At 49.5% G+C, this 143,803-nt stretch overlaps 2 protein-coding genes across 5 annotated transcripts; one reads left to right on the top strand and one right to left on the bottom strand.

The window, feature by feature from the left end:
- The first annotated feature begins 27,025 nt into the window (after positions 1-27,025).
- DCAF4 (DDB1 and CUL4 associated factor 4) lies at positions 27,026-63,904 on the top strand. 2 transcript variants are annotated; one of them, XM_038765615.1, is made up of 14 exons: positions 27,026-27,069; positions 32,265-32,382; positions 32,828-32,919; positions 38,114-38,271; positions 40,472-40,554; positions 46,996-47,098; positions 49,088-49,231; positions 50,253-50,302; positions 52,920-52,999; positions 57,062-57,157; positions 57,254-57,351; positions 57,846-58,025; positions 60,346-60,460; positions 63,441-63,904. In XM_038765615.1, the coding sequence occupies exons 2-14, from the start codon at positions 32,273-32,275 to the stop codon at positions 63,641-63,643; spliced, it is 1,512 nt and encodes a 503-aa protein (XP_038621543.1). In that variant the 5' UTR covers positions 27,026-27,069; positions 32,265-32,272; the 3' UTR covers positions 63,644-63,904. The 2 variants fall into 2 exon arrangements, with proteins under 2 accessions (XP_038621543.1, XP_038621544.1); XM_038765616.1 differs by lacking the exons at positions 27,026-27,069; positions 32,265-32,382; positions 32,828-32,919 and adding an exon at positions 37,553-37,738.
- A 7,119-nt stretch (positions 63,905-71,023) lies between these two features.
- On the bottom strand, positions 71,024-139,045 carry ZFYVE1 (zinc finger FYVE-type containing 1). 3 transcript variants are annotated; one of them, XM_038765782.1, is made up of 13 exons: positions 138,994-139,045; positions 130,286-130,357; positions 129,116-129,968; positions 110,853-111,357; positions 101,149-101,363; positions 95,145-95,251; positions 90,961-91,069; positions 89,153-89,250; positions 87,945-88,062; positions 81,272-81,442; positions 78,531-78,711; positions 77,613-77,726; positions 71,024-72,718 (listed from the first exon to the last, which is right to left on the bottom strand). In XM_038765782.1, exons 3-13 carry the CDS (start codon positions 129,590-129,592, stop codon positions 72,486-72,488), a joined length of 2,328 nt encoding a protein of 775 aa, XP_038621710.1. In that variant the 5' UTR covers positions 129,593-129,968; positions 130,286-130,357; positions 138,994-139,045; the 3' UTR covers positions 71,024-72,485. The 3 variants fall into 3 exon arrangements, with proteins under 3 accessions (XP_038621710.1, XP_038621711.1, XP_038621712.1); XM_038765783.1 differs by having other exon boundaries at positions 138,985-139,030; XM_038765784.1 differs by lacking the exons at positions 101,149-101,363; positions 110,853-111,357; positions 129,116-129,968; positions 130,286-130,357; positions 138,994-139,045 and adding an exon at positions 100,174-100,265.
- Positions 139,046-143,803: the final 4,758 nt, after the last annotated feature.

The following is a 143,803-nucleotide window of genomic DNA, read 5'->3' as shown; positions in this document are numbered from 1 at the left end:
GTGCCCTCCTTCAAAATACTGACTGAACAGCTTGAACCAAGATGGGCAGTGCCTGCTGGATTCGCCTTCTCCCTGCTATGAGCAGGGAATGCATCTGTTAAATTATTATATTGTGGTCTCCTGGGCACTTAATACAGTGCTCTGTGCCCAGTAAGCATTCAGTATGTACCACTGGTCTGTGCTTTTCTCCTCAGCATGATGGGTTTCGTACCTTGGCATTATCCTTGACTCCTCTCTCTCAGTCAACCCACATATTCAAGCCATCATTAAAATCCTGTCTGTCCCACCTTCACCACATTGCTAAAATCCGCCCTTTCCTCTCCATCTAAAGTGCTACCATGCTAATACAATCCCTTATCCTATCCTGCCTGGACTACTGCATCAGCCTCCTGTTTGACCTCCAACCTCCTGTCTCTTCCCACTCCAGTTCTTACTTCACTCTGCTGCCTGGATCATTTTTCTACAAAAAGGTTCAGGGCACGTCACTCCACACCTCAAAAAACTCCAGTGGTTGCCCATCCACCTCCGCTTCAAACAAAAACTCCTCAGCACTGGCTTTAAAGCAGTCCATCACCTCGTCCTCTTCTACCTCACCTCCGTCCCCTTCTACCTCACCTCGGCTACTCTCCTTTTACAACCCAGCCCGCACAGTTCTCTCCTGTAGTGCTAAGCTTCTCACTGTGCCTTGATCTTGCCTGTCTTGCCACTGATCCCGGCACACATCCTACCTTTGGTCTGGAATACCCTTCCCTCCTCAAATCTGACAATTACTATCCTCCACTTCAAAGCCTTATGAAGGCGCAACTCCTACTAAAAGCCTTCCCTGACTAAGCTCCCCCTCTTTCCTCTTCTCCCATTCCCTTCTGCTCACCCTGACCTGCCCCCTTTGTTCCTCCCCCCTCCAATTCCCCACAGCATTTATGTATGGATCTGTAATTTATTTATTTATATTAATGTCTATCTCCCCACCTCTAGATTGTGAGCTGTTGTGTGCAGGGAATTTGTGTTTACTGTTGTATTGTACTCTCCCAAGTACTTAGTACAATGCTCTGCACACGATAAGCACTCAATAAATATGACTGACTGAATGAATGAAAGCCCTGTACTAAACCCTGGGGTAGATACAAGGTCATCAGTTTGGACACAGTTCATGTCCCACCTGGGGCTCTCAGTCTTAATCCCCATTTGACAGATGAGGGAACCTAGGCCCAGAAAAGTGAAGTGACTCTTTCAAGGTCACACAATGGACCAGTGGCAGAGTTATGACCTTCTGACTCCTGGGCCCTTGCTGTAGTCACTAGGCTACACTGCTTCTACCAAGCTGTCCTCCTTAGTGGTGGATGGCACCCCTCGTCATTTCAAGGCCAGGGCTTCTCCTTTGGCATTGCACTTCTCTGTTATTGTCTCAGTTGTTCATTAGCATGAAACAGGGAACTTAATTGTGACAGCTTGAAGTCCACCATTACCATAAATTTCCCAGCAACGGTGAACTCCCAGCAATTAGTTCCCGGGAAATGCTAATGAGCACTGCTGCTACACGGTTAGAGAAACCCAATGCCCCAGTGCTTTACCATTTGTTGTTGTTGTTTTTTTCCACAAACTTCCTTGCATTTTTCTGATTTGGCAGAATCAGGTAAGCCCTAGCTCCCTTTATTTGGTAAGGCTGGCAATAGTCATTCATTCATTCAATCATATTTATTGAGTACTTACTGTGTGCAGAACACTGTACTAGGCGCTTGGAAAGCCTTAGTCAAATATAGTCTATCAATCAATCAGTGAATTTGTTGAGCACTTACTGAGTGCAGAGCAACTGTCCTAAGCACATGGGAGAGGACAGTGTAACAATAAGCAGACACATTCCCTGCCCACATGAGTTTACAGTATAAAGGGGGAGACAGACAATATAAATAAATAAATGACAGATCTGGACGTAAGTGGTGTGAGGCAGAGGGGGAATGAATAAAGGGAGCAAGTCAGGGCGACGCAGAAGGGAGTGGGAGAAGAGGAAAGGAGGGCTTAGTTGGGGAAGGCCTCTTTCATTCAATCGTTCATTCGTTCAGTTGTATTTATTGAGAGCTTACTGTGTGCTGAGCACTCTACTAAGCACTGGAAAGTACAATGCAGCAATAGAGACAATCCCTACCCACAACAGGCTCACAGTCTAGAGGGGGGGAGACAGACATCAGTACAAGTAAACAGACATCAATATATATAAATAGAATTATAGATATACACATATATACATAAGTGATGATGATGATGATGATGATGGCATTTATTAAGCGCTTACTATTTGCAGAACACTGTTCTAAATGCTGGGGAGGTTATAAGGTGATCAGGTTGTCCCACGAGAGGCTCACAGTTTTAATCCAGTTTTAAAACACAGTTTTAATCTCTCCCTCTCCCCCACACCCCCCTCCCTCTCCCCATCCCCTCTGCCCTACCTCCTTCCCTTCCCCACAGCACCTGTATATATGTTTGTACAGATTTATTACTCTTTTTATTTTATTTGTACATATTTACGATTCTATTTATTTTATTTTGTTAATATGTTTTGTTTTGTTGTCTGTCTCCCCCTTCTAGACTGTGAGCCCCTTGTTGGTTAGGGACCATCTCTATATGTTGCCAACTTGTACTTCCCAAGCACTTAGTCCAGTGCTCTGCACACAGTAAGCACTCAATAAATATGATTGAATGAATGAATGAATAATCCCCATTTTACAGATGAGGCAACTGAGGCACAGAGAAGTGAAGTGACTTGCCCAAAGTCACACAGCTGATAATTGGTGGAATCGGGATTTGAACCCATGACCTTTGACTCCAAAGCCCGTGCTCTTTCCACTGAGCCACACTGCTTCTCAAGTGCTGTGGGCCGGGGATGGGGGAAGAGCAAAGGGAGTGAATTGTGGTGACACAAAGTGGTGGTGGTGGGGGGAACTGAGGAAAAGGGGGGCTTAGTCTGGGAAGGCCTCCTGGAGGAGGTGAGCCTTCAGTAGGTCTTTGAAGAGGGGGAGAGTCATTGTCTGGTGGATTTGAGGATGGAGGACATTCTGGGCCAGAGGTAGGACGTGGGCCAGGGGTCGATGGCAGGACAGGCGAGATCGAGGCACAGTGAGAAGGTTAGCTGCATAGGAGTGGAGTGTGCTGGCTGGGCTGTAGAAGGAGAGAAGGGAGGTGAGGTAGGAGGGGGCAAGGTGATGGAGAGCTTTAAAGCCAATAGTGATGAGTTTTTGTACTAAGTGCTTGGGAAGTACAAGTTGGCAACATATAGAGACAGTCCCTACCCAACAATGGGCTCACAGTCTAGAAGGGGGAGACAGACAACAAAACAAAACATGTGGATAGGTGTCAAGCCATCAGAACAAATAGAAGTGAAGCTAGATGCACATCATTAACAAAATAAATAGAATAGTAAATATGTACAAGTAAAACAGATAGAGTAATAAATCTGTACAAACACATATACAGGTGTTGTGGGGAGGGGAAGGAAGTAGGGTGGGGGGGATGGAGGGGGCGAGGAAAAAGGGGGGCTCAGTCTGGAAAGGCTTCCTGGAGGAAGTGAGCTCTCAGTAGGGCTTTGAAGGGAGGAAGAGAGCTAGCTTGGCAGATGTGTGGAGGGAGGGCATTCCAGACCAGGGGGAGGACGTGGGCCAGGGGTTGATGGCGGGGCAGGCAAGGACAAGGCACAATGGAGCGTGAAGTATAGACTGAAGTGGGGAGAGACAGGAGGATGGGAGATCAGAGAGGAGGTTGATGCAGTAACCCAGTCGGGATAGGATGAGAGATTGAACCAGCAGGGTAGTGGTTTGGATGGAGAGGAAAGGGCGGATCTTGGCGATGTTGTGGAGGTGAGACCAGCAGGTTTTGGTGACGGATTGGATGTGAGGGGTGAACGAGAGAGCAGAGTCGAGGATGACTCCAAGGTTGCAGGCTTGTGAGACAGGAAGGATGATAGTGCTATCTACAGTGATGGGAAAGTCAGGGAGAGGGCAGGGTTTGGGAGGGAAGATAAAGAGTTCAGTCTTGGACATATTGAGTTTTAGATGGTGGGCAGACATACAGTTGGAGATGTCCTGAAGGCAAGAAGAGATGCGAGCCTGGAGGGAGGGAGAGAGAGCAGGGGCAGAGATGTAGATTTGGGTGTCATCAGCGTAGAGATGATAGTTGAAGCCGTGGGAGCGAATGAGTTCACCAAGGAGTGAGTGTAGATCGAGAACAGAAGGGGACCAAGAACTGACCCTTGAGGAACCCCTACAGTAAGGGGATGGGAGGGGGAGGAGGAGCCCGCAAAGGAGACCGAGAATGAACGGCCAGAGAGATAAGAGGAGAACCAGGAGAGGACGGAGTCTCACCTTCACAACATCACCAAGATCTACCCTTTGCTCTCCATCCAAACTGCTACCACCTTAGTTTGGCTTCACAGACATGATTTGGTGACGGATTGGATATGTGCAGTGAATGAGAGAGCAGAGTCAAGGATAACACCAAAGTTATGGCTTTGTGAGACAGGAAGGATGGTTGCGCCATCTACAGTGATAAGAAAGTTCGGGAAAGGACGGGGTTTGGGAGGAAAGATAACAAGCTCTCTTTTGAGTTTGAGGTGGCAGAAGGGCAACCAAGTAAAGATGTCCAGAAGGCAGAAAGAGATTCGAGCCTGGAGAGAGGGAGAGAGAACAGGGAAGGAGATGTAGATTTGGGTTTCATCCTCATAGGGATTGTGGTGGAAGCCATGGGAGCGAATGAGTTCTACAAGGGAGTGAGTGTAGATGGAGAAGACCAAGAACTGAACCTTGAGGGGCCCCCCTCTTGAAGGAGATGTGCCTTCAATAAAGGGTTTGAAAGAGGTGAGGGTCATTGTTGGATATGAGGAAGGAAGGCATTCCAGGCCGAAGGTAGGATGTAGGCCAGAGGTGAGCAGCAAGAAAGGTGAGATCGAGGTACACTGAGAAGGTTTGCATTAGAGGAGTGAAATGTGCTGGCTGGGTTGTAGTAGAAGAAAAGTGACGTAAGATAGGAGCTCACAGTTTCAGTCTCCATTTTACAGATGAAGTTCTTTATAGAAGCTGTTGTTCCTGGGGCAGAATGTCTTACTTGGCAATGTTTGCATCCTAGTAATAATAATAATAATAATGGTATTTGTTAAGTGCTTACTATGTGCCAAGCACTGTTCTAAGAGCTGAGGTAGATACAAGGTAATCAGGTAGTCCCATGTGGGGCTCACAGTCTTAATCCCCATTTTACAGATGAGGTAACTGAAGCACAGAGAAGTTAAGTGGCGTGCCCAAGGTCACACAGCAGATTAGTGGTGAAGCCGGGATTAGAACCCACATCCTCTGACTCCCAAGCCCAGGCTCTTTCCACTACGCCACACTGCTTCTCACAATCTCTCACTTTTCCTGAATGATTAATCAGTCCATGTGTGCAGAGCACTGTACTAAGCACTTGGGAGAGAGTTGGTAGACACGTTCCCTGCCCACAGGAAGCTCACAGTCAATCAATCAGTGGTAGTTATTGAGTGCTTACTGTGTGCAGAGCACTGTATTAAGCGCTTGGGAGAGAACAATACAACAGAGTTCATAGATGCGTTTCCCGCCCACAAAAAGTGTTCAGTCTAGAGGTGGAAACAAACAGTAATATCAGTAAATAATTTATAATATAATTAGATTTATTGTTCTTTCTAGTTTTGTGGTATCGTGCTCCTTTATTTCAATCAATCAGTCGTATTTATTGAGTGCTTACTGTGTGCAGAGCACTGTACTAAGCGCTTGGGAAGTACAAGTTGGCAACATGTAGAGACAGTTCCTACCCAACAGTGAGCTCACAGTGTAAAAGGGGGAGACAGAGAACAAAACCAAACATACTAACAAAATAAAATAAATAGAATAGATTATGTACAAGTAAATAAATAAATAAATAAATAGAGTAATAAATATGTACAGACATATATACATATATACAGGTGCTGTGGGGAAGGGAAGGAGGTAAGATGGGGGGATGGAGAGGGGGACAAGGGGGAGAGGAAGGAAGGGGCTCAGTCTGGGAAGGCCTCCTTCAATCCATCAATCAATCAATCAATCGTATTTATTGAGCGCTTACTGTGTGCAGAGCACTGATTGCACACTTGTATAGTTTCATTTATAGCTTGCTAAGACTGTTTTTAAATTTTGAGCTTCTGAAAGGCACAAACTGAAACTGAGTTGTTTTGACTCAATCAGTGGTATTTATTGAGCGCTTACTGTGACCAGAACACAGTACTAAACATTTGGGAAAGTACAATACAATAGACCACAGACTTGTGCTTAGACTGTAAACTAGGGAATGTGCCTGCTAATTCTGTGCTTTTGAATTTCCTCAAGCAATTAGGACAGTGCTCTGCACATAGTAAGCATTTAATAAATATCACTGATTGATTGATACTAGTGTAGATCATGACTATGAAAATGTAATGATATTTGATGATTTTAAATCTATTTTCTGTTCACCGCCCAGTGAAGTCCTAGGGAATAACAAAATAACATTTTAAGAAAGTTTGACTTTCTGGAAGAAAAATATCTCAAAATACCAGGTTACAGTAATTCTGATTTTTAAATAGGCTCTCTGAAATTGCAGTTTTTGCAGATTGAGGGATTGTTACAGTTCTGGAATATTTGCTTCATCACGGAAGAGCAGACATTACACATGCCCCAGACATCAATCAATCAGTGGCATTTATTGAGCGCTTTCTAGGAGCAGAGCACTGTACTAAGCACTTGGGAGAGGGTGGTGCAGCAGAGTAGGTAGACACATTCTCAGTCCACAAGTTTACATTCTAGAAGGGAGCGGACATCAATCAATCAGCAGTACTTATTGAGTGCTTTCTGTGTGCAGAGCACTGTACTAGCATGGCTCAGTGGAAAGAGCCCAGGCTTTGGAGTCAGAGGTCATGGGTTCAAATCCTGGCTCCACCAATTGTCAGCTGTGTGACTTTGGGCAAGTCACTTCACTTCTCTGGGCCTCAGTTCCCTCATCTGTAAAATGGGGATGAAGACTGTGAGCCCCCTGTGGGACAACCTGATCACCTTGTAACCTCCCCAGCACTTAGGACAGTGCTTTGCACATAGTAAGCGCTTAATAAATACCAAAATTATTATTATTATTACTAAGCGCCTGGGGGACTTCAGTACAGTTGGAAGACACGATCCTTAACCACAAGGCCCTTATACATCTCCTCCAAGAAGCCTTCCCCAACAAAGACTTCATTTTCCCCTACTCCCTTTCTTTTCTGCTTTGCCCTTGCACTTGAAATAGTACCAGTTGTGATGAATCATGAGGACTCATCACATCCTCAACCCCACAGCACTTATGTACCTATCTGGAATTTATTTATATTAGTTCATTCATTCATTCAGTTGTATTTATTGAGCGCTTACTGTGTGCAGAGCACTGTACTAAGCGCTTGGAAAGTACAATGTCTGCCTCCCTCTCTAGACCGTAAGCTCCTTCATTCATTCAATCATTCAATTCAATCATATTTATTGAGCACTTACTGTGTGCAAAGCCCTGTATCATTATCATTATTATGGCATTTGTTAAAAGCTTACTATGTGCCAAGCACTGTTCTAAGCACTGCGGTAGATACAAGGTAATAACAATAATAATAATAATAATAATGATGGCATTTATTAAGCACTTACTATGTGCAATGCACTGTTCTAAGCACTGGGGAGGTTACAAGGTGATCAGGTTGTCCCACGGGGGGCTCACAGTCTTCATCCCCATTTTGCAGATGAGGTAACTGAGGCACAGAGAAGTGAGTGACTTGCCCAAAGTCACACAGCTGACAATAATAATAATAATAATAATAATAATAATAATGACATTTATTAAGCACTTACTATGTGCAAAGCACTGTTCTAAGCTCTGGGGAGGTTACAAGGTGATTAGGTTGCCCCACAGGGGGCTCACAGTCTTAATCCCCATTTTACAGATGTAGTAACTGAGGCCCAGAGAAGTGAAGTGACTTACCCAAAGTCACACAGCTGACAAGTGGCAGGGCTGGGATTTGAACCCATGACCTCTGACTCCAAAGCTGGGGCTCTTTCCACTGAGCCACGCTGTTTCTCAGGTAATCAGGTAATCTCAGGTGGGGCTCACAGTCTTAATCCCCATTTTACAGATGAGGTAACTGAGGCACAGAGAAGTTAAGTGGCTTGCCTGAGGTCACACAGTAGACAAGTGGCAGAGGCGGGATTAGAACCCACGTCCTCTGACTCCCAAGCTCGGGATCTTGCCACTAAGCCACACGGCTTCTCCCAAGCGCTAAGCGCTTAACACTATACTGAGCGCTGCCTTGTGGGCAGGGAACATGTCTATCGATTCTGTTATTCTGTGGTCTCCTAAGCACTTAGTACAGTGTTCTGCAAACAGTAAGCGCTCAATAACTATGATTGATTGATTGACTACAATAATCATTGCTTCATCAATATCCCCTACAGGCCATTAAATGACAAAGCAGGAATAAGTCTCTTGGCATCAAGCCAATAAGTAGCACTTATTGAGTACTTATTGCATGCAGAGCACTGTATTAGGAGCTTGGGAGACTTGCAGTGGAGGGGGGAAGGAGGTAGAAGACACCACTTCAGAGATCTAAGAGTGTAATGGGGGAGACACATAAAAACATTTCCAAATTCCAAATTCCAAATGGGTTCAAATTTCCAGGTCGAAAGAGAAGAGAACGGATACCTCCAAGAGGCCTTCCCAGACTGAGCCCCCTTTTTCCTCTCCTCCTCCCCATCCCCCCCACCCTACCTCCTTCCCCTCCCCACAGCACCTGTATATATGTTTGCACAGATTTATTACTCCATTTATTTTACTTATACATATTTATTATTCTATTTATTTTGTTAATGATGTGCATTTAGCTTTAATTCTATTTATTCTGATGACTTGACACCTGTCCACATGTTTTGTTTTGTTGTCTGTCTCCCCCTTCTAGACTGTGAGTCCGTTGTTGGGTAGGGACCATCTCTATATGTTGCCAACTTGTACTTCCCAAGCGCTTAGTACAGTGCTCTGCACACAGTAAGCGCTCACTAAATCGATTGAATGAATGAATGAATGAATATGTGGGTAAGTGCTTTCGTAATAAGAATATATAAATCGGTCTGCACAAAAGTGCTGTGGGAGAAAGAGAGCGTTTAAGTCCTGAGGCTGTAGAAATGTGCCAAAGACAAAGGTGGGAGGCTGTGACCTGGGGAGAAGCAAATTTACAAGGGCAAAGTCTCCTGGAAGCGGTGGGATTTCAGGAAGGCTTTGGAGATGGGGAGAGTTGTGGTCTGATGGGTCTGAAAAGAGCGGCGTTTCAGCAAGAAGAAGGACAGGAACAGTGAGTCAGAGGCAGGAGAGCTGATGATGAAGCACAGTGGAAAGCTGAGTTAGGGAGGAATTAAGAATATGAGATGGGTGGAGTGGAAGAAGAAGGGAATTTCACTGGAATATTAAGATGAGACTAATTAAATCCTCACTTCCTCTTTTCCCACTCCCTTCTTCATCAGCCTGATTTGCTCCTTTTATTCACCCCTCCCTCATCACTGCAGCACTTATGTTCATATCTGTCATTTATTTCTTTGCATTAATTTCTGTCTCCCCCTTTACACTGTAAGCTCCTTGTGGGCAGGGAACATGTCTACTATCTCTGTTATAGCGTATTCTCCCAAGCGCTTAGTACAGTGCATTGCACACAGTAAGGGCACAATAAATACCACTGATTGACTGGTTGATAATGGATACTAGAAAGACACCCTGGTGGTAGTGAATTGTGAGGAGAAAAGCACTAACTATATTCAGAGAGGACCAAAGAATGGTTCAAAAGAAACAGTGAAACCCAGCTTATGATCAATCAGCGATATTTGTTAAGCCCTTACTATGTGCCAAGCACTGTTCTAAGCACTGGGGTGGATACAAGGCAATCAGGTTGTCCCACGTGGGGCTTACAGTCTTCATACCCATTTTACAGATGAGGGAACTGAGGCCCAGAGAAGTGAAGTAGCTTGCCCAAGGTCACACAGCAGACAAGTGGTGGAGACGGGATTAGAACGCATGTCCTCTGACTCCCAAGCCTGGGCTCTTGCCACTAAGCCATGCTGCTTCCTACAGATGGGAGACTAAAGGTAAGGATATAAGTGTTTGTGGGGGTGGCGGTGTAAAACTGATTAGAGAATATGGACCCTAAGGCACAGGTGATGAATAAGAAAGGGAGACTAGGGTGAGGAAATGACCAGTGTGACCTTGGGCAAGCACTTCACTTCTCTGTGCCTCAGTTTCCTCAGCTGCAAAATAGAGATTAAGTACCTCTTCTCCCTCCTACTTAGACTGTGAGCCCCATGTGGGACAGGGATGGTGTCCAACCTGATTAACTTTTATCTACCCTGCATTTAAAACAGTATTTCAGTCAATCGATCATATTTACTGATTGCTTACTGTTTGCAGAGCACTGTATTATGCTGTTGGGGAGTACAATATAACAGAGTTGGTAGACATGTTCCCTGCCCACAATGAGTTTACAGTCTGGCAGGGAAGAGAAATATTAATATAAATAAATTACAGACATGTACCTAAGTGCTGTGTTTGACACGTAAAAAGTGCATAACAAATGCCAACTTTTTTAAAAAAAAAGATGAGAGGTTTATCAGGGAAGGCTTCTTGAAGGAGATATGATTTTAGAAGGGCTTTGAAGATGGGGAGAGTTGTGTTCTGCCGGAGAAACAGCATGGCTCAGTGGAAAGGCCTCGGGCTTGGGAGTCAGAGGTCATGGGTTCTAATCCCGGCTCCACCTCTTGTCAGCTGGGTGACTTTGGGAAAGTCACTTCACTTCTCTGGGCCTCAGTTACCTCATCTGTAAAATGGAGATTAAGACTGTGAGCCCAATGTGGGACAACCTGATTATCTTGTGAGCCCAATGTGGGACAACCTGATTATCTTGTATCTCCCCCGGCTGACACATAGTAAGCGCTTAACAAATGCCATCACTATTATTATGAGAAGCAGTGTGGATCAGTGGAAAGAGCCCGTGCTTTGGAGTCAGAGGTCATGGGTTCAAATCCCAGCTCCGCCAACTGTCAGCTGTGTGACTTTGGACAAGTCACTTCACTTCTCTGTGCTTCAGTTCCCTCATCTGTAAAATGGAGATGAAGACTGTGAGCCCCCCGTGAGGCAACCTGATCACCTTGTAACCTCCTCAGCTCTTAGAACAGTGCTTTGCACATAGTAAGTGCTTAATAAATGCCATTATCCCCCTTCTAGACTGTGAGCCCGCTGTTGGGTAGGGACCATCTCTATATGTTGCCAACTTGTACTTCCCAAGCACTTAGTACAGTGCTCTGCACACAGTAAGTGCTCAATAAATACAATTGAATGAATGAATGAATTATTATTATATGAAGCGGGAGGGAGTTCCAGGTGGGAGGGAGGGTGTAAGCAAGGGGTCAATGATGAAATACAAGATCGAGGCATAATGAATAGGTTGGGGTTAAGTGCTGGGTTGTAGTGGAAGATGAGTTGGGGTGGTTAGGAGAGAGAGAGCTGATTGAGTGACTTAAAGCCGACAATAAGGAGTTTGGACAATAGTTGGAAGTTTTTGAGGAGTGGGAAAACATTTGCACGGTGATTTTTTTAGAAAAACTATCCATTTAGAAAAATGGACTGGAGAGGGCAGCGGTTAGAGGCAGGGAGGTCAACAAGGAGGCTGATGTCGCAACTGAGGTGGGATATTATGAATGCTTGGGCCAGCACGGGAGCAGTTTGGATGGAGAGGAAGGGGGCGGTTTCTAATTTGTCGACAGACTAATTACGTGGGTTGACTGAAAGATAAATTGAGGATAATGCCATGGTTATGGGCTTGGGAGACAGAAAGGATGGTAGAGCTGCCTACGGTGATGGGAGTGTTGCAGGGCAGAGAGGGCTTGGGTGGGAAGATGAGGCGTTCTATTTTTGGACATGTTAAGTTTGAGGTATCAGTAGAACATCCAAGTAGAGATGCCCTGAAGGCAGGAGGAAATATGAAACCGCAGAGAAGGAGAAAGATCAGGGCTGGAGATGTAGATTTGGGAATCATCCACATACAGGTGGTAATTGAAGCTGTGGGAGTGAAATGTGTTCTCCAAGGGAGTGGGTGTAGAGGGAGAATAAAAGGGGACCCATAACTGAACTTTGAGAGACCCCCCCCCTCAGTTAGGAAGCAGAGGAGAGTGAAAGCAGAGCAGAGGAAGCCTGTGAAAGAGACTAAGGAGTGCCCAAAGAGATAGGAGGAGAACCAGGAGAGGACAGTGACAGCGAAGCCAAGGTTGGAAAATGTTTCCAGGAGAAGGGGTGGTTGACAGTGTCCAAAGCTGATGAGGGATCAAAAAGGATTAGGATGAAGTGGAGTCCAGGGGATTTGGCAAAAAGGAGGTCATTGGTGACCTCAGAGAGGTCAGTTTTTGTGGACTGGAGCGGGTGGAGGCCAGAATGCAGGGGGCCAAAGAGAGAATCGGAGGAGAGAAAGTAGAGGCAGCGGATGCAAACTTGCTCGAAGAGTTTGCCAAGGAAAAGTAAGAGGGAGATACGACGGAAAGTGAGGGGAATCATGGGGTCAAAGAAGGATTTATTTAGAATAGGGGCAGAGAGAAAGGGGCCATTGGAGAGTGAGCCGTTAATAATAATAATTAATAATTGTGGTGTTTGTTAAGAGCTTACTATATGCCAAGTACTGTTCTAAGCGCTAGGGTAGATACGAGTTAAGTTGTCCCACGTAGGGCTCACCATCTTCATCCACAATTTACAAGTGAGGGAATTGAGGCCTAGAGAAGTGAAGTGACTCGAACAAGATCACACAGCAGACATGTGGCAGAGGCAGCATTAGAACCCAAGTCCCCTGACTCCCGGGCCCGTGCTCTGTCCTCTAGATCATATTGGAAGCCAGGGAGGGTTGAAGGGAGGGGACAAGTGTCTTGATAAGTGTGAAGGATTGGAATCCGATGTGCAAGTGGAGGGGATAGTAGATTTTGAGAGGAGATGGGAGATCTCCCCTTGAGATATCGCTGGGAAGAGTGGGAGAGTTAATGAGGGGGCAGGAGGAGGGTAGGCCTGGAGAGGAGCAGGGGAGATTTGAAGGAGATTACACTTGATGGCTTCAATTCTATCAGTGAAGTAGATGGTAAGATCACTGGGGGCCCACACAGCCCTATACCACCCCAAGCCCATGTCCTGCCTCTGGCCTGGAATGCCCTCCCACCTCAAATTCGACAGACAATGACTCTCCCCCACTTCAAAGCCTTATTGAAGGCCCATCTCCTCCAAGAGAACTTTCCCTGACTAAGCCCTCCTTTCCTCTTCTCCCACGCCCTTCTGCGTCACCCTGACTCGCTCCCTTAATTCATCCCCCCTTCCCAACACCACAGCACTTATGTCCCTATCTATCAATTATTTCTTTCTCCCTCTCTAGGCTATAAGCTTGCTGTGGGCATGGAATGTGTCTGTTATCTAGTTATATTGTTGACTCCCAAGCTCTTAGTACAGTGCTCTGTACACAGCATGTGCTGCATAAGTACACCTGAGTGAATAAATAAGATTTAATAAAAGAATGAATGAATAAATGGGGGCAAGAGCTGGGGTTATATGGGCTTTAAGAAGAGAGTATGGGCATGGAATGCATCTGTTTATTGTTATATTGTACTCTCCCAAGTGCTTAGTACGGTGCTCTGTGCACAATAAGTGCTCAATAAATACAATTGAATGAATGAAGTCAGAAACAGCTGGAGTGAGCAATGGATATGGGAGTCAGACTGGACAAGTATTTTTTCTTTTTTATGGTATTTGTTAAGTGCTTACTTAATGTGCCAGGCACTATACTAAGCGCTGGGGTAGATACAAGCTAATTGGTTTGGCTCCAGTCCATGTCCAGTGTCGGCTCAGAGTCTTAATTCCCGTTTTACAGATGAGGAAACTTAGATGCAGAGAAGTGAAGGGAGTTACCCAAGGTCACCCAGCAGGCAGGTGGCGGAGCCGGGGTTAGAACCCAGGTCCTTCTGACTCCCGGGCCCGGGCTCTATCCACTAAGCCATACGGCTTCCAAGGTGGCTCGCTGAACACGAATAGTAACAAAAACTGAACACGATCCCTGGACCTAGAATCGTGTTTCTTTGGATGATTAAAACACTTACCAATAGGCCTGTACATGATCCTCAAAAATGTGAGGAGGCTAGTGAAGACAGTACGAATTAAATGTTTTCATCATCCCACGGGCATTTCTATCTTTGGGGCAGCTAAAAGCCTCATTTTACATTTCCCTACTCATAGCCATGAGTTCGTTATGGGCACGAAATGTGTTTGTTTACTGTTATATTGTCCTCTCCCAAGAGCTTAGTACAGTGCTTTGCACAGAGTAAGCTTTTTATAAATACCATTGAATGAATGAATGAAAGCTATTAAATCATGCTGCCTCCTCCTACCTCACTTCCCTGATTTCCCATTACAATCCTCTATTTCCAATCTACTCACCGTACTTGGATTCCATCTAACTTGCTGCCAACCACTCACCCACATCCTGCCTCTGGCCTGAAATGCCCTCCCTCTTTGTATCTGACAGACGATTGCTCTCCCCACCTTCAAAGCCTTATTAAAGGCACATCTCCTCCAAGAGGCCTTCCCCGACTAAGTCCTCATTTCATCTTCTCCCACTGCCTTCTGTAGTGGGGAATGGATTTTATACCCTCTTTTCACCCCTCCCGCAATCCCCCCTTAAGTCCATGTCCTCAATTTATTTATTTATATCAATGTCTGTCTCCCCATCTAGACTGTAAGCTCCTTGAGGGCAGGGAACGAGTCTACCAACCATCCTCTCCCAAGCCCTTAGTATGGTGCTCTGCACACAGTAAGTGCTCGATATTGATTATCGACTATCGATTGAATGATTGAAATGCGGCAGCTAAGTTTTCTGCAATGAGAAAAGCATATTCTCCTGATGTGCAAGTTCTCACCTGTTTACTACTCTTCCTGCCTGAGCTCTAGACCTTAGTTAAAGTCTGACTTTGTTTCCCCAAGTAAGTGATCTCTGGGATTTGCAGAAGAATGTGTACTATGCACCCAAAGCTCAGCAGCTTGGATCCATCGAACCACGGTTGGGTCTTACGCATTCTGGTTGTCGCCTCCTTTTAGACTTCATTGATCCCTCATCCACCCATCTGTGATAGCGTCGATTAATATTTATTGAGCCCCCACAGTAGCGGAGTCTCTCATGTGGTAAATGGGCTACTGGGAAATGAAGGCCATCCCCTGAGGGGGATATTTATTACTCAAACTCGGCCCTCTCCTGGGAAGCTCGCTTTGAATAACATCGTCATATTTCCTAAACCTGTCTGTAGAAAAGTGACTCTAAATCACCCCATCAATGTCTTGGTTCTTCAATCTCGCCATGCCTTCCAGAGTAGATAACCTAACTTTACAGGTCTGAAACGGATTACTCTGACTGTCCGCCTTACTCTGCCCAATCCTGGGAAATCCAGCTGTTTGTTCTCTTTGTTCTCTCTCTCTCTCCCTTCTCTCTGCTCTCTATCTCTCCCTTCTTTTTCCTCTCTCTCTTTTTCCCTTCTCTCATCTTTTTCTCTTCTCTGTCCTCTCCCTTCTCTCCTCTCTCTCCTCTTTCTTCTTTCCCTGCTGCCTATCTCCTGTCTTTTTCCCTTCTCTCTCCTTCTCATTCATTCATTCATTCATTCAATCGTATGTACTGAGTGCTTACTGTGTGCAGAGCACTGTTCTAAATGCTTGGGAAGTACAGATCGGCAACATATGGAGACGGTCCCTACCCAACAATGGGCTCACAGTCTAGAAGGGGGGGACAGACAACAAAACAAAACAAAACAAGTGGACAGGTGTCAATACCGTCTCCTTTCTCTTCTCTCATCTCTCTTCTTTCCCCTCTCTCAAGCTTCTTTTCTCTCTTCTTTTTCTCTTCCTCCTCTTTTGTTCTGCCTTTCTCTCTCCTCTCTTTCTCCCTTCTTTCTCTCCTCTCTTTTCCCTTCTCTCTCCTCTCTCTTCCCTTGTTTCTCTACTGTCTCTCCTCTCTTCTCTCTCTCCTCTTTCCTCTCTCTTTTCCCTTCTCTCTCCTCTCCCCTTGTTTCTCTCTACCCTGGTTTCTCTCCTCTCTTTTTTCCCTTCTCTCACTCTCCTTTCTCTTTGTCTCTTCTGTCTCTCCTCTCCTCTCTCTCTTCTTTCTCCTCTCTTTCATCTCTCCTTTTTCCTTTTCTATTCTTTCTCTTCTTTCCCTCCTCTCCAGCTTCTTTCTTTTCTCTTCTTCATTTTCTCTTCCTCTCTGTCTCTCTCTCTCTCCCTCTCTCCAACATCACCGTGAGCAGCGGACAGCACACCATCGAGACTCGGCAAACGACTGCTTCAGTAGCTGGCAAAGCAGACTGGCAACTGGCTCTGTTCATTAATGGTGGTGCGTGGCCTTCTGGGTTAATGGGAGCAAAGGCCTCCATCGGTTCAGGGAAGTGAGCTAGCCTCACTGTTAGACGACAACTGAGGAGGTGTGCTCAGAGGGTGTCATTTACTTCTGTCTCTTTTTCCAACTGAAGCGGCGTGGCCTAGTGGGTAGAGCACGGGCCTAGTGGATAGAGCATGAGCACGGCCCCTCCCCACAGCACCTGTATATATGTTTGTACATATTTATTACTCTATTTTACTTGTACATATTTACTATTCTATTTATTTTATTTTGTTAATATGTTTTCTTTTGTTGTCTGTCTCCCCCTTCTAGACTGTGAGCCTGCTGTTGGGTAGGGACCGTCTCTATATGTTGCCAACTTGTACTTCCCAAGCACTTAGTACAGTGCTCTGCACACAGGAAGTGCTCAATAAATACGACTGAATGAATGAATGAATGAGAGTCAGAAGGACCTGGGTTCTAATGCCACCTGCCTGCTGATGGAACTGAGGCCAGTCATGTCACTTCTTTGGGCCCCAGTTTCCTCATCTGTAAAATGGGGATGGCCTAGTGGATGGAGCCTGGGCCTGGGAGTTAGAGTACCTGGGTTCTCATCCCGGCTCTTTCTCGTGTCTGCTGTGTGACCTTGGGTTCTCATCCTGGCTCCACCACTTGTCTGCTGTGACCTTGGGCAAGTCATGGCACTTCTCTGTGCCTCAGTTACCTCATCTGTAAAATGGGGATTAAGACTGTGAGCCCCACGTGGGACATGGACTGTGTCGAGCCTCATTACCTTGTTTCTACCCCAGCACTTAGAACCATGCCTGGCACAACGTAGGTGCTTAACAAATACCATTTTTTTTTAAAAAAATCTTACTCTTTACGATAAGGAGATCAAGTAGAAGTCAAGTCCCATCAAACCCTAAGAGTTAGCGTCTCAGGGTTTGTCTCCCAAAATGCACTAGCACACTTTTAGACTGTGAGCCCACTGTTGGGTAGGGACTGTCTCTATATGTTGCCAACTTGTACTTCCCAAGCGCTTAGTACAGTGCTCTGCACACAGTAAGCGCTCAATAAATACGATTGATTGATTGATTGATTAGCACACCACTGGCCTGCTGAATGAAACCACCAGAAGCCCCCTTGCTGTCCACCCACCATGCCCATGAGACCCCAGGACCACGAAAGACTCAAACATCAGAAACCCACCCTCTTGGATTCCCATTATCTACAGTATTTGTTAAACACTTAATTATGTGCCAGGCATTGTACTAAGTGCCGGGGTGGATACGAACAAATCAGGTTGGACCCAATCCCTGTCCCAAGTGGGGCTCACACTCTTCCTCCCCATTTCACAGATGAGGGAATGGAGGTCCAGAGAAGTGAAGTGACTTGTCCAAGGTCACACAGCAGACAAGTGGAGGAGTCAGGATTAGAACCTAGGTCTTTCTGACTCCTGGGTGCATGCTTTATGCACTAGGCCACATTGTTTCTAGCTAATCAGGTTGGACATAGTCCATGTCCCACATGGGGCTCACAGCCTGATTCCCCATTTTACAGATGAGGGAACGGAGGCCCAGAGAAGTGAACTGACTTGCCCAAGGTCACACAGCAGATAAGCGGCGGAGCCGGATTAGAACCCAGGCCCTTCTGACTCTCAGGCCAGGCCTGGGCTCTATCCACTAGGCCATGCTGCTTCCCCCCACAGGCCTTCCCTGACTAAACCCTCCTTTCCTCTTCCCCGACTCACTTCTACATCACCCTGACTTTCTCCCTTTATTCATCTCCTCTCCCAGCCCCAAAGCATTTATGTCCAAATCTGTAATTTCTTTATTTCTACTAATGTCTGTCTCCCCCTCTGGACTCTAAGCTTGCTGTGGGCAGGGAATGTGTCGGTTCTATTGTCCTTTCCCAAGCACTCTGCACACAGTAAACACTCAATTAATATGACCAACTGATTGATTAACTGACTTGGGACCACAGCAAGAGCCTGGGGAGCGGTGTTAGCCTCTGCCAACCTAGGCTGGGCAACACTTGGTTAAACCCCACCCTGCCCTAGGCAGTGCAATAATAGTAATTGTGATCCTTGCTAACTGCTTACTATGTTCCAGGCACTGTATTAAGCGCTGGGGGAGATAAAAGTTAATCAGGTTGGTCCCTATCCCACTTAATATAATAATAATAATAATGACATTTATTAAGCACTTACTACATGCAAAGCACTGTTCTAAGCGCTGAGGAGGATACAAGGTGATCAGGTTGTCCCACGTGGAGCTTACAGTCTTAATCCCCGTTTTACAGATGAGGGAACTGAGGCCCAGAGAATAATAATAATGGCATTTATTAAGCGCTTACTATGTGCAAGGCACTGTTCTAAGCGCTGGGGAGGTTACAAGGTGATCAGGTTGTCTCACGGGGGGCTCACAGTCTTAATCCCCATTTTACAGATGAGGTAACTGAGGCCCAGAGAAGTGAAGTGACTTGCCCAAAGTCACACAGCTGACAAGTGGCGGAGCTGAACCCATGACCTCTGATTCCAAAGCCCGGGCTCCTTCCAACTGAGCCATGCTGCTTCCCCTTAGGGCTCACAGTCTGAGTTGGAGGGAGTAGGATTTCACCCCCATTTTACAGATGAGGGAACTGAGGCACAGAGAAGCTAAGCAACTTGTCCAAGGTCACACAGCAGACACGAGAAAGAGCCGGGATGAGAACCCAGGTACTCTAACTCCCAGGCCCAGGCTCTTTCAACTAGGCCAAGCCGCTTTTCTAGTGTGAGCCAAACAAGGTTTCCAATAGCTAAATGCCAACAAGTTGAATTCTCCTCTTCCCCTCAATATATTCCCCCCAATACAGACTCCCAGCAACTGCCAAAGGAAATCTACAAGCAGAAGAAACCAGAAAAAGAATGTCTATACATTGGAATGTCCCCTCTCAGGATGGCAACCTGAGAGTTTCCAGTCCTTTACCAGTCTCAGCTATGGGAGGGACAGTCAATAATAATAATAATGATGATATTTATGAAGAGTTTACTATGTGCAAAACACTGTTCTAAGCGCTGGGGAGGTTACAAGGTGATCAGGTTGTCCCACAGGGGGCTCACAATCTTAATCCTCATTTTGCAGATGAGGTAAGCAGAGGCCTAGCCATTCCATGCCTAGCTTGGCCAGTGGCTAGGAAGTGGCAGGCCACCTGCTACAAGTCAAAATTCTCCCGTGCTGGGCAGCAGCAGCACGGGAGTGAGTCGAGGGTGGAGACTCAAGTTGACTACGTGGGAGGAGACAGAGGTAAACCATTTCTGAATTTTTACCAAGGAAACTCTATGGATACACTACCAGAACGATTGCAGGTGGAGGAGGGGGCATTCTAGGAGATATGCGTCCACGGAGTCGCTATGCGTCAGAGACGACTCTACGACATAAGACATTGGAATGGCAAACTGCGTGTTCTTTATCTTTAAGGCTTTATATTTTGGGTTTTCTCTCCTCTCAATACATGCCTCTTAATGAATAATTATAATAATAATAATAATTGCGGTACTTGTGAAGTGTTTACTATGTGCCAGGCATTATTCTAAGCTCTGGGGTGGTTACAAGCAAATCGGGCTGGACACAGTCCCTATCCCACGTGGGGCTCGCAGTTCTTCATCCCCATTTGACAGATGAGGTCACTGAGGCCCAGAGAATTGAAGTGACTTGCTCGAGGTCACCCAGCAGACGGGTGGCACAGCCAGGATTACTACTGACCCAGTGTCTCTCAGGCTCCGGCTCTGTCCACAGCACCATGAATCCATAGCAGGGTAAGAGAGCATCTATACATCCAGTATCAAGTCCAGGGAAAGTCTCTAAGAGACTTTCCAAGGAAAAGTCCCTAAGAGAAGCAGTGTGCCTAATGGTTAGAGCATGGGATTTAGGAGAACCTGGGGTCTAATCCCAGCTCTGCCACCTGTCTGTTGTGTGTCCTTGGGCACTTCACCTCCCTAGACTTAAGTTTCCTCATCTGTAAAGTGGGGATGAAGACTGTGAATCCCATGTGGGACATGGACTGTGTCCAACTTGATTAACTTGTAATAATAATAATAATAATGATGGTATTTGTTAAGCGCTTACTATGTGCAAAGCACTGTTCTAAGTGCTGGGGAGGTTACAAGGTGATCACGTTGTCCCATGAGGGGCTCACAGTCTTCATCGCCATTTTACAGATGAGGTAACTGAGGCCCAGAGAAGTTAAGTGACTTGCCCAAAGTCACACAGCTGACCATTGGTGGAGCCGGGATTTGAATCCATGACTTCTGACTCCAGAGCCCGGGCCCTTTCCACTGAGCCACGCTGCTTCTAGGCGTATAGCCATCCCAGCGCACACAACAGTGTAAGCACTTAACAAGTATTGTTATTATTATTACAAGTAGTATTAAAAAAAATTCCAGGGTTCAAACCAGACCACTTCATCATCATCAATCATCATCAATCGTATTTATTGAGCACTTACTGTGTGCAGAGCACTGTACTAAGCGCTTGGGAAGTACAAGTTTGCAACATATAGAGACAGTCCCTACCCAACAGTGGGCTCACAGTCTAAAAGGGGGGAGACGGAGAACAAAACCAAACATACTAACAAAATAAAATAAATAGAACAGATATGTACAAGTAAAATAAATAAATAAATAAATAGAGTAATACATATGTACAAACATATATACATATATACAGGTGCTGTGGGGAAGGGAAGGAGGTAAGATGGGGGGATGGAGGGGGGGGAGACTTGATGGCTTGACGGATCTGACTTCATCTGTCAATCAATCAATCAATTGTATTTATTGAGCGCTTACTATGTGCAGAGCACTGTACTAAGCGCTTGGGAAGTACAGATTGGCAACACATAGAGACAGTCCCTACCCAACAGTGGGCTCACAGTCTAAAAGGGGGAGACAGAGAACAGAACCAAACATACCAACAAAATAAAATAAATAGGATAGAAATGTACAAGTAAAATAAATAAATAAATAAATAAATAAATAAATAAATAGAGTAATAAATATGTACAACCATATATACATATATACAGGTGCTGTGGGGAAGGGAAGGAGGTAAAATGGTGGGATGGAGAGGGGGACGAGGGGGAGAGGAAGGAAGGGGCTCAGTCTGGGAAGGCCTCCTGGAGGAGGTGAGCTCTCAGGAGGGCCTTGAAGGGAGGAAGAGAGCTAGCTTGGCAGATGGGCAGAGGGAGGGCATTCCAGGCCCGGGGGAGGACGTGGGCCGGGGGTCGATGGCGGGACAGGCGAGAACGAGGTACAGTGAGGAGATTAGCGGTGGAGGAGCGGAGGGTGCGGACTGGGCTGTAAAGGAGAGAAGGGAGGTGAGGTAGGAGGGGGCGAGGGGATGGAGAGCCTTGAAGCCCAGGGTGAGGAGTTTCTGCCTGATGCGCAGATTGATTGGTAGCCACTGGAGATTTTTGAGGAGGGGAGTAATATGCCCAGAGCGTTTCTGGACAAAGATAATCCGGGCAGCAGCATGAAGTATGGATTGAAGTGGAGAGAGACACGAGGATGGGAGATCAGAGAGAAGGCTGGTGCAGTAGTCCAGACGGGATAGGATGAGAGCTTGAATGAGCAGGGTAGCAGTTTGGATGTCAGATCTGTCAAGCCAATCACCTATAGGCAGCCGGGAAGAACCGAGGCCTGAAACACAGTCATACGGAAATAGACACAATGGGGAGTGGGATTATCTGCATGAGTAGGGGGGATAATCAATTCCAGGTGGCAGAGAGTAATGAGATGCATTAGCAGAATGTAAATTACAGTGAGCCTTCAGACCAGAGCAAAACCATAATAAAAAACCACCTGTTCTAAAGACAGCCCGGATCCTAACAGAAGCATCCAAGAGGGCTTCTCAATTCTATTGCTGTTATGAATCAGTCGTATTTAATGAGTGCTTACTGTGTGCAGATCACTGTGCCAAGTGCTTGGGAGAGTATAATATAACAATAAAACTTATGTACAACTTTGTTATTTATTAATTTATATAAATGCCTATCTCTCCCGGCTAGACTGTAAGCTCATTGTAGGCGAGAATGTCTGTTTACTGTTCTATTATCATCATCAATCAATCGTATTTATTGAGCACTTACTGTGTGCAGAGCACTGTACTAAGCGCTTGGGAAGTACAAGTTGGTCTCTCGAGGGCTTAGTACAGTGGTCTGCACACAGTTAACACTCAATAAATAGGATTGACTGACTGACTGAATGATCAGACAGATTCTCTGCCCACAATGATCCTTGTCTGTAAGCAGACAGCCTTACTCCAGGGATGACAGGCCAGCCTTCCTACCTACCCTGACGAGCAGTGTGGCCTAGTAGGTAGAGCAAGGCCCTGGAAGCTTCACTTCTCTGAACCACAGTTTCCTCATCTCTAAAATGGGGATTCGTTCATTCATTCATTCAATTGTATCTATTGAGCACTTACTGTGTGCAGAGCACTGCACTAAGCGCTTGGGAAGTACAAGTTGGCAACATATAGAGAGTTGGCAACATATAGAGACAGTCCCTACCCAACAGTGGGCTCACAGTCTAGAAGGGGGAGACAGAGAACAAAACAAAACATATTAAGAAAATAAAATAAGTAGAATAAATATGTACAAGTAAAATAAATAAATAAATAGGGTAATAAATACGTACAAACATATATGCATATATACAGGTGCTGTGGGGAGGGGAAGGAGGTAAGGTGGGGGGCATGGAGAGGGGGAAGGGGGAGAGGAAGGAGGGGGCTCAGTCTGGGAAGGCCTCCTGGAGGAGGTGAGCTCTCAGTAGGGCCTTGCAGGGAGGAAGAGAGCCAGCTTGGCAGATGTGGGAAGGGAGGGCATTCTGGGCCAGGGGGATGACGTGGGCCGGGGGTCGACGGCGGGACAGGCGAGAACGAGGCATGGTGAGGAGATTAGCGGCGGAGGAGCGGAGGGTGCAGGCTGGGCTGGAGAAGGAGAGAAGGGAGGTGAGGTAGGAGGGGGCGAGGGGATGGAGAGTCTTGAAGCCGAGGGTGAGGGGTTTTTGCCTGATGCGTAGGTTGATTGGTAGCCACTGGAGATTTTTGAGGAGGGGAGTAACATGCCCAGAGCGTTTCTGGACAAAGACAATCCGGGCAGCGGCGTGAAGTATGGATTGAAGTGGGGAGAGACAGGAGGATGGGAGATAGGAGAGGAGGCTGATACAGTAATCCAGACGGGATAGGATGAGAGCTTGAACAAGCAGGGTAGCAGTTTGGATGGAGAGGAAAGGGTGGATCTTGGCAATGTTGCGGAGGTGAGACTGGCAGGTTTTGGTGACGGATTGGACGTGAGGGGTGAACGAGAGAGCAGAGTCAAGAATGACACCAAGGTGGTGGGTTTGTGAGACGGGGAGGATGGTAGTGCCGTCAACAGTGATGGGAAAGTCAGGGAGAGGGCAGGGTTTGGGAGGGAAGACAAGGAGTTCAGCCTTCCTCACGGGGACTAAGACCGTGAGTTCCGTGTGGGACACTGACTGTGTCCAGCCTGATTAGCTTGCATCTATGCCAGCATTTAGGACAAAAGCAGCATGGTGTAGTGGATAGAGCACGGGCCTGGGTGTCAGATGGTCATGGGTTCTAATTCCGGTTCTGCCACTTGTCTGCTGTGTGACCTCGGGAAACTCACTTCACTTCTCTGGACCTCAGTTCTCTCATCTGTAAAATGGGAATTAAGACTGTGAGCCCCATGTGGGACAGGGAATGCCTCCAACATGACTAACTTGACTCTACCCCAGTGCTTAGAACTGTGCTTGGCACATAATAAGTGCTTAATAAGTGCCATAATATTAATAATAATTTTTATTATTACCTATCCCAGCGTCTAGGGCAGTGTTTGACACAAAGTAAGTGTTTAACAAGTACCATAATTATTATTATTATTATTATTACTTACCCCAGAGCTTAGAGTACATAGTAAGCACTTAACAAGTATCATAATTATTATTATTACCTGCCCCGGAGCTTGGAGCAGTGTTTGACATATAGTAAGCGCTGAGCAAATACCGTAAATAAATTAGTAAATAAATGAATGAATGAATGCCCTTCCAACCTCCTGTCCCTCCCCACTTCAGTCTATACTTCACTCTGCTGCCTGGATCGTCTCTCTACAGAAACGTTCAGGGCATGTCACCCCCCTCCTCAAAAATCTCCAGTGGTTGCCTATCAACCTTCGAATCAATCAAAAACGCCTCACTGTTGGCTTCAAAGCTCTCCATCACCTTGCCCCCTCCTACCTCACCTCCCTTCTCTCCTTCTCCAGCCCAGCCTGCATCCTCGGCTCCTCTGCCGCTCACCACCTCACTGGGCCTCGTTCTCACCTGTCCCGCCACCGACCCCCAGCTCATGTCCTTCCCCTGGCCTGGAATGCCCTCCCTCCGCATACCCGCCAAGCTAGCTCTCTTCCTCCCTTCAAAGCCCTACGGAGAGCTCACCTCCTCCAGGAGGCCTTCCCAGACTGAGCCCCCCCTTTTCCTTTGCCTCCCCTCCCCATCGCCCCCACTCCTTCCCTCTGCTCTACTCCCCTCCCTGACCCACAGCACTTGTGTGTATTTGTACATGTTTATTATTCTACTGATTTTATTAACAATGTGTATATAGCTATTGTTATCGACAAGTAGGGAGCAAAATGAGTTAACCCAAGGTGGTGACGCAGATAGGAACAATGACTCGGAGACCTGAATTCAGATAGAGCAGTAGAGGTAGGAAAGCTGACTGCTCGCCCGTTCACCGCCCGAGAGGTACGAGTGACGAACAGCCCCGATTCCAGCCGCTTCTTCCCTATTATTTGGTTCCCCGTCCGAGCTACACAAAGGATTCCCATGCCTGTGAAACTTTGGCACCCTGTTGGGAGGAGATGTTAGCAGGAGACATACATGATAGGGTCGTTTTAGACAGGGCGATGTAGCCGCCCTCCTCGATTACAGAATCTTCCTCGAGGCCGACGACTATTCCTCACATACCCTGTCGTTGAGCCCTGCACACAATAGAGTCGGTTATGCTAAGCCTTTAGGGAAAACGCAGTCAAGGCCGCTTCTGCATTTGTACTTCCCAAGCGCTTAGTACAGTGCTCTGCACACAGTAAGCGCTCAATAAATACGATTGATTGATTGATTGATTCTGCCGGAGTACTTGGCTAGGGTGGACAACAGCTATAATTCTATTTATTTCTGCTGATGCCTGTCTACTTGTTTTGTTGTCTGTTTCCCCGTTCTAGACTGTGGGCCTGTTGTTGGGTAGGGAGTGTGTCCCTTTGTTGCCGAATTGTACTTTCCAATCGCTTAGTACGGTGCCTCCTCTCCATCCCCCCCATCTTACCTCCTTTCCTTCCCCACAGCACCTGTATATATGTATATATGTTTGTACATATTTATTACTCTATTTACTTTACTTGTACATATCTATTCTATTTATTTTATTTTGTTAGTATGTTTGGTTTTGTTCTCTGTCTCCCCCTTTTAGACTGTGAGCCCACTGTTGGATAGGGACTGTCTCTATATGTCACCAACTTGTACTTCCCAAGTGCTTAGTACAGTGCTCTGTATATATGTTTGTACATATTTATTACTCTATTTATTTATTTACTTTACTTGTACGTATCTATTCTATTTATTTTATTTTGTTAGTATGTTTGGTTTTGTTCTCTGTCTCCCCCTTCTAGACTGTGAGCCCACTGTTGGGTAGGGACTGTCTCTATATGTTGCCAACTTGTGCTTCCCAAGCGCTTAGTACAGTGCTCTGTGCACAGTAAGCGCTCAATAAATACGATTGATGATGATGATGATGTCTCCCCTTTCTAGACTGTGAGCCCACTGTTGGGTAGGGACTGTCTCTACAGGTTGCCAACTTGTACTTCCCAAGCGCTTAGTACAGTGCTCTGTATATATGTTTGAACGTATTTATTACTCTATTTATTTATTTACTTTACTTGTCCATATCCATTCTATTTATTTTATTTTGTTAGTATGTTTGGTTTTGTTCTCTGTCTCCCCCTTCTAGACTGTGAGCCCACTGTTGGGTAGGGACTGTCTCTACACGTTGCCAACTTGTACTTCCCAAGCGCTTAGTACAGTGCTCTGTATATATGTTTGTACGTATTTATTACTCTATTTATTTATTTACTTTACTTGTCCATATCCATTCTATTTATTTTGTTAGTATGCTTGGTTTTGTTCTCTGTCTCCCCCTTCTAGACTGTGAGCCCACTGTTGGGTAGGGACTGTCTCTACACGTTGCCAACTTGTGCTTCCCAAGCGCTTAGTACAGTGCTCTGCGCACAGTAGGCGCTCAATAAATACGATTGATTGTGTAAGCGCTCAATAAATACGATTGATTGATTGATTGATTGAATGAATGAATGAATACTGCAGGCCCTGCCGCTCCTCCCGAAGCCCCGCGCTCGCCCTGAACTGCACCACGTGACCCACCCCCGCCCCCCCACAGGCCGCGAGCAGGGGCGGGGCCGATCGGAGACGGACGGGCGCGCCACCCAATAGGAAGGGAGGGGCGGCTGCCGCCGCCCAATCAGCGTAAAGCCCTACGTAAAGGGGCGGGGCCTTGGAGAGGCCAGCGGCGCGCCCTTTCCGACCCGCCCCTGAGGTACGGGCTGAGAGGTGGGGGTGCCGTGGATCCCGGCCTCTCCCGCTCCCTCCTCCCGAGCCTCCGGCGGGGCCGGGAAAATGGGAGAGGGCCGGGAAGAGAGGGAAAAGGGCCGGCCGGGATCAGGCCCGCGTGGCGGTTGCTGGGGAGTGGGGGGGGGGAGGGGGGCAGCACGTGGGGAGGAGCGAGAGGCTGGTGAGATCTCGCGAGGGGAGGGAGAGAGAGAGAGCGCGAGGCTGATGAGATCTCGCGAGAGGAGGGATCCCTCACGAGAGGGAGAGAGCGCGCGCAGTGGAGGAAAGGAGGCCATTTATGAGGGAGTGGGAGGTCTTGTGAGGGAGGAGAGAGTTCATGAAGGAAGGGGGCAGTTCGTGAAGAGGAGAGGAGAACTTATGAGGGAAGGGGGCAGCCTGTGAGGAGGAGAGAACTCAGGAAGGAAGGGGGCAGCCCGTGAAGGAGAGGAAGCCTTGTGAGGGAAGGGGGCAGCTTGGGAAGGAGAGGAGAATTTATGAGGGAAGGGGGAAGCTTGTGAGGGAGGAGAGAGCTCATGAAGGAAGGGGGCGGCCCATGAAGGAGAGGAAGCCTTGTGAGGGAAGGGGGCAGCTTGTGAAGGAGAGGAGAATTTGTGAGGGAAGGGGGAAGCTTGTGAGGGAGGAGAGGGCTCATGAAGGAAGGGGGCAGCTTATGAAGGAGAGGAGAGCTTGTGTATATATTTATTACTCTATTTTATTTGTACATATCTATTCTATTTATTTTATTTTGTTAGTATGTTTGGTTCTGTTCTCTGTCTCCCCCTTTTAGACTGTGAGCCCACTGTTGGGTAGGGACCGTCTCTATATGTTGCCAATTTGTACTTCCCAAGCGCTTAGTACAGTGCTCTGCACATAGTAAGCGCTCAATTAATACCATTGATGATGATGATGATGCAAAGCAACTGTTCTAAGCGCTGGGGAGGTTACAAGGTGATCAGGTTGCCCCGCGGGGGGCTCACAGTCTTAATCCCCATTTTACAGATGAGGTCACTGAGGCGCAGAGAAGCGAAGTGACTTGCCCAAAGTCACAGCTGACAGTTGGCGGAGCTGGGATTCGAACCCATGACCCCTGACTCCAAAGCCCGGGCTCTTTCCAGTGAGCCACGCTAGAGAGCTCATGAAGGAAGGGGGGAACTTGGGAGAGAAAGGGGAAGCTTGCAAGGGAGGAGAGAGCTCATGAAGGAAGGGGGCAGCTTATGAAGGAGAGGAGAGCTTGGGATGGAAGGGGGCATCTTGTGAGGAGAACTTATGAGGGAAGGGGCAGTTCATGAAGGAAAGGAGTCCTTGTGATGGAAGGGGGCAGCTTTTGAGGGGAATGAGGGAAGCGGACATCTTGTGAGGGAGGGGAGAGCTCATGAAGGAGAGGAGACCTTGTGATGGAGGGGGGCAGCTTTTCAGGGAGTGGGAGAACTCATGAGGGAAGTGGGCATCTTGTGAGGGAGAGGGAGCACTCGTGAAGGAAGGCAGCGGCTCCTGAGGGAGAGGAGTGCACGAGGAAAGGAAGGCTCTATGAGGGAAGGGGGGAGTTTGTGAGGGTGAAGAGATCTTGCGAGGGAGGAGAGAGCTTGTGAAGGAAGGGGGCAATTTGTCAGAGAGTGGGAGGGTCTTTGAGGGAAGATGGCAGCTTGTGAAGGAGGAGAGAGGTCATGAAGGAAGGGGGCAACTCGAGGGGGAGAGCTAGGGAGGGAAGCGGAGCATCTTGTGAGGGAGTGGGAAAGCTCATGGGGGAAGGGGGCAGTGAGGGAGGGAGGACTTGGAAGGGAAGGGACTCGGGAGGGAGAGAACTCCTGTGGGAAGGGGGCAGCCCATGAGGGAGAGGAGAGTATGCCTGGGAGGAAAGGCCTCACATGAGGGAGGGAGGTCACAAGGGAAGGGGGCAGCAAATGAAGGTATAGGAACATCATCATCAATCGTATTTATTGAGCGCTTACTATGTGCAGAGCACTGTACTAAGCGCTTGGAACATGTCCAGGGGGCAACTCATTGTGGCTTTCTGATGCAAGGGGTCCATCCTTTGCTGGTCACCACCACCAGATAGCCCTTGAGGGAATCAGGACTAACACCAGCCTGCAAAGCCGTAGCTTGGTCTGCTCGAGCCAGAACCCAAGACAATGTCCTCCATAAATAATCGAAGGGAAAGTCTGGTTTACCATAATTCATGCCCTCGCCCGACTCTCAAGCAAAGCGTAGGGAGAGTAAAAAGAGTCAGGGGGTAATAGTGTGAGTGGCCTGGGAAGGCTATTGCCAGTTCCTTAGCCAAACCACGTGATGCAGAAAAGACACACCTTTGGAAAATCACCCCTACTCCATCTTTGGCAACTAAGCAGGTGCCAGACCCATTCATCATCAGTCGTACTTATTGAGCGCTTACTGTGTGCAGAGCACTGTACTAAGCGCTTGTACTAAGCGCATTCCTCTGGGGACTCTAGGTGCCATCAGGGCAAAAACTCTATTGTTTCCCCAAAGGCTCAAGAAACACCTAAAATTCATTCAGCCTTTTGGACTAAGTATCTGTGGTTCCTGAGGCTTGCTTGCAACTCTGTACTCGAAATAATGCTCACGCTCTCACTCTTGTGTTCAGTGGCATTGACTTAAGGATGATCCGTGGCCTACACCATCAATCTGTTAAATTTGTCAGAGCAGTGTACTAAGTGCTTGGGAAAATACGGGATAACAGAGTTGGGAGACACTTTCCCTGCCCCAAATGAGCTCACAGTCTAGAGGTGGAGACAGGCATTAATATAAATAAATCAGCGATGTGTATGGACATAAGTGCTGAGGGAGAGGTGAATAAAAGGTGCAAGGATCATACAGTAGGGATTGGAAGAAGAGGAAAATGATCTTGGCGTGCAGACACTGAGCATGATCTAGCTAGTTTTTATTTGCCAAGTCTTTTCTCATTGATGATTTCTTCTAGTCCCCTGTTTCTGACAGCATCTTGAAAGCACAAATTCTATTCCCAGTTTATTCTCTAGACCATAAGGCTGTTGTGGGCAGGGAACATGTCTACCAACTGTGTTTTACTGTGCTCTCCCAAGCGCTTAGTACAGTGCTCTTCCCACAGTAAGAGTTAAGTAGACACCATTGATTGATTGAAAACTAAAACGGGGTAACAACCCTTCCCATAAGACTCTCATCGTTCAGTTTGTGCATTCCAACCTTCTCGTCTCTGAGCTGACCATCTTAAAGCCCCATTGGCCGCTTACTGTCTGTTCCCTATATCCTTTGCCCCAGAACATGGCCTCGTGGCTAGGGCACGGGGCTGGGAGTCTGAAGGACCTGGGTTCTAATTCTGGCTCCACCACTTGTCTGCTGTGTGACCTTGGGCAAGTCCCATAACTTCTCTTTGCTTCAGTTACCTCACTTGTAAAATGGGGGTAAGATCGTGAGCCCCATGTGGGACAGGGACCATGTCCAACCTGACTAGCCTGTGTCTACTCCAGCGCTTAGAACAGTGCTTGACACATAGTAAGCGCTTAACAAATACTATCATCATTATTATTATTTTTAGAAACAGTGTGAAAATTCTGTCCCCTCTCTGCTGCTGGAAAAGAACAGTTCCCATTTGGCTCCTTCTAGCCTGTGGCTTTCATGGTTAATGGCCGGGAGTCTTAATCCTTGGCCGACACAAAAAATAAATTGATGAGAGAGGGAAGCACATAGATTTCACTTGGTGGTTTCCAGGAACCATTAAAGGGGTTGTTTATGAAATTGGATAAAATTTCATTTCATTGCGCTTTACAGACTTTGTGATATCTGATCGGGAAGAGGTGCCAGAGCAATCCACTCCAATCCTCATCGCTGGCTCTCAGCATTGTCTTTAAATAATTATGAGAGAGTCTGCAAATATCCATACAAAGATCTCCGGGGATGAATGTTTAGCCGGGGTCCAGGGCCCGTTTTAGTCGGTGAGATGAGTAGTCACAAAAAGAATAGGGGGCTGCAGAAAGGCTGGGAATCTAGGGGTGCTGATCCCTGAGTTCATGAGTCTTCCAGTCAGACTGAAGTTGATGGATGGATCCATTACCCACAGCCGGTAATGCAGCCTGAACTGTAGAGGCTCGACTTCTGCCCCTGTACTTGGTGTACTGATAGAATCAGGGAAGGAGAAAGTCTTCCCAAAGCAAGGACAGCTTCATTGGATTCAGGAGCCTATCCGTCATTTCCCCAGTCAGTCAATCAGTTGTATTTATTGAGCACTTACTGTGTGCAGAGCATGGCACTAAGCACTTGGGAGAGTACGCCGTGAGAGATTTGGTAGACACATTCCCTGCCCACAACAAACTTGCAGTCTAGAAGGGGCGACAGACATTAATATAAGTGAATTACGGATAATAATAATAATAATGGCATTTGTTAAGCGCTTACTATGTGCAAAGCACTGTGGATGTGAGTGCTGAGAGAGGTGAACGAAGTGTGCAAATCCTAGTACAAGGGTGATGCAGAAGAGATTGGGAGTTAGACACTTTGCTTAACCGGCCAATTCTCAATATATTCAGGACTCGATTACTCAATTTGTGAATTATCCGGGCCCCTTGATTTCCCTCCATTCCCTTCGGCCATGTATCTTGTCCGCTGGGTTCTCGCTGGGGGAAGAGAAGGGAAAGAGGTAGCATTAAAGGCAAGTCAGTTGAACGCTTGATCAATAGCGGTGCGCACTGTGGACTAAAGTGGTAGCTGTGAATTGTCTGTGCTTGTGATTTATTCACAACGTGAATCAAAAGAGAACTTTTTCCCCCTTATTTGGCCATGGGTATAATTCAGGGCTCTTACTCTCCCCCTTTCAAAGCCTTGTTGAAGGCACATCCTCTCCAAGACACCTTCCCTGACTAAACTTTCATTTCTTCTTTTCCCCCTCCTGCATCCCCCTGATCTGCTCCCTTAATTCACCCCTTCCTCTGCTGCACAGCACTTAATGTCCGAATCGGTCATTTATTTATTTCTACTAATATCTGTCGCCATCTCTAGACTGTGAGCTTTTTGTGGGCAGAGAATGTGTCCGTTATAGCATACCTTCCCAAGCACTTAGTTCAGTGCTCTGCCCTCAGTCAGCGCTCAATAAATATGATTTACCCTTCCAGGCAGGAGGTGGGGAGAAGCGTGACACCAGAACGAGTAGCCTGCACCCACCGGCCTCAAGCTTGCCATTTCTTCCACTTTTAGCTGCAGAAATGAAGAAGAATTCCTGGCCGGACAGGGAGAGGCGAGGAAGAAGCGGTCACCGACAGAGTTACCCACCCCCCCGGAATAGAAGGCGCCGCAGCAGTGACTCGAATGAAAGGTGAGGGAAGAATAGATCGGCTACATCCTCAGCTTTGCTCGGTAGTGGCAAGCTCTCCACCATCGTGAGGAGCATGGACCACACCAAGCACGCGCAGGAAACTCTCACCCTAAATGAATATCTTCCCAGGGAATAAGAGCTTTCCTTCAGTAGAATTAGGTGTGTGCAGTAAACTCCCACCCTAAACATATATCTTCCCAGGGAATGAGAGAATCCCAACGGTGGAGTTAGGTGTGTGCAGTAGACTATCACCCTAAAACAAATATCTTTTCAGGGAACGAGAGAATCCCATCAGTGAGATTAGGCCTCCTGTGAGGAAATTTACTAAACAGGTGGGCTTTGGAGAAATGCTTTGAATTTCCAGATGGAAGCATCCTGACCAGGGAAGTTCTGAGCAATCCTGCCGGGAAGCCACAGTCTGATCCTAACTGTTTGGTGTCACCAGGATCGAACAGCATGGCTCCCAGAGTTCCGGTACCAGCTTGACTGAATCTACTTCCCTTTCCATCGGCTCTACTGAGAACGATTCCGCACCAGGTGAGGATCTTCGTCGAGCTGATTACAGATCCCTCTTGCCTTAACCAAGCAGTCGTTAGGTGGTATTCATTGAGCATCTACCGTGGGCAGGGCACTGTACTAAACAACAGTCCGATGCCCTCTGAGGGGTTATGAGCTATTTGGGGAGACCCAAACAAAGATGACATACAAATTAGGGGAGCAGGGGAAAGCGCAAGGACGTAAACAGGAACCCGAACACGTCAGGATGAGATAGCTGTATAGCCATGGGCAGTGCTCAGACTAAAAGCACACTCAGTCCTTGAGAACTGTCCCTTAAGTCGAATGGTGAAGTGGAGCTGATGGAAAGACCAGAAGGACCCGGGTTCTAATCCCGGCTCCGCCACTTGTCTGCTGTGGCACCGTGGGCAGTTCGCTTCACGTCTCTGCACCTCAGTTTCCTCATTTGTGAGCCTTATGTGGGACATCTCTGCCCCTGCTCTCTCTCCCTCCTTTCAGGCTCGTGTCTCCTCCTGCCTTCAGGACATCTCCATCTGGATGTCTGCCCGCCACCTAAAGCTCAACATGTCCAAGACTGAACTCCTTGTCTTCCCTCCCAAACCCTGCCCTCTCCCTGACTTTCCCATCACTGTTGACCGCACTACCATCCTTCCCATCTCACAAACCCGCAACCTTGGTGTCATCCTCGACTCCGCTCTCTCGTTCACTCCTCACATCCAAGCCGTCACCAAAGCCTGCCGGTCTCACCTCCGCAACATCGCCAAGGTCCGCCCTTTCCTCTCCATCCAAACCGCTACCCCGCTCCTTCAAACTCTCATCCTATCCCGTCTGGATTACTGTCAGCCTCCTCTCCGATCTCCCATCCTCCTGTCTCTCCCCACTTCAATCCATACTTCACGCCGCTGCCCGGATTGTCTTTGTCCAGAAACGCTCTGGGCCTGTTACTCCCCTCCTTAAAAATCTCCAGTGGCTACCAGTCAACCTACACATCAGGCAGAAACTCCTCACCCTGGGCTTCAAGGCTGTCCATCCCCTCGCCTCCTCCTACCTCACCTCCCTTCTCTCCTGCTACAGCCCAGCCCGCACCCTCCACTCCTGTGCCGCTAATCTCCTCACCGTGCCTCGTTCTCACGTGTCCCGCCATCGACCCCCAGCCCACGTCATCCCCCTGGCCTGGAATGCCCTCCCTCCCCACATCTGCCAAGCTAGCTCTCTTCCTCCCTTCAAGGACCTACTGAGAGCTCACCTCCTCCAGGAGGCCTTCCCAGGCTAAGCCCCATCCTTCCTCTCCCCCCTCACCCTCTCCATCCCCCCCACCTTACCTCTTTCCCTTCCCCACAGCACCTGTATGTATGTATATATGTTTGTACATATTTATTACTCTATTTATTTTACTGGTACATATTTATTCTACTTATTTTATTTTCTTAATATGTTTTGTTTTGTTCTCTGTCTCCCCCTTCTAGACTGTGAGCCCACTGTTGGGTAGGGACCATCTCTATATGTTGCCAACTTGTACTTCCCAAGCGCTTAGTACAGTGCTCTGCACACAGTAAGCGCTCAATAAATACGATTGAATGAATGAAAGTGGCGGAGCCCGGAAGGAAGTCAGGTCCTTCTGACTCCAGGCCCGGGCTCTGTCGACTAGACCATGCTGCTTTCTCATTTGATTTCATTTCCCGGGAGAGGTAGGGAGTCTGGTCAATCTTCCCGCCCAGCCCCCATTCAGTCTTTGAGCTGCTCCTTATTTTCTGCGGGGGTAGAAGGCAGCTGTGTGGATGAGAGCTTCTAGAACTGGAAATTCTGGTCCCTAGATTCGTTCATTCATTCAGTTGTATTTCTTGAGCGCTTATTGTGTGCAGAGCACTGTACTAAGCGTTTGGGAAGTACAATTCAGCAATAGAGAGCCAATCCCTGCCCACAATGGGCTTACAGTCTAGAAAGGGAACAGTCTACAGTCCAGAGAAGCAGCGTGGCTCAGTGGAAAGATCCCGGGCTTGGGAGTCAGAGGTCATGGGTTCTAAACGCGGCTCCGCCGCTTGTCAGCTGTGTGACCCCGGGCAAGTCCCTTCACTTCTCTGTGCCTCAGTGACCCCATCTGGAAAATGGGGATGAAGACTGTGAGCCCCATGTGGGACAAACTGATCACTTTGTATCTACTCCAGTGCTTAGAACAGTGCTTGGCACATAGTAAGTGCTTAAGAAATACCATTATTATTTCCTTCCCGGGGCAGGGGGGGACTTCTCCAATCCTCATGGGTTCCCTTGGGGAGCGCAAGGGGGTTGGGTAGAGCCGGCCTTTCGGGCCCAGAGCGAGGGAGCCGCCTCCCTCGTCTCCTTCAGGGAGTTTCCATCTCCCAGCTTGGCCCAACCAGTGGCATATTGGGAGGTCTGTCTCGCACCATGGCCGCCCACCTCCGCTCTTGACCCCCACGCGGGATTTTGGGGCGGAATCCTGGACCTCTCGGCCCCTTGGATCTTGGTTCTTTGCTTCCCGAGGGGGTGAGATGGGGAAGTGGTTGTCAAGAGAAGCGGCATGGCGTGGTGGCTAGAGCCGGGCCTGAGAGTCAGAAGGTCATGGGTTCTAATGCCGCCTCTGCCACTTGTCTGCTGCATGACTCTGGGCAAGTCACTTCACTTCTCTGGGCCTCAGCGACCTCATAATAATAATGATGGCATTTGTTAAGCGCTTATTATGTGCGAAGCACCGTTCTAAGCGCTGGGGTGGACACAAGGTGATCAGCTTGTCCCACGTGGGGCACAGTCTTAATTCCCATTTTACATAGGCGGTAACTGTGGCACAGAGAGGTTAAGTGACTTGCCCAAAGTCACCCAGCTGACAAGCGGTGGAGCTGGGATTTGAACCCATGACCTCTGACTCCCAAGCCCGTGTTATTTCCACTGAGCCAAGCAGCTTCTCTAAAATGGGGATGGAGACTGTGAGCCCCGCATGGGACAGGGACTGTGTCCAACCCGATTTGCTTGTATCCACCCCAGCGCTTAGTGTAGTGCCTGACACATAGTGAGCGCTTAACAAATACCATAATAATAATTATTATTATTTTGGGGTCAGGTCCCTGAGGGCAGGGGTGGAGTCAGATTAAATCCAGGGCCCAGCACGATATTGCTGCCCCATAATCTCCTCCATGAGGCCTTCCCCAACTAAGCCCTCATTTCCTCTACTCCCTTTCATTGTCGTATTTATTGAGCACTTACTGTGTGCAGAGCACTGGACTAAGCGCTTGGGAAGTACAAGTTGGCAACATATAGAGATGGTCCCTACCCAACAACGGGCTTACAGTCTAGAAGGGGGAGACAGACAACAAAGCAAAACATGTGGACAGGTGTCAAGTCGTCAGAACAAATAGAATTACCCACACCATTTAGACATATCTGTAATTTATAGGACTGTCTGTCTCTCCCTCTAAACCATAAGCTCCTCGTGGGCAGGAGCGATTCTGTTATACTCTCATTCATTCAGTCAGTCATATTTATTGAGCGCTTACTGTGTGCAGAGCACTGAACTAAGGGCTTGGAAAGTACAATTTGGCTACATATAGAGACAGTCCCTACCCAACAACGGGCTCACAATCTAGAAGGGGGAGACGGACAACAGAACAAAACTCTTCCAGTGCTCAGCACACGGTAAGCGCTCGGTAAATCCTATCGATTGATTTAGAATAATGAGACACACAGGGAGTGGGGAAACATGGCAGGAAGTAGATGGGGGAGGCTTTAGTCTGCACCCCCACTTTTCATTCATTCAATCGTATTTATTGAGCGCTTACAGTGTGCAGAGCACTGGGCAGCTTCTGGCTTGTGCCTACTGCAGTCCTACACACGAGCAGAAGGGGCTGGAGAGAATTAGCATTCATTCATTCAATCGTATTTATTGAGCGTTTACTGTGTGCAGAGCACTGTACTAAGTGCTTGGGAAGTACAGGTCGGCAACAGGTAGACACGGTCCCTACCCAACAATGGGCTCACAGTCTAGAAGAGGGAGATGGACGACAAAACAAAACATGCAGACAGGTGTCAAAATCGTCAGATCAAATAGAATTATAGCTATATGCACAGCATTAACAAAATAAATAGAATAGTAAATATGTACAAGTAAAATAGAGTAATAAATCTGTACAAATATATACAAGTGCTGTGGGGAGGGGAAGGAGGTAGGGCGGGGGGGATGGGGAGGAGGAGAGGAAAAAGGGGGCTCAGTGTGGGAAGGCCTCCTGGAGGAGGTGAGCTCTCAGTGGGGCTTTGAAGGGAGGAAGAGAGCTAGCTTGACGGATGTGTGCAGAAAGCAACCTGAGGGCAAGGAGAGGAGAGGAGGAGGTGAAAGCCAGGAGTGCTTTTAGCCTTCCTGTCTGCCTGGGATCTTTCCTCTGCTTTCAGTTTCAGTTCAGAAAGGACAGGTGGAGGAGGCAGAGATAATAATAATAATGATGATGGCATTTATTAAGCGCTTACTATGTGCAAAGCACTGTTCTAGGCGCGGGGAGGTTACAAGGTGATCAGGTTGTCCGATGCGGGGCTCACAGTCTTAATCCCCATTTTACAGATGAGGTCACTGAGGCCCAGAGAAGTGAAGTGACTTGCCCAAAGTCACCCAGCTGAGAGTTGGTGGAGCCGGGATTTGAACCGATGACCTCTGACTCCAAAGCCCGGGCTCTTTCCACTGAGCCACGCTGCCTCTAGAGATTAGAGACCCAGGGGTCAGGTTTCTGAGCCTAAAGGATGGGTCTCGCCATCTGACCTAATTTAAATAATAATAATGGTAGTATTTATTAAGTGATTACTACGTGCCGAACACTGATCTAAGTGCTGGGGTAGATACAAGGTAAGCAAGTTGTCCTGCATGGGGCTCACAGTGGAAGGAGCCCGGGTTTGGGAGTCAGTTCCCAAGTTTATAAAATGGGGATTAAGACTGTGATCCCCATGTGGGACATGGACTGCTGTCTAATCTGATTAGCTTAGTGCAGCATCCATAGTAGGCGCTTAACAAATATCATGATTACTATCATTGTTGTTATTTCTTAATTTGAATGTAAGGGGCTGCCCCAACCCTGACCTATAAGTCTGTTCCATTCTGGAAAAGATTGACTAATGGGACCGAGGGAGGAAAACCGAAAGTTTAAAGGGCAGGCTCCCGCCGGGGTGAAACGTTCAGGGTGCGGGGGGATGCTAATGCTCGTTTCTCGTCGCACGGCGAAAGAGCTGCCAGGTTTCTACTTCGACCCTGCAAAGAACCGCTACTTCCGCCTCCTCCCCGGCCACAACAACTGCAACCCCCTGACCCGAGAGCGCATTCTGCACCAGGAGATGGAGACCCGGAGACTGAAGCTCCTGGAGGAAGAGAACCAGCCAAGGAAGGTGAGAGAGGAGAGAGGCCAGGCCTCCAGGAGCGCAAACCCATCGGGATGAAATATTCTAATAATAATCATGGCATTTGTTAAGAGCTTACTATGTGCCAAGCCCTGTTCTAAGCAATGGGGTAGTTACAAGGTCATCAGATTGTCCCCACTTGGGGTTCACAGTCTTAATCCCATTCTACAGATGAGGTAACTGAGGCCCAGAGAAGTCAAGTGACTTGCCCAAAGTCACACAGCTGACAAGTAGCAGAGGCAGGACTAGAACCCACGATCTCTGACTCCCAAGCCCGGGCTCTTCCCACTGAGACGTGCTGCTTCTCTAGACTGCGAGCCCGCTGGGGGCAGGGAATGTCACTGTTCATTGCTGTGTCGTACTTTCCCGAGCACTTAGTACAGTGCTCTGCACACGGTAAGTGCGCAGTAAATACGATGGAGTGAAATAGCCGTAGAGACCTGGGCAGGTCCTCGGATTAGACACATTCAGTCCTCAAGAGATGCACCTCGAGGCAAATTGTAAAGCGGACCCATAGAAAGCATGGGCCTGGGAATCAGAAGGAGCTGGGTTCTAATCCCAGCTCTGTCGCTTGTCCGCTGGGTGACCTTGTGCGAGTCACTTCACTTCTCTGCACTTCAGTGACTTCATCTATAAAACAGGGATTAAATCTGAGAGCCTTATGTAGGTTAGGGTCTGGGTCCAACCTGACTAGATTGTATCTACCCCAGCGCTTAGTACAGTGCCTGGCACCTAGTAAGCGCTTAACAAATACCATTAGAAAATAAAGGGGGGGCTGCTTCCTCCCTTCATGGGCACCTCCCTAAATTCTGCCTTGCTATTGGAGTCTTGGGCTCAAGGAACTAGGAGGGAGCGGGACATTTTCCCGTTTTTAGTGAGCAGAATTTAATTTATGAGGAATATTGACATTGATCCTCTTTTCCCTCTCCTCTCCTAGTGGGGGACTTGTTGGGATGAGCTTTAGTAGCAGTAGTGGTATTGATAATAATAATAACATTTGTTAAGAAGTTAGTTATTTGTGTGCCAAGCAGTGGGATAGGTTCAAGTGAGAAGTATCGTGGCCTGGTGGACAGAGCCCAGGCCTGGCAGTCAGAAGAACCTGGGTTCGAATTCCAGCTCTGCCCCCTGTCTTCTGGGTGACCTTGGGCAAGTCACTTCACTTCTCTGGGCCTCAGTCCCCTCATCTAGAAAATGGGGATTAAGACTGGGATCCTCATGCGGGATAGGGATTGCGTCTAACTCGATTACCTTGTTTCTACCCCAGCACTTAGTTCAGTGCCTAGCACATAGTAAGCCCTTAACAAATACCACAGTTATTATTTTTATCAGGTCAAACAGTCTCCTACAGTGTAAAGGGAGATGGAGAATGGGTATCAAATCCCCATTTTATATCGAATTCCCATTCGACAGATGCGGAAACTGAAGCACGGAGAAGTGAAGTGACCTGCCCACAGAGAGCTCATAGTCTAGAGGCAGTGTGGCATAATGGATAGAACATGGGCCTGGTTCTAATCCCGGCTCTGCCACTTGTCTGCTGGGTGATCCTGGGCGAGTCACTTCACTTTTCTGGGCCTCAGTTCCCTCATCTGGAAAATGGGGATTAAGACGGCGAGCCCCCTGTGGGACAGGGACTGTGTCCAATCTGATTAGCTGGTGTCTGTCCCAGCGCTTAGTACTTGTCTGGCACATTGTAAGCGCTTAACAAATACCATTTGGAAAAAAAGTAAGTCAAAAGCCCTTGAACTTGATGTTGCAGGCACTTATCATCACTGTCATCATCGCCTTTAGTATTTAACGAGCACCTAATAATAATAGTAATTGTGGTATTTGCTAAACGCTTACTGTGTGCCAAGCACAGTACTAAGCACTGGAGTGGATGCAAGCAAATCACTACCCTATGCAGAGCCCTGTATTGGGCACCTGGAGATTGTCCAGTCCATCAGTGGTATTGATTGAGTGCTTACTGTGTGCAGAGCACACCCTAACAACAGAACCGAGTCAGTAGACGCAGCCCCTACCCCCCCAACCTAAAAGGAGAAGCCTGGCCTCATGTTCTAAAGGGGTCTTTTGCCCACTCCCCACCAAAATCCCACCCCTTCTGTGCCTCTCCTCACCCTTAAGTGAAGCTGCTGTTTTCCACCTAGCATGAGTTGTAGCCACATCCGATTCTCCCTGGTTTTTCCCATAGAAAGCGTCCAGACCTGGCTTGAACCCGCCTCTCGTCCTGCGTCGGAGGCAAGTGGGTTTGCTCAGCTCCAGCACTTACTGCCGGTAAGACCCTGACTGCCGCACACTTCTCTCCTCTAATGCCAACCTTCCCACCTTCTCAACTCTCTCGCCGCCAACCCCTCGCCCACGTCCTGCCTCTGGTCTGGAACGCCCTCCCTCTTCATATCTGATAGTTACCTTCCTCCTGTTTCAAAACCTTACTGAAGGCCCATCTTCTCCAAGAGGCCTTCCCTGACTAAGCCCCCCTTTCCTCTTCTCACACCACCTTCTGCATCGCCCAGACTTGCTCCCTTTATTCATCCCCTCTCGCTGCCCCACAGCACTTGAATGTCCATATCTGTCATATCTTTATTTCTCTTAATGTCTGTCTCCCCCCTCTAGACTGTAACTCATTGTGGGTAGGGATTATGTCTGTTGATTGTTATATCCATTCATTCATTCAGTCGTATTTGTTGAGTGCTTATTGTGTGCAGAGAGCTGTACTGAAGCACTTGGAAAGTACAATTCAGCCCTAGAGACAATCCCTGCCCACAAAGGGTTTACAGTCTGGAATATTCATTTATTCATTCAATCATATTTATTGAGCGCTTACTGTGTGCAGAGCACTGTACTAAGCAGTTGGAAAGTACAGTTCAGCAATAGAGACAATCCCTGCCCACACCGAGTTTACAGTCTGGTATGTGAAGAAGCAGCATGGAGTAGGGGCTAGAGCATGGGTCTAGGAGTCAGAAGGTTGGACAGGTCACTTCACTTCTCTGTGCCTCGGTTACCTCATCTGTAAAATGGGGATTGAGACTGTGGGCAATGGGGATTGTGACTGTGAGCCCCACGTGGGATAGGGATAGGATGTCTTCCCTCCCAAACGCTGCCCTTTTCCTAACTTTCCCATCACTGTTGACGGCACTACCATCCTTCCCGTCTCACAAGCCCGCAACCTTGGTGTCATCCTCGACTCCGTTCTCTCGTTCACCCCTCACATCCAATCTGTCACCAAATCCTGCCGGTCTCACCTCCGCAGCATTGCCCTTTTCTCTCCATCCAAACCACTACCCTGCTTGTTCAAGCTCTCATCCTGTCCCAACTGGACTACTGCATCAGCCTCCTCTCCGATCTCCCATCCTCCTGTCTCTCCCCACTTCAATCCATACTTCACGCCGCTGCCCGGATCGTCTTTGTGCAGAAACGCTCTGGGCCTGTTACTCCCCTCCTCAAAAATCTCCAGTGGCTACCAATCAACCTACGCATCAGGCAAAAACTCCTCACCCTCGGCTTCAAGGCTGTCCATCACCTCTCCCCCTCCTACCTCACCTCCCTTCTCTGCTTCTCCAGCCCAGCCCGCACCCTCCGCTCCTCTGCCGCTAATCTCCTCACCGTGCCTCGTTCTCTCCTGTCCCACCGTCGACCCCCGGCCCACGTCCTTCCCCTGGCCTCGAATCATCATCATCATCATCATCAATCGTATTTATTGAGCGCTTACTGTGTGCAGAGCACTGTACTAAGCGCTTGGGAAGTACCAGTTGGCAACATATAGAGACAGTCCCTACCCAACAGTGGGCTCACAGTCTAAAAGTCTGGAATGCCCTCCCTCCGCACATCCACCAAGCTAGCTCTCTTCCTCCCTTCAAAGCCCTACTGAGAGCTCACCTCCTCCAGGAGGCCTTCCCAAACTGAGCCCTCTCCTTCCTCTCCCCCTACTCCCCCTCCCCATCCCCCCGGCCTTACCTCCATCCCCTCCCCACAGCACCTGTATATATGTATATATGTTTGTACGTATTTATTACTCCATTTTTTTATTTTACTTGTATATTTATTCTATTAATTTTATTTGGTTTATATGTTTTGTTTTGTTGTCTGTCTCCCCATTCTAGACTGTGAGCCCGCTGTTGGGTAGGGACCGTCTCTATATGTTGCAAACTTGTACTTCCCAAGCACTCAGTACAGTGCTCTTCACACAGTGAGCTCAATAAATACGATTGAATGAATGAATGAATATCGCATTCTCCCAAGCGCTCAGTACAGTGCTCTGCACACAATAAGTGCTCAATAAACACGAATGAATGAATGTATCATTGGGGTGGACTCATTCAAGGTGTTGGTTTACATCGGCTTTTCAGAATGGTCGAAACGTCTCCCGTCCACCTCCAACTTCTCAACCTAGTGAGCTGCGTGAAGTGAAAGACGGTATTTTCTTTTTCTTTCTCCCTTGAGAAAAGGGAAAGGAGAAACTAAACTGGGGGAGAAGGTTTAACCCTGGGCCCCCTTTTGAATTCTAGAGCCCGGGACTGGGAGACAGAAGGACCAGAGTCCTAGTCATGACTCTGCCACCTGCCTGCTGCTGTGTGACCGTGGCCAAGTCACTTCACTTCTTAGTACAGGGCTGTGCACACAGTAAGCACTCAATCAATTCGATTGATTGAATGAATGAACGAATGAATGGGCCTTGGCTTCATCATCTGGAAAATGGGGATGAAGACTGTGAGCCCCATGTGGGACAGGGACTGTGTCTAACCCGATTACCTTGTCTCTACCCCAGCACTTAGTACAGTGCCTAGCACATAGTAAGCCCTTAACAAATACCGCAGTTATTATTATTATTTGCAGTTTGGGGGACCTAGAGTCATATTGCAACTTATGGTCATCTGTCTGCCATTTGAACTCATACTAATAATAATAATTATGGTATTTGTTCAGTGCTTCCTATGTGCCAATCACTGTACTAAGCAATGGAGTGGGTACAAGCAGCGCCCTTAGTTCACAGCACGGGATCAGCCATGATAGGCTTTCCTTTACTTAAAGGTCTGACAACATTCTGATGGGTTTGGGCAATTATTGTTGCCCACATTCCATTCTAGTTCCTCCCCTGGAGCTTTGGCACAAAAAACATCACTGACCAAGTCAAAGAATTACTCGGAAGGTGTTGGACTGTGTCCAACCTGATCACCCTTGTATCTACCCCAGCACTTAGTACAGTGCCTGGCACATAGTAAGTGCTTAACAAATACCATAAAAAACGGATTGGGTGGCAGGAGGGTGGTAATTTTGTCTATTGTCCCCTTGCCCACATCTTCTAGGACTTAGTACAATGCCTGGCAGATAGTAAGGGCTTAACAAATACCATTATTGTTATTATTATTATTATCATTATCCTCCCTCTGGTCTGGAACTCCCCCCTCATTCATTCATTCACTCATTCATTCAGCCAACCAACCATATTTATTGATTGCTTACTGTGTGCAGAGCACTGTACTAAGCAGTTGGCAAGTACAATTCAGCAATAAAGAGAGAATCCTGGCCCACAATGGGCTTACAGTCTAGAATGGGGGAGACACAGTAAGCGCTCAGTAAATACCACTGGCTGATTGTACCTAGTTAATGTAATTTACCATCAAAACACCATCAGGTCTGAGCTTCCCAAAGTCACCCCTCCCCCTTCTCCATTTTCTCCGCCCTCGACCCCCTCCTCTACTTTCCCATCCTTCCCAGCAGTATCTTCAGAGGAGCTCTCCTCCCTCCTCTCAAGTGCCATCCCATCCACTTGTGCTTCGGACCCCATTCCCTCCCACCTTATAAAAACTCTCGCCCCCTTCCCTCCTCCCCTCCTTAACTTCCATCTTCAACCCCTCACTCTCCAACGGCTTCTTCCCCTCTGCCTTCAAACATGCCCAAGTCTCCCCCATCCTAAAAAACCCTCCCTTGAACCCACAGCCCCCTCCAGTTATCGCCTCATCTCCCTCCTACCCTTCCTTTCCAAACTCCTGTAGCAAGTGGTCTATACTCGCTGCCTCAAATTTCTCTCCTCCAACTCTTTCCTGGACCCCCTCCAATCTGGCCTCCATCCCGTCCACTCCACCAAAACTGCCCTCTCAAAGGTCACCGATGACCTCCTTCTTGCCAAATTCAATGGCTCCTACTCCATTCTAATCCTCCTCGACCTCTTAGCTGCCTTTGACACTGTGGACCATCCTCTTCTCCCCAACAGGCTATCTAACCTTGGCTTCATGGACTTCGACCTGTCCTGTTTTCCTCTTATCTCTCTGGCCATTCATTCTCATTCTCCTTTGCAGGCTCCTCCTCCCCCTCCCATCCCCTCACTATAGGGGTTCCTCAAGGGTCAGTTCTTGGTCCCCTTCTGTTCTCTACCTATGCTCACTCCCTCTTTGAACTCATTCGCTCACACAGATGCAACTATCATCTCTACGCTAACGATACCCACATCTACATCTCCTCCCCTGTTCTCTCTCCCTCCCTCCAGGTTCACATCTCCTCCTGCCTTCAGGATCTCTCCACCTGGATGTCCTCCCACCACCTTAAACTCAACATATCCAAGACTGAGCTCCTCATCTTCCCTCCCAAACCCAGTCCTCTCCCTGACTTTTCTGTCACTGTGGACAGCCTTACCATCCTTCCCGTCTCACAAGCCCACAACCTCGGTGAAGCACCGTGGCTCAGTAGAAAGAGGACCGGCTCTGGAGTCAGAGATCATGGGTTCAAATCCCAGCTCCGCCACTTGTCAGCTGTTTGATTTTGGACAAGTCACTTAACTTCTCTGTGCCTCAGTTACCTCATCTGTAAAATGGGGATTAAGACTCTGAGCCCCACGTGGGACAACCTGATCACCTTGTAACCTCCCCAGCACTTAGAACAGTGCTTTGCACATAGTAAGCGCTTAATAAATGAATGTTATTATTATTACTATTATTATCCTCAACTCCACTCTCTCATTCACACCCTATATATCCAATCCGTCACCAAAACCTGCTGGTCTTACCTTCATAACATTGCCAAGATCCACCCTTTCCTCTCCATCCAAACTGCTACCTTGTTAGTACAGTCACTCATCATATCCTGCCTGGATTATTGCATAGCCTCCTTTCTGATCTCCCAACCTCTTGTCTCTCCCCACTTCAGTCTGCTGCCTGGATTATCTTTTTACAGAAATGCTCTGGGCATGTCACCTCCATCCTCAAAAATCTCCAGGGGTTGCCTGTCAACCTTTGTATGAAACAAAAGCTCCTCACTGTTGGCTTCAAAGCTGTCCATCCCCTTTCCCCCTCCAACCACACCTCCCTTCTCCCCTTCTCCAGCCCAGCCCGCACCCTCTGCTCCTCTGCCACCGCTCACCTCCTTACTGTGCCTCGTTCTCGCCTGTCCCGCAGTCGACCCCTGGCCCACGTCCTACCTCTGGCCTGGAATGCCCTCCCTCCTCACATCTGCCAAACTAGCTCTCTTCTTCCCTTCAAAGCCCTACTGAGAGCTCACTTCCTCCAGCAGGCCTTCCCAGACTGAGCTCCCCTTTTCCTCTGTTCCTCCTCCCCTCCCCATCGCCCTTACTCCCTCCCTCTACTCTCTCCCTCCCCACCCCACAGCACTTGTATAACAAAACAAATAGACAGGCATCAATAGCCTCAATATAAATAAATGGAATTCTAGATATATACACATCATTAATAAACTAAATAGATTATTTAGTATATCCTATATTTAGTCATCCAGGTGGAGAGATCCTGAAGGCAGGAAATATATATGTACATATATATTTATTAATCTATTTAGTTTATTAATGATGTGTATATATCTAGAATTCCATTTATTTATATTGAGGCTATTGATGCCTGCCTATTTGTTTTGTTTTGTTGTCTGTCTCCCCCCTTCTGGACTGTGAGCCCGTTGTTGTGTACAGATTGTCTCTATTGCCAAATTTTACTTTCCAAGCACTTAGTACGGTGCTCTGCACACAGTAAGCGCTCAATAAATAAGACTGAATGAATGAATCAATCAATCAATCAAAAGCCGTCAAGTCGTTTCCGATCCATAGAGACTTTCTGGACATATTTTCTCCAGAGCATCCTGTCTTCTGCCAAAATCTGTAGTTCTGGGGCATATATCCATAGAGTGTTCTTGGTAAAAAATGTGTAAGTGGTTTACCATCACCTTCTTCCATGCAGTAAAAACTTAAGTCTCTGCCGTTGTCTTGGATCAACATTTTGATCACTCGATCGTCCGCCTTTGTCTCTTTCCCACACCGCTGCTGCCCAGCCCGGGCGAATCAACTTTGTCCGACGCTTCGGTTTAGACCTTTCCATTCTGGGTAACCCTGGCGAGAGAATAGCTCTCAATGGCGCAGCTCTGAGCTTCATTGGTGTACGCAAACTCTCCTGCCATGGTAAGGTGTTGATTCGTGGGAGAGACTTAATGTAAAAGGGCTGTTTATTGCTAAAAACTCGGCCCTGAAAGTGTCATTTGAGGTCTGTCTTTTCAATCTGTGCCTGGCACGGAGCAAGCACTTAGCAAACACCGTAAAAGAAAACGAGTAATAATAATTGTGGTAAGTGAAGTGCTTACTCTGTGCCAGGCACTGTACTAAGCACTGGGGTAGATCCAAGCTAATCGGTTTGGACAGAGGGACAGACCATTGAGCCGCCAGGCCCCTCCTCACCCCTTCCCGTCTTGTTCATCATCTCTTTCTCTCTTTCCCACCCCCAGGATGGTCCACGAGTTGCAGGTGAGCAGCATGCAGAGGAGGAAGGTGGAAATCCAGAGCCCTGACTCGTCCGTGGCCGGAACCAATCATTTCAAACTCATCGTGGTGAGTCGGAGAAAGCCGGAAGTCTGGGAAACTCGGCCTCCTTAATGAGAACAGTTAATGATTGTGGTATTTGTTAAGCGCTTACTATGTGCCAGGCACTCTACTCAGCGCCGGGGTGGATACAAGAAGACCGGGTTGGACGCAGTCCCCCTCCCATGGGGGGCTCACAGTCTTAATCCCCATTGTATAGATGAGGGAACTGAGGCACAGAGAAGTGAAGTGACTTTCCCAAGGTCGCCCAGCAGACAAGTGGCAGAGCTGGGATTAGAACTCATGACCTTCCGGCTCCCAGGCCTGGGCTCTGCCTACTGCGCCGGGCTGCTTCTCTTTGCCTCCTGTTCCCTGGGTGTGAGGTGGGTAGGCGAAGTTTAGGGGAGATCTTGTCGGTGGGAGCTTACCAGCCCCTCCGCTCTGTACCTGGGTCCTTCTATAGCATTTCCTTAGTCTCACGGTGGCTCTTCTCGCTACTCCATTTAGCAGGCTCCATCTTCATGTAAGCGCTCAATACGGTGCAAACGCTTAGTACAGTGCTTTGCCCACGGTAAGCTCTCAGTAAATACGGTGGAGCGGAGTGGATCGAACGGAAAATGGCAGGTATCGTCCCAGCAGAGTTGACGGCGGTTGGTCACCAGCTTCTCTCCCACCCCTTCTGCTTCCTCAGAGTGGCTGTTGGGGTTTTGTTAGGGGATGTGCCAAGCGCTTACTATGTGCCAAGCACTGTACTCGGTGCTGGGAGAGTTATTTATTCATTTTTATTTTATGGTATTTGTTAAGCGCTTACTAGGGGCCAGGCACTGTACTTGGTGCTGGGGCAGATTTATTTATTTATTCATTTTTATTTTATGGTATTTGTTAAGCACTTACTATGTGCCAAGCATTTCACTCGGTGCTGGGGGAGATTTATTAATTAATTTTTATCTTATGGTATTTGTTTTTATTGTTATTATTAATAATAATAATAATTGTATTATTTTTAAGTGCTTACTATGTGCCAGGCACTGCGCTAAGCACTAGGGTGTATATAAGCAAATTGGGTTGGACATAGTCTCTGTCCCACATAGGGCTCACAGTCTTAATCCTCATTTTATTAATAATAATAATAAATAATAATAATAATGATGGTATTTGTTTAGTGCTTACTATGTGCCAAGCAGTGTTCTAAGCGCTGGGGTACCTACAAGGTAATCAGGTTGTCCCACGTGGGGCTCATTGTCTTAATCCCCATTGTACAGGTGAGGTGAGTGAGGCATAGAGAAGTTAAGTGACTTGCCCAAAGTCACACAGCTGACAAGTGGCAGAGGCGGGATTAGAACCCACGACCTCTGAATTCCCCAGCCCGGGCTCTCAATAATAATAATAATATAATAATAATAATTGGCATTTCTTAAGCGCTTACTGTGTGCAAAGCACTGTTCTAAGCGCTGGGGAGGATACAGGGTGATCAGGTTGTCCCATGTGGGGCTCACAGTCTTTAATCCCCATTTTACAGATGAGATAACTGAGGCCCAGAGAAGTTAAGTGACTGGCCCAAGATCACACAGCAGACATGTGGTGGAGTCAGGATTCGAACCCATGACCCCTGACTCCAAAGCCCGGGCTCTTTCCACTGAGCCACGCTGCTCTTGCCAGTAGGACCATCATTATACCTTGAAGTTACCTTGTATCCCCCCCGTGCTTAGATCAATCAGTCAATCAATCAATCGTATTTATTGAGCGCTTACTATGTGCAGAGCACTGTACTAAGCGCTTGGGAAGTACAAATTGGCAACACATAGAGACAGTCCCTACCCAACAGTGGGCTCACAATCAGTGCTTGGCACATAGTGTGAGCACTTAGCAAATACCGTCATTATTATTATTATTATTATTATTATTATTAAAGGGTCGGGTGGGGAAGGCTCCTAGGGTCCCCCCGGGCAGGTCTGGTTGCCCCCGGCCCGGCCTCCAGCAGCCCCCTCCGCCCCCCGCCCCGGCCGGGCTGTCCTGCAGGCCGACACCGCACATGAGCGGATATTCACCGTCAACGACGTGGAGCACGGAGGCTGCAAGTACGGGATCGTCAACCTGCGGGGCCTGGCCGGGAAGACCCTCACCGTGGAGATGTACGACAACCTCTACTTCACCAACCGCAAGGTGCGGCTCCCCCAACCCCGGGGCCGTCGTCGGGAAACTCTCGCTCTGTGCCGCGCGCTGGGCTGAGCGTCCGGGGCTCTGCCCATGGTAAGCGCTCAATAAATACGATTGATGATGATGATATGAGCTAATCGGGTTGGGCCCGGCCCCTGTCCCCTACAGGACTCACAGTCTGAATCCCCGTTTGACAGAGGAGGGGGCGGAGGCACGGGAGAAGTGACTTTTATATGATATTTAGGTCCGTACTATGGGCCAGGCACTTTACTAAGCACCGGGAGAGATACAGGCTAATCAGGTTGGACACAATCCCTGTCCCGCATGGGGCCCCCGGTCTAAGGAGGAGGGAGAACTGAGGCACAGAGAAATAAAGCCACTTGGCTCGGGTCACACAGCAAGCGATGGCAGAGTCGGGTTGTGAACCCAGGTCCCCAGATTCCCAGGCCCAAGCTGTTTCTCTTGGGTTTGGCAGTGGGAAATGAGAGAGAGAGAGAGAGAGAGAGAGCTTGTGCATTCATTCATTCATTCATTCATTCATTCAATCGTATTTATTGAGCGCTTACTGTGTGCACAGCACTGTACTAAGCACTTGGGAAGTACAAGTTGGCAACATATAGAGACGGTCCCTACCCAAAAATGGGCTCACGGTCTAGAAGGGGGAGACAGACAACAAAATAAAACATATTAATAAAATAAAATAAATAGAATAAATATGCATGCGTGTCTGCGCGTGCTCACTGTCCATCCATCCAGCTGGAAAAGCAGCATGGCTCAGTGGAAAGAGCCCGGGCTTGGGAGTCAGAGGTGGAGGGTTCTAATCTGGGTTCTGATCTCTGCTCTGCCACCGTGGGGCCTTCAGGCAAGTCACTTCACTTCTCTGTGCCTCAGTTCCCTCATCTGTAAAATGGGGATGAAGGCCGTGAGCCCTACATGGGACCACCTGATGACCTGGTATCTACCCCAGCGCTTTGTAAGCGCTTAACAAATACCATCATCGTCATCAGCTGTCTTTCCTCTTTACCAGGTGAATTCTGTCTGCTGGGCCTCGCTGACTCACCCCGATTCTCACGTGCTGTATCTTTGAGCGAGCAAAAAGGTTTGGGGGTCAAGGCGCATAGTAAGTAACCCGAGCCTGGGATCGGCTCCAGAGCTTGAGTGGTTTCCCAAGAGCCTGGGTGAGGACGGGATCCAGTTCTCCTCCCTCCCTCCCTCGATCCCCAGCCTAGCCCAAGAGGGAGATAATAATAATAATGGTATTTGTTAATCGCATACTATGTGTCAGGCACTGTACTAAGCGCTGGGGTGGATACAAGCTAATCAGGTTCATTCATTCATTCAGTCGTATTTATTGAGTGCTTACTGTGTGCAGAGGACTGTACTAAGTGCTTGGTAAGTACAAGCTGGCAACAACAGGTTGGACACAGTCCCTCATGGGACTCGTAGTCTCAATGCTCATTTTACAGATGAGGTCACTGAGAGAAGTGAAGTGACTTGCTCAAGGTCATGCAGCAGACAAGTGGTGGAGCTGGGATCAGAATTCACACTCTTCCGGCTTCCGGGCCTGTGCTCTTGTCCACTACGCCACGCTGCCACCTCACTCCTGGAAAAATCCCAAGTGCCCAGCGCAGAGGATTTGGGTTCAGCATTCCAGACCCTGGGATGGGTGGAGAGGCGGGGGCATGTGGCAGGAGCCGGTTTGGTTGGAAATGAAGCAGAAACCAGGGCTGTAGGATTAATTGTCCTCACACAAATCATCAATCGTATTTATTGAGCGCTTACTATGTGCAGAGCACTGTACTAAGCGCTTGGGAAGTACAAATTGGCAACATATAGAGACAGTCCCTACAAATATTTATTAATGGTAAATATATTAATAGTATCAATATTCTATCATTGTCTGCCCCACCCCTTTAGACCGTAAGCTCGCTGTGGGCAGAGAACGTGTCTACCAACTCTGTTCGGTTGTCTTCTCCCAGTCAATTAATGGTATTTATTGAGCAAGTGCTTAGCACGGTGCTCTGCACACAGTAAGCGCTCAATAAATACGATTGAATGAATGAATTGAGAGCGATTACTAGGTGCATAGTACTGTACTAAGTGCTGGGGAGAGTATGGTGAAGCGCTATATCAGGTGCTTAGCACAGTGCTCACAGTCTTTATCCCCATTTCACAGGTGGGAGAACTGAGGCCCAGTGAAGCGAAGCGACTTGCCCAAGGTCACACGGCGGATAAGTGGCGGAGCCCGGGATTAGAACCCAGGCCCGGACTCTTCCCACTAGGCCACCCTCCTTCTCTGAATGAGAGAAGGCACTGTATGAAATCTATGTGCCGCTCCCTGCCCTCTAGAAGCGTGCCATCTAAGATGGGGTAACTGACCCCCACTGAGCCTATTACCAGCTCACAACTCTGTGACAAACGTTCCGGGCTGCTTCTCTTTTTCATCCTAAATTTGCCAGCCAAATTGGCTCGCCCACTTTCCTACAGCTTGTGGCAGATGGAGTTTCATGGCTTCCCGGAGCATAGGTTCATTTGGGCTGCGGGCCTTTTGGCCTAAATGACGTGAAATAAATCCCTCCGCCATCCCAAGGCGATGCCAGTGCCTCGGGGGATGCAAGGGGCAGAGAAAGCAAATGTTGACTGGGAAGGGGATGGGAGTTGGATGGATGTTGACTGGGAAGGGATGGGAGATGGATGGATAATTGAAGGAAAGCTAGGAAAACTATTCTGTTGTATTGATGATGATGATGGTTAATTGCTAAGCGCTATGTGCCGGGCACTATTCTAAGCCCTGGCATAGATGATGATGATGATGGCATTTATTAAGCGCTTACTATGTGCAAAGCAGTGTTCTAAGCGCTGGGGAGGTTACCAGGTGAGCAGGTTGGCCCATGGGGGGCTCACAGTCTTAATCCCCACTTTACAGATGAGGTCACTGAGGCCCAGAGAAGTGAAGTGACTTGCCCAAAGTCACACAGCTGACAATTGGCGGAGCCGGGATTTGAACCCACGCCCTCTGACTCCAAAGCCCGCGCTCTTTCCACCGGGCCACGTTGCTTCCCTAGAAGCTTCCCTAGAATAGATGCTAAGCTAATCAGGTTGGACAGAGTCCCTGTCCCCCGTGGGGCTCACAGTCCCCATTTTGCAGATAAGGGAACTGAGGCCCAGAGAAGTGAACTGACTCGCCCGAGTTCACACAGCAGACAGGTGGCAGAGCTGGAATTAGAACCCGGGTCCTTCTGACGTCCCGGGCTCTAACCGCAAGGCCACTCTCCTTCCCTATTGGCCTATCCTAAGCGCTTCATACATTGCTCTCCCCCTTCTAGACTGTGAGCCCACTGTTGGGTAGGGACCGTCTCTATATGTTGCCATCTTGGACTTCCCAAGCGCTTAGTACAGTGCTCTGCACACAGTAGGCGCTCGATAAGTGCGATTGAATGAATGAATGAGTAAGCTCTAGACTGTCGAGCTCTAGACAGTAAGCTCGTTTTTTGTTGTACTAGCCTCTCCCAAGCGCTTAGTACAGTGCCCTGCACACAGTCAGCGCTCACTAAATACGATTGAATGAGTGAATAGTAAGCACTCAATATGAACCGCGGATCGATCGATTAATGGATTAGGCCTCCAGTTTGTTTGCCGGGATGCACTTTGCGGAAGAAATCCTTTCGGTGTTCTCCTTAACGGCCCTCTCCAGCCTCTGCCTCATGGGCATCGCGGAATCCCCAGGCTGTGCCAGCCTGCTTCCAGCTTCCCTGTTCAGCAACTCCAATCCAGGTACGGTCCGTCTGGGAACCAAGGACACTGGTGACGTCATTCATTCAACCGTATTTACTGATCCGCGTCTACCGTGCGCAGAGCACTGAATTAAGCACTTGGGAGAGGACAGTACAACAAGAGACACATTCCCTGCCTGGAACGAGCTACAGCGGGGAAGTATCCTTTATTCAGATGCCCGGATCTTGCCAGGGGCTGCCCACAGCAGTCAGTTGTATCCGTTGAGCGCTGACTGTGTGCAGAGCACTGTGCTCAGCGCTTGGAAGAGGACAGTAGAACAGTAAACAGGCACATTCCCCTACCCACAACGAGCTTACGGTCTAGAGGACCCCAGCCAGGTCCTCCTCCTGGGCTTGGTTGAGGCCAGAGGCATTGGGAGGGTGGGAAAAAGATGCATTAGGGGTGAGGAAATATTGTTGTATTGTACTCTCCCAAGCGCTTAGGACAGTGCTCTGCACATAGCGCTCAATAAAGACGATTGACTGAAAGATGCTACTGGTTTCTGATGCAGAAATCTCAGGCATTTAAAGGCCAAAGTGTCTGTTCCTCTAATCCTAACCTTCTCACTGTGCCTCCATCTCATCTGTCTTGCCCCCGATCTCTCAACCACATCCTGCCTCTGGCCTGGAACGCCCTCCTTCCTCATATCCAACAGACAGTTGCTCTCCCATATTTCAAAATCTTATTGAAGGCCCATCTCCTCCAAGAAGCCTTCCCTGACTAAGCCCTCCTCTTCTCCCCTCCCTTCCTCTCCCCCTCGTCCCCCTCTCCATCCCCCCATCTTACCTCCTTCCCTTCCCCACAGCACCTGTATATGTTTGTACATATTTATTACTCTATTTATTTTGCTTGTACATAGCTATTCTATTTATTTTATTTTGTTAGTATGTTTGGTTTTGTTCTCTGTCTCCCCCTTTTAGACTGTGAGCCCACTGTTGGGTAGGGACTGTCTCTATATGTTGCCAACTTGTACTTCCCAAGCGCTTAGTACAGTGCTCTGCACACAGTAAGCGCTCAATAAATACGATTGACTGATTGATTGATTCTCCCAATCCCTTCAATGTCACCCTGACATGCTGTCTTCATTCATGCCTATCCCAGCTCCGTGGTACTTATTTATATATCTGTAATTTATTTATTGATATTAATGCCCCACCCCCAGACTGTGAGCTCATTGTGGGCAGGGAATGTGTCTGTTTATTGTTGTTTTGTACTCTCAAGCTCTTAATAGGGTGCTTTGCACACAGTAAAGGGGCCATAAATATAAATGAATAATAATAATTTTAGTACTTGTTACTGTACTGTACTAAGCGCTGGGGTGGATACAAGCAAATGGGGTTGGGCGCAGTCCCTGTCCCACGTGGGGCTCACCATCTCAATCCCCATTTTCCAGATGAGGAAGCTGAGGTACAGAGAAGTGAAATGACTTTCCCAAGGTCACCCAGCAGACAAATCAGGCCTGTGCTCTATCCACTAGGCCATGCTGCTTCCCAATGAAAATCTCCGGCCAAAAGTCACGATAAACAGAGAGGGTCATGGTCTTTGACCAGCCAGGGGAAGTTTGTGGGGAAGGGTGGGCAGGGGGTCTTTCCCGGCACAGTTCACAGGTCTGTGATTTGGTGCCGCTCAGGCAGGAGGGAGGAGGATTCGTCAGTTTACCTCTCATCTGGGGCAGACTGAGCTCAGCGGATGTGGTCAGTTGCTTGCAGACTTCCTAATCCCTAAGTGTCGGGGTGATCAGAGTTCCCAGAGGCGGGATACTGGGAAGTCATATCGGGTCTGCCTGGCACATACCCATTTCCTGTTGGTTTGTGGGATTTTTTTTTTTGTGGTATTTGTTAAGCGTTTCCTACCTGTCAAATACCATTCTAAGCCCTGGGGAAGGTATACATTGTGCCTCAGTTACCTCATCTGTAAGATGGGGATTGAGGCAGAGAGCCCCATGTGGGACAGGGACTGTGTCCAACATGATTTGCTTGTATCCACCCCAGCGCTTAGTACAGTGCCTGGCACACAGTAAGCCCTTAACAAATACCACAGTTACTACACGTTAATTAGGTCGGACACAGTCCCCTATCCCCTATGGGGCTCTTGGGCTTAATCCCCATTTGGCAGATGAGAGAACTGAGGCCCAGAGAAGTGAAACAACTTGCTCAGGGTCACACGGCAGACAAGAGGAGGAGCCGGGATCGGAACCCAGGTCCTTCTGACCCCCAGGCCACTAGGCTCTGCTGCCCCTCATTTTGCAGCTTCTCATGGGGCTTACAGTCTAAGTAAGGAAGTATTGGGATCCCTATTTTGCAGTTGAGGAGATCGAGGCCCAGAGAAGTGAAATGTTGCCAATTTGTACCTCCCAAGCGCTTAGTACAGTGCTCTGCACACAGTAAGCGCTCAATAAATATGATTGATGATGGTGATGATGAAATGACTTGACCAAATTCACACAGCAAGCAATTGGCGGAGCCGGGAATAGAACCCAGGTCCTCTTTCTTTTTTTTTTTTTTTTTTTTAAGGGGTATCTGTTAAGTGCTTATTATGTGCCAGGCACTGTACTAAACTCTAGGATAGATCCAAGCTAATCAGGTTGGACATGATTCCTGTCCCGTATGGGGCTCACAGAGAAGTGAAGTGATTGGAAGAGAAGCAGCATGGTGTAATGGATAGAGCCTGGGAGCCAGAAGGTCATGGGTTCTAATCCTGGCTCTGCTGCTGTCTGCTGTGGACCTTGGGCAAGTCACTTTGCTTCTCTGGACCTCAGTTACCTCCTCTGTAACATGGGGGTTGAGACTGCCCGCCCCACTTGGGACAGGGACCGATTTGCTTGTATCCACCCCAGCGCTTAATACCGTGCCTGGCACATAGTAAGTGCTCAACAGATACCACGATTATTATTACTAGCTCAAGATCACCCGGCAGACAAGTGGCAAAACCGGGACTAGAACCCAGGTCCTACTTACTCCCGGGCCCGGGCTCCAATCCGCTTGGCCACACTGGGTTGAGCCCCTTAAATAATAATAATAATGGTATTTGTTAAGCGCTTACTATGTGCAAAGCACTGTTCTAAGCGCTGGGCACTGTTCTAAGCGCTGGAAAAGATAATCAGGTTGTCCCACATGGGGCTCACAGTCTTAATCCCCATTTTACAGATCGAAATATCATTGATTGTACTGTCCTTTCCCACACGCTTAATAATAATGATAGCATTTATTAAGCGCTTACTCTGTGCAAAGCACTATTCTAAGCCCTAGGGAGGTTACAAGGTGATCAGGTTGTCCCACGGGGGGCTCACAGTCTTCATCCCCATTTTACAGATGAGGGAACTGAGGCCCAGAGAAGTGAAGTGACTTGCCCAAACTCACCCAGCTGACAACTGGCGGAGCCGGGATTTGAACCCATGACCTGTGACTCCAAAGCCCGGGCCCTTTCCACTGAGCCACGCGCTCCCGGGCTGGGGAAATAACAATAAATGTGGTATTTGTTAAGCGCTTAACTGTGTGCCAGGCACCGTATTAAGCGCGGGGGTGGATACAAACAAATGGGGTTGTCCCACGTGGGGCTCACAGTCTCTATCCCCATTTTACAGATGAGGGACCTGAGGCTGTGAGCTCACTGTGGGCAGGGATGGGCCTGTTGGTTGTTCTGTTGCTTGTATCCACCCAGTGCTTAGTACAGTGCCTAGTACAGAGTAAGCGTTTAACAAGTGCTGTAATTATTTATTATTGCTCTCTTTATTGATTCTCTCTTTATTTTACTTGTACCTATCCTATTTATTTTATTTTGTTAGTATGTTTGGTTTTGTTCTCTGTCTCCCCCTTCTAGACTGTGAGCCCGCCGTCGGGTAGGGACCGTCTCTATATGTTGCCAGCTTGTACTTCCCAAGCGCTTAGCACAGTGCTCTGCACACAATAAGCGCTCAATAAATGCGATTGATTGATTGATTGGACTCTCCCAAGCGCTTAGTACAGTGCTCTGCACGCAGTAAGCGCTCATTCAATATGATTGAATGAATGAGGGGGTTCTAAGCAGAACCGGCGGCTTCAGCCCAGCTCTCCCCACCGGCAGGAGACCAGCCCGGGATGCTGTGCAGCTTCAAGATTTCCACCGCCTGGTCCTGTGCCTGGTGCCTCAATCCCCAGGCCGCCAACCACTTCAGTACCGGTGAGCCCGGCCACACGGCGTTGCGGGGGGGGGATCCCCCCCGGCAGTAGTGGGGGGCTTCCCCTCACGCCTGCCTTTCCGCCCCCTCCACCCCAGGCCTGTCCCGTCGGGTCCTGGTGACCAACGCGAATACCGGACACCGGGAGACCTTCAACACCGCCAGCGACGTCCTGGCCCAGCAGTTTGCCATCCAGGTTCGGGGCGGGGGCGACCCCCGGACTTTCCAGCCTGCCGAGAACCAGGACTGGGGGGCACTGACTGGGTTTTTACTTTCTTAAATGGAATCTGTCGCCGTGATATGTCCGTGAAGTGCGGCGGGCACCACTCTAAGCGCTGGCTGTGAGGTTGGCTGCAGTCCCTGCCCCACGTGGAGCTCACCGCCTCCACCCCCATTTTCCAGGCGAGGGAACTGAGGCACAGAGGTGTTAAGCAACATGCCCAAGGCCGAGCAGCAGACGAGGGACAGAGCCAGGGCTAGAACCCATGTCCTTCTGACTCCCGGGCCCCTGGTCTTTCCATTAGGCCACGCTGCTTCTCTTTTAGCGATCTCAAACCGTCAGGGTGGCAGACGTTGTAGTAAATTACAGGTACGGAGGCGAACGTAAGGGATGTACCCAAGTGCCCGCGCTGCCCGCCCAGTCTGCGTCCCCCCCGCGGCCCCGGTACCCAGGATCCCGTGTGCCCGCAGGCGCCGGTGCTGTACAACGGGTGCCGCTCCGGGGAGATCTTCGCCATCGACCTCCGCCAACGCGGCCGCCAGCAGGGCCGGGCCTGGAAGGGTTCCCGCCTGCTCCACCGCTCGGCCGTCACCGCCGTCCGCCTCCTCCACCACGACCGCCACCTCGCCGCCGCGGACATGGCCGGGCAGGTAGGAGGACCAGCTCCCCCGGGGTGGTCCCGCCTGCCACCCCCTCCCCGCCGGGGGCCGAGCCTGCGTCCTTCCCAGCCGAGTACTTGGCCAGAAAGTCAGTCCGTCAATAGTCGCTCAGTTGATGGCATTTACTGAGCACTTCCGGTGGGCAGAACGCTGGATTAAGCACTTGAGAGAGCACAGTAGAACCCTACAGTGGACACGTTCCCTGCCCACAACAAGCTTACATCTCAAAGGGGCAGCAGACATGAATAGGAAGAAGTGAAATTACAGATATGGACCTAATTTATGGGTCTGTCTATTGTTCTGTTGCCCTCTCCCCAGCGCTTAGTGCACTGCTTTGCACACAGTAAGCGCTCAATATATACATGGGAGAGGACAACAGAACCATAGAGTAGACACATTCCGTGCCCACAATGAGCTGACGGTCTAGAGGGGGAGACCGACGTGAATAGAAAGAAATGAAATTACACACGTGGATGTGATTTCTAGGTCTGTTAATTGTTCTCTTGCCCTCTCCCCAGCGCTTAGTGCACTGCTTTGCACACAGTAAGCGCTCAATATATACATGGGAGAGGACAACAGAACCATAGAGTAGACACATTCCGTGCCCACAATGAGCTGACAGTCTAGAGGGGGAGACCGACGTGAATAGAAAGAAATGAAATTACACATATGGATGTAATTTCTAGGTCTGTTAATTGTTCTGTTGCCCTCTTCCTAGCGCTTAGTGCACTGCTTTGCACACAGTAAGCGCTCAATGTATACATGGGAGAGGACAACAGAACCGTAGAGTAGACACATTCCGTGCCCACAATGAGCTGACAGTCTAGAGGGGGAGACCGACGTGAATAGAAAGAAATGAAATTACACATTTGGATGTAATTTCTAGGTCTGTTGATTGTTCTGTTGTCCCCTCCCAATCACTTAGTGTACTGCTTTGCACACAGTAAGGGCTCAAAAAAATATATGGGAGAGGACTATAGAGGGAGAGGAATACGATTGATTGACTATAGATCCATAGATCAGACACATTCCCTGCCCACAAAGAGCTGACAGTCTAGAGGAGGAGACCGACATGAATGGAAAGAAATGAAATTACAGATACAAATTAATTTCTAGGTCTGTTGATTGTTCTGTTATCCCCTCCCAAGCACTAGTGTACTGCTTTGCACACAGTAAGGGCTCAAAAAAATATACGGGAGAGGACTATAGAGGGAGAGGAATATGATTGATTGACTATAGATCCATAGATCAGACACATTCCCTGCCCACAAAGAGCTAACAGTCTAGAGGGGGAGACCGACATGAATAGAAAGAAATGAAATTACAGATACGGATGTAATTTCTAGGTCTGTTGATTGTTCTATTGTCCCCTCCCAAGCACTTAGTGTACTCCTTTGCACACAGTAAGTGCTCAAAAAAATATACGGGAGAGGACTATAGATCCATAGATCAGACACGTTCCCTGCTCACAAAGAGCTGACAGTCTAGAGGGGGAGACCGACATGAATAGAAAGAAATGAAATTACAGGTACGGATGTAATTTCTAGGTCTGTTGATCGTTTTGTTGTCCCCTCCCAAGCGTTTAGTGCACTGCTTTGCACACAGTAAGCACTCAATGAATGAACAATTTAAATAGTGCTCTTTCACTAGCCTCAGGGGAGGCGAATTTATATCGTATTTATTGAGCGCTTACTGTGTGCAGAGCACTGTACTAAGCGCTTGGGAAGTACAAGTTGGCAACATATAGAGACAGTCCCTACCCAACAGTGGGCTCACAGTCTAAAATTGGAGGGAGGCAAGTTGTAGGGCAAAGATGCAGAGACTCACTGAGGAGAGATAGAGACATTTCATTGTCGTATTTATTGAGTGCTTACTGTGTGCGGAGCACTGTACTAAGCGCTTGGGAGAGCACAACACAACAGTAAACACATTCCCTGCCCATGACCAGCTTACAGTCTAGATGGGGGAGACAGTCATTCATTCAGTCATATTTATTGAGCGCTTAGCGTGTGCAGAGCACTGTACTAAGTGCTTGGAAAGTGCATCCAGTGAGATGTAGCCACAGAAGGTCCCCCAAAGCACTGGGCCATTAGGGTGGCCCGACTCCTCGTCAGTGAGCTGTGACAGAACAGCCCCCCCAAAGTCTAGAGCCAGGTGGTCCCAACAGCCAAGCAGGGAGAGGCTACCGCCTGAAAAGGGACCCCACCGCCACGGCCTCAACCCCAGCCCGGCGACTGGCCCCGAGGCCCCTCGCCTAAGGGACAAGACATCCCCAGTGCCGGTGACTGACTGGGGCGACTTGTCTCCCCAGATCCGCCTTTGGGACCTGAGGAACTCCAGGTGCGTGATGGAGTACGAGGGGCACAACAACCAGTACGCCCACCTGCCCTTGCACGTGCATGAGGAAGAAGGGCTCCTGCTTGCAGGTAGGAGGGGGCAGGAGTGGGGGACTGGGGCCCCGACACCCCCAAATGAGGACACCGATCGATCAGTCGATCCGTCGTATCGATCGAGCGCTTACTGTGAGCAGGGCCCTGGGCTAAGTGCTCGGGAGAGGGAGAGTTCAACAGAATTAGCAGGCGCATGCCCAACCCTCAACGATCTTACCGGTCAATCAGTCAATAAATGGTATTTACTGAGCGCTTACTACGTGCAGAGCATTGGACCAAGCACTTGGGTAGGAGAGGGCATTACAAGAGAATTAGCAGATACGTTTCCTGCCCACAACAAGCTTACAGTCCAGAGAGGGAGAAGACGAATGAATGTCATCTGTAATATAAAATTTAAAGATGCGTACATAAGTGCAGTGGGGTGGGGCGAATGTAAATATCCAAAGGTCACAGGTCAAAGGGCGTAGACGACGCGAGAGGGAGCCGGGAAAAGGAGGGTATAATCGGGGAAGGCGTCTTGGAGGAAATAATAATAATAATAATAATAATAATAATAATAATGGCATTTGTTAAGCGCTTACTATGTGCAAAGCACTGTTCTAAGCGCTGGGCGGGGGGGGCGGATACAAGGTGATCAGGTTGTCCCGCATGGGGCTCACAGTCATAATCCCCATTTTACAGATGAGGTAACTGAGGCTCAGAGAAGTTAAGTGACTTGCCCCAGGTCGCACAGCAGGCGTGGCGGAGCCGGGATTTGAACCCATGACCTCTGGCTCCAAAGCCCAGGCTCTTTCCACGGAGCCACACTACTTGGATGGAGGAAATGTGACCTTAATATGGTTTGGAAGGTGGGGAAAGTGGGGGTCTGCACAGATGGAGGGGGATGGCGTGGGGAAGGGGTTGGCGGTGAGATAGATGAGATTGGGGTCCAGTGAGTAAGGTGACACCAGAGGAGCCGCAGTGGTTCCTCATCTTCATGGTACTTGTTAAGCGCTTACTATGTGCCCAGCACTGTTCTAAGCGCTGGGGTAGTTACAAGTTAATCAGGTAGGACACGGTCCCTGTCCCACCTGGGGCTCACGCTCTTATCCTCATTTTGTAGATGAGGGAACTGAGGCACAGAGAGGTCAAGCGCCTGGCCCAAGGTCACACAGCCAGGACCACCTGTATATATGTATATATGTTTGTACATATTTATTACTCTATTTATTTCTTTATTTTACTTGTACATATCTATTCTATTTATTTTATTTTGTTAATATGTTTGGTTTTGTTCTCTGCCTCCCCCTTTTAGACTGTGAGCCCACTGTTGGGTAGGGACTGTCTCTATGTGTTGCCAACTTGTACTTCCCAAGCGCCTAGTACAGTGCTCTGCACACAGTAAGCGCTCAATAAATACGATTGATGATGATGATGATGATGACCAGGTCCACCCCAAGCCTTTTACGTTTTCAGTCAAAACCGGTTCTGCTTTTAGGGGGTCGGGGGGGGGATTCCCTGCTTCAACCCACCCTCCCGGCTCCAAATCCCCGCAGCAGCTCCCAGACGTAACCAGCTCAAGAAACCAATCCAGACCCCAACACTCCCTTCAGTCAATACGTGGTGTTTATTGGGCGCTTTATGTGTACAGACCACTGTACTGAGCGTTTGGGAGAGTAGAATATCCCTTCCCCCTCGGCTTGCCCCCGCCACTCACAGTCTCTCCAGTTAGGGGGTGAGTAGAGAAGCCCAGTGGTTAGACCACAGGCCTGGGAGTCAGAAGGCCCTGGGTCCTAATCCCGGCCCTGCCACTTGCCTGCTCTGTGACCTTGGGCAATCCCCTGCACTTCTCTGGGCCTCAGTTCCCTCATCTGGAAAATGGGGGTGAATAACAATAAGAGTTGTGATGGTATTTGTTAAACGCATACTACGTGCCAAGCACTGTTCGAAGCACTGGGGTAGCTACAAGGTGATCAGATTGTCCAGCGTGGGGCTCACAGTCTCAGTCGCCATTTTGCAGATGAGGTAACCGAGGCACAGAGAAGTGACTTGCCCAGGGTCACACAGCAGACAAGTGGTGGAGGTGGGATTAGAACCCACGACCTCTGAGTCCGGGCCCCGGGCACTTGCTGCCACCTCCCTGACACAGCACAGGCCGTCAGGGCAGGGAGGTGATCGAAGATTTTTAATTGTCGCCTGCCTGTCGTGCCTGGGGAGAAAAACAGAACTGTGGTATTTGTTAAGCACTTACTCTATTAATCCCGGCTCCGCCACTTGTCTGCTGTGTGGCCTTGGGAAAGTCACTTCACTTCTCTGTCCCTCAGTTACCTGACCTAGAAAATGGGGATTAAGAGTGTGAGCCCTGTGTGGGACGGCGAATGTGTCCAACTCGATCTGCTTTTATTCACCCCAGCACTTAGTACGGTGCCTGGCACATAGTAAGCGCTTACCAGATACCATCATCGCCCAATACAATTGATTATCGGTGGGGGGAACACGGTGCTCAGTAAATGTGGTTGATTATTGCAGGGGCAGTAAGCGCTCAGTAAATACACTTGATTGATTATCGGTGGGGGGAGCACAGTAAGCGTTCAATAAATACGATTGAAAATCGTGGGGACGGTAAGGACTCAATAAATGCAGTTGATTGATTATCGGTGGGGGGATGCACAGTAAGCGTTCAGTAAATACGATTGATTATTGGGGGGGCAGTAAGGACTCAAATATGATTGATTATTGGGGGGAGCACAGTAAGTGCTTAATAAATACGACTGATTGATTACTGGGGTAGACGGTCAGCACTCGATAAACAGGATGGATGGATGGATTATTGGGGGGCAGTAAGGACTCAAATATGATTGATTATTTGTGGGGGGGAAGCACAGTAAGTGCTCAATAAATACGACTGATTGATTACTGGGGTAGACGGTCAGCACTCGATAAACAGGATGGATGGATGGATTATTGGCGGGGCGGGGGGACCTCAGGTCCGAAGCGAGGCCTGGTGCTGACTTGGGTCCGTGTGCTTTCTCCTCAGCGGGCCAGGATTGCTACACGAGGCTCTGGAGCCTCGGAGACGGGCACCTGATCCGGACCATCCCCTCCCCACACCCGGTGGCCAAGGAGGCCATCCCCAGCCTGGTCTTCTCGTCCCGATTAGGGGGGCCCCGGGGCGTCCCCGGCCTGCTCATGGCCGTCCGCCAGGACCTCTACCACTACTCTTACAACTCGGACCTCTAACAGGTAGCCGCCGGGCCGCTCGGACTCAACACGCCCCTCGCTTCACCCTCCGAAAGCGGGCGCCGAAGCCGCCCCAGGCCCGAAGAACGGAAAGCAGGGGCGTTTGGTCGAGGCCGCCGCGGGACGGCTCTCCCCCAGGGCGAATGCAGTTCGAGCTTAGGTTTCCTGAGGGGGTTTAATCCGAAGGGGCAAGGATTATGAAACGCTGGCAGAAAGTGGCTTTAGAAGAAGTCCATCGAATAAAGGCATCGTTGTAGCCGCTGTGGGGAGCGTGACCCTTACTAAGGATTTAAAGAGTCCAGAACAGAGGGGGTTCCCGAGCGTTAGCCGGCCGCAAGCCCGGACCCCCCTGGAATTGGCGGGGAGGGTCACGGACAGAGGTCTCGGAGCGGGGAGGTTATGGTATTTTTTAAGCGCTCACTATGTGCCCGGCACTGTTCTAAGCGCTGGGGTGGCTACAGAGTTATCTAAATCCCCCTCTAGACTGTAAGCCCGTTGTGGGCAGGGATTGTCTCTCTCTACCGCTGACTAGTACTTGCCAAGCACTTAGTGCAGTGCTCTGCACACAGTAAGCACTCAATAAATACTACTGAATGAACGCATAAATCCCTATTTTACAGTGGAGGTGATTTAAGCACAAGCCCCATCTACTTTGTTTTTTTGAAGATCTGATAGCCAGAGGAGAATGCCCAAGGGAAAATGACCTAATCTTGCACCTGTGGGGCTGATTTTGTGACTGAACTGTAAAACGAGAGGCAGCGTGGTCTAGTGGATAGAGCACGGATCTGGGGGGCGGAAGGACCTGGGTTCCAATCCTAACTCTGGCATTTGCTGGGTGACCTTGGGCGAGTCGCTTCACTTCTCTGGGCCTCAGTTCCCTCATCTGGAAAATGGGGATTGAGTCGGCGAGCCCCATGTGGGACTGTGTCCCCCCGTAATTAGTTACTATCTCAGTGCTTAGTAGAGTGCCTGGCACCTAGTAAGTTCTTAACAGATACCATAAAAAAAAATCACTTCACAGCGATGATAGAAATTCAGTATCCAAGTTCAGTTGTCTTGAGAAGCAGCATGGCGTAGTGGGTGGAGCCCGGCCCTGGGAGTCAGAAATGCCGGCTCTACCCACTTGTCTGCTATATTTTGGGGCAAGTCGCTTCACTTTCTGTCCGCCTCAGCTATCTCATCTGTAAAATGGGGATGGAGACCCCATGTGGGACAGGAACTGTGTCCAACCTGATGACCTTGTATCTACCCCAGAACTTAGAATAGTGCCTGGCACACAGTAAGCACTTAACTTAGAGAAGCAGCGTGGCTTCCTGGAAAGAGCCCGGGCTTTGGAGTCAGAGGTCATGGGTTCAAATCCTGACTCTGCCACTTGTCAGCTTTGGGCAAGTCACTTAACTTCTCTGTGCCTGTTACTTCATCTGTAAAATGGGGATTACGACTGTGAGCCCCACATGGGACAACCTGATCACCTTGTAACCTCCCCAGCGCTTAGAACGGTGCTTTGCACATAGTAAGTGCTTAATAAATGCCGTTATTATTATTATTAACAAATACCTTTATTATTATTATTATTATTGTCTTATGCCATCGGGTCATCTCCGACCCATAGTGACGCCATGGACCCACCTCTCCCAGAAGAAGTACAGTGCCTGGCACATAGTAAGCGCTTAAATATTTAAAAAAACCCCAAAAACCCCTCACCCCATGGCACCAGCTCACGGCTTGGACCTGCCCAACTGGAGGAATGCAGTGTGCTAGGTAAAGAAGTTGGGGGTTCAACCCCCTGATTCAAGCGAACGTGGCCAGTGCGAAGTAGAATCTTGTGGAAAAGCTAAATCACTAAACATTCGTCATCACTTGGCCTACCAGCGACAGAGACGTAGAGGATAGAGCCCGGGCCTCGGAGTCAGCAGGTCACGGATTCTAATCTCGGCTCTGCCACTTCACTTCTTTGGGCCTCAGTCACCTCATCTGTAAAATGGGGATTGACACTGTGAGCCCCACGTGGGACGAGGACTGTGTCCAACCCGATTTGCTTGTGTTCACCCCAGTGCTTGGTGTACAGTGCCTGGCACACAGTAAGTGCTTAACAAATTCCAGTTATAATTATTTTTTTTTAACTCTCCCAAGCAAACTTAGTACAGTCCTCTGCACATGGTAAAGCACTCAATCAATCAATCGTATTTATTGAGCGCTTACTGTGTGCAGAGCACTGTACTAAGCGCTTGGGAAGTACAAGTTGGCAACATATAGAGACGGTCCCTACCCAATAGTGGGCTCACAGTCTAGAAGGGGGAGACAGAGAACAAAACAAAACATATTAACAAAATAAAATGAATAGATATGTACAAGTAGAATAAATAGAGTAATAAATACTAACAAACATATATACAGGTGCTGTGGGGAAGGGAAGGAGGTAAGGCGGGGGGGTGGAGGGGGGAGGAGGGGGAGAGGAAGGAGGGGGCTCAGTCTGGGAAGACCTCCTGGAGGAGGTGAGCTCTCAGTAGGGCCTTGAAGGGGTGAAGAGAGCGAGCTTGGCGGATGTACGGAGGGGGGGCATTCCAGGCCCGGGGGATGACGTGGGCCGGGGGTCGACGGCAGGACAGGCGAGAACGAGGCACGGTGAGGAGATTAGCGGCAGAGGAGCGGAGGGTGCGGGCTGGGCTGGAGAAGGAGAGAAGGGAGGTGAGGTAGGAGGGGGCCAGGGGATGGACAGCCTTGAAGTTGAGGGTGAGGAGTTTCTGCCTGATGCGTAGGTTGATTGGTAGCCACTGGAGATTTTTGAGGAGGGGAGTAACATGCCCAGAGTGTTTCTGGACAAAGACAATCTGGGCAGCGGCGTGAAGTATGGATTGAAGTGGGGAGAGACAAGAGGATGGGAGATCGGAGAGGAGGCTGATACAGTAGTCCAGACGGGATAGGATGAGAGCTTGAACGAGCAGGGTAGCGGTTTGCATGGAGAGGAAAGGGCAGATCTTGGCAATGTTGCAGAACTGAGACCGGCAGGTTTTGGTGACGGCTTGGATGTGAGGGGTGAACGAGAGAGCGGAGTCGAGGATGACACCAAGGTTGCGGGCTTGTGAGATGGGAAGGATGGTAGTGCCGTCAACAGTGATGGGAAATTCAGGGAGAGGGCAGGGTTTGAGAGGGAAGACAAGGAGTCCAGTCTTGGATATGTTGAGTTTTAGGTGGCGGGCAGAAATCCAGATGGAGATGTCCTGAAGGCAGGAGGAGATGCGAGCCTGGAGGGAGGGGGAGGGAGCAGGGGCAGAGATGTAGATTTGGGTGTCATCAGCGTAGAGAAGATAGTTGATACCCTCAGTAAATACACTTGATAATTGATTCTGCGCTGTGGGATGGTTGACAGGGTATTCACAGCTAGAAGACAGGCACAACAGGCTTTATCTCTGTTGTACTCAACACAGTAATCGTGGTATTTGTTAAGCGCTTACTAGGTTCTAGGCACAAGCACTTAACCTATCTTCCTCTCCATCCCAGCTGCTACCATGTTAATCTAAGCACTTACCCTATCCCTCCTTGATCACTGCATCAGCCTCCTTGCTGACCTCCCTGCCTCCTGTCTCTTCCCAGTGGAGTCCATGCTTCACTCTGCCGCCTGGATCATTTTTCCTCCAAAATGTTGTCCATGTTTCCCCATGCTGCAAGATCCTCCCGTGTTGCCCATCCACCTCCGCATCAAACAGAAACTCCATGCCCTTGGCTTTAAAGTCGTCCATCGCCTCGTCCCCCTACCTCACCTTGCTGCTCTCCTACTCCAAACCAGCCCGCACACTTTGCTCCTCTCACGCCAACCTTCTCACGGTACCTCAATCTCGTCCATCTCCCCGCCAATCATATTTATTGAGCGCTTTCTGTGTGCAGAGCACTGTACTAAGCGCTTGGGAAGTACAAGTCAGCCTCTCACCCGCATCCTCCCTCTGACCTGAAACTCCCTCCCTCTTCGTATCTGACAGACAATCCCCGTCCCCTCCTTCAAAATCTTATTGAAGGCCCATCTCCTCCAGGAGACCTTCCCTGACTAAGCCCTCCTCTCCTCTTCTCCCACTTCCTTCTGTTCCACTTTGACTTGTTCCCTTTACTCATCCTCTCTCCCAGCCCTTCAACATTTATGTCCATATCTGTAATTTTATTTATTCTATTAATGTCTATCTCCCCCTCTAGTTAGCTAGCTCAATGTGGGCAGGGAATGTGTCCATTATATTGTTTTATTTTCCTCTCCCGAGCAGTTAGTCCAGTGCTCCACACACAGTAAGCACTAAATAAATACAATTGACTGACACAAGATAATCAAATCCCACGTGTCTAATCATAATAATAATAATATTTGTTAAGCACTTGTGGCAGGCACTGGCTGGGGTGGATACAAGCAAATCAAGTTGGACACGGTCCCTGTCCCACGTGGGACTCAGTCTCAAACCCTATTTTACAGATGAGGTAACTGAGGCACAGAGAAGTGAAGCGACTTGCCCACGGTCACACAGCAGACAAGTAGCAAAGCTGGGATGGTCTAAGTAGGATGGAGAACAGGGATTGTGTCCCCTTCATACACATGGTGGAACTGAAGCCCAGAGAATAATGATTATGGTATTATTTGTTAAGTGCTACATGCCAAGCACTGTTCTAAGCAGTGGGGTAGATACAAAGGTAATCACGTCCCTCATGGGACTCACAGTCTTAATCCTGATTTTACAGATGAGGTAACTGAGGCACAGTAAAAGTTAAACAGCTTGCCCAAGGTCCCACGGCGACAAGTGGCGGAGCCAGGATTGGGACCCACGTCCTCCTAATCCCAAGCCCGGGCTCTTTCCACTAAACCACGCTGCTTCTCAGAGAAGTGAAGCAACTTGCCCCAGGTCACCCAGCAGACGAGTGGTAGAACCCGGATTAGAACCCAGGCCCTCCGACTCCCAGGCTGGAGCTCCTTCCGCGGGGCCTGCTTCTTAGGATGTTCCGTTCAACTCTAAAGTTGGGGGGCCGCACCCCGGAAAGAGCCAGAAATTACAAAAAGGGTGTCAAGGGGAGGCAGGCCAAACCGTTTCTTCCACCACCATAGCAGGCCGTAGCCAGGGGCAGAAGGGCTTAGTGGGTGTCCTGTCTGCCACATGTTTTTTTAAAAAAATAACACATGGTTGAGACAGAAATGAGGATAACTCTGGTACTTGTTAAGCGCTTACTATGTGCCAAGCGCTGTTCTAAGCACTGCGGTAGACACAAAGTAATCAGGTTGGATAGAGTGACCGCCTACTACATCTCAAGAGGACGTAGTGAGGGGCGCTGAAGTGGGAGGGGGCGGGACCACCCCAATGGAAGCAGCCCCCCTCCCCGCTTTGACCATCCATTAAGGCCTTGAGAATCTAAAGGATCCTGGAAGATCACTGGCAGTTATTGAGCGCTTACTGTACTGTACTGGACTCCCCCAAGTGCTTAGGTCAGTTCTCTGCACAGAGTTGCCCCCAGCGAGCTTACAGCGTAGGAGGGGGGAGACGGACGTTAACATAAAGGCATTCCAGATATCAGAGTTTCGGAGGCACGCCTCCTGCCAATCAACTGTATTGAGTGCTCGCTGTATGCACTGTGCTAAGCTCTCGGGAGAGTCCAATAAGAACAGCAGAACGGGAACCTAACGCCACAGGTGACGTCTTCCTCCGGCGGTCCGTCCTCTCTTCTCTTGGAGCTCATTTCCGAGCGGGGGCCGTCCCACGGGGATCGGGTGCTGGAGTACAAACCGACCGTCTGACAGGGAGGTAAGAATTGGCGGAGTTTCACGGACAAAAAAAACGACGACGTGAGACAAGGCCCTGACGTTTTAATGCCACTCACATCTAGCCCCGACGACCCGGCTCGGAATAGACAGTCGAGAAGATCGGGGCGATAGTATTAATAATTACGGTGTTCATTAAGCGCTTACAATGTGCCAGGCACTGTACTGACTGCTGGAGTGGATACAGGCGGATCAGGTCAGACGCCATCCCCAACATGGAGCTCATGGCCTCAATCCCATTTTACAGATGAGGTGACTGGGGCAGAGAGAAGTAAGGTCACTTGCCCAAGGTCACTGCACAGCCAAGTGGGGGAGGCGGGATTAGAACCCATGACCTTCCGCCTCTCAGGCTGTAGCCACTACGCCATGCTGCTTCTGGTAGCGTGTGAGCCCACTGTTGGGTAGGGACTGTCTCTATATGTTGCCGACTTGTACTTCCCAAGCGCTTAGTACAGTGCTCTGCACACAGTAAGCGCTCAATAAATTCGATTGATGATGATGGTAGCATGCATCATGAATCTGTAGCCCACTGGTTTGAAGGCTAGTTGGCCTCTCCCCCCGTGTCCCTTCTGGGGTACCAGTCCACACCCCACACCAGCCCCTTGCCTGAGGCAAGGAGACCACCAAAGAATCAACCATAACAGTCCCTCTAGACCGTAAGCCCCCTGTGGGCAGGGAACGTGTCTACCAACCCTCGGACTCTCCCAAGCGCTTAGTACAGCGCTCTGCACATGGAAAGCATGCCATAAATCAATCCATGGTATTCATTTATTCAAGACAAACAGTGTGGCTCAGTGGAAAGAGCACAGGCAGGTGGGTTCTAATCCCACCTCCACCACTTGTCTGCTGTGTGACTTTGGGCAAGTCACTTAACTTCTCTGGGCCTCAGTTCCTTCATCTGCAAAATGGGGGTTGAGACTGTGAGCCCCACGGGGAACAACCTGATTACCTTTTATCTCCCCCAGTGCTTGACACATAGTAAGCGCTTAACAAATGCCATCATTATTATTGTGTGCAAAGCACTAGAGTAAAGTACTTGAGAATAAACGGACACATTCCCTACCCACAACGAGCTGCTTTCTTGAGTGCTTACTATGCGCTTGGGAGAGTCCAATGCAACAGAATTATCAGACACGTTCCCTGGCCGTGACGAGCCGACGGTCTAAATATCATCATCATCATCATCATCAATCGTATTTATTGAGCGCTTACTGTGTGCAGAGCACTGTACTAAGCGCTTGGGAAGTACAAGTTGGCAACATATAGAGACGGTCCCTACCCAACAGTGGGCTCAGAGTCTAAAAGGGGGAGAACAGTCTAAAAGGGGGAGAAATACCACCCGTGGATTGACCGAAAGCTTGTTGCGATCAGAAAACGCGTCTCCCAACCCTGTTACCTTGTCCTCGCCCGGGCACTTAGTACAGTGGCCTGCCCACGGCAAGCGCTCAACAGATACCATCGATTTCCTGAGTCACCTCAAGTCCTTGGGAATGAGATGCTAATCCTGTCCAATGGAGGCCGTAGGAAGAGGTGGACGGGAAGCGGTATTCTCAGGAGGGACTGGGCGAAAGAATCAGATCGGGCATAGAAGGAAGTCCTTTATAACAGTTATTAATTTAATAATACACGTCTAAAAGTGGAGTCTCAGTCCCCGAGCTACAAAGGGGTGGGGGCAGCGTGGGAACCAAACACTACGCGAGCTCAATGTCCATCTATCTACACTTGGCCATGAAACTCACCCCCACCTCCCATCCACCCTCCCCGCAGACCACTACTCACTTCCCGCCGACAGAATTAAGTCTTCCAGCTAGTTCTGGAACGCTTCCCCCCCTCGCCCCCGCCACCCTGCTTCTTTATCCCAAGATGCCAAACTCCATCTCGAAGAACAAAGGCTCATTTCACAACCACCTCTTCCCCCATCGCGTCGCTGTCGGGAGAGAGACAAAAGCGTTAATTTGGTTTCTCCTTTGAGAGCCCGGAGAGGAGTGGGGAATTTATCCCCCCCCCCCCCATATTTGATCGGTTGTGATATTTTTATTGGGAGCGGGGGTCGGGGTGGGGGGGAAAGAAACCAAAAAAAACAACAAAACCCTGAACAGTCCCATCTTTCCCTGGAAGATTTCTGACGGTCCCTGCCGCCGCCCTTCTGACGGCCGGAGAGCGGTCTGGGAACGAAGAGAAGACAAGACACTTTAAAACGAGCGGTGAAATCCTAGCACAACACTCAGAAAGCAGGTCCCGGGCTTCGAGGGGTGGCGGGAGTTGATGAGGGGTCGTGGGGAGGACGGTTTCGCGGGGGGTCTCGGCGTCTCAGGCCCGGCTGGCCGGACGTGGGCAGGAATCCCAGAAAAGCGGGACTTCGGGAGGGGGAGAGGAGGAGGAGACGGACCCCAAGGTTTGGGGGGCTTCGGGTGGGCTCCTCGGCCCGTCCACCCTCCAAGGGGGACGTGGGAGGTGGCCGTGAGCCAGAGTCTGGCGCCAAGTGACGGGACGTGGCCCAGGCCCCAGCCATCGTGGCCGGCTCCCGGGGTGGGGTGGGGAGACGGGGGGGAAAAGCTTCCGAGGCATCGAGGGGGCGAGCGAAAGGCTACGAGCAACACGGTGGCTTAGGAGCGAGCCCGGCCGGTGGGGAGGGGGGAGGCGCGTGACCGTCCTGAGCCGTCACCCCTTGGCGGTGAGGACTCGGCCGTGCCGAATGGGCGGGGGGCGAGGGGGTGTCTTTTTTTTATGTTTTGTATTTATACATCTCGCTCTATATATTTATATTTTATATATATACGTTTAACTGGGATTAAATGCCGTGGACTCGCCTCTGAGCTGAGTCGCCCGGGGCCTCCGCCGCCCATCCTTCTTCAGACCCGCCGCCCCGTGCCTCGGGGCGAGAGGCCCCGAAAGGGCCCGTGGGCCCCGGCCGGTGACTACCGAGGGAGGGGGAACGGGAGGAGACCCCCCCCCCTCCGCCCCCAAACCCGAACGGCTTTCTGTGGCTAACCCTGAGAACCTAAGGAATTGTGAAGGACGTTGGGCGGTGGGTTGTGAGGGGGGGCGGGTCAGAGGTTAGAGGTCGCCGGTCTTTTTATTGCAGCTGAAGCAGACGCGGACGGGGTGGTCCCAGCCGCGGGAGGGGACGGGGCGCCGGGCCGGGGAGCACTGGTCGCAGAAGCCCTGGCCGCAGGCCCGGCAGTGGTGCTTGGACAGCTTCAGGCTGAACTCCTTGCGGCAGTGATGGCAGTGCTGGATCTCGTGGTCCGGCACCCAGTAGGCCGGGCGGGCCGCATCCTTCACCAGACCTGCCGGGGGGACGGGCGGCCAACGTTACATGCCGGCAATCAGCTCCACTTCCACCCACACCCAGACTCCAGACAGATACCACAGCGACAGATACCATACGTAGCTCTAGATCGTACGGCTCTATCCTAGTCGACGACATACAGTATAATCTGTAATGATGCGTGATCATCTATAATAGACAGACGCGTATCTAGCAGTGTATCTAGAGATCTATAATACTATAGATCATCATCATCATCAATCGTATTTCTTGAGCGCTTACTGTGGGCAGAGCACCGTACTAAGCGCTTGGGAAGTACAAATTGGCAACATCTAGATATAGATCTATAATACTAATAGAGCTGTAATACTATAGATCTATATCTAGCTACGCATCTAGATATAGATCTATAATACTAATAGATCTATAATACTATAGATTTATATCTAGCAATGCATCTAGATACAGATCTAAAATACTGTAGATCTATAGCTATGCATCTAGATATAGATCTATAATATATAGATTGATATCTAGGTATGCATCTAGATATACATCTATACTATATAGATGGATATCTAGGTATGCATCTAGATATACATCTATACTATATAGATGGATATCTAGGTATGCATCTAGATATACATTAGAGAAGCGGCGTGGCTCAGTGGGAAAGAGCACGGGCTTTGGAGTCAGAGATCATGGGTTCAAATCCCGGCTCCGCCAATTAGCTGTGTGACTTTGGGCAAGTCACTTCACTTCTCTGGGCCTCGGTTTCCTCATCTGTAAAATGGGGATGAAGGCTGTGAGCCCCACCGTGGGATAACCTGATCATCTTGTAACCTCTCCAGCGCTTAGAACAGTGCTCTGCACATAGTAAGCGCTTAATAAATGCCATTATTATTATTATTATCTAGGTATGCATCTAGATATACATCTATACTATATGGATGTATATCTAGGTATGCATCTAGACATACATCTATAACATATGGATGTATAGGTATGCATCTAGACATACATCTATAACATATGGATGCATATCTACGTATGCATCTAGACATACATCTATAACATATGGATGTTTATCTAGGTATGCATCTAGACATACATCTATAACATATGGATGTATATCTAGGTATGCATCTAGACATACATCATAACATATGGATGTATATCTAGGTATGCATCTAGACATTCATCTATAACATGGATGTATATCTTGGTATGCATCTAGACATGCATCATAACATATGGATGTATATCTAGGTATGCATCTAGACATTCATCTATAACATGGATGTATATCTTGGTATGCATCTAGACATACATCATAACATATGGATGTATATCTAGGTATGCATCTAGACATTCATCTATAACATGGATGTATATCTTGGTATGCATCTAGACATACATCTATAACATATGGATGTATATCTAGGCATGCATCTAGACATACATCTATAACATATGGATGTATATCTAGGCATGCATCTAGACATACATCTATAACATATGGATGTATATCTAGGCATGCATCTAGACATACATCTATAACATATGGATGTATATCTAGGTATCCATCTAGACATACATCATAACATATGGATGTATATCTAGGTATGCATCTAGACATTCATCTATAACGGATGTATATCTAGGTATGCATCTAGATATACATCTATACTATATGGATGTATATCTAGGTATGCATCTAGACATTCATCTATAACATATGGATGTATATCTAGGTATGCATCTAGACATTCATCTATAACATATAGATGTATATCTAGGTATGCATCTAGACATACGTCTATAACATATAGATGTATATCTAGGTATGCATCTAGACATACATCTATAACATCTAGATCTATAGATCTATAAGATATAGATTTACATCTAGATAGGTATCTAGATCTATATCTAGGTATGTATCTAGATATAGATCTATGACAGATAAATATAGATGTGCATAGATAAGCATGGGTATGTTATAGATCTATATCTAGGAATGTAGATATACATCTATAATATATAGATTTGTCTAGATAGGTATCTAGATCTATATCTAGGCATGTATCTATAGATCTACAATATAATAATAATAACAACAATGATGATGGCATTTATTAAACGCATAGTATGTGCAAAGCACTGTTCTAAGTGCCGGGGAGGTTACAAGGTGATCAGGTTGTCCCACAGGGGGCTCACAGTCTTAATCCCCATTTTACAGTTGAGGTAACTGAGGCCCAGAGAAGCGAAGTGACTTGCCCAAAGTCACACAGCTGACAATTGGAAGAGCCGGGATTTGAACCCATGACCTCTGACTCCAAAGCCCGGGCTCTTTCCACTGAGCCACGCTGCTTCTCATCTATACAGATATATACATATACATATATATAGAGAGAGATATATACAATATATACAGATCTGTAACTAGATACAGATCGCCAATATATAGCTCTATATCTAGATATGTATCTAGATCTATTATAGATATCTAGAAGCATATCTAGATATATATGTATAATATCTGGATCTTTTGCTATAGAGAGATATATATGTATGTATTCATTTTTTCATTCCCTCATTCAATCATATTTATTGAACACTTACTGTGTGCAGACTGCATATAAATACCATAATATATCTACAGATATATCCATTCATTCATTCATTCAATCATTTATTGAGCGCTTACTGTGTGCAGAGCACTGTACTAAGCGTGTGGAAAGTACAATTTGGCAACAGATAGAGACAACCCCTACTCAACAACGGGCTCACGGTCTAGAAGGGGGAGATAGACAACAAAACCAAACAAGTAGACAGTCAACCAAACAATATATACAGACATATCTATACATGCATGTATTCATGCATTCAGTCGTATTCATGGAGCGCTTACTTTGTGCGGAACACACACAAATACCATATAAACAAAACCATAAATATATCTAGATCTATGTATATCTGATATCTCAATGTGTGTGTGTATATATATATATACATTTACATATATATACTTATATATTTATAAATATATTATATTTATTTATTTATTTATATGAATTTATTTATTTATATTTTATATATTTATATATATTTGTATCTATAGAGGGATATCTAGCTATATTTGTATGTATTCATTCAATCATATTAAACATTTCCTGTGTGCAGAACAGTGGACTAAGCGCTTAGGAGAGTCCAAAACAACAATAAACAGACATATTCCCTGCCTACAAACGAGCTGACAGTCTAGAGGGGGAGACAGACATGAAAAGAAAGAAAGAAATGACAGATCTGGACATAGGTGGTGTGGGGCTGGGAGGAGCAAGTCGGGGTGACGCAGAGGGGAGCGGGAGAAGGGGAAAGGAGGGTGCAGTCAGGGAAGGCCTCTTGGAGGAGGTGTGGATTCAGTAAGGTGTTGAAAGGGGGGAGAGAAAGACAAAGACAGAGTGTGTGTGTGTGTGTGTGTCATTTGTTAAGGACTTAATATATGTACAGATTTTAGACTGTGAGCCCACTGTTGGGTAGGGACTGTCCCTATATGTTGCCAATTTGTACTTCCCAAGCGCTTAGTACAGTCCTCTGCACATAGTAAGCGCTCAATAAATACGATTGATGATGATTGCTAAGCCTGCTGGATATGCTCAACCCTCCATCAATGGACTGTAGTGAGCACTTCCTGTGTGCCAAGCACTGCCCTGGGCACTTGGGAGAGTACCACACAATCGAGTTGGTAGACACCTTCTATGCCTATGACGAAGCTTACAGTCAGCGAATCAATCGGTGGTACTTGCTGAGCGCTTCCAGAGTGCAGAGCACTGTACTACGCGCTTGGGAATCTGTGGGGAAAGGGAATGGGGCCTCAAGCTCGCCCTTAGCCCGGAGCGAGGGACGACGGGAGCCTATCGGACCGCTGTTGTCACCCAGTGAAAACCAACCCAGCGTGGACTGGTGGGGAGAGCCCGGGTGTCAGGAGGTCATGGGTTCTAATCCTGGCTCCACCACACATCCCCTGTGTGACCTTGGGCTAGGCACTTCACTTCTCTGGGCCTCAGTTATCTCATCAGCAAAATGGGGATGAGGACTGTCCCCCTCGTCCCCCTCTCCATCCCCCCCATCTTACCTCCTTCCCTTCCCCACAGCACCTGTATATATGTTTGTACATATTTATTACTCTATTTATTTTACTTGTACATATCTAGTCTATTTTATTTTGTTAGTATGTTCGGTTCAGTTCTCTGTCTCCCCCTTTTAGACTGTGAGCCCACCGTTGGGTAGGGACTGTCTCTATAGGTTGCCAATTTGTACTTCCCAAGCGCTTAGTACAGTGCTCTGCATATAGTAAGCAGCATGGCTCAGTGGGAAAGAGCCCGGGCTTTGGAGTCAGAGGTCATGTGTTCAAATCCCGGCTCCACCACTTGTCAGCTGTGTGACTTTGGGCAGGTCACTTCACTTCTCTGGGCCTCAGTTCCCTCATCTGTAAAATGGGGATGAAGACTGTGAGCCCCACGTGGGACAATCTCATCACCTTGTATCCTCCCAGCGCTTAGAACAGTGCTTTGCACATAGTAAGCGCTTAATAAATGCCATTATTATTATTATTATTATAGTAAGCGCTCAATAAATACGATTGACGATGATGATGATGACTGTGAGCCCCACGTGGGACCGGGACTGCGTCCAACCCGCTTAACTTGTATCCCCAGAACGGTGCTTGGCACATAGTAAGCGCTTAACAAGTACCATAATTATTAGTAACCCCTCTGGCCCCCGCCACTCATTCATTCATTCATTCAACGGTATTTCTGCACTGTGTGCACAGCACTGTACTAAGCGCTTGGGAGAGGACAGAACGAGAAACGGACGGGTTCCCCGCCCACGAGGAGCTGACAGCCTACCTAGTGGTATGTCCATGGCGGTGACCACGGCCCCCAGCGTGTTCTGCACGGCTTCGCCCACCTTCCTGGCGATCAGCGTGCCCCCCTCCTCGTCCAGCTGCGCCTCCGGGACATCTGCGTGCGAACGAGACGGAGCGGCCCCCGCCCCCCGCCCCCCCGGCCCCCCGCACACGTGAACCAAAATCCTAATAATGACGGTACTTGTTCAGCGCTCACTCTGCGTCCAGCACTGTTCAAAGCGCGGGGGTAGATACAAGGGAACGGGGGCCCGTCCCACATAATAATAATTAATAGTAATGATGGTGTGCATTAAGCGCTTACTACGTGCCCAGCACGGTGCTAAGCGCTGGAGCAGATTCAAGGTAATCGGGTTGGACGCTCCCAGCCTCAATCCTCATTTTACAGACGAAGGGACTGAGGCTCGGGGAGGCCGACTCGCCCAAGGTCACGCGGCAGACAAACGGCGGGGCCGGGATTAAAACCCACAGCCTCCTACGGGGCCAAGTCGGACAGCTGTTGCGACCCACCCAGCGGGGCCCAGTGGCTAGCGCCCGGGCCCGACAGTCGGAAGGACCCGGGTTCTAATCTCGGCTCCGCCACCTGTCTGCGTGACCTTGGGCGAGTCCCATCACTTCTCCGGGCCTCGGTTCCCTCAGCTGTAGATGAAGGCCGTGAGCCCCACGCGGGTCCCGGACTGTACCCCAGTGTTCGGCACATATTAAGCGCTTAATAAGAGCCAACGGAGACGGGGTCGACTCCTCCCGACATCTGAGGGGCGACTCCCCGGCGGAAGCACGTCTGAGGATCGGGAGAGCCCGATCCACCGGGAACGGCGGACCCGTTCCCCGCCCGGAGCGAGAGGAGGCACGGAGACCCCCCGCTCTCCCCCAAACCGGCGGACGGGGGTCTCGGACTCACCCGGCTGGACGCTCCTGGCGTCGAAGCAGGTGTCGCAGACCCGCACGGGCGCCGGCCCCCAGCCCCTCTCGGGCACCGGCCGCGTCTTGGACGAGCAGGCGTCGCAGAACCCTTCCCCGCAGGCTCGGCAATGGTGCTTCGTGTCGTTCTCCTTAAAGGACGCCGAGCACCTGCTGCAGTTCTGTGCCCGCCCAGAGACAAGACCGGGAAATCATTCATGCGTTCGTTCGTATTTACTGAGCGCTTACTGTGTGCGGAAGCCATTCATTCATTCATTCGTACTTACTGAGCGCTTACTGTGTGCAGAGCGCTGTACTAAGCCCTTGGGAAGTTGGCGACATTCGCCCAGGGTCCCGCGGCAAAGTCCGGGAGAAAAAGAAATAGGACCCGTCGCTCCGTCTCCCCTCCTCCCGGCCCATTCGCGTCTGCTTCCGTTCGCTCCGTCGTATTTACCGGGCGCTTACTGTGTACTGAGCTGTGTACTGAGCTGTCTCCCCCTCGTCCCCCTCTCCATCCCCCCCATCTTACCTCCTTCCCTTCCCCACAGCACCTGTATATATGGTTGTACATATTTATTACTCTATTTATTTATTTTACTTGTGCATATCTATCCTATTTATTTTATTTTGTTAGTATGTTTGGTTTTGTTCTCCGTCTCCCCCTTTTAGACTGTGAGCCCACTGTTGGGTAGGGACTGTCTCTATACGTTGCCAATTTGTACCTCCCAAGCGCTTAGTACAGTGCTCTGCACATAGTAAGCGCTCAATAAATACGATTGATGATGAAACTGAGCGCTAGGGAGAGGACTGTCGAATGATAAGCGGACACGTTCCCAGCCCGCAACGGGCTCCCCGTCATATTTACTATTCTATTTATTTTATTTTGTTAATATATTTTGTTTTGTTGTCGTCTGTTTCCCCCTTCTGGACTGTGAGCCCGTTGTTGGGTAGGGACCGTCTCTGTATGTTGCCAACTTGGACTTCCCAAGCGCTTAGTACAGTGCTCGGCACACAGTAAGCGCTCAATAAATGCGAGTGAATGGAATGGAATAGCTCTCCCCCGCTGGCTGGACAAATGTGACACTGGTTCCGGTGGAAGCTGGAGCCTTGAGAAGCGGCAGGGTCTCGGAAGGCCCTGGGTTCTAATCCCGGCTCCACCACTTGTCTGCTGTGTGACTTTGGACGAGTCGCTTCCCTTCTCTGGGCCTCGGTTCCCTCCTCTGCAAATAATGGGGATTAAGAGTGCGAGCCCAATGGGGGACGGGGACTGTGTCCAACCTGATGGCCTTGTATCTGCCCCAGCGCTTAGAACAGTGCTTGGCACACAGTAATTACCATAATTATTATTACTCTTATTGTAATACTGGCTCCACGGAGCCGGGATTAGAACCCAGGGCCTTCTGAGCGTGACCTCGGGCCAGTCACTTGGCTTCTCTGGGCCTCCGTCGTCTCGTCCTCAAAACGGGGGTTAAGACGTCGAGCCCCACGTGGGACGGGGACTGCGTCCCCCCCGATTAACTTGGATCTATCCCGGCGCTCAGTACAGTGCCTGACACGTAGTAGCCACTTAAATACCATAAAAAAAACCCCAGATTCCTAAGAGCAGGGACTTGGGCCGGGGTCGAGGCGTAGGCTGGGACGCGGCCCAGCAGGAGCCGGGGAGGGGTGGCCCCACCAATAGCTCTGCCGCTTGTCTGCTGTGTGCCCCTGGGTGAGTCGCTTCACTTCTCTGGGCCTCAGTTCCCTCATCTGTAAAATGGGGATGACGACTGTGAGCCCCACGTGGGACAACCTGATCAATCAATCAATCGTATTTACTGAGCGCTTACTGTGTGCACAGCACTATACTAAGCGCTTGGGAAGTCCAAGTCGGCAACATATAGAGACGGTCCCTACCCAACAGTGGGCTCACAGCCCAGAAGGAAGCAGCGTGGCTCAGTGGGAAAGAGCCTGGGCTTTGGAGTCAGAGGTCACGGGTTCGAATCCCGGCTCCGCCACTTAGCGGTGTGACTTTGGGCAAGTCACTTAACTTCTCTGTGCCTCAGTTCCCTCATCTGGAAAATGGGGATGAAGACTGTGAGCCCCACGTGGGACAACCTCATCACCTTGTATCCCCCCAGCGCTTAGAACAGTGCTTTGCACATAGTAAGCGTTTAATACATGCCATTATTATTATTAGAAGGGGGAGACAGAGAACAAAACTAAACATATTAACAAAATAAAATAAATAGAATAGATACGTACAAGTAAAATAAATAGAGTAATAAATATGTACAAACATATACACATATACACAGGTGCTGTGGGGAAGGGAAGGAGGTAAGATGGGGGGGATGGAGAGGGGGGCGAGGGGGAGAGGAAGGAAGGGGCTCAGTCTGGGAAGGCCTCCTGGAGGAGGTGAGCGCTCAGTAGGGTTTAGAACAGTGCTTCGCGCATAGTAAGTGCTTAACAAATATCATAATTACTATACCCTAATTCTTATGATTATCATCATCATCAATCACATTTATTGAGCGCTTACTATGTGCAGAGCACTGTACTAAGCGCTTGGGAAGCACAAGTTGGCAACATCTAGAGACAGTCCCTACCCAACAGTGGGCTCCCAGTCTAAAAGGGGGAGACAGGGAACAAAACCAAACACACTAACAAAATAAAATAAAAATAAATAAATAAATAGAGTAGAAAATATGTACAAACATATATACATATATACAGGTGCTGTGGGATTATGATTATCATTACCAGGATCTGGGAGTTGGGCCTCCAGTAGGCCGGGGCGATCTGGTCGGTCAGCCAGGACGTGACGGCCTTGGTCGGGCCCAGGCTCAGCTCGGAGACCGACTGCGCCATGAGGTTCATCCCATCCAGGAGCCGCTGAGCCGCGTTGTTGTTGTCCTTCAGGAAGCCGTCCATCTGGAACGATGAGGAGGATGATGATGATGATGACGACGGCATCTGTTTCCTAAGCGCTTACGACGTGCAGAGCACTGTTCTAAGCGCCGGGGGTGGATGCAAGGTGATCAGGCTGTCCCACGTGGGGCTCACAGTCTTAATCCCCACTTTACCGATGAGGTCACTGAGGCTCAGAGAAGTGAAGTGACTTGCCCAAGGTCACACAGCACACAGGTGGCGGAGCCGGGATTCGCACCCATGACCTCTGACTCCAAAGCCCGGGCTCTTCTCCACTGAGCCACGATATACAGGTAACCGTGTAACCCCCCCAAGCCCCGTCCCTTCTCCACGTCCGTCCGTTCATTCGGTCGTATTTATTGAGCGCTTACCGAGTGCAAGGCGCTGTACTAAGCGCTTAGGAGACTACAATGCAGCAAGAAACGGGCGCATTTCCTGCCCACCAGGAGCTCAAAGCGGCGCAACGCCAAAGGTTGTTCCGCCGGGACCTCTGGTCGACGTTGAGCAGCTAAGACCCCCGCAAGGGTTGTGAAGAAGTCGCAGGGAGAGGCTGAGTTGGACCGGACCGGACCGGGCCACAGCCTGTAGCACAATGTAGCAACTGTGAGCCCGCTGTTGGGTAGGGACCGTCTCTATATGTTGCCAACTTGTATTTTCCAAGCGCTTAGTACAGTGCTCTGCACACAGTAAGCGCTCAATAAACACGAATGAATGAATGAAGGCCTGGGGGTTGGAAGGTCAAGGGTTCTAATCCGGGCTCCTCCACTTGTCGGCTACTTGTCCCTTCACTTCTCTGTGCCTCAGTCCCTCCATCTGCAAAACGGGGATTAAGACGGTGAACTCCACGTGGGACAAGGAGCCCACTGTTGGGTAGGGACTGTCTCTACATGTAACGATGGAGGAACGACTCGGTGGGTCACCCGGACGCCCCCCGCCCGCCACGTTCGGCGGCGATAATCAATCGGCCGTATTTATTGAGCGCTTACTGTGTGCCGGGCACTGTACTAGGCGATAAGGGGCCGCTAAACGGACGGTGGCTGTGCTGGTATAGCAGCGGGTATCCCCACCTGGCAGGTGGGAGGCGGGGGGTCGGTCCCCCAACGCGGAGGTGACCGTTCGATTTTTTCGAGGCCGCGCGGCCCTAGTGGGGTTCTCACCCCATCTCCGCCACCTGCCTGCTGCGGGACCTTGAGCGGGTCGCTTCACCTCTCTGGGCCTCCGTTCCCTCATCCGTAAAATGGGGGTGAGGACTGGGAGCCCCCTGGGGAACGTGGACCGCGTCCAACCTGATGAAGCTGTATCGACCCCAGCGCTTAGAACGGTGCTTGGCGCGTAGTAAGCGCTTCACGAGACTCTATAAGACGGCTGGGGGCAGGGAATGTGTCCATTTATTGTTCTAGTGTCCTCTCCTGAGCGCTTAGTACAGTGCTCTGCACACAGTAAGCGCTCAATAAATACGACTGAATGAATGACAGCACCACATTATTATTATACTGTAATGATAATAATTGTGGCCTAGTGGAAAGAGCAATCAATCAATCGATCGTATTTATTGAGCGCTTACTGTGTGCAGAGCAAGGGCCTAGGAGTCTTGATTAGCACTTAGTACAGTGATCTGCACACAGTAAGCGCTCAATAAATACGACTGAATGAATTAAAGCACCACATCATTATTATTATACTGTAATAATAATAATTGTGGCCTAGTGGAAAGAGCAATCAATCAATCAATCGTATTTATTAAGCGCTTACTGTGTGCAGAGCAAGGGCCTAGGAGTCTTGATTAGCACTTAGTACAGTGATCTGCACACAGTAAGAGCTCAATAAATACGACTGAATGAATTAAAGCACCACATCATTATTATTATACTGTAATAATAATAATTGTGGCCTAGTGGAAAGAGCAATCAATCAATCGATCGTATTTATTGAGCGCTTACTGTGTGCAGAGCAAGGGCCTAGGAGTCTTGATTAGCACTTAGTACAGTGATCTGCACACAGTAAGCGCTCAATAAATACGACTGAATGAATTAAAGCACCACATCATTATTATTATACTGTAATAATAATAATTGTGGCCTAGTGGAAAGAGCAATCAATCAATCAATCGTATTTATTGAGCGCTTACTGTGTGCAGAGCAAGGGCCTAGGAGTCTTGATTAGCGCTTAGTAAAGTGATCTGCACACAGTAAGCGCTCAATAAATATGACTGAATGAATTAAAGCACCACATCATTATCATTATACTGTAATAATAATAATTGTGACCTAGTGGAAAGAGCAATCAATCGTATTTATTGAGCGCTTACTGTGTGCAGAACAAGGGCCTAGGAGTCTTGATTAGCGCTTAGTACAGTGATCTGCACACAGTAAGCACTCAATAAATACGACTGAATGAATTAAAGCATCACATTATTATTATCCTGTAATAATAATAATTGTGGCCTAGTGGAAAGAGCAATCAATCAATCATATTTATTGAGCGCTTACTGTGTGCAGAGCAAGGGCCTAGGAGTCTTGATTAGCACTTAGTACAGTGCTCTGCACACAGTAAGCACTCAATAAATACGACAATGAATGAATTAAAGCACCACATTATTATTATACTGTAATAATAATACTTGTGACCTAGTGGAAAGAGCAATCAATCGTATTTATTGAGCGCTTACTGTGTGCAGAGCAAGGGCCTAGGAGTCTTGATTAGCGCTTAGTACAGTGATCTGCACACAGTAAGTGCTCAATAAATACGACTGAATGAATTAAAGCACCACATTATTATTATACTGTAATAATAATTGTGGCCTAGTGGAAAGAGCAATCAATCAATCAATCAATCGTATTTATTGAGCGCTTACGGTGTGCAGAGCAAGGGCCTAGGAGTCTTGATTAGCACTTAGTACAGTGATCTGCACACAGTAAGCACTCAATAAATACGACAATGAATGAATTAAAGCATCACATTATTATTATCCTGTAATAATAATAATTGTGGCCTAGTGGAAAGAGCAATCAATCAATCGTATTTATTGAGCGCTTACTGTGTGCAGAGCAAGGGCCTAGGAGTCTTGATTAGCACTTAGTACAGTGCTCTGCACACAGTAAGCACTCAATAAATACGACAATGAATGAATTAAAGCACCAATTATTATACTGCAATGATAATAATTGTGGCCTAGTGGAAAGAGCAATCAATCAATCAATCAATCGTATCTATTGAGCGCTTACTGTGTGCAGAGCAAGGGCCTAGGAGTCTTGATTAGCACTTAGTACAGTGCTCTGCACACAGTAAGCACTCAATAAATACGACTGAATGAACGAAAGCACCACATTATTATTATACTGTAATGATAATAACTGTGGCCTAGTGGAAAGAGCAATCAATCAATCAATTGTATTTACTGAGCGCTTACTGTGTGCAGAGTAAGGGCCTAGGAGTCTTGATTAGCACTTAGTACAGTGCTCTGCACACAGTAAGCACTCAATAAATACAACTGAATGAATGAAAGCACCACATTATTATTATTCTGTAATGATAATAATTGTGGCCTAGTGGAAAGAGCAATCAATCCATCAATCGTATTTATTGAGCGCTTACTGTGTGCAGAGCAAGGGCCTAGGAGTCTTGATTGGCACTTAGTACAGTGATCTGCACACTGTAAGCACTCAATAAATACGACAATGAATGAATTAAAGCACCACATTATTATTATACTGTAATACTAATAATTGTGGCCTAGTGGAAAGAGCAATCAATCAATCAATCAATCATATTTATTGAGCGCTTACTGTATGCAGAGCAAGGGCCTAGGAGTCTTGATTAGTACTTAGTACAGTGCTCTGCACACAGTAAGCACTCAATAAATACGACAATGAATGAATTAAAGCACCACATTATTATTATACTGTAATAATAATAATTGTGGCCTAGTGGAAAGAGCAATCAATCAATTAATCGTATCTATTGAGCGCTTACTGTGTGCAGAGCAAGGGCCTAGGAGTCTTGATTAGCGCTTAGTACAGTGATCTGCACACAGTAAGCACTCAATAAATACGACTGAATGAATTAAAGCACCACATCATTATTATTATACTGTAATAATAATAATTGTGGCCTAGTGGAAAGAGCAATCAATCAATCAATCGTATTTATTGAGCGCTTACTGTGTGCAGAGCAAGGGCCTAGAAGTCTTGATTAGCACTTAGTACAGTGCTCTGCACACAGTAAGCGCTCAATAAATACGACAATGAATTAAAGCACCACATCATTATTATTATACTGTAATGATAATAATTGTGGCCTAGTGGAAAGAGCAATCAATCAATCAATCGTATTTATTGAGCGCTTACTGTGTGCAGAGCAAGGGCCTAGGAGTCTTGATTAGCACTTAGTACAGTGCTCTGCACACAGTAAGCACTCAATAAATACGACTGAATGAATTAAAGCACCACATTATTATTATTAGACTGTAATAATAATAATTGTGGCCTAGTGGAAAGAGCAATCAATCAATCAATCGTATTTATTGAGCGCTTACTGTGTGCAGAGCAAGGGCCTAGGAGTCTTGATTAGCGCTTAGTACAGTGATCTGCACACAGTAAGCGCTCAATAAATATGACTGAATGAATTAAAGCACCACATCATTATTATTATACTGTAATAATAATAATTGTGACCTAGTGGAAAGAGCAATCAATCGTATTTATTGAGCGCTTACTGTGTGCAGAACAAGGGCCTAGGAGTCTTGATTAGCACTTAGTACAGTGATCTGCACACAGTAAGCACTCAATAAATACGAATGAATGAATTAAAGCATCACATTATTATTATCCTGTAATAATAATAATTGTGGCCTAGTGGAAAGAGCAATCAATCAATCGTATTTATTGAGCGCTTACTGTATGCAGAGCAAGGGCCTAGGAGTCTTGATTAGCACTTAGTACAGTGCTCTGCACACAGTAAGCACTCAATAAATACGACAATGAATGAATTAAAGCACCACATTATTATTATACTGTAATACTAATAATTGTGGCCTAGTGGAAAGAGCAATCAATCAATCAATTGTATCTATTGAGCGCTTACTGTGTGCAGAGCAAGGGCCTAGGAGTCTTGATTAGCACTTAGTACAGTGCTCTGCACACAGTAAGCACTCAATAAATACGACAATGAATGAATTAAAGCACCACATTATTATTATACTGTAATACTAATAATTGTGGCCTAGTGGAAAGAGCAATCAATCAATCAATTGTATCTATTGAGCGCTTACTGTGTGCAGAGCAAGGGCCTAGGAGTCTTGATTAGCGCTTAGTACAGTGCTCTGCACACAGTAAGCACTCAATAAATACGACTGAATGAATTAAAGCACCACATTATTATTATACTGTAATGATAATAATTGTGGCCTAATGGAAAGAGCAATCAATTGTATTTATTGAGCGCTTACTGTGTGCAGAGCAAGGGCCTAGGAGTCTTGATTAGCACTTAGTACAGTGCTCTGCACACAGTAAGCACTCAATAAATACGACTGAATGAATGAAAGCACCACATTATTATTATACTGTAATGATAATAATTGTGGCCTAATGGAAAGAGCAATCAATCAATCGTATTTATTGAGCGCTTACTGTATGCAGAGCAAGGGCCTAGGAGTCTTGATTAGCGCTTAGTACAGTGCTCTGCACACAGTAAGCACTCAATAAATACGACTGAATGAATTAAAGCACCACATTATTATTATACTGTAATACTAATAATTGTGGCCTAGTGGAAAGAGCAATCAATCAATCGTATTTATTGAGCGCTTACTATATGCAGAGCAAGGGCCTAGGAGTCTTGATTAGCGCTTAATACAGTGCTCTGCACACAGTAAGCACTCAATAAATATGACTGAATGAATTAAAGCACCACATTATTATTATACTGTAATATACTGTAATACTGTAATACTCCGCCTTTTAGACTGTGAGCCCACTGTTGGGTAGGGACTGTCTCTATATGTTGCCAACTTGTACTTCCCAAGCGCTTATTGAGCACAGTAAGTGCTCAATAAACACGATCGATTGATTGATTGATTGTAATAATAGTAATAATTGTGGTCTAGTGGAAAGAGCAAGCGCCTGGGAGTCTTGATTAGCACTTAGTACAGTGCTCGGCACACAGTAAGTGCTCAATAAATGCGACTGACTGAATGAACGAATGAGTCAGAAGGCCCTGCTCTGCTGTCTGCTGTGCGACTCTGGGCAAGTCACTTGGCTGCTCTGGGCCTCAGTGATCTGTTGCCAACTTGTACTTCCCAAGCGCTTACTACAGTGCTCTGCACACAGTAAGTGCTCAATAAATACGATTGACTGATTGATTGATTGACTGATCTGGAAGCTGGGGATGAAGACCGTGAGCCCCGTGTGGGACAGGGACTGTGTCCAACCCGATCACCTTGTAGCTACCCCAGCGCTTAGCGCAGCGCCTGGCGCATAGTGGGCACTTAGCCGATTACGGTCATTACCCCGGGCCAGACGTGTTCGATCTCCGTGCGCACGACGGTGTCCACGGGATCCTGGTTCCCAAACCAGTACTGCCGGCTGCGGTACACCACTCCGCAGTTGGGGCATTCGATCACGTACCTGGGGGGAGACACGCAACGACGCACACCGACACAGGCGCTTAGTACGGTGCTCTGCACGCAGTAAGCGCTCAATAAATACGATTGATGGTGACTCATTCCATCGTGTTTACCGAGGGCCGCGTTTTCCCGTCGTACGCGGAGCGCCCTGCTTGGCTCGGGGGAAAGTCCAGTCAACAGATCCCTGCCCGCATCATCATCAGCAATCGTATTTATTGAGCGCTTACTGTGTGCAGAGCACCGTACTAAGCGCTTGGGAAGTACAAATTGGCAACATATAGAGACAGTCCCTACCCAACAGTGGGCTCACAGTCTCAAAGGGGGAGACAAAACCAAACATACTAACAAAATAAAATAAATAGAATAGATATGTACAGGTAAAATAAATAGAGTAATAAATATGTACAAACATATGTCCATATATACAGGTGCTGTGGGGAAGGGAAGGAGGTAAGATGGGGGGGATGGAGAGGGGGACGAGGGGGAGAGGAAGGAAGGGGCTTCCTTCTGCAATGAGCTGATAGTCATTCATTCAATCGTACTTACTGAGCGCTTACTGCGTGCAGAGCACTGTACTAAGCGCTTGGGAAGTACAAATCGGCAACATGTAGAGAGGGTCCCTACCCGACAACGGGCTCACAGTCTAGAGGAGGGGGAGATGGACGATAATAAAAAGAAATAAATGATGGATCAGGACGTAAGCGGTGTGGGGCTGGGAGGGGGGGATGAATAAAGGGAGCGAGTCCGGGCGGCGCGGAAGGGAGCAAGTCCGGGGCGTAGTCAGGGAGGGCTTCTTGGAGGAGACGGGCCGTCGATAAGGCTCTGAATCAATCGTATTTATTGAGCGCTTACTGCGTGCAGAGCACCGTACTAAGCGCTTGGGAAGTCCACGTTAGTAACATCTAGAGACGGTCCCTACCCAACAGCGGGCTCGCAGTCTAGAAGGGGGGAGACGGACAACAAAACCAAACATCCTGACCGAACGAAGCGCGGGGGAGAGTCGCGGTCCGGGGGCTGTGAGGAGGAGGGCCCCCCACGAGCCCGTCGGAGGCCGGCCCAAAGGGGGGGGAGTGGAGCGGGGGGCTGCTCACCCGGACCAGGCGTATTTGGCCAGCCCCATCCACGGCGAGTCGGTGGAGGCGGATGTTTTGGGAATCACACTGACCTCCTTGCCGCCCTCGTAGCAGGCCTGGAACACAAGACCCTCCGTCGGGGGGGCCCTTCCCGCCCCTCCAAACCCACCCGCTGCCGCCGCGCCCTCCCCTCACCCCCCTCTAGACTGAATCCCGATGATTAGGATGGCGTTGCATTCACCCCATCGTATTTATTGAGCGCTTACCGTGTGCACAGCACCGGACTAAGCGCTTGGGAAGCGCAGTTCGGCCACAATTCCTGCCCAACAACGGGCTCACAGTCTAGAAAGCGGGCGGGGGAGCAGTATAATAATAATAATAATAATGTTGGTATTTGTTAAGCGCTTACTATGTGCGGCCTAGTGGCTGGGCCCGGGCCTGGGAGCCACAAGGTCCTGGGTTCTAATCCCAGTTCCGCCACCTGTCTGCGGCTGTGTGACCTTGGGCGGGTCACTTCGCTTCTCTGGGCCTCGGTGGCCTCTTCTACAAAATGGGAATTAAGACTGGGAGCCCCACGTGGGACAGCCTGATTACCTTGCATCTACCCAGCGCTTAGAACAGTGCTTGGCACATAGTAAGCGCTTAACAAATACCATTATTATCATCATCATCATCATTTGGGCCTCATTTACCTCATCCTTAAAATGGGAATTAAGACTGTGAGCCCCATGCGGGACAGGGACTGTGTCCAACTCCATTTGCTTGTATCCACCCCAGCGCTTAGTCCAGTGCCTGGCACATAGTAAGCGCTTAACAAATACCATTATTATTATTATTATTATGCAGTTACTATGTGTCAAACACTGTTCTAAGCACTGGGGTGGATACAAGTGAATTAGGTTGAACACAATCCCTGTCCCGCATGGGGCAGATACAAGGGAATTAGGTTGAACGCAATCCCTGTCCCGCATGGGGCTCACCGTCTCATATTCCCCATTTTTCAGATGAGGTCACTGAGGCATATAGAAGTGAAGTGACTTGCCCAAGGCCACACAGCAGAAAATAAAGATCAAAAATAGCGCTTCCTATGTGCCAAGCCCTGTTCTAAGTGCTGGGGTAATAATAATAATAATAATAATGATGGCATTTATTAAGCGCTTACTATGTGCAAAGCACTGTTCTAAGCGCTGGGGAGGTTATAAGGTGATCAGGTTGTCCCATGGGGGGCTCACAGTCTTAATCCCCATTTTCCAGATGAGGTAACCGAGGCACAGAGAAGTTGCCCAAAGTCACACAGCTGGCAATTGGCGGAGCCGGGACTTGAACCCACGACCTCCGACTCCAGAGCCCGGGCTCTTTTCCACTGAGCCACGCCGGGCAGACACAAGGCACGATAAAAGGTAACCAGGTTTGTCCCCCACGGGGCTCACAGTCTTAATCCCCATTTGACAGATGAGGCAACTGAGGCTCAGAGAAGTCAAGCGGCGGAGCTAGGATTAGAACCCAGAGCCCCTGGCTCCCGGGCCCGGGCTCTTTCCACTAGGCCGCTCTGCTTCTCAACTCACCTGTGAGCCACGGACCGGACGGAAGGAAGGAGGTGGGGGAACGGCGGCCGGGGGGGAGCGTCCTTAGCCTAGGTGACCCAGCTAGACGCCCCTGACTTGTGTGCCACCCCCGGGGGCCTCCCAGAAGGAACAGGGGTGGGGCGAGCGGGAACCCCAGCTCCGCGCGGGGCCGCTTCGAGACCCAAGCCGTCCGGCAGCAGAACCCGCCCCCGGTCCCTGGGAGGCGTCCAATAAGCTCCGAGCCCCCTTGCGGGCACCCACCTTGCACGTGTACACGCGATTGTCGTACTGGTTGGAGTAGCGGCAGCGGTTCTTCGCCTCGTGGGGGACGCCCTCCTTCCCGTGGTTCATGCTGTTCTTGCATCCGGACCTGCCCCCCGAGACGGATCCCCAAGCGATCAGTCGGATGCGGAGCGCTGAGCTAAGCGCTTGGGGGAGTCCACTACAGCGACGAGCGGCCGCGTGCCCCGCCCACGACAACCTGACGGTCTCCGGGGGGGACTGACGTAAGCTGTTCATTTCTGGAAATTCTGGAATTCATTTTTAGACTGCGAGCCCACTGTCTCTGTATGTTGCCAACTTGGACTTCCCAAGCGCTTAGTACAGGCCTGGAATGCCCTCCCTCTGCCCACCCGCCAAGCTGGCTCTCTTCCTCCCTTCAAGGCCCTGCTGGGAGCTCACCTCCTCCAGGAGGCCTTCCCAGACTGAGCCCCTTCCTTCCTCTCCCCCTCGTCCCCCTCTCCATCCCCCCATCTTACCTCCTTCCCTTCCCCACAGCACCTGTATATATGTATATATGGTTGTACATATTTATTACTCTATTTATTTATTTATTTTACTTGTACATTTCTATCCTATTTATTTTATTTTGTTGGTATGTTTGGTTCTGTTCTCTGTCTCCCCCTCTTAGACTGTGAGCCCACTGTTGGGTAGGGACTGTCTCTATGTGTTGCCAATCTGTACTTCCCAAGCGCTTGGTACAGTGCTCTGCACATAGTAAGCGCTCAATAAATACGATTGATTGATTGATTGATTGCACACAGTAAGCGCTCAAAAAATACGATCAATGATGATGATGATGATAACGACCGTCTCCCCCTTGAGACTGCGTGTCCGCTGTGGGCAGGGAACGTGACCCCCGACTCCGTTGGGCGGTCCTCTCCCAAGTGCTTAGCATACAGAGAAAAGCGCTCGCTAAATGCCGCTGATTGATTGATGGTCAATCGATGCATTGGGCGCTTACTGTGTGCAGGGCACTGTACTGAGCGCTTGGGGGAGGACAACAGAGGTGGTGCGAGCGACATTCTCGATCACCGGGGATAGGAGAAGAAGAACCAGAGCACGTAATCTACCCCTCGCGGTACCATCCGTCGTGAGGAAACGGGGGATGAGAGGGAGGAAGGCAAGGGGACACACACAGACACACACAAATATCTCCATATCTAAATGACTTGGGGGCTGCTCTAGGAATTCAAAAACTCCCGCCCTTGGCATTGGGACGGTTGGCCCAGTGGCTAGAGCCCGGGCCTGGACGTCAGAAGGATCTGGGTTCTAATCCCAGCTCCGCCGCTGGATGACCCTGAGCAAGTCACTTCTCTGGGCCTCAGTTCCCTCACCTGGAAAATGGGGGTCAAAACTGGGAGCCCCAAGTGGGACGGGGACTGTCCCAGCGCTTAGTACGGTGCCCGGCCCATAGTAAGCCCTTAAATACCGTCAAATAAAAAAGAAGGGGAAACGAAGAAGAAAATCAGTGGCTCACATCTACATTTAGGAACCAGCCACTGATTTCCTTCCCACGTTTCCGGCTCGGCTGAGGCCGTCTCCTTCCCTGTCCCGATTTCCCAGCCGGAGGGGGCCCGATCTCAACCTGAGGCGTGTTCAAACCCCTCCCTGGGGGTCTTGTGCCTAAACTCTGTCCCCCTGGACCATCGGCTCATTGTGGACAGGGAATATGCCTGTTTATTGCTCTATCATCCTCTCCCAAGTGCTTAGTACAGTGATGATGATGATGGTATTTGTTAAGCGCTTACTATGTGCAAAGCACTGTTCTAAGCACTGGGGAGGATACAAGGCAATCAGGTTGTCCCACGGGGGGCTCACAGTCTCAATCCCCACTTTACAGATGAGGTAACTGAGGCTCAGAGAAGTGGCTTGCCCAAAGTCACACAGCTGACAATTGGCGGAGCCGGGATTTGAACCCGTGACCTCTGACTCCAAAGCCTGGGCTCTTTCCACCGAGCCACGCTGCGGGGCCCAGTGAGCGCTCAACAAATACGACCGAATGAATGAAATAAAAGGGTATTCCCTCCCAGCCGGAAGGGCGATGGATGGGAGACGGGCCGGAAACTCAGTCCTCCCGAAAATCCCGCTGGCCAATCCCTGGGCCGAGTCGCGGGTCCGGGCCGACGGGCAGGGGAATCAGCAGAACGGAAATTCCCGGGAGCCTCGACGGCAGCCGCCAAAACTGGAGCGACCAACGCTTTTGGGTTGGTTTTTATTAAAATAATAATAATAATAATAATGTTGGTATTTGTTAAGCACTTACTATGTGCAAAGCACTGTTCTAAGCGCTGGGGGGAACACAAGGAGATGAGGTTGTCCCATGTGGGGCTCACAGTCTTAATCCGCATTTTACAGATGAGGGAACTCAGGCGCAGAGAAGTGAAGTGACTTGCCCAAGGTCACACAGCAGACATCATCATCGATCGTATTTATTGAGCGCTTACTATGTGCAGAGCACTGGACTAAGCGCTTGGGAAGTACAAATTGGCAACATATAGAGACGGTCCCTACCCAACAGTGGGCTCACAGTCTAAAAGACATGTGGGGGAGTGGGGATTCGAACCCATGACCTCTGACTCCAAAGCCTGTGCTCTTTCCACTGAGCCACGCTGCTCCTCTAAATTAAATTACTTAAATTAATTAAAAGGTATTTCCTAAGTGCTTACTATGGGCCAAGCGCTGTTCTAAGCGCTGGGGCAGATACGAGCTAATTCGGGCCCCGGGGCGACGTCGCAAAACTGAAACCGCCTCAGATCCTGAGGTGGTAGTGTTCCCTTCAGAGGAATTTCTCTCAAGTAGAGCAGGCCATCACGGAGTCTAAGATGGAAGTGGTTCTGTTCTGACAAATTCCTCTCCAGGAGACCGGATTTTTTTTATGGGATGTGTGGGACTCACCGTCTTGACCCCCCATTTTAAGGATGAGGGAACCGAGGCCCAGAGCAGCAAAGTGACTGCTCCCTTGATTCGCTCCACCCTCAGCTCTGCAGCACCTATGTCCAGATCTGTATTTTATTTCTATTAATGTACTAATAATAACAATTATTATCTTTTAGACTGTGAGCCCAATGTTGGGTAGGGACTGTCTCTATATGTTGCCAATTTGTACTTCCCAAGCGCTTAGTACAGTGCTCTGCACACAGTAAGCGCTCAATAAATACAATTGATGATGACGAACAATAATAAAATCAGAAGCAGCGTGGCTCAGCGGAAAAAGCCCGGGCTTTGGAGTCGGAGGTCATGGGTTCGAATCCGGGCCCCCCCACAGCACATGTATATAGGTTGGTACGTACTTTTTTTCCCCTTCTAGACTGTGAGCCCACTGTTGGGTAGGGACTGTCTCTATACGTTGCCAACTTGTACTTCCCAACCGCTTAGTCCAGTGCTCTGCACACAGTAAGCGCTCAATAAATACGATTGATTGATTGGTTGACGGAATTTGTTAAGCGCTCACTAGGCACCAAGCACTGTTCTAAGCATTGGGGTAGATACAAGGTAATCAGGTTGTCCCACTTGGGGCTCAGTCTTCATCCCCATTTTATAGATGAGGTCACTGAGGCCCAGAGAAGTTGAGTGACTTGCCCAAAGTCACAGCTGATAAGTGGCGGAGCCGGGATTAGACTCCCAAGTCCGTGCTCTTGCCACTTAGCCACACTATGCCTGCCTCCCCCTGTAGACTGTAAGCTCAATTTGGGCAGGGGTCAGGTCTACCAGCCCTGGTGAACTGTACCCGCTCAAGTGCTGAGTACAGTGCTCCGCCACGCTCAATAAATATCCCTGACTGACTGATGATAACTGCGGTAACCATTGCCAACTTGTACTTCCCAAGCGCTTAGTCCAGTGCTCCGCACACAGTAAGCGCTCAATAAATACGACTGATTGATTGATTGGTATTTGCTACGTTCTAAGTGCTGGGGGTAGAGACAAGATCATCCCGGTCCTCCACACGGGGCTCGGAGTCATCATCCCCATTTTCCGGACGAGGGGATGGAGGCCCAGGGAAGCCAACTGACTTGCCCGGGGTGACACAGCAGGCAAGTGGAGGAGCCGGGATGAGGACCCAGGTCCTTCGGACTCCCGGGCTCTACCCACTAGGCTTCCCACGGGACCGACGGGACCGCGGAAATGAACGGGATCCGAGCGCCCGTGTTCCCTCCCTCACTCACCCACAGCTGAGGCAGACGGAGGAGCACGTGAAGTATTCGTCCGGGAAGAAGGAGCTGTGAGCCATCTGGTCGTCGGGAATCTCGCCGCTGAAACGGTCGCTCAGGGCCTGACGCGGAGAGAACCCCACAGGCCATCAGGTCACTCGACCTTCATCATCATCGTCATCGTCTTTACCGCTATTATTACGGTGTTCGTTAAGCGCTTACTAGGTAAGCTCTGGGGTGGGTGCTTCGTTCATTCATTTGTATTTACTGAGCACTGTGTACAGAGGGCTGTAATAAGCGCTTGGGAGAGCACGCTATAACAACAGACACATTCCCTGCTCACAGGGAGTTCACAGTCTGTCTGCTGCGAGACCCTGGACAAGTCACTTCCCTTCTCTGTTAATAATAATAACGTCATTTACTAAGTGCTTACTATGTGCAAAGCACTGCTCTAAGTGCTGGGGAGGTTACAAGGTGATCAGGTCGTCCCACGGAGGGGTCACAGTCTCAATCCCCATTTTACAGATGAAGTAACTGGGGCACAGAGAAGTTAAGTGACTTGCCCGAAGTCGCACAGCTGAAAGTTGGCGGAGGCTGGATTTGAACCCGTGACCTCTGACTCCAAAGCCCGGGCTCTTTCCACTGAGCCACGCTGCTTCTCTGGTCTTCGGTTCCCTCCTCTGGAAATGGGGATTGAAACCGTGAGCCCCACATGGGACATGGGCTGTGTCCAACCTGATTTGCTTGTAGCCACCCCAGTGCTTAGTACAGTGTAGGCGCACACAATAAGTGCTTTAATACCATTATTATTATTATTATTATTATGCTGTATGTTAAGTGCTTATGTGTCAAGCACTGTTTTAAGCACTGGGGTGGGTACTTGCCTGCTTTGTGACTTTCGGCAAGTCACTTCATCATCATCATCATCAATCGTATTTAATGAGCGCTTACTATATGCAGAGCACTGTACTAAGCGCTTGGGAAGTACAAACTGGCAATATATAGAGACAGTCCCTACCCAACAGTGGGCTCACAGTCTAAAATTTCACTTATCCGAACCTCTGTTCCCTCAACTGGAAAACGGGGATTGAACTGTGAGCCCCACGTGGGACAGGGACCGAATCCAACCTGATCTGCTCGTATCCACCCCAGTGCGTAGTACAGTGCCTAACACGCAGACACAGCCGGTTCTTAACTACCATTTATTATTATTACGGTGTTTGTGAAGCGCTTACTATATGCCCGGCACTGTTCTGAAGTGCCTGGGTGAGTACCTGTCTGCTGTGTGACCTTGGGCAAATCACTTCACTTCTCCAGACCTCTGTTCCCTCATCTGGGGATTGAGACTATTCGCCCCATGTGGGACGGGGACTGTGTCCAACCCGATCTGCTTTTATCTACCCCGGCGCTTAGTACAGAGCCTGGCACACAGTAAGCGTTTAATACCATTATTATTATATGAGCTAATCGGGTCAGAGCCGGTCTCCGGACCCTCTGCATCTTGCCCCTCTTTTCTCTGTGTCTGCCAGTCTCCTTTCTGATCCGCCCTCAACACCAGCCTGCTACTCCTGTCAGCTCATTCATTCATTCAGTCTCATTTATTGAGCACTACTGTGGGCAGGCCCTGAACTAAGCACTTGGGAGAGTAGGATAAAGCAACAGACACATTCCCTGCCCACAGTGAGCTCAAAGTCTAGGGGGGAGACTTGGCTGGTTTGATTCGCCTCATCTCTTTGGCCATTTATTCTTCTTCACGGGCTCCTCCTCTGCCTCCCATCCCCTGACTGTGGGGGTCCTCAAGGATCCATTCTGGGTCCCCTTCTGCTCTCCATCCACACCCACTCCCCTACAGAACTCATTCACTCCCATGGCTTTGACTACCCCCACTATGTGGATGGATTCCCAAATCTCCATCCCCAGCCCTGATCTCTCTCCCTCTCCGCAGTCTCGCATCTCCTCCTTCCTTCAAGACAGCTCTATTCGGAAGTCCTCCCGACATCTCAAAACTTAACATGCCCAAAACAGAGCTCCTCATCTTCCCCCCCAAACCCTGTCCTCCCCCTGACTTTCCCATCACTGTAGACGGCACCACCATCCTTCCTGGCTCACGAGCCCATAACATTAGCGCTACCTTGTCTCCCCCTTCTAGACTGTGAGCCCACTGTTGGGTAGGGACTGCCTCTTTATGTTGCCAATTTGTACTTCCCAAGCGCTTAGTACAGTGCTCTGCACATAGTAAGCGCTCAATAAGTACGATTGATGATGATGATGATTCAACCCACATATTCAAATCCATCGCTAAATGCTGTCGGTCCCACCTTCACAACACTGCTAAAATCCGCCCTTTCCTCTCCATCCAAACTGCTGCCATGTTAATCAAATCGCTCATCCTATCCTTCCTGGATTACTGCATCAGCCTCCTTGCTGACCTCCCAGCCTCCTGCCTCTCCCCACTCCAGTCCATATTTCACCCTGCTGCCCGGGTCATTTTTCTACAGAAAAGTTCAGGACATGTCACCCCACTCTTCAAAACACTCCAGTGGTTGCCCATCCACCTCCACGTCAAACAGAAACTCCTCACCATGGCTTTAAAGCCCTCCATCCCCTCGCCCCCTCCTACCTCAGCTCCCTTCTCTCCTTCCCCAGCCCAGCCCGCACCCTCCGCTCCTCTGGGGCCGCTCACCTTCTCACTGAGCCTCGTTCTCGCCTGTCCCACCGCCGACCCCTGGCCCGCGTCCTGCCTCTGGCCCGGAACACCCTCCCTCCTCAAATCCCACAGACAATTAATCTCCTCCCCTTGAAAGCCTTAATGAAGGCCCATCTCCTCCAAGAGGCCTTCCCCAATTAAGCCCCTCTTTTCCTCATCTCCCTTCTGCGCCACCCTGACTCGCTCCCTTTTCCCCTCCCCGCTCCTTGCCCCACTTATGTACAGATCTGTAATTTTATTTATTTGAATTGATGCCTGTCTCCCCCACTCTAGACTGTATGCTCGTTTTGGGCAGGGAATGTAACTGTTTATTATTGAACTGTACTCACCCAAGCGCTTAGCACAGTGCTCAATAAATATGATCGACTGAATGAAGGAGACAGACATTAAAATCCATAAATAAATAAATGACAGACATATACATGCGGGCCGGGAGGGACGACAAACGAAAGGAGCAATTCAGGGCATTGTGGGCAGAGAACAGGTCTGGCAAGTATGTTGTATTTATTTTACTTGTACATATCTATTCTATTTATTTTATTTTGTAAGTATGTTTGGTTTTGTTCTCTGTCTCCCCCTTTTAGACTGTGAGCCCACTGTTGGGTAGGGACTGTCTCTTTATGTTGCCAACTTGTACTTCCCAAGCACTCTGCACACAGTAAGCGCTCAATAAATATGATTGATTGATTGATTGTATTGTACCCTCCTGAGCGCTCAGTCCAGTGCTCTGCACACACGAAGCACTCAATAAATACCATTGACTGATTGACTGTAAGCTTATTGTGAACAGGGAACAAGACCCCCAACTGTGTTATATTATACCCTATCTCAAGCAGTTATTACAGTGCTTGGCATATAAGCGCTCAATAAATACCATTGATTGATTGACTATAAACTCATAGCTGTATTGCGAGACCTTAGTTCAGTGTTCAGCACACAGTAAGCGCTCAGTAAATACCACCGATTGACTGTTTCATCAGCCCCTCGGCAAGCTTCGAAGGAAAACACAGACCTTCCCTCACAGCCTGGCCTAAGGGATAGAGCCCAGGCCTGGGAATCCAAAGGACCTGGGTTCTAATCCTGGGCTCTGCCGCTTGTCAGCTGTGTGACTTTTGGCACTTCTCTGTGCCTCAGTGACCTCATCTGTAACATGGGAATTAAGACTGTGAGCCCCATGTGGGACAAGGGTCGGGTCCAACCTTAGCTTGTATCTACCCCAGAGCTTAGTCCAATGCCTGGCACATAGTAAGCACTTACATACCACAAAAGCTCGTTAAGAGCAGGGAATGTGTCCATTAATTGTTGCACTGTACTCTCCCAAGCACGTAATGCAGCGCTTTGCACAGCGTAAGCGCTCAATAAATACGACTGAATTGAATAATTTAAAAAAGGCCAAGAGGGAAACACAATGAGCGCTCAATAATATGGCTGAATTGAAGATTTAAAAAAGGGTGGGGGGGCCAAGAAGGACCAAAAAAAGTCCTAAAACTTCCAGATATAAACCAAAAATATCCATTTCACCCAACTGCAGAGAGCCTTCTTTATGATTATTCAGCTTGGCGTTTATTTCCTTGGTGAGATTGTGCTGAACCTTGAGCCACGGATACAAGTCACTGAGTCGGCTGAGCGCTCATACTGCGCACGGCACTGTACACTAAGCACTTGGGAGAGTAGAATTCAACAGCACTAGCAGGTATGTTTCCCAGCCAGTAAGCGCTTAACAAATACCATAAAAATAAAGAGAAGCAGCGTAGCTTAGTGGATAGAGCCGGGGCCTGGGTGTCAAAAGGACCTGGATTCTAATCCCGGCCCCGCCACGTGTCTTCTGTGTGACCGTGCGCAAGTTGCTTCACTTCTCTGGGCCTCAGCTGTCGAATGGAGATTAAGACTGTGAGCCCCATGTGGGACAGGGATTGTGTCCAAATTAACTTGTATCTACCCCACAGCTTAAAACAGTGCTTGGCACATTGTAAGCGCTTAACAAGTACCATGATGATGATGATTATAAATAACTGAATGAATAACACAATGCATAAACAAGCAGATAAATAAAAAATAAGTAAATAAACAAACAGGCACGCCTATCCTAGTCATTAAATATCGTTCAGTACGAAATTTTCGATAGAGCCCCTTCAGCATGAATTTAATGATAGAGAAAATGGCAGCATCCATTAAATAGCCCCCGTTTCAACTCCTAGTGGCCCCTTATTCATTTGATGGTATTTATTGAGGGTTACGACATGCAAAGCACTGTACTAAGCACTCGGGAGAGTACAATATAACGATTAACAGACATATTCCCTGCCCACGATGAGCTTACAGTCTAGCAGAACCTACTGTTCTGATGTCACCGCCTCCAGCCTGTCAGCGTAGCAATGGTTGCTGTGGACTGTTCTATTTCCCTCGGAAGGTCGTTTATTATTATTTTTTTAAAAGGAATCCCTTGGATGGTCTTTCCCTCCATCATGCTCAAACTTTTTAGTAGCATCAACAAAGCAGGTGCTTATGACATCACAGAGAGGAGAGGCTGCCCCCCTAGTAGCCCACCAGAACGGGCCCTGCCCACGGACGCCGTGTGGCCCAATGGATAGAGCCCGGGCTAGAGAGTCGGAATAATGATAATAATAATTCTGGTACTTGTTAAGCGCTTACTATGTGTCAGGCACTGTTCTAAGCGCTGGGGTGGATCCGAGTCAATCGGGTTGGACACCGTCCTATTCCACATGGAGCTCACAGTCCCGATCGCCATTTTCCAGATGAGGTCACTGAGTCTCAGAGAAGTGAAGTGACTTGCCCAAGGTCATACAGCAGACAGGGGGAGAAGCCGGGATTAGAACCCGAGTCCTTCTGACTGCCAGGCCATGCTGCTTCCCAGCCCCTGTGGCTCTCTGGGCCTCCAAGCCCAATTAAGGAATTAAAGAGGAGGAGGAGACACGAGAAACCGTGTGGCTTAATGGATAAAGCACTGGCCGGGAGTCAGAAGCACCTGGGTTCTTTTCCCAGCTCGGCCCCCGTCTGCTGGGTGACCTGGGGCAAGTCACCTCACTTCTCTGGGCCTCAGTTCCTGCACCTGGAAAATGGGGATTATGACTGTGAGCCCCATTCAACCTGATGAACACCAACCCCAGCACTTTGAACGGTGCTTGGCACATAGGAAGCACTCAACAAGTACCATTATTAAATGAAATGACAAGGTAGTTGGAGTTGTTCAGACAGCTGTGGATGGCTGAGGGGGACTTATCCCGACCGTGAATCACCGGCCAGGCTGGGGTCCTCCGGAGGGGTTCCCGGGGTCCGCTCCACCCCACTGACCTTGAGGGCTTTGTAGACGACCCCCGGGGGGCGAGGGGAGCGGGTGGTGGTGTTGTCCAGCTGCTGCTCCACGGCCCGGCGGAGGCCGGAGAAGTCCGTCGGGGGGTTGTACGTCCTCGTCCCTTTGTAGTGGATGGAGCTGAAGGCTTCCGGGAAGCGGCTCAGCTGCCGGAAACGCTCCTGGATCAGCTTCTCGGCCATGTCCGGCGGGTGATCTGTACGGGCCCAATGACACAGACAGAGGCGCCGGGTCACCGCTTCAATCCATCCATCGACCCGTGGGATTTACTGAGTGCTTACGACGGGCAGAGCTCTGGACCCAGCGCTTGGGAGAGATGAGTGGACACGTTCCCCGTCCGTGATGAGAAAATGTGTGTGGAGAGACGGTTGTGGGGAGAGATTGAGGGAAAAATGTGTGGGGAGAACAAGAGATGGAGAGTGTGGAGAGAGACGGAGAAAAAACGAATGTGGGCAGAATGAGAAATGGAGAGCGTGGAGAGAGATTGAGAGAAAATGTGCATGGAGCGAGTGAGAGACAGAGAGTGTGAAGAGGGATAGAAGAGAATGTGTGTGGAAAAGAAAGATGGAAAGAAAATGTATGTGGAGAGAACGAGCAATAGAGAGACAGAGTGTGTGGGGAGAGATTGAGAGTGGAGAAAAGGAGAGGTGGAGAGAATGTGAAGAGACTGGGGGGGAAGTGTGTGTGGAAAGATGGAGAGAAAATGTGTGTGGAGAGAACGAGAGATGAAGAATGTAGAGAGACAAAATGTGGGTGGAGAGACTGAGAGATGTAGAGAGTGGAGAGAGATCAAGAGGGAATGTCTGCGGAGAGACTGAGAAAATGTGCGGAGAAAGAGATGGAGAGAGCATGGAGAGGGAATGAGAAGGAATGTGTGCGGAGAGATTGAGAGAAAATGCGTACGGTGAGAACAAGATTGAGAGAGTGTGGAGGGAGAAGGAGAGGGAGTGTGTATGGAAAGATTGAGAGAAAATGTGTGTGGAGAGAAACAGAGATGGAGAGAGTGGAGACAGATCGAGAGCGTGTGGGGAGAGAGACTGAGAGAAATTGTGTACGGTGAAAATTAGATGGAGAGGAGACTGCAGAGAGAAACTGAGAAGGAGTGCATAGGGAGAAGAGAGACAGAGAAATGTGTGTGGAGAGAATGAGGTGGAGAGAGTCAGAGAAAATGGGTGGTGAAAATGAGAGATGAAGAGAGGCTGAGAGCGAGTGTGTGTGGAGAAAGATTGAGAGAAAATGTGTTTAGAGACATAGAACAAAAATGCGTGGCAAAAATGAGAGATGGAGAGAGACAGGACGAGGGTATGTGGATAAAGATTGAGGGAAAATGTGTTTGGAGAGAATGAGAGATGGAGAGTGTGTGGAGAGATTTTGAGAGAAAATATGTGTGAAGGGAGAGATTAAGAGAAAATTTGTGTGGAGAGAGACTGAGAGAAAATGTCTCGGGGGCGGGACAAGAGATGGAGAGAGTGTGGAGACAGAGACAATGTGTGTGGAGAAAACAAGAGATGACCCAGGAGCGCGGAGGACTGGGGACATTCAATGGAGGCAAAAATATACAACTGCATGCATAAATATACACTACACTGTACATACAATATGCCCTCTGGACTGGACTGTCTCGCCGTTTTCCCCTGGTCCACGTCCTGCGTCTGGCCTGGAATGCGCTCCCCTTCTCAAATCCACCAGACAATGACTCTCCCCTCCTTCAAATCCTTATTGAAGCCCCATCTCTTCCAAGAGGCCTTCCCTGAGTAAGCCCCACTTTTCCTCATCTCCCACTCCCTTTCACGTCACGCTGACTTGCTCCCTCTGATCTTCTCCCCTGTCCCGGCCCCAAAGCATTTAAACATATATCTGTCATTTTATTTATTTGTATTGATGTCTGTCTCCCGACCTCTAGGCTGTGAGCTCGTTATGGGCAGGGAATATCACTATTGTTGTACTGTAGTTTCCCAAAGAGTACAGTGCTCTGCACACAGTTAATGCTTAATAAATACAATGGGCAGGGACCATATCCGCTAATTCTGTTGTTTAGGACTCTCCCAGGCATTGAGTACAATGCTCTGCACATAATAAGCACTCCAAAAATACCACTGATTGATTGATGGTAAACTTGTTATGGGCAGGGAACACGTCTGTTAATCCCATTGTATTGGACCCTCCCAAGCACTGAGTACAGTGTTGTGCACATAGTAAGCGCTCAAAAAAATACCACCGATTGATTGATAAGCCCAGGCAGGCTGGTGCCTATGTCCAAACACAGCAGCTTTTCAAAATGACAGTTCTATCCTCTATCCTCTTGGTTTTTCTGTATATATGTATATATGTTTGTACATATTTATTACTCTATTTTACTTGTACATATCTATTCTATTTATTTTATTTTGTTTGTATGTTTGGTTTTGTTCTCCGTTTCCCCCTTTTAGACTGTGAGCCCACTGTTGGGTAGGGACTGTCTCTATATGTTGCCAACTTGTACTTTCCAAGCGCTTAGTACAGTGCTCTGCACACAGTAAGCGCTCAATAAATACGATTGATTGATTATTTGTTGGTTTGTCTCTGGTATTTAAGCGTTTAAACTTTGTGCCAGGCACCGTTCTAAGCACTGGGGTAGGTACAAACTAACTGGGTTGGACACAGTACCTTTCCCACATGGAGCTCACGGTCTTTATTTCCATTTTGCAAATGAGGAACGAGGGCCACAGAAGTAAAGTGACTTCCCAAGGTCACGCGGTGGAGCCGACATTAGAACTCAGGATCTTCGGATTCCTGGGCCCGAGCTCTATCCAATATTGTACTCTCCCAAGTGTATTTATCGAGTGTTTACTGTGTGCAGAGCACTGTACTAAGCACTTGGGAGAGATGGCATTTGTTTAGGCACTTACTATATGTCCGGCTCTATTCTCAGTGCTTGGGTACACGTTAATCGGGGGGGACCCAGTCCCTGTCCCACGAGGGGCTCCCAGTTTTAATCCCCATTTTACAGATGAAGTCACCGTGGTAGAGGACAACAAAACACTAGAACAGACACAACGCTTAGGACAGTGCTGTGCACACAGTAACACAGTACGTGCTCAATAAATACAATTAATAATTCCCTGCCCACAACAACCTTACACACAGGAAGGTTATTTTATTTTGTTAGTATGTTTGGTTTTGTTCTCTGTCTCCCCCTTTTAGACTGTGAGCCCACTGTTGGGTAGGGACCGTCTCTAGATGTTGCCAACTTGTACTTCCCAACCGCTTAGTACAGTGCTCTGCACACAGTAAGCGCTCAATACGATTGATTGATTGAAGAACTCAATAAATACTAGACTGATTGATTGCTGAATTGTACTTTCCAAGCGCAGAGTACAGTGCTCTGCACACAGTAAGCGCTCAATAACCACGACTGAGTGATCGATTGATCCGAGGACTCCTGGTTTAGCCTCACGAGCCAAGCCGGGAACAAAACATAGTCAAAGGAAGTTTGTTTCTGCTTTCTCCTTACCTAGCCCTTTCTTCTTGTCCCTTTTGTCTCAAAGCTGTTCTTAAGGGACACTCTGAACTGGCACACACACACTGCCTTGGGCTCTAACCCTGCCTCCTGTATGAAATGGGGATCCCGGGAAAAATGAGGATAGATTATTTGCCGTGCCACCCACAGGCTCCTGTAGAAATGGGGAAGACCATTTGTCTGTGCCAAACACGGGCTCCTCTGAACAATGGGGACAGACAGGTTGCCCGTGCCACCCACCGGCTGCCGTATAAACGGGGATAGACAGTTGGCCCGTGCCACCTACGGGCTCCGGTAGAAAATGGGGACGCCCGTGCCACCCACCGGCTCCTGTGAAAAATGAGGGGGGTAGACTATTTGCCCGTGTCAACCACCGGCTCCCGTATAAATTGGGATAGACTATGCCCGGGCCACTCACCGCTGGACCAAGAAGCCTCTGGCCAGAGGAAAGGGAGAGGCAAAATCATCACCATCACCAAGTGCAATCATGTGACGAGAAGCAGTGGGACCTAGTGGAGAGAGCATGAGCCTAGGAGTCAGAAGGACCTAGGTTCTAATCCCGGCTGGGTGACCCTGGGCAAGCCACTTCACTTCTCTGGGCCTCAGTTCCCTCAACTGTAAAATGGGGCCTCAACACCTGTTCTCCCTCCTACTTAGACGGCGAGCCCATGCGGGACAGGGACACTGTGTGCCACCTAATTAACTCGTACCCACCCCAGTGCTTAGAAAGGTGTTTATAGTAAGCGCTTAACAAATACCATTAAAAAAACAGAATCAGTTGAGAAAGAGAACACTCAGAAACCCACAGTTTCCAAATTCTGTTCCCTCCTTTATAGGCCTTAACTGCTTCAGTTGAGAAGCAATACGGCCAAGTGGATAGGCTTCACAGACTCTGTCCTCTCCTGCTTCTCCTCTTACCTCTCCGGCTGTTCATTCTCAGTCTCTTTTGAGGGCTCCTCCTCCCCCTCCCATCCCCTTACTGTAGGGGTTCCTCAAGGGTCAGTTCTTGGTCCCCTTCTGTTCTCGATCTACACTCACTCCCTCGGTGAACTCATTCGCTCCCACGGCTTCAACTATCATCTCTATGCTGATGACACCCAAATCTACATCTCTGCCCCTGCTCTCTCTCCCTCCCTCCAGGCTCGTGTCTCCTCCTGCCTTCAGGACATCTCCATCTGGATGTCTGCCCGCCATCTAAAACTCAGCATGTCCAAGACTGAACTCCTTATCTTCCCTCCCAAACCCTGCCCTCTCCCTGACTTTCTCATCACTGTTGACGGCACTACCATCCTTCCCGTCTCACAAGCCCGCAACCTTGGTGTCATCCTCGACTCCGCTCTCTCGTTCACCCCTCACATTCAATCCGTCACCAAAACCTGCCGGTCTCACCTCCACAACATTGTCAAGATCCACCCTTTCCTCTCCATTCAAACCACTACCCTGCTCATTCAATCTCTCATCCTATCCCATCTGGACTACTGCATCAGCCTCCTCTCCGATCTCCCATCCTCGTGTCTCTCCCCACTTCAATCCAGACTTCATGCCGCTGCCTGGATCGTCTTTGTCCAGAAACGCTCTGGGCATGTTACTCCCCTCCTCAAAAATCTCCAGTGGCTACCAATCAACCTGCGCATCGGGCAAAAACTCCTCACCCTCGGCTTCAAGGCTGTCCATCACCTCACCCCCTCCTACCTCACCTCCCTTCTTTCCTTCTCCAGCCCAGCCCGCACCCTCCGCTCCTCTGTCACCGCTAACCTCCTCACTGTGCCTCGTTCTCGCCCGTCCTGCCGTCAACCCCCGGCCCTCGTCATCCCCCCTGGCCTGGAATGCCCTCCCTCTGCCCATCCGCCAAGCTAGCTCTCTTCCTCCCTTCAAAGCCCTGCTGAGAGCTCACCTCCTCCAGGAGGCCTTCCCAGACTGAGCCCCCTCCTTCCTCTCCCCCTCCTTCCCCTCTCCATCCCCCCCCGCCTTACCTCCTTCCCTTCCCCACAGCACCTGTATATATGTGTATATGTTTGTACGTATTTATTACTCTATTTATTTTACTTGTACATATTTATTCTACTTATTTTATTTTGTTAATATGTTTTGTTTTGTTATCTGTCTCCCCCTTCTAGACTGTGAGCCCACTGTCGGGTAGGGACCGTCTCTATATGTTGCCAACTTGTACTTCCCAAGCGCTTAGTACAGCGCTCTGCACACAGTAAGCGCTCAATAAATACGATTGAATGAATGAATGATAGAGGACAGATCTGGGAGTCGGAAGGACCTGGGTTCCAATCCCAGCTCTGTCACATGTCTGCCGAGTGACCTTGGGCAAGTCACTTCACTTCTCTGTGCCTCAGTTCCCTCATCTGGAAAACAGGGGTGAAAACTGGGAGCCCCATGTGGGACAGCGACTGTGTCCAGCCCAATTTGTTTGTATCCACCCAAGAGTTTAGAACTGTGTCTGGCACACAGTAAGCGTTTAACATATAATTATAATTCAGACCCCCTTCAACAAGTCTGGAATATCTATTGAGCACCTGTGTGCAGAACACCGTACTAAGTTCTGGAAAGCCCACGATAGAATTATTATTATTATTATGGTATTTGTTAAGCATATACTGTGTGTCAAGCACAGTTCTAAGCACTGGGGTAGATACAAGATCATCAGGTCAGAGTAAAAGATTCAATCCCTATTCTCCAAGAGTTTATAATCTACCAATTATGTGCCCTAATATCAATTACAGGTGGAAGGAAGAAGGCAAAGGGGAATGTGGACACAAGTTGGTACTTATAACTTGTGGGAGGATGGAGGAGGATGGGAGGATGTGTACCCAAGTGCTACAACAGGTGTGATAGGTGCCAACTCAATTTGCATGTATAAATCGCTTAGTACAGTGCCTAGCACATAGTAAGCGCTTAACAAATACCATAAACACTAGTGGAAAATAGCCTAGGCGTCATATGACCTGGCTTCTAATCCCTCCTCCCGCTTTGTCCCTGCCGTGTGACCTTGGGCAAATCACTTCCCTGGGCCTCAGTTCCCTCATTTGTAAAATGGGGATTCGACCCCCGTTCTTCCTCCTACTTGGACTGTAAATCCTAAGTGGGACAGGGTCTGTAGACTGTGAGCCCACTGTTGGGTAGGGACTGTCTCTATATGTTCCCAACTTGTACTTCCCAAGCACTTGGTACAGTGCTCTGCACACAGTAAGCGCTCAATAAATACGATTGATGATGATGATGACCCGATTATCTGGTGCTTAACAAATACCCCAATTATTATCACACAGGCTCTACCTTTGTAAATGTTCCCAGCCACCTAAGAACCTCTTTCTATTCCCTCTTCCCTGTCAGGACGAATGAAGAACAGTCCTCTTGACTGTAAGCTCGTTATGGGCAGGGAATGTGTCTGTTCACTGTCGTATTGCATTCTCCCGGGCGCTTAGTACAGTGCTCTGCACACAGTCAGTGCTCAATAAATACGATTGATGAGGAGAAGCAAGGAAGAAGAAACATTTTAAAAGGATTGAGTTTTTTTATGGTATTTGTTAAGCACTTACTAAGTGCCAGGCACTGTATTAAGCACTGGGGTACATACAATATAGTCAGGTTGGACACAGTCCACGTCCTACGCGGGGCTCACGGTCTTAATTCCCATTTTACCGATGAGAGAACTGCGGTCCGGGGGCTTGCCCACGTTCACTCAGCGGAGCTGGGATTAGAACCCAGGTCCTTCTGACTTCCAAGCCCGTGCTCTACCCACTGGGCCACACTGCTTCTCCAACACAAGATCTTCCGGATGCGGAACCGAGATTGGAACCCAGGTCCTCCCACCCTCTACGCCCCGCTGCTTCTCCAGGCCCTTTGCATCCTCGGCCTCGGGAAGACTTTTTCCAAAAATCCCGAAAGCTGTCGGAGAACTTTCTGCCACCGAGCATCCAGAACACACACCCTTCCTCGCCATCCAAACTGCTACCACGCTGATCTAAGCACTCGTCATTTCCCTCCTCGACTCCTGTATCAGCCTCCTCACCGACCTCCCTGACACCCCACTCCAGTCCGTACTTCGCTCTGCTGCCCGGATCATTTTTCTCTAAAAAGGTGAAGGACCGTATCTCCCTGGGAGTCAGAAGGACCTGGGTTCAAATTCCAGCTCCGCCGCCTGTCTGAGGTGTGACCTTGAGCAGGTCGTTTCACTTCTCTGGGCCTCAAGTTACCTCATCTCTAAAATGGGGATTAATACCTTGAGCCCCAGGTGGGACATGGACAGTGTACAATCTGATCACTTTGTATCTACCCCAGCGCTTAGTACAGTGCGCGGCACATAGTAAGCACTTAAATACCATTATTAAAAAAAGGGAGAGAAATAAGCAAATGGGAATAGGAGGAGCTACTTGGAAAAGTAGCAGAGATTGTGAGGTGACAGCGCAAAGGAGGTGAAGTATGAGAGTCAGAGGGAATCCTGGAAGGAATTCTCCTAGTGGAAAGAGCCCGGGCTTGGGAGTCAGAGGACCCGGGTTCTAATCCCGGCTCCGCCACTCGTCTGCTGGGTGACTTTGGACAGGTCACTTCGCTTCTCCATGCCTCAGTTCCCTCATCTGCAAAATGGGGATTCAATCCCCGTCCTCCCTCCCACTTAGATTCGCAACCCCATGTTGAGAACCCGATCACCTGGTATCTACCCCAGTGCTTAGTACATAGTGAGAGCTTCCAAAAGTCACAGTTATTAGAAAGCAAACTAGCTCTCTTCCTCCCTTTAAAGCCCTACTGAGAGCCCACCTCCTCCAGGAGGCCTTTCCAGACTGAGCTCCCTCTTTTTCCTCTCCTCCCATCCCTCCCTCTGCCCTACCCCTTTCCCCTCCCCACAGCACTTGTATATATTTGTACAAATTTATTACTCTATTTTATTTGTACATATTTACTCTATTTGATTAATGACGTGCATATAGCTATAATTCTATTTACTGTGATGGTATTGACAACTATCTACTTGTTTTGTTTTGTTGTCTGTTTCCCCCTTCTACACCGTGAGCCCACTGTTGGGTAGGGACCGTCTCTATATGTTGCCGATTTGTATTTCCCAAGCGCTTAGTACGGTGCTCTGCACGCAGTAAGCGCTCAACAAATACGATTGATTGATTGAATGAATGAATGATGAAAAACAACCCCGGTAGCGGGCTGCTATTCCAGCCCAGGGGACCCCCTCTCTGCCCCAGAAAACTGATTCCTCCGGACCCCGACAGATTCCCCAATTATTCTATATGCTACCTCTGATGGTATCTGTTAAGCGCTTACTATGGTCTAAGCGCTGGGGTAGACACTAGCGAATCAGGTTGGACACAGTCCCTGCCCCACACGGGGCTCACAGTGTCGTCGTCATTTTAGAGACTCATTCAATCGTATTTATTGAGCGCTTACTGTGTGCAGAGCACTGTTCTAAGCGCTGGGGAGGATACAAGGTGATCAGATTGTCCCGTGTGGGGCTCACAGTCTTAATCCCCACTTTACAGATGAGGTCACTGAGGCACAGAGAAGCTAAGTGACTTCGTCACCATCAATCGTATTTATCGAGCGCTTACTGTGTGCACAGCACTGTACTAAGCGCTTGGGAAGTACAAGCTGGCAACATATAGAGACAGTCCCTACCCGACAGTGGGCTCACAGTCTAGAAGTGACTTGCCCAAGGTCACACAGCTGACAATTGGCAGAGCTGGGATTTGAACCCCCGGTCTCTGACTCCGAAGCCCGGGCTCTTCCCACTGAGCCGCGCTGCTTCTCATCATCATCCATCGTATTTATCGAGCGCTTACTGTGTGCAGAGCACCGTCCTAAGCGCTTGGGAAGTACAAGTTGGCAACACATAGGGACGGTCCCTACCCCACAGTGGGCTCACAGTCTAAAAGACTTCTCTAAGAGATGAGGGAACTGAGGCCCAGAGAAGTGAACCCACTGTTCACTTTTAGACTGTGAGCCCACCGTTGGGTAGGGACTGTCTCTATGTGATGCCAATTTGTACTTCCCAAGCGCTTACTGCACATAGTAAGCGCTCAATAAATACGATTGATTGATTGATTGAACCGACGTGCCCAGGGTCCCGCGGCGGACACGCGGCGGAGCCGGGGCGGGAAACCTTGCCACCCCCAGGCCCGAGCTCGATCGCGCCGCGGGCAGCGGGCCCGCCCCAGGAAGCCGACTCACCCGACCCCAACAGCTTGGTGTGCATGGTCTCGTGGAAGATGATGACCGCGGGCCCCAGGGTGGACAGGGGGACGTCCAGCCCGCAGCGGGCCGTGGTGGCCTTGAGCTCCTTGGTGAAGTGCTTCAGGTAGGCCTCGGAGGCGTCCCCGAGGAACTTGAACAGGTCGTTGTGCAGCCGGTCGGCGTGAGTCCGGTAGATGACCAGGTCCGAGATGGCCAGGACTTTGAGCAGCAGCCGGGTCCGCTGGCTGAGGTTGACGGTGGCCCCCAGCAGCCCCTCCGTGTCGATGACCGCCGCCCTGTGCACCGGGTCGTAGGCCGCCCACACGCCCACCGTGCACGACTCCTGGGCCGGCGACGTCTTGAAGACCTCGCGGCCGTGGAAGAAGGTGTGGTTCAGGGTGTGGGACTTCCCGTCCCCCGTGTTCCCGAAGATGGACACCACCTTCAAGGGCTGCTCCGGTTTGCAGTCCAGTTTCCTGACGAAGTCCTCTTCGTCCTCCACCTGCCGAAACAGCACGGGGGGAAACCGTCAACGCGCCTGCGATGCCTCGGCCAGCGGTCGACGGTGTCTGGCGGGCGCTTACCGAGGGGAGGGGACGATAGCACGGATTCGGTAGACGCCTTCCCTGCCTACGGTGAGCTTACGGTCGATCCGATGGTACTGACTGAGCGCTTACTGCTGGCAGGGCACTGTACTGAACGCCGGCAGAGGGGACGATACAACAGAGTCGGTGGACACGTTCCCAGCCCGCATGGAGCTTACGGTCAACACTGAGCCGCCGGCACAGCGCTGTAATACGCGCTTGGGAGTCGGCCAACAGGTCCCCTTCCCCCAACAAGCTTACACTCTACAGGGGAGACGGACATTAATAGAAATAATAATAAGAATAAGAGAAGCAGCGTGGCTCAGTGGAAAGAGCCCGCGCTTTGGAGTCAGAGGTCACGGGTTCAAACCCCGGCTCTGCCAATTGTGACTTTGGGCCAGTCACTTAACTTCTCTGTGCCTCAGTTGCCCTATCTGTAAAATGGGGATTAGGACCGTGAGCCTCACGTGGGACAACCTGATCAACCTGTATCTACCCCAGCAGCTTAGAATGGTGCTTTGCACATAGTAAGCGCTTAACAAATACCAACGTTATTATTATTAAATAAATTTATAGGTAAGTAAATAATGCTAATGCCCCAAGCAATGGGGTGTGGAGGGAGCAGTGGGAAAATGAAGCCTCAGGATAATTACGGGCACATAATAGGCGCTTAACAAATACCATAATTATTGATAAATACCACTGCTTGACTGCAAGCTCACTGTGGGCAGGGAACGTTTCTGACAACTCTATGTACTGTACTCTCTCACACTTAGTACAGTGCTCTGCCCAGTAAATGCCACTGATGATGATGAAAATGCATTTACAGAAGAGCCAGGTTGCAAATTGCTCATGCAGAAGGGAGAATGAGGCTGAGGAGGGAGTTGGGAAGGTCTGACTAGGAGGAGAAAATAAATGACTCCTGCGGTTGGCGTCCCGGAGGTGGTGGGATTTCAGGCCTTTAACGAGGAAGGGAGGTGTGAACTGGCTGACGGGAGGGGGATGGATTCCCACACAGTCTAAATTGGAGGGGCGAGGATTTAACCTACGTTTTACCGATGAGGAAATCGAGGCCCAGAGAAGTGAAGCAACTTGCCCAAGGTCACACAGCGACAAGTGCCTGGGAGTCTAATCCAGGCTCTGCCGCGTGTCTGCTGTGTGACCTTGTGCAAGTCATTTCATGTCTCTGGGCCTCCGTTCCCTCATCTATAAAATGGGGATTGAGACCGCGAGCCCCACTTGGGACGGGGACTGTGTCCGACTCGATTTGCTTGTAGCCATCCCAGGGCTTACTACAGCACACAGTAAGCGCTTAATCAATCAATCAATCAATCAATCAATCAATCGTATTTATTGAGCGCTTACTATGTGCAGAGCACTGTACTAAGCGCTTGGGAAGTACAAATTGGCATCACATAGAGACAGTCCCTACCCAACAGTGGGCTCACAGTCTAAAAGGGGGAGACAGAGAACAGAACCAAACATACCAACAAAATAAAATAAGTAGGATAGAAATGTACAAGTAAAATAAATAAATGAATAAATAAATAGAGTAATAAATATGTACAACCATATATACATATATACAGGTGCTGTGGGGAAGGGAAGGAGGTAAGACGGGGGGATGGAGAGGGGGACGAGGGGGAGAGGAAAGAAGGGGCTCAGTCTGGGAAGGCTTAACAAACACCATAATTATCATTATTATTATGGTGGCAGAGGCAGGATTAGAACCCAGGTCCTTGTGAATCCCAGACCCGGGCCCCCTCCAATAGGCCACACTGCTTCTTGTGACACTGCCCATTGGAGCGGGCGAGATCTGGACATCGCCACAGAGCCGGGAGCAGGCGAGGAGAGGAGCCTCGGAGCAGATTTATTCTTGGTTTGGTGACTTGGTTGCTAAATCCACATCCAACCCCTCCCTGTTCAGCTCTAATCCGTGAGCAAGCCCTGGGTGTGTTTTCAGAAGAAGGTTCTGTCTTGGAAAAGGCAGCTAGAAAGAGCAAATCAATGGTATTTCTTGAGCGCCTACTCTATGCAGAGCACTGTGTAGAGACGCATTCCTTGCCCACAACGAGCTTCAGTCTAGAGGGGGAGAAATAGAAAGAAATAAATGACGGATAGGGACACGACTGCCGTGGGGCTGAGGGAGGGGTGAATAAAGGGAGCAAATCAGGGTGACAAAGAAGGGAGTGGGAGAAGAGGAAATGAGGGAATAAGTCAGGGAAGGCCGCCTGGAGGAGACGGGCCTTCAATAAGGCTTGAAGCAGCGAAGAGTCATCGCCCGTCGGATACGAGGGAGGGTTGGATTGTACTCTCCCAAGCTCTTACTACAGTGCTCTGCACACAGTAAGCGCTCAATACTACTGATTGATTGATGAGGGTCAGGGGCTGTGTCCAACCTGATCACCACGTACCTACCCCAATGGTAAACGCTTAACAAATGCCATTGCTCTTATTATTCCTCTCTTTGTAAATATTTTTATGTCTTGTCTTCCCAGCTAGGGTTGGTCAATCAATTAAGAGCATTTGTTGAGCACTTCCTACGTGCGGAGCATCGTCATCAATCGTATTTATTGAGCGCTTACTATGTGCAGAGCACTGTACTAAGCGCTTGGGAAGTACAAATTGGCAACACATAGAGGCAGTCCCTACCCAACAGTGGGCTCACAGTCTAAAAAAGGAGATAGAGAACAAAACCAAACATACTAACAAAATAAAATAGAATAGATATGGACAAGTAAAATAAATAGAGTAATAAATATGTACAAACATATATACAGGTGCTGTGGGGAGGATCATTCATTCACTCATTCAATCGTATTTATTGAGCGCTTACTGTGTACGGAGCACTGTACTAAGCGCTTGGGAAGTACAAGTTGACAACATATAGAGACAGTCCCTACCCAACAGTGGGCTCACAGTCTAGAAGGGGAGAAAGACAACAAGAGAAAACATATTAACAAAATAAAATAAATAGAATAAATATGTACAAATAAAATAGAGTAATAAATACGTACAAACATATATACAGGTGCTGTGGGGAAGGGAAGGAGATGTACTAAGCGCTTGGGAGAGTACTCTCCAATGAGTTAGGGGGCACATTCCCTGCTCGATGGGCTTACAGTCCAGAGATTCCTTCCCTTTCCCTGTTCTAGTTAGTCACGGCACAGACCAAGTCAGTATCAATGGTATTTACTGAGCGCAGAGCATCATCATCAATCATATTTATTGAACGCCTACTGTGTGCAGAGCACTGTACTAAGCGCTTGGGAAGTACAAGTTGGCAACATATAGAGACAATCCCTACCCAACAGTGGGCTCACAGTTTAAAAGAGCACTGTACTAAGTGCTCGGGAGAGTACGATACAACAGAGGCGGCAAATACGTTCCCTGTTCACAAGGAGCTGACAGTCTAGAGGGGGGAGACAGACAATATAAATAATTAATAATATAAATTATATGTTGTATATAATTGCATTAATATATATAAGTCCTTCCCAGAGCATCAATGCCTGCGTGAGGTCATTGGGTAGGGACCTTCTCTATTGGGTGCTGACTTGTACTTCCCAAGCATTTAGCACAGTGCTCTGCACACAGTAAGTGCTCAATAAATACTGTTGATTGATTGACTGATGTACAGGATAAGCCAGGGACAACAGGATGACGTTGGATATGAAAAAAGGAGGCAACAATAAATCACCGGTATTAGTGTGTGTGTGCGGAGAACTGTACAAAAGAATAATAATGATGATGATGATAACAGTAACAGCGATATTTGTTAAGTGCTCACTATATACTAAGCAATGTACTAAGCACTGGGATAGATGCAAGGTAATCAGGCCCACATGGGGCTCTCCATATAATCAATCGTATTTATTGAGCGCTTACTGTGTGCAGAGCACTGTACTAAGCGCTTGGGAAGTACAAGTTGGCAACATATAGAGACAATCCCTACCCAACGGTGGGCTCACAGTCTAAAAAGCAGGAGGGAGAACAGATATTTAATCCCTATTTTGCAGCTAAGGGAACCGAGGCACCGAGAAGGGAAGCGACCCGCCCAAGGTCATACAGCACGTAGGGAGCGGAGCCGGGATTAGAACCCAGGTCTTCTGACTCCTAGGCCTGGGTTCTTTCCACTAGGCCACACTGCTTCTCTTTGTTACCTGCCAAAGAGGAGGTTCCTGTCTAGAGACAGCCTGGGAGTCAGAGGGGACGTGGGTTCTAATTCTGGTTCCGCCACCTGTCTGCAGTGTGACCCTGGGCAAGTCACTTCACTTCTCTGGGCCTCGGTTACCTCACCCGTAAAATGGGGATTAAAACTGTGAGCCCCGTGTGGGACAGGTTCTGTGTCCAACCCAATCACCTTGTAACTACCCCAGCGCTTAGTACAGCGCCCGGCACTTAGCAAGCGTTCAACAAATAACAAATGAGGGCTTTGTCGGGGCAGATCTTTTGGAGGACATGGGATTATAATAAGGCTTTGGGGTCACGGAACGCAAAGATGTTTCAATGCACCTCACTTCAAACTTGACCCACTTAAAACTGAATTACTATGAGTCAACTTTCCTGCCCATACAGTACTGAGCAACCTTCAGAGGATGTGACACGCTGTTGACTTGATACTTGAATAAGACAAGCAGCCTGTCCATCCTGCTTACCTTGCGTCTACCCCAGCGCTTAGTACAGTGCCTGGTGCATAGTAAGTGCTTAACAAATACCATTTAAAAAAAAAAAACAAAAACAAGACAAAGTCGGAAAGAATAGGGACTGGGGAACGATTGTGATCAAATCCTCGGCACAGAAAGCTTTTCTTTTCTGCTTTTCTGATTCATAGTCCTTCTTACGTTTCCCAGTAATCTCAAGGACTGCCTCCTCCCACCCCAAACAAAAGGAGCTTTTAGGCAGGGCAGCCATTAGGAAAGCAGGGAGGGAGACATCCCAAAGTACTACACAGACCTTCTGTAGGATCTTTGTAAACTGCTCATTCTGGGTCTCCCCGCCCCCTCACCCTTTTCCTCCCATCCCTTCTCTCCTAATCAATCAATCAATCGCATTTATTGAGCGCTTACTGTGTGCAGAGCACTGTACTAAGCGCTTGGGAAGGACAAGTTGGCAACATACAGAGACAGTCCCTACCCAACAGTGGGCTCACAGTCTACCTCCTCATCCCTTCTCCTCTCCCTCATTCTCTCCTCCATCCTCTCCCCTTCTCTCTCTCCCCCAATTATCTCCCCTTCTCTCTCTCCCCCATCCTCTCTCCCCCCTCATTCTCTCCCCTTCATTCATTCATTCAATCGCATTTATTGAGCGCTCACTGTGTGCAGAGCACTGTACTAAGCGCTTGGGAAGTACACGTTGGTAACACATAGAGATGGTCCCTACCCAATAGCGGGCTCACAGTCTAGAAGGGGGAGACAGACAACAAAACAAAACATATTAACAAAATGAAATAAATATGGACAAATAGAGTAAGAAATCTGTACAAACATATATACAGGTGCTGTGGGGAGGGGAAGGAGGTAGGGCGGCGGGGATGGGGAGGGGGAGGAGGGGGAGGCTCAATGTGGGAAGGCCTCCTGGAGGAGGTGAGCTCTCAGTAGGGCCTTGAAGGGAGGAAGAGAGCTAGCTTGGTGGTTGTTGGGAGGGAGGACATTCCAGGCCAGGGGAAGGATGTGGGCCGGGGATCGATGGCGGGATGGGCGAGAACAAGGCACGGTGAGGAGGTTAGCGGCAGAGGAGCGGAGGGTGCGGGCTGGGCTGGAGAAGGAGAGCTCTCCCCCTCTTTCCCCTCCCCATCCCCCCTGCCTTACCTCCTTCCCCTCCCCACAGCACCTGTATATATGTATATATGTTTGTACGTATTTATTACTCTATTTATTTTATTTGTGCATATTTATTCTATTTATTTTATTTTGTTAATGTTTTGTTTTGTTGTCCGTCTCCCCCTTCTAGACTGTGAGCCCACTGTTGGGTAGGGACCGACTCTATATGTTGCCAACTTGTACTTCCCAAGTGCTTAGTACAGTGCTCTGCACACAGTAAGCGCTCAATAAATACGAATGAATGAATGAATGAAAGAAGGGAGGTGAGGCAGAAGGGGGTGAGGAGATGGAGAGCCTTGAAGTGGAGAGTGAGGAGTTTTTGCCTGATGCATAGGTTGACTGGTAGCCACTGGAGATTTTTGAGGAGGGGAGTAACATGCCCAGAGCGTTTCTGCACAAAGATGATCTGGGCAGCAGCATGAAGTATAGATTGAAGTGGGGAGAGACAGGAGGATGGGAGATGAGAGAGGAGGCTGATGCAGTAATCTAGTCGGGATAGGATGAGAGATTGAACCAGCAGGGTAGTGGTTCGGATGGAGAGGAAAGGGTGGATCTTGGCGATGTTGCGGAGGTGAGACTGGCAGGTTTTGGTGATGGAATGGATGTGAGGGTTGAACGAGAGAGCAGAGTTGAGGATGACACCAAGGTTGCGGGCTTGTGAGACGGGAAGGATGGTAGTGCCATCAACAGTGATGGGAAAGTCAGGGAGAGGGCAGGGTTTGGGGGCTCCCCCCTTATTCTCCTCTTCTCTCTCTTCTCCCCTTCTCTCTCTTCCCCCCTTATTCTCCCCTTCTCTCTCTTCTCCCCTTCTCTCTCTTCCCCCCTTATTCTCCCCTTCTCTCTCTTCCCTTCTCTCTCTTTCCCCCTTATTCTCCCCTTCTCTCTTCCCCCCTTATTCTGTCCCCCCATTCTCTCCCCTTCTCTCTCTCCCCCCATTCTCTCCCCTTCTCTCTCCCACTTATCTTCTCCCCTTCTCTTCCCCCTTATTCTCCTCTTCTCTCTCTTCCCTTCTCTCTTCCCCCCTTATTCTGTCCCCCCATTCTCTCCCCTTCTCTCTCTCCCCCCATTCTCTCCCCTTGTCTCTCCCCCTTCTCTCTCTCTCTCTCTCCCACTTATCTTCTCCCCTTCTCTCCCCGCCTTATCCTCTCCCCCCTTATCCTCTCCCCTTTTCTCTCTCCCCCATCCTCTCCCCTTCTCTCTCCCTCTCCTTGACTCCTCTCTTTCATTCAACCCACACCGCTGGGTTGAGTGATCCGATCAGCTCACTCAACCCTGTTGGTTCCACCTTCGCAACATCCCCAAAATCCACCCTTCCCTCTCCCTCAAAACTGCTACCATGTTAATCCAATCGCTTATCCTATCCCGCCTCGATTACTGTATCAGCACTGGGTAGATCCAAGCTAAACAGGTTGGACACAGTCCCAGTCCCACATGGGGCTCGCAGTCTTAGTCCCCATTTTACAGACAAGGTAACAGAGGCCCAGAGAATTTAAGTGACTTAAGGTCACACAGTAGACACGTGGCAGAGCCAGGATTAGAACTCAGGTCCTTCTGACTCCAAGGCCCGGGCTCTATCCCATAAGGCACTCTGCTTCTCCTCATCATCTTATTTGAGGTGACCCCTCAAATGAGGGCATCCCTCCCTCAGCCCCCCAGCACTTATGTCCAGATCTGTCATTTCTTTCTTTTATTTATGTCTATCACCCTCTAGGTGACAGGGAATGGGTCTACCAACTCGGTTCAATTGTACCCTCCCTAGCATTTAGAAAAAGTGCTTTGCACACTGTAGGCGCTCAAAAAATACCACAGATTGATCGATGACCCCCACGTGTCTTTCTTTATGGGGCTTGTTAAGTCGCACATCTAAGCACTGGGGTGGATACAAGCTACTCCGGTCAGACCCAGCCGCTGTCCCAAGTGAGGCTCCAAGTCTTCGTACCCATTTTACAGATGAAGGAACTGAGGCTCAGAGAAGTGAAGTAACTCACCCAAGGTCACTTGGCAGACAAAGGGCAGAGTTGGATTTAGAACCCAGGTCCTTCTGGCTCCCAGGCCCACGCTCTAACCATTAGGCCACGCTGCTTCCCCTCCACCCTCCGGATTACACGGAAGGCTCTGAAGTGCTTTTAGTCCAGCCCACGGGGAGAGGGAGGACTGTAAACCCCCTCTGAACTGGAAGCTCGTTATGGGCAGGGAGCGTGTCTGCTAATTCTGTTGTACTGGACGCTCCCAAGCACTTGGTACAATGCACATAGTAAGCGCCCACAAAATACCACTGATGGATTGACTGAGGCTGGGAGCTCAGAATCCGGAAACCATGGGGAAAGACTCTAGACTGTAAACTCGCTGTGGGCACGGAATGTGTCTGTCGTTGCACTATACTCTCCCAAGCACTTAGTACAGTGCTCTGCACACAGTAAGCGCTCAATAAATACAACTGAATGAATGAATGAAAGAGACAAAATCAGACGAACTAACACGGCAGGGAGAGGCCTACTCGTCTGAGACAAAAGATGTCTCCTCCGACACAAGGAAGACATCTGCTACTTTCCTTTCCTTCATCCCTCACTGGAGCCCAGTTTAGTTTAGCTAATTTTAAAAGGGACGATGAAAAAAAAAAAAAATAAGGCCCCAGTGTTCTGAGCTGAACTATTCTGGGACCAGTAAACAAGGGAGGCTTCCAAGTAATTGATAGTCTGCTTAAAGGGCCAGGTTTTTTTTTTTTTGTTTCCTTTTTATGGTCTTTGTTAAGCACTTACTATGTGCCAAGCACCATACTAAGCGCTGGGGGAGATACAAGCTAATCGGGTTAGACACGGTCGCCGTCCCATGTGGGGCTCACGGTCTTCATGCCGATTTACAGACGGGGGGACTGAGGTTCGGAGAAACGACAAGGTCACACACAGCAGCCCCCTTCTAGACTGTGAGCCCGCTGTTGGGTAGGGACCGCCTCTATACGTTGCCAACTTGGACTTCCCAAGCGCTCAGTACAGTGCTCTTCACACAGTAAGCGCTCAATAAATACGACTGAATGAATGAATGAATGAAGCGGCGGAGCTGGGATTAGAACCCAGATCCTTCGGACTCCCAGGCTGTAGCCACGAGGCCTCAAATGTGAGGAAAGTCGGGCAATCTCTCCGTTCCCAGGGTGGAGTTTCACCAGGGCCCGACAGACTCCAGAAACCGTTCACTTAAAGGAAGACAAAACTGGTCCGAAAAAGTAGATTGATCCGAGAGGATTCTGCCTTTCTCCCTTTGACCACTCCAGGGGTCAGTTAAGGGCACCGTTCCTGTCCAGCGGCATCTGATAGCTCCTACCACGCGAACAAGAGACTTCTGAAATACAAAGTTCCTTGGCTCTGCTAATGCTCCGTTCCAGGTTAGGATGTCAGTGACGAAAACAAACAGAATTGCTCAGGGATTTATTTTTTCTTTTTATGGGATTTTTTTTTAAGCGCTTACTATGGGCCAGACACTGTCGGGGAGCAGCATGGCTTAGTGGCCAGTCGGAAGGTCGTAGGTTCTAATCCCGGCTCCACCACTTGTCTGCTGCGTGGCCTTGGGCAAGTCACTTAACTTCTCTGTGCCTCAGTTACCTCATCTGCAAAATGGAGATTAAAAGTGTGAGCCCCACGTGCGACAACCTGATACCCCAGTGCTTAGAATAGTCCTTGGCACAGAGTAAGCGCTTAACAAATACCATCATTATTATTACGAAGCGCTGGGATAGATACAAGTTCATCGGGCTGGCCCCGGTCCCTGTACCCACATGGGGCTCACAGTCTTCACCCCCATTTTCCAGAGGAGGGAACTGAGGGCCAGCGAAGTGCCCAAGGTCAAGCAGCAGACGAGTGGCGGAGTCGGGGTTAGAACCCAGGTCCTCTGACCCCCAGGCCCGGGCTCTAGCCACAAGGCTGCTTGTCGACTTGGATCTTCTCATCAGTTCTCGCAGGAAGCGGGTAACAATAATAACAATGATAGTATTTGTTAAGCGCTTACTAGGTGCCAAGCACTGTTCTAAGCAGTGGGGGAAATGCAAGTTCATCAGGTTGTCCCATGTGGGGCTCACAGACTTCATCCCCATTTTCCAGATGAGGTAACAGACACAGAGAAGTGAAGCGACTTGCCTAAAGTCACACAGCGGAGAAGTGGCGGAGCTGGGATGAGAACCCATGACTTCTGATTCCCAAACCCAGGCTCTTTCCACTGAGCCACCAAGGGTGGTGAGGAGTGAGCAGAAGAGGAGGGAAAGGGGTCAAGGAAAGCACTAAAAATGGCCAGCTAGCCTACTTAAGAGAAGCCGCGTGGGCTAACGGAAAGAGCATGGGCTAGAAGAGGACGTGGGTTCTAATTCCGCCCCCGCCACTCGCCTGCTGTGTGTCCGTGGGCACGCCACTTCACTTCTCTGGGCCTCAGTTCCCTCATCTGCAGAATGGGGACTGAGACTGCGAGCCCCAGGGGGGACAGGTCCGTGTCCAACCTGACTATCCTCTATGGACCCAAGCACTTAATACAGCCCGGCCCGTAGACCGTTAAAAACAAAACAAAACAGAAATAGTGCGAAAACCAACAGAGAAAACATAACCCCACTTCCAAGACGCGGTCTCCAAACCGCAGGGATTCCCCGCGCGAGTCGTGTCCCACCGAATGTGGAACTGAAAAATCCAGCTGTGATCCCAACCTTACCGTCGTCACGTCTCCCAACAAAGAGACACAACAAGACGGCTGATTGCGAGAGGGAGGAATAAAATCTGGGGCAGGCTTCTATAATTGCCACGGTTTTTCCGCGGCCAGGAACGGTTTGGCTATTCAAAGTGCACAAACAGCCCCCTCAAACCAACGGTAATAGTCCCTCTTGAAGCTTTACCTCAGTGAAAAAATCTCATCCACGGCTCAGGCCCGATAGAAAACTGAGGTAAGAGAGGATCGTTTTGGGTTGGCCATTATATCGCGCTTTATTATGTTTTCCTCCCAGACGAAACACCGAGGAAGCCGGAGGAGCAGTGAGTCACCGAAAAACGATCCCGAGATCAAACATAACCTTTGGCAACCAAGTTGGGGAAAACAGGCCCTGATCCACTTACTGGCATTTACATTTCCTAACAGCGTGGCCCGGTGGCTGGAGCCCAGGCCCGGGAGTCACAAGGACCTGGGTTCTAATCCTGGCTCCACCACTTGTCGGCTGCTGTGTGACTTTGGGGGGGGTCACTTCACTTCTCTAGGCCTCAGTTCTCTCATCTGGAAAATGGGGATTAAGATTGTGAGCCCCACGCGGGACAGGGACTGTGTTCAACCTGATTAGCTTGTATCCAGACCAGCGCTTAGTACAGCGCCTGGCATAGAGTAAGCACTTAAATACCATTTTTTAAAAAAAACTTGATTAGCTCATATCTATGCCAGGGCTTAGCACAGTGCCTGGCACACAGTAAGCGCTTAACAAATAACCATAAAAAAATTAAAAAATAACTGGTACCCTTCTGCTCACAGGAGTTGACACACTCTTTCCAACACTGAAAGAGACTCTACAGTAGAGCCTCTACATGACTGATCAACGGTACTGAGCGCTCACTGCGTGCAAAGCACTGTACTAAGCGTTTGGGAGATACCAAAGGACCGAGTTGGTAGACAAGCTTCCTGCCCACAATGAGCTTACAGATCACTCAATCAGTGGCATTTATTGAGCGCTTAAGGTGTGCAGAGTAATAATAATAATAATAATGATGGCATTTATTAAGCACTTACTATGTGCAAAGCACCGTTCTAAGCACTGGGGAGGCTACAAGGTGATCGGGTTGTCCCACGGGGGGCTCACAGTCTTCATCCCCATTTTACAGATGAGGGAACTGAGGCCCAGAGAAGTGAAGCGACTTGCCCAAAGTCACCCAGCTGACAATTGGTGGAGCCGGGATTCGAACCCGTGACCCCTGACTCCAAAGCCCGGGCTCTTTCCACTGAGCCACGCTGCTTCTCTAAAGAAGTACTCGGGTCCCACGGAGGTTTGGACTCGGATCGCTGGATTCAGGGTCCAGAGTGCTAACCATTACACCATGGGGCCAGTGTTCTGTACTAAGCGCTTGGGAGAGTATAACAGAACAGAGTCGGAAGACACGTTCGCGGCCCACGGCGAGCTCACAGTCTAGCGAGGGGAGACAGACGTTAATGGAAATAAATAAACTACAGACCCAAGAGTTGCACTGCCCGGGTCCGTGCCCAGATGCCTAAGAAACGCACGACAGTGCCGATGACTTCACTCCTCGCCTCCAACCGTGCTCTCTGCAATCTGGGGTGTTCCAAGCCCCGACTCGCGCTGCCTTGAATTCCCATTACCAGTTGTTCTTTTCCTGGGCTTCCCTGTAGAAGATTCTGACCTTTCAGGAAATCGCCTTCCTAGAAGATCTCCGGCAGGCTCGGGCGAAAACACACCCAGTCCTTCTCGATGGGGAATTCGCCGTGGCCGTCTTCCTTCCTATCAAGACTCGACTGGTCGTCTGAGTCCCATCAAGATGCTTAGGAAATCCGCCCTGACTGTGTGCAGGGCGCCGTACTGAGCGCTTGGGAGAGTAGTTTGCTAACAGAGTTTGTAGACAGGCTTCCCGGACTTCCTCACCTGGCTGATCTCCTACTCCGTTCCTCCGGCGCCAGCTTACTCACCGGGCCCCGATTTAGTCTAAATCGCCGCCGACCCCTTTCCCGCGTCCTCTCCCTGGCCTGGAATGCCCTCCCCCTCCATCTCGGCCCACTCCCTCCACCTTCAGAGCCTTATTAAGGTCGCGCCTCCTCCAAGAGGTCTTCCCCGATTTAAGCCCTCTTTTTCCCGGCTGCCTCTCCTTTCTGCATCATCTCATTCTATTAATGTGTGTCTCCCCCCCTAGACTGTAAGGTCCATGTGGGCAGGTACCATGTCTATGCCGTCCTTTCCCAAGCCCTTAGTACAGAGCGCTCTGCACACACTAATACCACTGATTGAGGGCGCTTACACTGTAGAGGAGGAGAGTCACTAACACCACCTCACTGGAAAACAGTGAATCACTAAAGAGCAATTATTCTGCCTAAGCCACCATTCTCAGCCCGAATGGGAACCACCACCAATGGCAGTGTGGCCTAGTAGCTACAGCCCGGGCCTGGGACTCAGAAGACCTGGGTTCTTACCCCGTCTCAGCCCACTGCGTGCTGTGTGACCTCGGGAGAGTCGCTTCACGTCTCTGTGCCTCAGCTTCCTCCACCGTAAAATGGGGATTTAAGACTGTGAGCCCCATGTGGGACAGTGACCGTGTCCAAACTGATTACCTTGTATCTGCTCCAGCGCTTAGAACAGTGTTCGATACTGCACCGTGGCCTCGTGGAAAGAACCTGGGCCTGGGAGACGGAAGGGTCTGGATTCTAACCCGCCTCCACCACCTGTCTGCCGTGTGGCCTTGGGCAAGCCACTTTGCTTCTCTGGGCCCCAGTTTCCTCATCTGTAAAATGGGAAGTGAGACGCTGGGCCCCGTGTGGGACAGGGACTGTGTCCAACTTGATTATCTTGCATCTACCCTGGTGTTTAATACAGTGCCTGGCACATAGTAAGTGCTTACAACAGGGAACGTGTCTGCTAATTCTGTTGCAGTGTACTCTCCCAAGGACTTACTACGGTGTTCTGTACGTATTAAGTACTCAATACCATTGATAAATTTTAATAAATACCTTTGGAAAAAAAAAAACCCAAGAGAAGCAGCGTGGCTCAGTGGAAAGAGCCCGGGCTTGGGAGCCAGAGGTCATGGGTTCTGATCCCAGCTCCGCCACTTGTCAGCTGTGTGACTTTGGGCAAGTCACTTCGCTTCTCTGTGCCTCAGTTACCTCATCTGTAAAATGGGGATTAAGACTGTGAGTCCCACGTGGGACAACCTGATCACCTCGTATGCCCCCACAACGGCGCTTAGAATAGAGCTTCGCATATAGTAAGTGCTTAACAAATGCCATATTACTCAGTGCTTAGTACAGTGCCTGGCATATAGTAAGCACTTATATAACACAAAATAACATAGCAAGTGATCAACTAATCAGTCAACGATTAACTGATTAGTCAGTCAATTGCATTTTTATTTATTTCTTATGGTATTTGTTAAACGCTTACTACGTGCCAGGCATTGTTCTAATACCGGAGTACACACAAGCTAATCAGGTGGGACACAGTCCCTGTCCATGTGGGGCTCACAGTCAATCAATCAATCGTATTTATTGAGCGCTTACTGTGTGCACAGCACTGTACTAAGCGCTTGGGAAGTACAAGCTGGCAACATATAGAGACAGTCCCTACCCAACAGTGGGCTCACAGTCTAGAAGGGGGAGGCAGAGAACAAAACCAAACACACTAACAAAATAAATTGTACTAGTGAGGGAACTGAGGCCCAGGGAAGTGAAGTGACTTGCCCAAGGTCACCCAGCAGACAAGGGGTGGAGCCGGGATGATAATAATAATAATGATATTTGTTAAGAGCTTACTATGCGCAAAGCACCGTTCTAAGCGCTGGGGTAGATACAAGGTGATCAGGTTGTCCCAAGTGGGGCTCACAGTCTTAATCCCCATTTTACAGTTGGGTAACTGAGGCCCCGAGAAGTGACTTGCCTAAAGTCACACAGCTGACAAGTGGTGGAGCCGGGATTGGAACCCGCGACCTCTGACTCCCAAGCCCGGGCTCTTTCCACTGAGCCACACTGCCTCTCTCTAAGACCTAGGTCCTTCTGACTCTCATGCCCGGGCTCTAACCATTAGACCGCTGTGTGAAGAACACCATACCTGCGTCCAACCTGATTATTTTGTATCCACCCCAGCGCTTAGAACAACGCTTGGTCCGTAGATTGCCTCTCTAAGCCCGCAGAGCACGCTCTGGCTGACTGCTCCTCCGAAAGGCCTTCCCCGACTAAGCCCTCCTTTCTTCTTCTTCCATTCCCTTCTGCACCACCACAACTTGCTCCCTTTTATTCATCCCCTTCTCCTTTCTTCTTCTTCCATTCCCTTCTGCGCCACCACAACTTGCTCCCTTTTATTCATCCCCTTCTCCCAGCCCCACACCACTTCCGTCCCTATCTGTCATTTCTTTCTTTCTCTTCATGTCTGTTTCCCCCTCTAGACCGTCAGCTCTTTGTGGGCAGGGAATATGTCTGTTTATTGTTGTGTTGTCCTCTCTTTCATTCAATCAATTGTATTTATTGAGCGCTTGCTGTGTGCAGAGCACTGTACTAAGCGCTTGGGAAGTACAAGTTGGCAACATCTAGAGACGGTTCCCTACCCAACAACGGGCTCACAGTCTAGAAGGGGGAGATGGACGACAAAACAAAACATGCGGACGGGTGTCAAGTCGTCAGAACAAATAGAAATAAAGCTAGATGCACATCATTAACAAAATGAATAGAATAGTAAATATGTGCAAGTAAAATAGAGTCATAAATCTGTACAAAATCTGATTCCCAGGCCCAGCCTGTACCTACTAATAATTGCGGTGCTTGCAAAGCGCTTAGTATGTGCCAGGCACTGTACTAAGCGCTGGGGTGCAAAGAAGCGAATCGGGTTGGGCACACCCTACCAACGCCACCCCCAACCCAGGGATTCTTGTTTTCCCATTGTCCTCAGACAGTTGGCACGCGGAGAGGCGGCGTGGCTACGGCCCGGGCCTGCGAGTCGGGAGGACCCGGGTTCTAATTCCGGCTCCGCCGCCTGTCTGCTGGGTGACCCTGGGTGAGTCACTTCCCTTCTCCAGGCCTCCTCTGGAAAATGGGGATGGAGATGGTGAGTCCCACGGGGGACGGGGACTGGATCCAACCTGATTTGCTTGGATCCACCCCAGCGCTTAGTACAGTGCTAGGGCACCCAGTAAGCGCTTAACATGTACCATAAGTGTTATTATTTTTTTCACAGTGGGCTAGCGCTTAGTCCAGTTCTCTGCCCACAATAACCGCTCATAAAATATGACTGCCTACGCGCTTCACAAATACCCCAATTATTCGCCTGTGAGCTCGTTGTGGGCAGGGAATGTGCCTGTTTATTGTTGTGTTGTCCTCTCCCAAGCGCTTAGTCCAGCGCTCTGCCCACAATAACCGCTCAAGAAATACGACTGCCTAAGCGCTTCACAAATACCCCAATTATTCGCCTCTGAGCTCATTGTGGGCAAGGAATGTGTCTGTTTATTGTTGTGTTGTCCTCTCCCAAGCGCTTAGTCCTGTTCTCTGCCCACAATAACCACTCAAGAAATACGACTGCGTAAGCGCTTCACAAGTACCCCAATTATTCGCCTGTGAGCTCGTTGTGGGCAAGGAATGTGTCTGTTTATTGTTGTGTTGTCCTCTCCCAAGCGCTTAGTCCTGTTCTCTGCCCACAATAACCACTCAAGAAATACGACTGCCTAAGCGCTTCACAAATACCCCAATTATTCACCTCTGAGCTCGTTGTGGGCAGGGAATGTGTCTGTTTATTGTTGTGCTGTCCTCTCCCAAGCGCTTAGTCCAGCGCTCTGCCCACAATAACCGCTCAAGAAATACGACTGCCTAAGCGCTTCACAAATACCCCAATTATTCGCCTCTGAGCTCGTTGTGGGCAGGGAATGTGTCTGTTTATTGTTGTGTTGTCCTCTCCCAAGCGCTTAGTCCAGCGCTCTGCCCACAATAACCACTCAAGAAATACGACTGCCTAAGCGCTTCACAAATACCCCAATTATTCGCCTGTGAGTTCGTTGTGGGCAGGGAATGTGTCTGCTTATTGTTGTGTTGTCCTCTCCCAAGCGCTTAGTCCTGTTCTCTGCCCACAATAACCGCTCATAAAATACGACTGCCTAAGAGCTTCACAAATACCCCAATTATTCGCCTCTGAGCTCATTGTGGGCAGGGAATGTATCTGTTTATTGTTGTGTTGTCCTCTCCCAAGCGCTTAGTCCTGTTCTCTGCCCACAATAACCTCTCAAGAAATACAACTCCCTAAGCGCTTCACAAATACCCCAATTATTCGCCTCTGAGCTAGTTGTGGGCAGGGAATGTGTCTGTTTATTGTTGTGCTGTCCTCTCCCAAGCGCTTAGTCCAGCGCTCCGCCCACAGTAACCGCTTAAGAAATACGACTGCCTAAGCGCTTCATAAATACCCCAATTATTCGCCTCTGAGCTTGTTGTGGGCAGGGAATGTGTCTGTTTATTGTTGTGTTGTCCTCTCCCAAGCTCTTAGTCCTGTTCTCTGCCCACAATAACCGCTCAAGAAATACGACTGCCTAAGCGCTTCACAAATACCCCAATCATTCGCCTGTGAGCTCGTTGTGGGCAGGGAATGTGTCTGTTTATTGTTGTGTTGTCCTCTCCCAAGCGCTTAGTCCTGTTCTCTGCCCACAATAACCACTCAAGAAATACGACTGCGTAAGCGCTTCACAAGTACCCCAATTATTTGCCTGTGAGCTCGTTGTGGGCAGGGAATGTGTCTGCTTATTGTTGTGTTGTCCTCTCCCAAGCGCTTAGTCCAGCGCTCTGCCCACAATAACCGCTCAAGAAATACGACTGCCTAAGCGCTTCACAAATACCCCAATTATTCGCCTCTGAGCTCGTTGTGGGCCGGGAATGTGTCTGCTTATTGTTGTGTTGTCCTCTCCCAAGCGCTTAGTCCAGCGCTCCGCCCACAGAAAGCGCTCAAGAAATATGACCGCCCGACTAAGCGCTTCATAAATACTTCAACTGGGAGCTCGCTGTGGGCAGGGACTGTGTCCGTTTATCGTTCCACTGCCCTCTCCCAAGTGCTCAGTGCAGCGTTCTGCACACGGTAAGCGCTCGATATGACTGAACGAATGTTATTAGGAGACCAAGCACCCCAGAAAAATAAGTAGAGGCAGCTGAGGAAATCTACCTGAATTTCCTCGGTCTCATCCACCAGGAGGAAACTGACGACCTTGTCCGTCATCCTCCTCCTCCTGGTCTCCTCGTCGGGCGCCACGCCGTCCAGCGGGGCCTGGTCGCCCCGGGGCCGGTAGACGGTCAGCGGGTGCCTCCTCTTGCCCCCGCCGGCGTGAGACCTCTTCTGGCAGTCGACGCAGAGGTTGACTTTGCAGGCCTGGCAACGGACGGCGGCCCGGGGCCGGGCGGCGGGCGAGAAGCCGTCGGCCCCCTTGCAGGGGTCGCAGTAGGGCACGTGGTCGGCCCGGATGGGCGTCCGCTCGTGGTCCCGGAAGCGATCCTGCCTGTGCAGCTCCTCCTCGCAGCGGGGACACTGCAGGCTGCCGCAGTCGTCGCATTCGAAGGCCGCCCGCTCCGTGCCCCCGCAGGCATAGCTCTCTTGGCACGCCAGCCCCGGGAGCGCCCCTCTGTCCCCCGCCAGGGCACTCATCTTGGCGCCACGCACGGGCGTCCTTCCGGCCGGCACAATCCGGGGGGGCGGAGGGCGAGCGGGAGAGCGAGGGGAGTCACCCCGATTTTTCCTTCAGGGACACCCAGGCCTCGGCGCGGGCAGCCTCTTCCGCACCCGGGACGTTACTGCAGACGTCCACTGAGCCTGGTGACTTCATTTTCCATCGAGGGGTGAGGGCGATCTTAAAACGGGAGTCTCTTGTCACGGGGGCAGGACGTCGGGGGACCCCAAATTACCGGCCACACCGGCCCCCCTCCGGGTCCTCAGTCTTGTGGTTTTTCAGAGTTGTAGAACGACGGTCGGGCGCCTTTCGATACACCTCCGACCTCGAGTACCGTGGTATCTCGTCGGAGGCCTGAAATAGAGGAAGCGAGAGGATTGCATTTACCTAAAAGCAGAAGTTGGCTTCAACTCGGCCTCGCTTTCATAGGTTACGGTTAGACGGTGATACGCCGAAAAAGAGAATTGACGAAATCCCTCACGCTCGGACCTCCCGGGGTTCACAAAGAATGACTCTTTTATTGGAAAACGCTCCCGTGTCAAACCGAAGCTAAGCTCCTCCTCTTTGAAACAAACTCCGCCTCGGTGTCACGGAAGGGGACTGTTCTCCTCAGATTGCCCCGCCAAAATCCCCTTCTCCATGGGTCCCAACAACACATCCAAATCACTCACCTAATGGCCAGTGTGTCTTCGAGGAGCAGGCCCACTACCTCCAAAGCTTAGGAGAGAACTCCCTGAAAACATCTAGGAGAAAGAAAAAGAAAAGTCACCAGAGTTCCAGCTGTTTCCAACCCCCTGAAGAGATTTGGTTGCGCCTGGAATTGTCTCCAATTCAAAACCCAAGACCAAACCGCATCATTTAACGCTGTAAAACCTAAAAGTTACTTTATTCTCTTCCAAGAGGGGAGAAGAGGGGCAAAGGGGGAAAAGGGGAGGATGGAAAGGGGGAAAAGGAGGGAAGGAAGGGGGGGGAGGGGAAGGGGGGAAGGAAAGAGGGGAGGGGGAAGGAGAGAGGGGAGGGGGAAGGAAAGAGGGGAGGGGGAAGGGGGAAGGAAAGGGGGGAGGGGGGAAGGAGAGAGGGGAGGGGGGAAGGAGAGAGGGGAGGGGGAAGGAGAGGGGAGGGGGAAGGAGAGAGGGGAGGGGGAAGGAGAGAGGGGAGGGGGAAGGAAAGAGGGGAGGGGGAAGGAGAGAGGGGAGGGGGAAGGGGGAAGGAAAGGGGGGAGGGGGAAGGAGAGAGGGGAGGGGGAAGGAGAGAGGGGAGGGGGAAGGAGAGGGGAGGGGGAAGGAGAGAGGGGAGGGGGAAGGAGAGAGGGGAGGGGGAAGGAAAGAGGGGAGGGGGGAAGGAGATAGGGGAGGGGGAAGGAGAGAGGGGAGGGGGAAGGAGAGAGGGGAGGGGGAAGGAGAGAGGGGGGGGGGGAAGGAAAGAGGGGAGGGGGAAGGAAAGAGGGGAGGGGGAAGGAAAGAGGGGAGGGGGAAGGAAAGAGGGGAGGGGGAAGGAGGGGGGGGGACGGAAAGAGGGGATGGGGAAGGAGAGAGGGGAGGGGGAAGGAGAGAGGGGAGGGGGAAGGAGAGAGGGGAGGGGGAAGGAGAGAGGGGAGGGGGAAGGAAAGAGGGGAGGGGGAAGGAAAGAGGGGAGGGGGAAGGAAAGGTGGGAGGGGGAAGGAAAGGGGGGAGGGGGAAGGAAAGAGGGGAGGGGGAAGGGGGAAGGAAAGGGGGGAGGGGGATAGGGGGAAGGAAAGGGGGGAGGGGAAGGGGGGAAGGAAAGAGGGGAGGGGGAAGGAGAGATGGGAGGGGGAAGGAAAGAGGGGAGGGGGAAGGAGAGAGGGGAGGGGGAAGGAAAGAGGGGAGGGGGAAGGAAAGAGGGGAGGGGGAAGGGGGAAGGAAAGGGGGGAGGGGGAAGGAGAGAGGGGAGGGGGAAGGAGAGAGGGGAGGGGGAAGGAGAGAGGGGAGGGGGAAGGAGAGAGGGGAGGGGGAAGGAGAGAGGGGAGGGGGAAGGAGAGAGGGGAGGGGGAAGGAGAGAGGGGAGGGGGAAGGAGAGAGGGGAGGGGGAAGGAGAGAGGGGAGGGGGAAGGAGAGAGGGGAGGGGGAAGGAAGGGGGGAGGGGAAGGAAAGGGGGGAGGGGGAAGGAAAGGGGGGAGGGGGAAGGGGGAAGGAAAGGGGGGAGGGGGAAGGGGGAAGGAAAGGGGGGAGGGGGATAGGGGGAAGGAAAGGGGGGAGGGGAAGGGGGGAAGGAAAGAGGGGAGGGGGAAGGAGAGAGGGGAGGGGGAAGGAGAGAGGGGAGGGGGAAGGAAAGAGGGGAGGGGGAAGGAGAGAGGGGAGGGGGAAGGAGAGAGGGGAGGGGGAAGGAGAGAGGGGAGGGGGAAGGAAAGGGGGGAGGGGGAAGGAGAGAGGGGAGGGGGAAGGAGAGAGGGGAGGGGGAAGGAGAGAGGGGAGGGGGAAGGAAAGGGGAGAGGGGGAAGGAAAGGGGGGAGGGGAAGGAAAGGGGGGAGGGGGAAGGAGAGAGGGGAGGGGGAAGGAGAGAGGGGAGGGGGAAGGAGAGAGGGGAGGGGGAAGGAAAGAGGGGAGGGGGAAGGAAAGAGGGGAGGGGGGAAGGAAAGAGGGGAGGGGGAAGGCAAGAGGGGAGGGGGAAGGAAGGGGGGAGGGGGAAGGAAGGGGGGAGGGGGAAGGAAGGGGGGAGGGGGAAGGAAAGAGGGGAGGGGGAAGGAAAGAGGGGAGGGGGAAGGAAAGGCGGGAGGGGGAAGGAAAGGGGGGAGGGGGAAGGGGGAAGGAAAGGGGGGAGGGGGAAGGAGAGAGGGGAGGGGGAAGGAGAGAGGGGAGGGGGAAGGAGAGGGGAGGGGGAAGGAGAGAGGGGAGGGGGAAGGAGAGAGGGGAGGGGGAAGGAGAGAGGGGAGGGGGAAGGAGAGAGGGGAGGGGGAAGGAGAGAGGGGAGGGGGAAGGAAAGAGGGGAGGGGGAAGGAAAGAGGGGAGGGGAAGGAAAGAGGGGAGGGGGAAGGAAAGAGGGGAGGGGGAAGGCAAGAGGGGAGGGGGAAGGAAGGGGGGAGGGGGAAGGAAGGGGGGAGGGGGAAGGAAAGAGGGGAGGGGGAAGGAGAGAGGGGAGGGGGAAGGAGAGAGGGGAGGGGGAAGGAAAGAGGGGAGGGGGAAGGAAAGAGGGGAGGGGGAAGGAAAGAGGGGAGGGGGAAGGAAAGGTGGGAGGGGGAAGGAAAGGGGGGAGGGGGAAGGAAAGGGGGGAGGGGGAAGGAAAGAGGGGAGGGGAAGGAAAGGGGGGAGGGGAAGGAAAGGGGGGAGGGGGAAGGAGAGAGGGGAGGGGGAAGGAGAGAGGGGAGGGGGAAGGAGAGAGGGGAGAAAGGGGGGGAAGTGGGGAGGGGGAAAGAAAGGGGGAAGGGGGAAGAAATGGGAGAGGGGGGAAAGAAGGTGGGGGGGGGAGAGGGAGAAAAAAGGAAGGAGAAAAGGGAAGAAGGGTGGAAAAGGGCAGGAGCAGGGAGAGAGCAGAGGGGGGGCCCGGGCCACTGGGCCGTGTTTACCTCTGTGGACAATGTGTCAGCAGAAGGACGGGCCACAGCCCACCGATGGCCGCTTGGCCGGATGGCCGGCCCGCCGGCCCCAAATCTAAAATCCAGTGAGTTCTCCCAGGCTGTTGGGCAATTCCTCAGACCTCCTATTGCCCCCCCCGCAAAATCTCCCCAGCTGTTAGGAGGAAATTCCCTCCTCACTGTAAACTTCCATCCCAGTTCTGTGTCTTCTAGACTGTGAGCCCGCTGTCGGGTAGGGACCGTCTCTATATGTTGGCAACTTGGACTTCCCAAGCGCTTAGTACAGTGCTCTGCACACAGTAAGCGCTCAATAAATACGATTGATTGATTGATTGATTGTGTCCCTCTGGACCCATTCGCCACCTCCGCGATGACATGCCTGAGAAGCAGCGGGGCCTAGGGGCCACAGCCTGGGCGTCGGAAGGCTCTGGGTTCGAATCCCAGCTCCGCCACCCGCCTGCCGTGTTACCTGGGGCGAGTCACTTCCCTGGGCCTCGGTGACCTCACCTGGAAAATGGGGACGGAGACTGCGAGCCCCCCTTTGGGTTCGAAACCCAGCTCCGCCACCCGCCTGCCGTGTTACCTGGGGCGAGTCACTTCTCTGGGCCTCGGTGACCTCATCTGGAAAATGGGGATGGAGACGGCGAGCCCCCCCCTTGGGACAGGGACTGTGTCCAACCCCATCTGCTTGTATCCATTCCAGCGCTTAGTACAGTGTCTCGCACACAGTAAGCGCTTAACCCGTACCACAATTACTATTATTATTATTAGTGGCTAGAGCCCGGGCCCGGGAGTTGAAAGGATCTGGGTTCGAATCCCAGCTCCGCCACCTGTCTGCTGGGTGACCTTGGACAAGTCACTTTCCTGAGCCTCAGTTCCCTCACCTGTAAAGGGGGGGTGAAGACTGTGAGCCCCACGTGGGACAGGGCCTCGGTCCGACCTGATGAGCTCGGATATCAATCAATCAATCGATATATTGATTGGATATGTTGCCAACTTGTACTTCCCAAGCGCTTAGTACAGTGCTCTGCACACAGTAAGCGCTCAATAAATACGATTGAATGAATGAATCTCCCCAGCCCTTAGCCCAGTGCCTGGCACCCAGGAGGCGCTTAACAAATATCAACAATAAATCAACCGGATGAGTTGGCGGGTCGTTTCCCATGCGCAGCCCCGCCCTGGGACAAACAACCAGTCAATCAAGCAGTGTGGCTCAGTGGAAAGAGCCCGGGCTTTGGAGTCAGAGGTCATGGGTTCAAATCCCGGCTCCGCCAATTGCTTGTGGGGCAAGTCACTTAACTTCTCTGTGCCTCAGTTCTCTCATCTGTAAAATGGGGATGCAGATTGTGAGCCCCCCTAGGGACAACCTGATCACCTTGTAACCTCCCCAGCGCTTAGGGCGGTGCTTTGCACATAGTAAGTGCTTAATAATTGCCATCATTATTGTCAACAATAAATCAAGTGCTTAGTACAGTGCTCTGCACAACAATAAATCAAGTGCTTAGTACAGTCCTCTGCACACAGTAAGCGCTCAATAAATACGATTGATGATGATGATGACAACCTGATCACCTTGTAACCTCCCCAGCGCTTAGAACAGTGCTTTGCACATAGTAAGCGCTTAATAAATGCTATTATTATTATTGTTATTATTATTATTGAATGAATGAAATCAACCAGACGAGTTGACGGGTCATTTCCACGTGCAGCCCCGCCCCGGGACAAACAACCAGTCATCATCATCATCATCATCATCAATCGTACTTATTGAGCGCTTACTATGTGCAGAGCACTGTACTAAGCGCTTGGGAAGTACAAATTGGCTGGAGAGGAAAGGGCAGATTTTAGCAATGTTGTGAAGGTAGAACTGACAGGATTTGGTGACAGATTGTGGGCTTAATGAGTCAATCAATCAATCAATCAGTGAGGTGATCGATCCCTCCTAATGACCGGCAAAGGAGCTTGTTTCCTGATTGATGCCCCCCCCAAATCCGGAATCCAACCCCCCCGCCACCCCCAGAGATTTGGGATTTGTTGCAGTTGTGTTGTTGTGTTGTGTTATTTTTCACCTCCCCACCCGCGCGGGGCCCAGCGGCAGCTGCTGAGTTTTGCAGGCCCGGGCTCCGAGAATCAATCAATCAATCAATCAATCGTATTTATTGAGCGCTTACTGTGTGCAGAGCACTGGACTAAGCGCTTGGGAAGTACAAGTTTGTAACATATAGGGTAGGCAGGGGGGAACAAAGGAGCCCCCCACCCTTTCCCACCCCTTCCCCAGCGCTTAGGCCGAGCCCAGGCCTTTTCGTGCATTGTTTTCAGACCGCCTTCCTCCGCCCGCCTCGGAGACCCCCCACCACTCAATCAATCAATCAATCAATCGTATTTATTGAGCGCTCACTGTGTGCAGAGCACTGGACTAAGCGCTTGGGAAGTCCAAGTCGGCAACATATAGAGACAGTCCCTACCCAACAGTGGGCTCGCAGTCTACAAGGGGGAGACGGAGAAGAAAACCAAACATACTGACAAAATAAAATAAATAGAATAGATATGTATAAGATAAATAGAGTAATAAATATGTACAAACATATATACAGGTGCTGTGGGGAAGGGAAGGAGGTAAGATGGGGGGATGGAGAGGGGGACGAGGGGGAGAGGAAGGAAGGGGCTCAGTCTGGGAAGGCCTCCTGGAGGAGGTGAGCTCTCAGTAGGGACTTTTTAATCAATCAATCAATCAATCGTATTTATTGAGTGCTTACTGTGTGCACAGCACTGGACTAAGCGCTTGGGAAGTACAAGTTGGCAACATATAGAGACAGTCCCTACCCAACAGTGGGCTCACAGTCTAGGAGGGGGAGACAGAGAACAAAACCAAACACACTAACAAAATAAAATAAATAGAATAGATATGTACAAGTAAAATAAATAAATAAATAGAGTAATAAATATGTACAAACATATATACATATATACAGGCGCTGTGGGGAAGGGAAGGAGGTAAGATGGGGGGGGGATGGAGAGGGGGATGAGGGGGAGAGGAAGGAAGGGGCTCAGTCTGGGAAGGCCTGCTGGAGGAGGGGAGCTCTCAGTAGGGCCTTTTTAATCAATCAATCGTATTTATTGAGCGCTTACTGTGTGCAGAGCACTGTACTAAGCGCTTGGGAAGTACAAGTTGGCCACATATAGAGACAGTCCCTACCCAACAGTGGGTTCACAGTCTAGAAGGGGGAGACGGAGAACAAAACCAAACACACTGACAGAATAAAATAAATGGAATAGATAGGTACAAGTAAAATAAATAAATAGAGTAATAAATATGTACAAACATATATCCATATATACAGGTGCTGTGGGGAAGGGAAGGAGGTAAAATGAGGGGGATGGAGAGGGGGACGAGGGGGAGAGGAAGGAAGGGGCTCAGTCTGGGACTGTGAGCCCACTGTTGGGTAGGGACTGTCTCTACATGTTGCCAACTTGTACTTCCCAAGCGCTCAGTACAGTGCTCTGCATACAGTAAGCGCTCAATAAATACGATTGATTGATTGATTGAAGGGAGGAAGAGAGCCAGCTTGGCGGATGGGCAGAGGGAGGGCATTCCAGGCCAGCCCCAACCCCAGAGACTCCCCCCCACCATCCCAGAGACCCCACACCGGCCTGGAGACTTGGACTTCCCAAGCGCTTAGTACAGTGCTCTGCACACAGTAAGCGCTCAATAAATACGATTGATTGATGGATGGATTGATTGGAGACCCCCTCTGCAACACCAGAGACCCCCACCACTCGTTCCAGAGACCCCCCCCCCCAACCCGGCCTGGAGACTTGGACTTCCCAAGCGCTTAGTACAGTGCTCTGCATACAGTAAACGCTCAATAAATACGATTGATTGATTGACTGTTTGATTGGAGACCCCCTCCCCAAAACCAGAGACCCCCACCACACATTCCACAGACCCCCCCCCCAAACCGGCCCTGGAGACTTGGACTTCCCAAGCGCTTAGTACAGTGCTCTGCACACAGTAAGTGCTCAATAAATACGATTGACTGATTGATTGGAAACCCCCTCCCCAACACCAGAGACCCCCACCACTCATTTCAGAGACATCCCCCAACCCGGCCTGGAGACTTGGACTTCCCAAGCGCTTAGTACAGTGCTCTGCACACCGTAAGCGCTCAATAAATACGATTGATTGATTGGAGACCCCCTCCCCAACACCAGAGACCCCCACCACACATTCCAGAGACCCCCCCCCCCAACCCGGCCTGGAGACTTGTCCTTCCCAAGCGCTTAGTACAGTGCCCTGCACACAGTAAGCGCTCAATAAATACGATTGATTGATTGACTGATTGATTGGAGACCCCCTCCCCAAAACCAGAGACCCCCCCCCAACCCGGCCTGGAGACTTGGACTTCCCAAGCGCTTAGTACAGTGCTCTGCACACGGTAAGCGCTCAATAAATACGATGGATTGATTGGAGACCCCCCTCCCCAACACCAGAGACCCCCACCACTCGTTCCAGAGACCCCCCCCCCCCCCAACCCGGCCTGGAGCCTTGTCCTTCCCAAGCGCTTAGTCCAGTGCTCTGCACACAGTAAGCGCTCAATAAATACGATTGATTGATTGGAGACCCCCTCCCCCAATACCAGGGACCTCCACCACTCATTCCAAAGACCCCCCAACAGTGCTCTGCACACAGTAAGCGCTCAATAAATACGATTGATTGATTGGAGACCCCCCCCCAACACCAGAGACCCCCACCACTCATTCCAGAGACCCCCCCCGACCCCGGCCTGGAGACACAGTAAGCGCTCAATAAATACGACTGATTGATTGGAGACCCCCCTCCCCCAATACCAGAGACCCCCACCACTCATTCCAGAGACCCCCAACAGTGCTCTGCACACAGTAAGCGCTCAATAAATACGACTGATTGATTGGAGACCCCCTCCCCAATACCAGAGACCCCCACCACTCATTCCAGACCCCCCTCCAACCCGGCCTGAAGACTTGTCCTTTCCAAGCGCTTAGTCCAGTGCTCTGCACACAGTAAGCGCTCAATAAATACGATTGATTGATTGATTGATTGGAGACCCCCTCCCCAACACCAGAGACCCCCACCACTCATTCCAGAGACCCCTCCCCCCAACCCGGCCTGGAGGCTTGGACTTCCCAAGCGCTTAGTACAGTGCTCTGCACACAGTAAGCGCTCAATAAATACGTACCTCGTTCTCGCCTGTCCCGCCATCGACCCCCGGGCCTGGAATGCCCCCAATCCCTCTGCCCACCCGCCAAGCTCGCTCTCTTCCTCCCTTCAAGGCCCTGCTGAGAGCTCACCTCCTCCAGGAGGCCTTCCCAGACTGCGCCCCTTCCTTCCTCTCCCCCTCGTCCCCCTCTCCATCCCCCCCATCTTACCTCCTTCCCTTCCCCACAGCACCTGTATATATGTTTGTACATATTTATTACTCTATTTATTTATCTTACTTGTACCTAGCTATTCTATTTATTCTATTTTGTTAGCATGTTTGGCTTTGTTCTCTTTCTCCCCCTTCTAGACTGCGAGCCCGCTGTTGGGTAGGGACTGTCTCTAGATGTTGCCAAGCGCTTAGTACAGTGCTCTGCACACAGTAAGCGCTCAATAAATACGATTGATGATGATGACTGATTGATTGATGGATGGATTGATTGGAGACCCCCTCCCCAATACCAGAGGACCCCCCCCTCACCCCAGAGACCCCCCAACCCCAAAGATACCTCCAGCAACCCCTCCTAATCCGGCTCCATCCCCCACCCCAGACACACACACACACACACACACACACACACACACACACACAAACACACATACACCTCTCTCACCCGCTTCTCTCTTCTTCTGGCCTCTCCCCCGTTTGTTTCTTCTTCTTCCTCCTCCTCCTCCTCCTCTTCCTCTTCTTCCTCCTCCTCTTCCTCCTCCTCCTCCTCCTCCTCTTGTTGTCAGTGCGGATCAGCTGACGGCCGTGAACTTCTCCCCCGCTCGGCGGACGGGAAGAAGGTGCGGACCAAGTTGGGGGGGGGCGGAACGTGAGGGACCGGAAGCGGTGGGGGCGGGACGGAGGGTTTGAAGGGACGGACCGGCGCGGGGCTTTGTGGGATATGGAGTCCCAGCCTCCCTCCCGCCGGCGCCCGAGGCCCCCGCGGAAGACTACATTTCCCGGCGTGCCCCGCGGGTGGGGCGGGCGGGAGCGGGGCTGGAGGACTACATCTCCCAGCATGCCCCGCGGTGGGGGAGAACTGCATCTCCCAGCATGCCCCGCGGAGGGGGGGGGGAGACAATGGGCCCGAGGGATTTGGGGAGTTGAAGTTCCCCCCCAAGGAAGGTCAATCAATCAATCATATTTATTGATCGCTTACTATGTGCAGAGCACTGTACTAAGCGCTTGGGAAGTCCAAGTTGGCAACATATAGAGGCAGCCCCTACCCAACAAGGTCGTTTTCGTGGGTTTGTTGTTTGCTTGTAGGATTTCTTTTATGTTGTGGGTTTTTTTTCCTATGTGTTAGGCGCTATATTAATCAATCAATCAATCAATCAATCAATCGTATTTATTGAGCGCTTACTGTGTGCAGAGCACTGTACTAAGCGCTTGGGAAGTCCAAGTTGGCAACATATAGAGGCAGCCCCTACCCAACAAGGTCGTTTTCGTGGGGTGGTTGTTTGCTTGTAGGATTTCTTTTATGTTGTGGGGTTTTTTTCCTATGTGTTAGGCGCTATATTAATCAATCAATCAATCAATCAATCGTATTTATTGAGCGCTTACTGTGTGCAGAGCACTGGACTAAGCGCTTGGGAAGTACAAGTTGGCAACATATCATCATCAACCGTATTTATTGAGCGCTTACTGTGTGCAGAGCACTGGACTAAGCGCTTGGGAAGTACAAGTTGGCAACATATCATCATCAATCATATTTATTGAGCGCTTACTGTGTGCAGAGCACTGGACTAAGCGCTTGGGAAGTACAAGTTGGCAACATATCATCATCAACCGTATTTATTGAGCGCTTACTGTGTGCAGAGCACTGTACTAAGCGCTTGGGAAGTCCAAGCTGGCAACATATAGAGACGGTCCCTACCCAACAGTGGGCTCACAGTCATGTTGGACCCAGTCCCTGTCCCACAGGGGGGCTCCCTGACTTCATCCCCATTTTACAGATGAGGGAAGTGAGGCCCAGTGAAGTGACTGACTGAAGTGAAGATAATAATGTTGATATTTGTTAAGCGCTTACTATGTGCCAAGCACTGTTCTAAGCGCTGGGGGGATACAAGGTAATCAAGGTTGTCCCACGGGGGGCTCACAGTCTTGATCCCCATTTTACTGATGAGGGAAGTGAGGCCCAGAGAAGTGAAGTGACTGGCTGAAGTGACTGAAGTGAAGATAACAATAATAATGTTGGTATTTGTTAAGCGCTTACTATGTGCCAAGCACTGTTCTAAGCGCTGAGGGGATACAAGGTAATCAAGGTTGTCCCACGTGATGATGATGATGATAATGGCATTTGTTAAGCGCTTACTACGTGCAAAGCACTGTTCTAAGCACTGGGGGGATACAAGGTGATCAGGTTGGTTGTCCCGTGTGGGGCTCACAGTCATCATCCCCATTTTACAGATGAGGTAACTGAGGCTCCGAGAAGTTAAGTGACTTGCCCAAGGTCACACAGCAGACATGTGGCGGAGCTGGGATTCGAACCCATGCCCTCTGACTCCAAAGCCCGTGCTCTTTCCAGTGAGCCACGCTGCTACAGTCTTGGTCCCCATTTTAAAGATGAGGGAAGTGAGGCCCAGAGAAGCGAAGGGACTGGCTGAAGTGACTGAAGTGAAGATAACAGTAATAATAATGTTGGTATTTGTTAAGCGCTTACTATGTGCCAAGCACTGTTCTAAGCGCTGGGGGATACAAGGTAATCAAGGTTCATGAGTTCAAACCCCGGCTCCGCCAATTGTCAGCTGTGTGACTTTGGGCAAGTCACTTAACTTCTCTGTGCCTCAGTTACCTCATCTGTAAAATGGGGACTAAGACTGTGAGCCCCCCGTGGGACAACCTGATCACCTTGTAACCTCCCCAGCGCTTAGAACAGTGCTTTGCACATAGTAAGCACTTAATAAATGCCATTTTAAAAAAATGGTTGTCCCACGTGGGGCTCACAGTCTTGGTCCCCATTTTACAGATGAGGGAAGTGAGGCCCGGAGAAGCGAAGTGACTGGCTGAAGTGACTGAAGTGAAGATAACAATAATAATAATGTTGGTATTTGTTAAGCGCTTACTATGTGCCAAGCACTGTTCTAAGCACTGGGGGGATACAAAGTAATCAAGATTGTCCCACGTGGGGCTCACAGTCTTGATCCCCATTTTACAGATGAGGGAACTGAGGCCCAGAGAAGTTAAATGACTTACCCAAGGTCACACAGAAGGCCAGTGGTGGAGCCGGGATTAGAACCCACGACCTCTGACTTCCAAGCCCGTGCTCTTTTCACTGAGCCACGCTGCTCCTCCCTCCTCCTCCTCCTCTTCTTCTTCCTCCTTCCTTCTCCTCCTTCCTCCTCCTCTTCCTTCTCCTTCCTCCTCCCTCCTCCTCATCCAAAGGGTGGAGGCGGGATTAGAACCCAGGTCCTTCCAACTCCCAGGCCCGGGCTCTAACCATTAGACCATGCTGCTCCTCTGTGGGCTTCTCCGTCTGTTGGTTTAGACTAGGAAAGTGTCAAGTGGAGAGGAGCGGGGTTGGTTGGGGGTCGGGGGGCGTAGGAAAATGTGAGTGTAGTAGAGTGTAATAATAATAATAATAATGGCATTTATTAAGCGCTTACAATGTGCCAAGCACTGTTCTAAGCGCTGGGAAGGTTACAAAGTGATCAGGTTGTCCCACGGGGGGCTCACAGTCTTCATCCCCATTTTCCAGATAATAATAATAATAATGATGGTATTTGTTAAGCGCTTACTATGTGCAAAGCACTGTTCTAAGCGCTGGGGGGATACAAGGTGATCAGGTTCTCCCACCACGTGGGGCTCACAGTCTTCATCCCCATTTTCCAGATGAGGTCACTGAGGCCCAGAGAAGTCAAGTGACTTGCCCAGAGTCCCCCAGCTGACAATTGGCAGAGCCGGGATTTGAACCCAGGACCTCGGACTCCAAAGTCCGTGCTCTTACCACTGAGCCACGCCGCTTCCCATGGTTGAGTGTAGTGCACCCAACCATGGAAAAATGATTTAATATTATTCAGAGCATGAGCCCAGAAGTGTTAATAACGTTGTTGGGTAGGGACCATTTCTATATGTAGCCGGCTTGTACTTCCCAAGCACTTAGTAATAATAATAATAATAATAATCATGGCATTTATTAAGCGCTTACTATGTGCAAAGCACTGTTCTAAGCGCTAGGGAGGTTACAAGGTGATCAGGTTGTCCCACGTGGGGCTCACAGTCTTAATCCTCATTTTACAGTTGAGGTAACTGAGGCCCAGAGAAGTGAAGTGACTTGCCCAAAGTCACACAGCTGGCAGTTGGCGGAGCCGGGATATGAACCCATGACCTCTGACTCCAAAGCCCAGGCTCTTTCCACTGAGCCATGCTGCTTCTCATAATAATACTTAGTATTATTAAGCATAATAATACTAAGCATAATAATGCTTAGTATTATTAAGCATAATAATACTAAGCATAATAATGCTTAGTAATAATACTACTACTAATAATAATGGCATTTATTAAGTGCTTACTATGTGCAAAGCACTGTTCTAAGCACTAGGGAGGTTACAAGGTGATCAGGTTGTCCCACCGGGGGCTCACCCCTTATTATTATAATAATAATAATTAATCCCCATTTTACAGGTGAGGGAACTGAGGCCAAGAGAAGTGAAGTGACTTACCCAAGGTCACGCGGCTGGCAATTGGCGGAGCTGGGATTTGAACCCATAACCTTCTGACTCCCAAGCCCGGGCTCTTTCCCCTACAACATGCTGCTTCTCACACACACACGCTGGCAAGGAGGGCAAGAGGCTGGGAGCAAAGATAAGAGACTTCGGTCATCTTGGTTAACGTCCGCACGCATCTCTGGGCCAAACGATATTTACCCCGAAACTCTTCAGGTGCCGTATTTTAAACTCAGCAGATTGTCTTTGAGCCAAAATGGATCTTTTAAACCATCATCATCATCAATCGTATTTATTGAGCGCTTACTACGTGCAGAGCACTGTACTAAGCGCTTGGGAAGTACAAATCGGCAACATACAGACAGTCCCTACCCAACAGTGGGCTCACAGTCTAAAAGGGGGTGACAGAGAACAAAACCAAACGTACTAACAAAGTAAAATAAATAGAATAGATATGTACAAGTAAAATAAATAGAGTAATAAATATGTATAAACATATATACATACATACAGGTGCTGTGGGGAAGGGAAGGAGGTAAGATGGGGGGGATGGAGAGGGGGGCGAGGGGGAGAGGAAGGAAGGGGCTCAGTCTGGGAAGGCCTCATTAGTAGCTGAACGCTTAAATCTTGGAGCGGCCTGGGGAATATACTCTATTATTACTCTATTATATTACTCTATTTATTTATTTATTTATTTATTTTACTTGTACATTTCTATCCTACTTATTTTATTTTGTTGGTATGTTTGGTTCTGTTCTCTGTCTCCCC

Source organism: Tachyglossus aculeatus, chromosome 23, assembly GCF_015852505.1.
Source record: "Tachyglossus aculeatus isolate mTacAcu1 chromosome 23, mTacAcu1.pri, whole genome shotgun sequence".
Taxonomy (NCBI): Eukaryota; Metazoa; Chordata; class Mammalia; order Monotremata; family Tachyglossidae; genus Tachyglossus; species Tachyglossus aculeatus.
This window is presented reverse-complemented; position numbering and strand designations above follow the sequence as displayed.

Coding starts and splice junctions, on each gene's coding strand:
- DCAF4 (XM_038765615.1), top strand. CDS start 32,273: ATGAAGAAGAATTCCTGGCCGGACAGGGAGAGGCGAGGAAGAAGCGGT. Junction 40,555..46,995: donor AGCTCCAGCACTTACTGCCG/GTAAGACCCTGA, acceptor TCCCACCCCCAG/GATGGTCCACGAGTTGCAGG. Junction 60,461..63,440: donor AGAAGGGCTCCTGCTTGCAG/GTAGGAGGGGGC, acceptor CTTTCTCCTCAG/CGGGCCAGGATTGCTACACG.
- ZFYVE1 (XM_038765782.1), bottom strand. CDS start 129,592: ATGAGTGCCCTGGCGGGGGACAGAGGGGCGCTCCCGGGGCTGGCGTGC. Junction 91,070..95,144: donor TCCGTCTGCCTCAGCTGTGG/GTGAGTGAGGGA, acceptor CTCGGGGGGCAG/GTCCGGATGCAAGAACAGCA. Junction 88,063..89,152: donor GCCAAATACGCCTGGTCCGG/GTGAGCAGCCCC, acceptor GTCTCCCCCCAG/GTACGTGATCGAATGCCCCA.